Genomic DNA, 138,909 nt, shown 5'->3' on the forward strand with positions numbered 1-138,909 from the left:
AGGGGGTGGAGGCCCTGGGGCTCCAGAGTGAATGGACTCCCTGAGGGGGCCCACGGCGAGAAACAGGTGTGCTAAGGCTCAGAGAGGTGCGGCTGCAGGAGGTGGAGGGGCCTGAACCCGAGAGAGAGAGTGGACTCCCGGGAAAAGGGCTGTCTTACTGAAAGGGGCACCCCTGCCATGTACTGCATGGGACCAAGAGTGGGCACAATCTGTGAGTCCGTGACAGCCCCCACCTGGGATGTGAACTCACGGGAAAGTACCTCTGAACTCTGAGTCTCCACTGACCAAGGACAACACCGGAGTGTGGGAAAATGGGAGGGAAAATGGAGGGGAAGGTTAAATGAACATTTGTTTGTTGGACTATATAAAGTTTATAACTTATATAAATATAAGTTTTCAGTAGGCCAAGATTTTTAAAAGGCATTATTTTCCAAGGTTGTTTTCTCACATTGTTGCTATCTTTAGAGGTCATTATGTTGGGGAGTTTCTGTATTAAATATTTTTATTATTATAATTAATTTTTACATGGGAACAGCCACACTGGGTCATATCAAAGGTCCATCTAACCCAGTATCCTGTCTTCTGACAGTGTCTGTGCCAGGTGCCCCAGAGGGAATGAACAGAACAAGTAATCATCAAGTGATCCATCCCCTGGTGCCCATTCCCAGCTTCCGGCAAACAGACTAGGGACACTCAGAGCATGGTGTTGCATCCCTCCCCATCCTGCCTAATAGCCACTGATGGACCTAACCTCCATGAATTTATCTAGTTCTTTTTTAAATCCTGTTATAGTTTTGGCCTTCACAACATCCTCTGGCAAAGAGTTCCACGGGTTGACTTTGTGTTGTGTGAAGAAGTACTTCCTTTCGTTTTTTATAAAACCTTCTACCTATTCATTTCATTGGGTGACCACTAGTTCTTGTGTTCCGTGAAGGAGTAAATAACATTTCCTTATTCACTTTTTTCACACCAGTCAAGATTTTATAGACCTCCATCATATCCCCGCTTAGTCATCCCAATCATTTTAATCTCTCCTCCTGTTCTATACCCCTAATCATTTGAGTTGCCCACCTCTGTACCTTTTCCAATTCCAATCTATCTTTTTTGCGATGGGGTGACCAGATCTGCACACAGTATTCAAGATGTGGTGTACCATGGATTTATATAGTGGCTCTATGATATTTTATGTCTTGTTATCTATCCCTTTCCTAATGCTCCTTAACATTCTGTTCGCTTTTTGACTGCCACTGCACATTGAGTGGATGTTTTCAGAGAACCATCTACAATGACTCCAACATCTTTCTTGAGTGGTAACAGCTAATTTAGACCCCATCATTTTGTATGCATTATTGAGATTGTTTTCCAATGTGCATTACTTTGCATTTATCAACATTGAATTTCATCTGCCATTTTGTTGCCCAGTCACCCAGTTTGGTGAGATCCCTTTGTAACTCTTCGCAGCCTGCAAGGAATTTAACTATCTTGAATTGTTTTGTATCTCTGCAAATTTTGCCAACTCACCATTTACCCCTTTTTCCTGATCATTTATGAATATGTTGAACAGTAATGGTCCCAGTACCGACCCCTCAGGGATACCACTATTTATCTCTCTCCATTCTGAAAACTGATAATTTATTCCTACCCTTTGTTTCCCATCTTTTAACCAGTTACTGATCCATGAGAAGATTTTCCCTTTTATCCCATGATGGATTACTTTTCAAAAGTCAATTTAATTTAAAAAAAATTATATTTGTTTTAGAAATCTAGAACTGTTATCTATTTTGGTGTGTCACAGACTCACAGATCGTGCCCACTCTTGGCCCCGTGTGGTCCGGGGGGGAGTGCCCCTTTCAGTGCGACAGCCCTTCTCAGGGGTCCACTCTCTCTCGGGGTCAGGTCCCTCCACCTCCGGGAGCTGCACCTCTCTGAGCCATAGCACGTCTGTTTTTGCCGTGGGCCCCCTCAGGGAGTCCACTCGCTCTGGACCCCCGGGGCCTCCACCCCTGAAGGGGTTGATGCAACCCTGTTCTCTAGACCAGAGTGACTCTCAGCCAGCATAAAACAGGAGGATTTATTGAGAGTTGAACACAGCACAGGAAACTCTTAGGGCCTCAGGCCTGGCCTCTCTCAGCTCAGCACATCCCAGTCTCTCTGCATCCAGGTGGGCTCTGCCTGCTCCCCCTCTCCAGCCCAGAGCCCCCCTGCTCCCAGCTGGGCATCTGAGATCACTGGCCCCAGGCTCCGCCTCTGTCCATTGTCTTCTCTCCAGGTAAACAGGGTTGTAAACCAGGGCCTCCTCTCCTCGCTTCTGTTCTCTGGCTGGAACCAGCTGGTTAGGTCACTGGGTCCTCACTCTGCAGCCCATTGTCCTCCCACTGGCCAGAACCGGCTGTGTCTCCTCAGCGGGGCCTCTGGGTCACCAAGTCGCCAGGTCACCAGTCGCTGGGGTATCCATCCTCCCGACCATCGGCTGGATCCCCAAGTCCTCTCTCCGGTCCTCTGCAAAACACACTCCCTCTCCCCTCATCTCGTTAAACCAGTTACACCCGGGGAAACTGAGTCCCACCCCCTCCGCATGCAAACCATTGAAACTCCACAGAAAACAAGAAAAACCCCCACTTCGTCACATGGTGTAATTTGTATTATCCTTATGTTAAATTTGCATTATCCTAAAATAACATTTAATTTATTCATATCTCTTTTATATGTTGCAGATCAAAGTGAAAATGAAAAGACAAAAAGCAATGCAACAATTTTTCCATTCAAAGGCCTCAAAAACCAACCAAGGTGAAGAACGCACCAAGAACCAAGAATATATCAACGTGTCATCTGAAGGTTCAAGTGGTGTATCTACATCCAACCAGCCCAAAGCACAAATACAGCTACCGACTGAAGAAACAGTGTCTCCAAAACCTAAAGGCAGTTCCCAATGATTGTCGGTCAACGTGTTCCCATTTATTGAAGTTATAAAAGATGGCTATTGGTGCACCTCTTGCAAAAAAGCTTACGAAGACGGAAAGCTTCCCAATGCTATAACTGGTAAAAGTGGAGGAGGTTGGTTTGTCAAACCGATCAGCAAAGCCAGTGCTGACAAACTACATGAAAAGGCAGCAAAACACCAGGGCTCTAGACTGCATCAACATGCAGAAAGCTTTCAAAGCCAATTTTAGAAGTACTTAATGAGGCTGTCAAGAATGCTGGAGACACAACACAGTTCATGTGAACAAACATGGCTGTGGCATCATACTTTCTATTTAAGCAAGAGATACCACACACTACAAACTGGAGCCAATGTTAAGTGCACTGTCACTTGTTCATCCTGAAGTTGAACACTGGTGGACTGGCAAATGCTCACTATCTTTCTGCAAGAAACTCAGTGACTGGTTAGGGTGCAACATGTGGTGCAACAGTGAAAGTCTCAACAGTTGAAAAAGTGAAGAACTCTCTCACCACATTCAAAACATTTGTATACATGGCTGATGAATGCACCGATGCACATGGGGGGTCAAGTATTAAGTCATTGTGTATGTCATCTTGATGTCAGTGGTAGGCCAGTAGATGCATTTCTAGATGTTCACGTTATAGAAGACACATCGGCTGCATCTGTGACAACCCAGATCTTAGAGTTACATGCTTGTCAATTGGACCCCAAACAGATATCTGCTTGTGCATTTGAAACTTCTCTGGAAGACATGATGAAGTACAAGCTTTGCTCAGAGAAAAGTTTAATCCATAATGTTACCCAAAATTGGGCGAGCTAGTAAGCTTAGGGAGGACTAATGACCCACCAGAGTTTGGCAGAAAGCAGCACGCTTATTATACTGATAGCTAAGCTCAAAAGAAGGGGGGGGGACACGTCACACTCACAGTCGCATACTCACACTCCCAGGACAGGCACAGCACTGGAGATGTCAGGATCCTTCAAAGGAAGTGTCCCACAGCACAGTGATGGATGGTGCGATGAAGGTAAGTCTTCCCGAGGCAGAATGGAAGGCAACGTGGCAAACCACTGGCTAGGCAGTCCGGGCGAAGGGCCTTCACGGGAGGTACAAGCTTGTGAGTGCACTGCCAAGCACATGGCCCCTTCCCCTTTTACTGACCTGCTCCTCATGGCCTGTGACTAGAGATGAGTTGGCCGCATCTGGTTGGTCACACTCCACCTCGGACAGTGTCCATGCAGCGTCTATGCAGTGGGTGTGTGATCACTGCCTAATTAGAGTCCCAGACACCTTGTCTATCTGGGAGCTCTTCTGATCTTCCAGCTGTTCAAGAAGCCCATTCATCCCACCAGCATTCCAGGAGAGAGCCGGAGGGGGAAAGCCACTTCACAGGTATTAAGTGGAGTGAGACAACTACCAGCAAGGGGGCTGTCATGTGATCAGGAGAGAACAGAGAATTTGAACAGAGCGGAATATCATACGACGAATGAAGATATGACTTCAACTTCTTTTTTATCATCACTAGTGGCTTGACCCGATCTTTGTGCTGCGTTTCCTGGAATGAAAGAAGTAGGAATTCATCTCTTGCTACTCCCAGTTACAACAGCTACAGTTGAGCGTTCTTTTTCCTCATTGAATAGGATTTTGTGTTCTGAGAGAAGTCACCTTCTGTCTGATCATGTGAATGAACTAATGAGCATATCAATTGACGGAATGGAAGTACTGGACACAAGAAGCCACCGAAGATGATCACACTGCAGTGAAGAAGTTCATTAACAGAGTTGTGCAAAATTATAACAAGAAACCAAGAAGGATGTAGACGTAGTGCTCCATGGAAGGCTTGAGTAGCCAACTTTAATTTGTGTGATGATTTTAAAATGTGTTAAATCTAATAAAATGGTCATGAAACATTTTTCAGTTTTTACTATGGTGCCATACAGCCCCCCTTCAACCTCACAGCCTCATCCCTCAGCGGTCCTGACCCCCCTCCATAATTTCGAACAGCCCTCCTAATTTCAATTCCTGGGGAAAACACTGGAGGGACATGGGTCGGGAGGGGCAAAGGGATATGGGACCCCCCACCCCCGGTGCAAGGATAGATGAGTCTTCTGGGCCCCTGTCTTGGGGCTGGACTGGAGCCAGCACCACCCAGAAGGGAGAGACCCTTTATCCCATTGCCCACCCCCCTGAGCCAGCCATTTCCCAGCCCTGGAACAAGGAGATACCCCACTCCCCTCCCAGAGCCGGGGGTGTGTGACATTCTCCTGGTGTTATCTGGACCGGTGATCTGCTAGGTCACCCCAATCCTTGACTCTGGGAGCCAGCCTTACCCTGCTCCGCTGTGAGAACCCCCAATCCCGGGGTGTTTACGCACAGCCTCTGGCATGTGAGCTGCTCCCAGCTCCAGGAGTGAGCACTTTTGGCCAGCCGCTGCTTGGATTGTGCAACCAAATGACACTAGCCAATGTCTCCGGTCCCAGACACAACCCTAGGAACCTCCGCCTTGCAGTTTCCAGTTATGCCCGCTGGACACTGCGAGCTTATATGAATTTGTCAATTTAACAAAGAAATTGCTATGTACTAGGCTTGTTATTCCAAGGGGAGTCTCTGACATGCTTCAAACCAAATGTACTGTTTCAGGTAGCATAAACTAACACATTTATTAACTACAAAAGATAGATTTTAAGTGATTATAAATCAATGCATAACAAGTTGGATTTGGTCAAACGAAATAAAAGCAAAACACATTCTAGCTGATCTTAACACTTTCAGTGCCCATACAAACTTAAAATTGGGCTTCTCACCACAGGATGGCTGGTTGCCCTTCCCCAGGCTCTCCCCTTTGATCAGCACTTCAGTCGCTGGGTAGTGGTGTCTGTAGATGGAGGTGGAAGAGAGAGGAAGAGCATGGCAAACATCTCTCCCTTTTATCATGTCCTTTCTTCCCTCTTGGCTTCGCGCCCCACTTCAGAGTCAGGTGAGCTGTCAAGGCTGCTTCCCCACTCTGAACTTTAGGGTACAAATGTGGGGGCCTGCATAAACTTCTAAGCTTAACTACCAGCTTAGATCTGGTCCGCTGCTACCACGCCCAAAGTGCTAATTCCCTTCCCTGGGTAGCCTTGAGAGACTTTTCACCAATTCCCTGGTGAATACAGATCCAAACCCCTTGGATCTTAAAACAAGGAGAAATTAACCATCCCCCCTCCTTCCTCCCACCAACTCCTGGTGGATCAAAATCCAAACCCCTTGGATCTTAAAACAAGGAGAAATTAACCATCCCCACTCCTTTCTCCCACCAACTCCTGGTGGATCAAGATCCAACCCCCTTGGATCTAAAAACAAGGAAAAATCAATCAGGTTCTTAAAAAGAAGGCTTTTAATTAAAGAAAAAGGTAAAAATCATCTCTGTAAAATCAGGATGGAAAATAACTTTACAGGGTAATCAAACTTAAAGAGCTCAGAGGACTCCCCTCTAGCCTTAGGTTCAAAGTATAGCAAACAAAGATAAACACTCTAGCAAAAAGTACATTTACAAGTTGAGAAAACAAAGATAAAACTAACACGCCTTGCCTGGCTGTTTGCTTACAAGTTTTAAATATGAGAGACTTGTTCAGAAAGATTTGGAGAACCTGGACTGATGTCTGGTCCCTCTTAGTCCCAAGAGCGAACAACCACCAAAACAAAGAGCACAAACAAAAGCCTTCCCCCCACCAAGATTTGAAAGTATCTTGTCCCCTTATTGGTCCTTTGGGTCAGATGCCAGCCAGGTTACCTGAGCTTCTTAACCCTTTACAGGGAAAAGGATTTTGGAGTCTCTGGCCAGGAGGGATTTTATAGTATTGTACATAGGAGGGCTGTTACCCTTCCCTTTATAGTTATGACATGAGCATTACCTCATCGCAGTCCCAAACTGACCAAAGGAACAGGGGTGACTCACTCGAGAGGCCAACAGATCCTTTGTTGCTGCCTAGGCCAGTGTCCTTTGGTCCTGTGAGGTGAGGTTGGGGGGAGGAATAGCTCAGTGGTTTGAGCATTGGCCTCTTAAACCCAGGGTTGTGAGCTCAATCCTTGAGAGGGCCACTTAGGGGTCTGGGGCAAAAATCAGTACTTGGTCCTGCTAGTGAAGGCAGCAGGCTGAACTCAATGACTTTTCAGGGTCCTTTCCAGTTCTATGGGTTTGTCCCATACAAGAAAACCCCCCACTTCATCACACATGCCCTGATGAGGTGTGAATTGTCCCTCTGTTCTTGGAGAGTTTTGCCTGGGCTTGTTTTAAACCAGGAGGACACATTTGCAGCCTCATAACTATATACATGAAATTACAACCTATAACATCACTGTAACAACAATGCTCGGTGCATGATGAGCCTTCTGAAGACACCTGAGATGACACTTTGCATTGGATCCCACACAATCATATTATGAGGATGAACATGGGGGTGCAAGGTGTTTACCCCTGAGGTACAGAGTGTCACAGGCAGGGACTAGCAGGCTCAGGGGGGCTTTTTAAGCAGGAGTTAAGGGAAACTGAGGCAACAGGGAGACGGCCGGTGTCTGAGCGCCCAGGAACAGGCAGACATGGATCAGTCGCGTCTCTCCAGGCCAATCTGTGGGTCTGGAGGCTGCAAGGGCCAGGATCTTGGGGTGGGGAGCATCTCGTGCAGAGGCCAGGATGGGGGAGTTGAGGGGACTCTTACTCCACACACCACTGAACGGCAACAAAGCCTTGTTCAATGGAAAATAGTCCCCCACCCCCTGCAGGGGGGATTCAGAATTGCCCCACTCTGTGTCCTAGCCCCTGCACTGCTCCCAGCAAGTGATAATTCCTATGTTGCCCCAGGGACCCTTGCGGGGAAGTCCCAAGGAGGGGATTAGCTGTGGGGCTCTCCCTTCTGCAGCTTTGCCCAGAGTCAGGCCATGAACCCTGGCATCCTGCCCAAATGATGCCCTTCCCCAGAGGGGCCGCATTCCAGTGCTGGCTGATGGGTCACTGTATAACCAGTGCCCACCACAGATGTGGCCGCATCCCAGCGCTGGGCGATAGGTCCCTGTATAACCAGCCCCGCACCCCACCCCATCTCCCCCAGGAGTTACACACATTCCTGGCACGGGCACAGGGGGGCTGTGGGGTACCCAGGTTGGGCTGGTTTGTGGTTCTGTGTTTACTGCAAATCTAAAGATTAACAGGAAGCAAAATAACATAAACAGCCACTTCGGTGTGTCCCCTTCCCGGTGCTGAGCCTCCTATACCAGCCCCTACATGTGGGTCTAGGCAGGGCAGGGGAACAGCTGCTCGATGGGATGGGGATGCAGTGGGGGGAGGGCAGCATCCCCCCTAAATCTTCCCTGGAAGCAGAGTTCTCGGGGCTGGCGTTGCAGGGGGGTGAGTCTGTTGCCCCCTGGAGGCCGATGCCCCATGGCTACGGGGGGCTCTCACTGTGGGGCCCCCGGCTCACGTTGATCATGGCGTACACGCTGGGCTGGGCGGGCTCAGGGGCAGGGGCCAGGCCCCCCCGCTTGGCCTGCAGCGCCCGGCCGTCCAGCTCGGCGTAGGTGAGTCCGTTGGCGCCGGGGTAGGGCTCCTGGGGCTGGGAGGGGAGAGAGTCACTGGGGTGTGTGTGAATCCACCACACCCCAACACACACAGAGCACAGGGTACATACACACACACACATACAAACACACACACACCTGCAATCCCAGCTGGTGATCCCATAAGTCCCTCCCAGCAACCTGACCCCCACCACAAACTACTGAGTGTGCCAGATAAGGTGAGTGGGGCACATGTGGGTCAGGGTTGGGGGTCAGGCCCCATAGGGGAACAGGGGACACTTACCAAGGTCTGCGGCTCTTTCCCTTCATCGATGGAGGCGTCTGCAGAACAGAGACACCCGCTGAGCTGCACCCCCGGCCGGCCCAGAGCAGAACCCCACACCCAGCTCTGACCCCTCCATCCAGCTATGGGTCTCAGAGCCCAGCACAGCCACCCCGCCACTCCCCTTCCCTTCAGCATGGGCCAGGGTCATTAGCCCCATGTTACAGAGACAAAAACTGAAGCACAAGATGTCTGGGGAGTTACAGCGGGGGCGGTAGGCTGGGAATCCGAACGCCTGTGTCCTCACCCTGGCTCGGGAGGAGAGGGGGGTCTAGACTAGTGGTTAGAGCAGGGGGCTGGGAGCCAGGAGTGGGTGGGGAACTAGAGTGGGAAGGGAGGGTGGCCCCAGGGAGCTCCTGGGAGTCCAACACTCTCAGCTGATACTGGCTACCTCTGGGACCCTCTCCTTAGTCCCGCCCAGCAGCAGCTATAAATCAGACCCCGCCCCCTATGGGTGGAGCCCCCACAAGCCCCTCCCCTCCCCAGGGGTCCTGCCCACCCTGGTACCCCCCTGGGTGTGTTACTCACAGGTGGGGTCTTCCTGAGCCGGTGCCTTTAATGCCACCATAGGGCTGGTGCTAAAAGAGAAAATTCCCTTGTAAATGTCATATCCCCCCACCCGTGGGAAGATTCCTCAACACACCCAGAGAGCATCCCATCCTGCCTCACACTGAACCCAGTTCCCTAAACCCCCCTTTCCCCAACCACCAGACCCCACCCCGCTCTAACCACTAGACCCCACTCTCCTCCCCAAACTGGGGACAGAACCCAGGAGCACTGTGACCCCGGCAGGTTGATTCGGAGCGGGGAGGAGCTGGGTTCCTACCTGCTTGGTCTCGGTGCGGCTCCTTTTCCTGCAGAGGGACACAAACCAAAATCCCCCATGAGCCGATCGGTATCCGCTGGTACCAGAACCCGGCCACTCACCCCCCACAGGGCAGCAGGGATGGGGGTGCCTGGGGGGTCCCCTCTGCTGTTGGTGCTGAACCTGGATCCCTGCTGGGGTGCGATGGACCAGCAGGGGGCAGCGCAACACCAGAGCATGCTCCAGGGGCTAGGGGCAGATTAACTCAGGGGGCTTTTCCTGTCCCCAATCCTCCCTCGTTAGTGACTTGTTATAACGAACCTGGTCTACAGCTTGGCTCCCCTGGCACCTGAGAGGCACGGTACCGGTGGCTCTTTATACAGGGACCCCTCGCCCAGGGCTGAGATGCCACCACCTCTGGGGTGGGTGTGACAGCTGTGTGTACAGGGATTACTGCTGAGCCTTCACCCCCCGCCCCCCCGTCCTTGGCTTTCCTGGCACAGTCCCCCATCCAAGCCGTGACCCCATCCTGCCCTGCTTAGCGGCAGGTTTAACTCCTCAATCGCTGGGGGGGCACTTACTGGCTCGGATTTTTCTGAAGCAGACGAAGGCCACAAGGAGTAGGAGGAGGATAGCAGCTACCACACTCACCCCGACGATGATGGGGCTGGTCAGACCCGGAGGTGCCAGTGATTCCGATCCGCCTGGGAAACAGCAGAGCCGTGAGTGCCGGGAGCCGCTGGTCTGTTCCCCCCCAGCCCCTCCCACCCCAGGCGGTGCCCAAGGGGCTTGGGCGCCGCAGGGCGCAGGCAGCAGAAAATTCTATGGGGAGGATTTGGGGGCCCCAGGGTATCAAGTGGGGTCAGAGCCAGCAAGATTTGGGGGATTTATAGCGCTAGGGGGCACTGGACTGCAGGGGGCAGGGGGCTCAGCAGGGGGCATTTGCCCCATCGGTCAGGTGCTAGGGGGCGCTGTCTGATCCATCCTGGCCGTCATTTCAACCCCTTCCTCATGGCCACACTGGCTCAGGCCAACGGGCCCATCAAGCCCGGTATCCCGCCTCCCATGCTGGCTCTTCCTGGCTCCTTCACGGGGAGCTCCAACGCACCGCCCCCACACCCATGGCCACTGATGGGCCCCGCTGCCCCCAGAGGAAGCCTCCGGCTGCCCCGTTAGCGGTGGGTTCGTGTCTGAGCGGGAGGCTTCGGTCCCCTCACAAATCTGTTGGCGGCGGTGGGGGAGAGTCACTGCCCCTGTGAACAGCCTCCATCCCTCCCCCTGGGCAACCACTGGGGGAAGCTGCCCCATAATCTGTGACTCAATAGATTCCCCCCCAGCCCGGTACCTGACCCCGTGCTGCCCGGGCGGGAGGGAGCCGGCGCCGCTCCAGGCTGGGTTGGGTCGGTTCCCCCTGTGGGAATAGAACCAGCATCTGTCAGGGTGGGGGGAGGGGCTGAAACACTGACTCAGAGATCGCCCCCCACCCTCCACGACCACTGGTAGATCAGACACAGGTCCTATGGCCCTGGCCAAGTGGGGGGCCCCACAGCTCTGGCTACCGGGCGAGCAGGATGGGAGAAGCCCCAGCACCCCGACCCTGGTCCCCGCAGGAGCATGTCGGGGGGGGTAGGGAAAGCCTTAGCAACGGGACCTCCACTGCAGCCCCAGGATGGCCTCAGGGCTGGGGGACTCTCGCTCCCCGCTGTGCCCCAGGGCTGAGGCATGGGGACAGAGCTTCTCCGGTCTTGGGGACGCAGTGGGGGGGGCCATAAAGTAGCAAATGGGTTGCAAGGCTGCAGTGGGGGGACAGAATGGGGCAGGACCATGGGTGGAATAGGGGCGGGTTCCCGGGGAAGGGGCAAAGGGGTGGGGCCGTGGGTGGGGTTGCAGGCTGAGGAGGCGGGACAGGAGAGGGACGGCAGGTGGGAGGGGTGGGGAAGGGTCCCCCTTTCTCTGGCTCAGGGCCCCAGGAAACCTTGTTTCACCTCTGCCCGTGACTCAGCATCGATCGTTACTGTCAGTCCCGGGGAGGGGGGTTTGTGGCTGAGGACGGTGCCGGCTGGGCAGCCCCTGGGCCCTGACTCCTCTGTGAGTCCCCAGAGCGGGGGATCATCCCCTTGGAAAGACCCCTGCTCTGCAGCTCCCCCTAGGTGCAGGATCCCCCCTTCCTTGGCCCTGAACCTCCAGGAGCTGCTGCTCCCCCCTGGCTGGGGAACCCCCCAGTGACATGGTCCCCGCTCCCTGTCCAGGCGAGTCCTAGGGCTCTGGGCAGAGCCTGGATCTGAGCATCCCTTCTGGGTGCTGACCTTCTGAGGGTCCGGCTGGGAGCGGGGACGTGGAGCCGGGCCCCTCACCTGCTACCACCAGCTGCACGGGGTCGCTGGGCTGTGAGGAGACGAAGGGCTCTGATGGGTGCCGGTAGCTGCAGCTGTAGCTCCCTCCGTGCTGCCGGCCCACGGTGGGGATACGGAACTCGGCCCCGTCCCCAACAGGGTCCATGTGTCGCGGCGGGTTCAGGTCTCCAGCCTTGTGCAGGAAGAACCTCACGTCCCGGCGCTGCCCCTGACACCGGATGGTGACGTCTGACCCTGGGGTGATGACCCCAGTGGGGCTCAGAGAGATGGAGGGTCTGGATAAGCTGCGATCTGCGCACAGGAGACAGACTGTGAGAGCCAGACCCGAGCACCCACCCAGCCCCGTCCTCCAGCTGCAGAAGAGAAGAGTGAGGGGGGATTTGATAGCAGCCTTCAACAACTGGAAGGTGGGTTCCAAAGAGGATGGAGCTCGGCTGTTCTCAGTGGTGGCAGATGACAGAACAAGGAGCAATGGTCTCAAGTTGCAATGCGGGAGTTTCAGTTTGGATATTAGGAAACACTATGTCACTAGGAGGGTGGTGAAGCACTGGAATGGGCTCCCTAGGTAGGTGGTGCAATCTCCATCCCTAGAGGTTTATAAGGCCCTGTCACGGAGAATTGGGGGACTCAGGGCCCTGCACCCCCGGCTTCCTGCGATTCACCATGATTCTCAGCCAGCCAGTAAAGCAGAAGGTTTATTTGGATGACAGGAATGCAGTCCAAGACAGGTCTTGCAGGCACAGACAACAGGGCCCCCCTCAGTTAGGTCCAGCTTGGGGTCCCAGGGCATCCCAGCCCCCCTCAGTTTGGGGGGGTCAGAGCCATCTCTGCCTCCCAGCCATCTCTCCAGCCCGCTTCCCACACTCTGCCTTCAGCGACCCCTCCCACGGCCTTTGTTCAGTTTCCCGGGCCAAGGTGTCACCTGGCCTCCAACCCCTTCCTGGGTTCTCATGTTACATGCTCAGGTATGTTCCTTCGGGCAGACTCCCATCCCCCAATGCAGACTATCCTACCACACTCCCCTGTCAGCATTCACACACCACAGTAAGAACAGTCCCAGTTCGTCACATCTCTCCCCCCTTCGAGACCGAACTGAGCAGGGTCACTTTAGCCAGTGACCCGGGTAAGTTCGAACCTATCCCCGTTCCCATGGATGCCCCTGCATCCCTCCCATTCCTTGGTGAGAATTACACCAGGCCCCTCCAGTTTCACGCCCCCCCTTAGGTCGGGGGTGCTTGATGGCACTCGCAGTTCGCATGTGGGAAGGTTTATCCGGCCTGTGCCCTTTTCCCACCCCCATACCTCTGGGGTTCCAACTGGGCTGTGGTCTTCTCCCAGCGCTCCAGTCTGGAGGTCTGTGCTTTGGGCTCTCTTGGTTTAGAGCCGCCCTTTTAACCTTGGCCACCCTCCGGAAAGGATCCTTTATGCTGGGTGTGACTGAGCAGGGAGCAGGGCAGATTTGACCTGGGAATGTTGCAGGGGGATTGCAGTGAGGAGGGGGGACTTCCCTTGAAGGAAGCTACCTGAGCTGTAACTTGAGCCAGGAACGGGGGTGGGGAGAATTAACACCTTCTGCCCGGGAGACTGAACAAAGGAGAGGGCAGCGGGAGGAGTTGGGAGTGTAGTTTCGGTTTGGGCTGGGTGGTGCAACGCAGGGAACCCCAAGCTGGGGTCTAAGCTCCCTGAACCTCCCAGAGGGACCTAATTGAGGGGGTCTGGTCGTACCTACACGCTCTGCTTGAGACTGTGTTCCTGTCCTTAAATAAACCTTCTGCTTTACTGGCTGGTTGAGAGTCGCAGTGAATCTCGGGAAGAGGGGTGCAGGGCCCTAACTCCCCCACACTCCGCAACACTGGGCAAGGGTCCTAAAGCTGTTTTCCCCTTGTCCCAGGCCTTCCTCCCGCTCTGACAGGGGTCACAGGATCCGCAGTACTGTCGGACAGTAACAAAGACCCCAGGCCAGTAAAAGCTCCGTAGCAGCCTCTGCTGGGTACGCCAGGTTCCCTGGTGCCCTGAGAGGGGAATGTCATGGGCCCGGTACAGCAGCTGGCGGCGATACTTCTGGGGTACCACCAGCTGCCTCCTGATCCCCCCTGACTCCATTTTCCCTGGGGGAGCCCATTCTCGGTACAGGAACCCCTTCTCCCACAGGAACCTTTTCCGGCCACCTCGTCCCATGGTCTGTACCGCATTGAGGTCGGCCAGGTCCCTTATCTTCCGCAAGGAGGGATCTCTCTGCAACTCGGCCTGGAACTCAGCAGCTGGGACAGGGATGGCCACCTGCTCTTTCTCGCCCGCTGGGTCTGAAGCTGCAGCCTCCCTGAGCCGTGTCCCTGGGCGTTCCCTCCCCACCAGGTTAGGGTCCTGCTCCTCAGGCAAGGCACCCCCCCCAAGGCCAGGGCGCAGTGCCCCTCGCCGGCTCTGACTGCGGGTCACAACCAGTGCCCTTTGGGGGTTGCTTGGCCAGTTCTCCAGGTCCCCCCCCATCAATACCTCAGTGGGCAAATACGGGTGTACCCCCACATCCTTGGGGCCCTCCTTGGCCCCCCACTTCAGGTGTACCCTTGCCACGGGCACTTTGACTGGTGTTCCGCCCACCCCCGTCAGGGTCAGGTAGGTGTTGGGCACTACCTGATCTGGGGCCACCACCTCGGGCCGGGCCAGCGTCACCTCTGCGCCCATATCCCAGTATCCATTGACCTTCCTCCCATCCACCTCCAGGGGAACAAGGTACTCTCTCCGGAGGGACAGCCCCGCGCCTACCGTATAAACCAGAAACCCTGAGTCTGGAGCATCCAGCCCCCTAGAGGAGCTGGCCTGGAGCTCTCCTCCCTCCTTAGCAGGTGGTACTCTGCCAGCCCCCCTTCCCTGGGAATGCTGCCTCTCGCCGGGCTGGGTCTCTACCCAGTTAACCCTCTGTGGGTTCGGTCTGCTCAGTCTGTCCCTGAGCCTGGGGCACTGGGCCCGTATGTGGCCTTTTTGGCCACAGTGGTAGCAGCCCATGTCCCATGGGTCCCCTTGAGTGGGTCGGATGGTCCTGACGCCGGATGTTTCCCTCTGATGGGGTTTTTCTGTATTTTCCCACGGGGAGGTCCCATGGTGACTTTCTCTTTGCGTTGTGGTGGGACTGTTCCTTTGGGACTCCTCCCTTTTATCTCCTGACCGGCTCTTTACAAACTCATCGGCCAGCCGGCCTGCATGCCGCGGGTTCTCTGGTTTTCTGTCCACCAACCACAGCCTCAGGTCGGATGGGCACCGCTCATACCGTTGCTCCAGTACCAGCAGTTTGACCAGCTCTCTCAGTTTTAGCTCTTTCTCCCATTCCAGCCAATTCCGCTCCACGGATGCCGAACGTCGCCGGGAAGATCCTCTGCTGGCCGGGGGGGTCACGGCGCCCTCGGTATTTGCTGGGCTCCTCCCCACCCTTCCCCTAGGCATAGGAAGGAGGGGTCTCGGGAAGCCCTCAGCAGCCGTCTGACCACTCCCAGCTGGGACAGACACTGGTGCCTGCGCTGCATTTGCCAGGCTGCTTCCCTGAGACACAGGGATCAGTTCATTCGCGCGATCTTCCGCCTCCAGCCGGGCAATGAGCTGTTCCTTGGTGAGCCTCCCAATGCGCAGCCCCCTCTGCTTGCACAGCTCCACCAGGTCGCTCTTAAGCCGCTTGGCATACATCTTCCTGCTGGCCACTCACCGGCCTGTGTGCTCACAGCTCCCCACAGTTCGCAGGGGGACCCCTAGTGTGCCAGCCCTTCTCGAGGTCACCACCTCTCTGCCAGGGTCGAGCTGCAGACTCCTCCGCCCCTGGGACCACTCGCCGCGATCCCCCCGGGGGATCCTGTTACTGCAAAAGTCCTTCTCGCTGGTCACACACTCCCAGGGATAATAACCGTCTCTCTCTCACTCTTCAGCACGCCTGGTCCCCGTCAATCCCCCTTCGTTTTACTGCTCCCCAGTCACTTACTGCAGGAAGCACCGTCCACGGGGTGCAGTAGATCCCGCCGCTGCCACCAGTTGTCACGGAGTATTGGGGAACTCAGGGCCCTGCACCCCCGGCTTCCTGCAATTCACCATGACTCTCAGCCAGCCAGTAAAGCAGAAGGTTTATTTGGATGACAGGAATACAGTCCAAGACAGGTCTTGCAGGCACAGACAGCAGGGCCCCCCTCAGTTAGGTCCAGCTTGGGCTCCCAGGGCATCCCAGCCCCCTTCAGTTTGGGGGGGTCAGAGCCATCTCTGCCTCCCAGCCATCTCTCCAGCCCGCTTCCCACACTCTGCCTTCAGCGACCCCTCCCACGGCCTTTGTTCAGTTTCCCGGGCCAAGGTGTCACCTGGCCTCCAACCCCTTCCTGGGTTCTCATGTTGCATGCTCAGGTATGTTCCTTCGGGCAGACTCCCATCCCCCAATGCAGACTATCCTTGCCACACTCCCCTGTCAGCATTCACACACCACAGTAAGAACAGTCCCAGTTCGTCACAGGCCCGGCTTGACAAAGCCCTGGCTGGGATGGTTTAGTTGGGGTTGATCCTGGTTTGAGCAGGGGGTTGGACTAGAACCCCCTGAGGTCCCTTCCAACCCTGATATTCTATGATTCCCCGTACACGGGCAGATCCAGGGGCCTCCTGGCAGAGATTCTCTCCCAGATCCCAGAGTCCCCCTGACCCAGAATCCGGCCCTGCGAGCTGGGGTCCTCATATGCCATGTGTGGCCCCTGCCTCATTCACTGCATCCGGGCCCCCCGAGCACAGAGCGACTGATGGGCTGTTCTCTGGCACCCAGCACCACAGGGCATGAGCCTCACAAAGGAAGTGAGTCAGTCCCCCAGGAGTCAGTTTTGCCCCATTGTGCGGGGGGGGGGGGGGGGGAAACTGAGGCACCCACAGATACACTTTACTTAGTGCAATCCCAGGGGCAGGGACAGTTTCTTCTTCATTCTATGTTTAGGCAGCGCCTGGCACAAAGGGGACCCTACATGTTCCCACAACACAAGGGATCCAGCACTATTGAGGCCAGTGTTTGCAGAGGTCTCCACTAACTGTGGACATCTCAGTTTGTGGGCACTTGGCCTGAGATTCCTCAAGATTGAGGCCCCCACACAAAGAAGGACACTATTGGACATGGCAATGTGGTCCCATCACACAGATTCTGTGTCTGTGCCAGGAGCTGGGCCAGATCTCCTGGGTCCCAGCCCAGCGCTGTGTCCACCAAGCCACTGCTTCTCCTGCAGCCCCTGCCTCATTCAGCCCCAAGCAGGGCACTGCCTGGGGTGGGGCCTGGAGAACAGAGGGGATGGGATCACGGGATTAAATAGTGACTCACGGTTCCTACGCACAAGGGGCAGCGTTAAAGTAGCCTCCCTGCCCCGAACCTCCAGGGGCTGCTGCTTCCCCTGGGCTGGGGAACCCCCAGTGACTCCGTCCCTGCTCCCCGGCTGGGCGTCCCCTCTGCTGGGTCAGGGCTCAGGGCAGAGCCTGGCTCTGAGCGTCCCATTGGCACCGAGCCCCTGTGAGGGTCTGGCTGGGGGTGGGGCTGGAAATGGGGACGCCAAGCTGGGCCCCTCACCTCTCACCACCAGCTCCACGGGGTCGCTGGGGTACGACACGGCGAACGGCTCCGATCTGCTGTGATAGGAGCAGCTGTAGCTCCCGCCGTGCTCCCGGCTCACGTAGCTGATGGGAAACACAGCCTCAAACCCGTCCGAATCCACAGTTTGGAAATGGCGTCGCTCTTTATTCAGCACGAACCGCACGCCCCGGTGCTGCCCCCGACACCGGATGGTCACGGCTCCCCACAGGGAGACCCCCCCGCTGGGTCTCAGAGAAATGCTGGGTTTTGGGTAGCTGAGCTCTGCAGTGGGAAGCAGACAGGCCATGAGACGCAGGCCCCGTCACTCAGTCCTGGGGTCCATCCTCACCACGCGGCCTCAGTGGTGGGTCAGACCCAGTGGCCATGGAGACGGGCTCCTGGATGCCTTTCCACAGGGGCCAGAATTTCCTCTGAGCCCTGGGCTAACAGCATGAGACACGGAGCAACCCCAGCCCCTGGGGGCCCAGAGCTCTGCTCCCTAGCGGGTGACAGGCCAGTCCAGTCTCCAGGGTCCATTCACTCCTTGGCTTCTCTACTGGGAGGGCTGGGAGCCAGGACTCCTGGTTTCTCTCCCTGGGGCTCTAGGAGGGAAGTGGGGTCTAGTGGGGAGAGCAGGGAGGATGGGGGACGGGACTCCTGGGTTCTCTGTGCAGCACCACCACTGACTTGTAGGGGACTGAGCAAGTCTCTACTATATACTGAGGTTTATAACCTTTAGCTCCGCCCATCACCCCCTAACTGATGTGTTGCCTGGGAAAGGCCCCCCCTGCTCTGCAACTCCCCCTGGGGGCAGGGATCCCCCCTTCCTCTGCCCCAAATCTCCAGTGGCTGCTTCTCCCCCCTGGCTGGGGAACCCCCCAGTGACTCCGTCCCCACTGCCCGGCCAGGTGTCCCCTCTGCTGGACCCAGGGATCAGGGCAGAGCCTGGCTCTGAGTGTCCCATCGGTGCAGACACCCCCTGTGGGTCTGGCTGGGTGTGGGGCTGGGAGCCGGGACGCTGAGCCAGGCCCCTCACCTGCTACAATGATCTCGACGGGGTCGCTGCGATATGACCAGCGACTCTGATCCGTTATGGAGCGATAGTCGCAGGTGTAGCTGCCTCCATCTTCCCGGCTGACATTGCGGATGGGAAATTCAGCCATGGTCCAATCAGGCACCGTCCGCACCTGCTGGTTCGGGTGTCCAGCTTTATGCAGAAAGAACTTCGTGCCCGGGTAAAAACCCTCACAGCGGATGGTGACGTTTCCCCCGAGCGCCACCACCCTGCTGGGGCTCACCCAGATGGTGGGTTTGGGGTATCCTCGCCCTGCTTTCAACAAGAGACAGGAGTTAAACAGGGGAGACACAGCCCCCCGCCTTCCCCCACCCCAATTCAGTCCATCCATCATTCGGCCTCTCTAGGAGTCTGTCCCCTACCAGGGTTGGCACTGGCTGTGCATGGGGCTTGGGGGCAGGGGGTTCACCCAGACATAGCTCAGGACCCAGCTCCATGAGAGATCACCTGCCCCCTCCCAGCCCCACCAGAGGCCAGCCAGGGAGCCTGACCAGTGGGCCCTCTGCAGCTCTGCCCCCCACCCTGTGGTTGGAAACAGTCTGTGACTGGCGGGAGTCACACAAGACCCACCTTTCCCCAGGCCTTGGGAACGGGGGGGCTGTGAGTGCAGGGGAGGGAGCTGTTGGGGGTGGTTCTGGGGTAGGGGCGGATCTGGGGGGTTCTCTACATGGCTGCACTGACCGGGAATGTTTCAGTTACCCTGGAGCCCTGACCACCGGGCGAGCAGGACAGGAGAAGGCCCAGAACCCCGACCCTGGTCCTCACAGAAGCACCATAGTGGGGACAGGGGAAACCTTAGTACAGGACCTCCGCGGCAGCCCCAGGACGGGAGCACTTTCGCTACCTGCTGTGGCTACAGGACTGGGGGACTCTCACTCCCCACTGCACCCCGGGGCCAGGGCTGGGGGACAGAGCTTCTAGGTCTCAGGGACACAGTGGGGGCTGCGAGGCAGAAAGTAGAAAATGGGTTGCGGGGCTGCAATGGGGGGATGGAATGGGGCAGATATGTGGGTGGAACAGGGGAGGGGCCCCAGAGAAGGGGCAGAAAGGGGTGGGGCCATGGGAGGGGACACAGGCTGAGGAGGCAGAACAGGAGAGTGACGGGATGGGCAGCCCCTGGGCCCTGACTCCTTTGAGTGCCCCCAGAGCAGGGGCAGCCGGGGGAGCGTCCCCTGGAAAAGCCCCCCTGCTCTGCAGCTCCCCCTTGAGGCAGGGATCCCCCCTCCCTCAGCCCTTAACCTCCAGGAGTTGCTGCTTCCTCCTGGCTGGGAAGCCCCCTAGTGACACTGTCCCCGCTCCCTGTCCAGGCCAGTCCTAGGGCTCTGGGCAGAACCTGACTCCGAGCATCCCATTAGGGTGCCGAAGTTTTGAGGGTCCAGCTGGGAGCGGGTACTTGGAGCCGGGCACCTCACCTGCTACCACCAGCTCCACGGGGTCGCTGGGCTGTGAGGAGATGAAGGGCTCTGATTGGGGCCGGTAGCTGCAGCTGTAGCTCCCTCCGTGCTGCCGGCCCACGGTGGAGATGCGGAACTCGGCCCTGTCCCCGTCCCCAGCAGGGTCCATGTGTTGCTGCGGGTTCAGGTCTCCAGTCTTGTGCAGGAAAAAACTCATGTCCCGGCGCTGCCCCTGACACTGGATGGTGATGTCTGCCCCTAGCGGGGTGACCCCAGTGGGGCTCAGAGAGATGGAGGGTCTGGGTAAGTTGGGATCTGCGCACAGGAGACAGGCTGTGAGAACCAGACCTGGGCACTCACCCAGCCCCGTCCTCCAGCTGCAGAAGAGAAGAGTGAGGGGGGATTTGATAGCAGCCTTCAACTCCCTGAAGGGGGGTTCCGAAGAGGATGGAGCTCGGCTGTTCTCAGGGGTGGCAGATGACAGAATAGGGAGCAGTGGTCTCAAGTTGCAATGACGGAGGTCTAGGTTGCATATTAGGAAGCACTGTTTCACTAGGAGGGTGGTGAAGCACTGGAATGGGTTCCCTAGGGAGGTGGTGGAATCTCCATCCTTAGAGGTTTTTAAGGCCCGGCTTGTCAAAGCCCCGGCTGGGATGATTTACTTGGGGTTGGTCCCGCTTTGAGCAGGGGGTTTGAGTAGATACCTCCTGAGTTCTCTTCCAACCATAATCTTCTGTGATTCCCCAGCTGGCCCGAGGCACGGGCAGATCCAGGGGCCCCCTGGCAGAAATTCTCTTCCAGATCCAAGAGTTTTCCTGAGCCAGAATCCCGGCCCTGCGAGCTTGGCTCCCAAACCCACAGACACGGAGGCGCAACTGCCTAGTTCTTGGGTTCTTTATATGCCGTGTGTGGCTCCTGCCTCATTCACTGTGTCCGGACTGCCCTGAACACAGAGCGACTCACGGGCTGGACTTTGGCGCCTGGCACGGCAGGGCCTGAGCCCCACATAGGAAGGGAGTCAGCCCCCCGGGAGGCAGGGAGGGGTCTTTATCCCCATTCTACAGGCCACAGACAGATTCACTTTCCTTAGTGAGCTCCCAGGGGCAGGGACTGTCTCTTCACTCTGTGTTTATGCAGCGCCTGGCACAGCAGGACCCTGATCATGGCGGGGGCCCTTCATGCTCCCCCAACACAAGGGATCCAGCGCTATTGAGGCCAGCGTTTGCAGAGGTCTCCACTAACTGTGGGTGTCTCGGTTTGTGGGCGCTCGGCCTGAGATCCCCCAAGATTGAGGCCCCCCCACAAGGAAGGAAACTTTTGAAAACTGCGACGTGCTCCCATCACACAGAGTCTGTGTCTGCGCCAGGAGCTGGGCCAGATCTCCTGGGTCCCAGCCCAGTGCCGTGTCCACCAAGCCACCGCTTCTCCTGCAGCCCCTGCCTCATTCAGCCCCGGCCAGGGCACTGCCTGGGGCGGGGCCTGGAGAACAGAGGGGAGGGGATCATGGGATTAAATAGCGACTCACGGTTCCTACGCACAAGGGGCAGCGTTAAAGTCGCCTCCCTGCCCCGAGTCTCCAGGGGCTGCTGCTCCCCCCTGGCTGGGGAACCCCCCAATGACTCCATCTCCGCTCCCTGGCCGGGTGTCCCCTCTGAGGGGTCAGGGCTCAGGGCAGAGCCTGGCTCTGAGCTTCCCATTGGCACCGAGCCCCAGTGAGGATCTTGCTGGGGGTGGGGATGGGAATGGGGACGCTGAGCCGGGCCCCTCACCTCTCACCACCAGCTCCACGGGGTCGCTGGGGTACGACACGGCAAACGGCTCCGATCTGCTGTGATAGGAGCAGCTGTAGCTCCCGCCGTCCTCCCGGCGCACGTTGCTGCTGGAAAACACAGCCTCGTTGTCGTCCGAATCCACAGGTGGGAAATGGCGTCGCTCTTTATTCAGCACGAACCGCATGCCCCGGCGCTGTCCTCGACACTGGATGGCCACGGCTCCCCCCAGGGAGACCCCCCCGCTGGGGCTCAGGGAGATGCTGGGTTTGGGGTAGCTGGGCTCTGCAGTGGGAAGCAGACAGGCCGTGAGACGCAGGCCCCGTCACTCAGTCCTGGGGTCCGTCCTCACCACGTGGCCACAGTGGTGGGTCAAACCCGGCGGCCCTGGGGACGGGCTCCTGGATGCCTTTCCAAAGGGGCCAGAGTTTCCTCTGAGCCCTGGGCTAACTGTATGAGCCACGGAGCAACCCCAGCCCCTTGGGGCCCAGAGCTCTGCTCCCTAGCAGGAGACAGGCCAGTTCAGTCTCCAGGGTCCATTCACTGCCTGACTTCTCTGCTGGGAGGGCTGGGAGCCAGGACTCCTGGGTTCTTTCCCCGGCTCAAGGAGTGGAGTGGGGTCTAGTGGGGAGACCAGGGAGGATGGGGCCAGGACTCTTGGGTTGTCTGTGCACAGCACCACCACTGACTTGTAGGGGACTGTGCAAGTCTCTACTATACACTGAGGTTTATAACCTTCAGCTCCGCCCATCACCCCATAACCGATGTGTTGTCTGGGAAAGGTCCCCTCTGCTCTGCAGCTCCCCCTGGGGGCAGGGATCCCCCTCCCTCTGCCCCAAATCTCCAGTGGCTGCTTCTCCCCCCTGGCTGGGAACACGAGGTGACTCCGTCCCTCTCCCTGGCAGGACGTCCCCTCTGCTCGGCCCAGGGCTAATGGCAGAGCCTATCTCTGAGTGTCCCATCAATGCAGAGACCCCCTGAGGGTCTGGCTGGGTGTGGGCCTGGGAGCCGGGCCACTGAGCCAGGCCCCTCACCTGCTACAATGATCTCGACGGGGTCGCTGAGATATGACAAGCGACTCTGATCCGTTATGGAGCGATAGTCGCAGGTGTAATTTCCTCCATCTTCCCAGCTGACAGTGGAGATGGGAAATTCAGCCACGGTCCCATCAGGCACCGTCCGCACCTGCAGATTCGGGTGTCCAGCTTTACGCAGAAAGAACTCCATGCCCGGGGACAAACTCTCACAGCGGATGGTGACGTTTCCCCCGAGCGCCATCACCCTGCTGGGGCTCACCGAGATTGTGGGGTTGACAAATTCACGCCCTGCTTTCAACAAGAGAAAGGAGTTAAACAGGGGAGACACAGCCCCCCGCCTCCTCCCGCCACAATTCAGTCCATCCGTCATTCGGCCTCTCTAGAAGTCTGTCCCCTACCAGGGTAATCACTGGCTGCCCACGGGGTTTGGGGGCCAGGGATTTACCCAGACATATCTGAGGACCCGGGCTGCATTAAAGATCACCTGCCCCCTCCGGCCCCACCTGAGGCCAGCCAGAGACCCTGACCAGTGGGCCCCCTGCAGCTCTGCCCCCCGCCCCGGGGTTGGAAATAGTCTGTGACTGGTGGGAGTCGCACAAGACCCAACTTTTCCCCAGGCCTTGGGAACAGGGGGCTGTGAGTGCAGGGGAGGGAGCTGTTGGGGGTGGATCTGGGAGTGGGGGAGGATCTGGGGGGTTCTCCCCACGGCTGCACTGACCGGAAATGAGGGGATCTAAAGCCCATGGACGAACCCTGTTAGAGTTTATATGAGCTGAAATAAATCCATGTGATAACCCCCCACCCTCAATCCTCACAGCCTGGGGGGGCGGAGAGCAGGGCTTTGAACCAAGGGATGGTTCCTGCTTCGTCAGACCCCGGGAACCAGATCCGGCTCCTAGTTACTCACTGGCGGTGGGTGGGGGAGGGACAGAAGAACGGGGATGGGTCTGAATTCACAGGGGGAGTTTGGGTTGAGTTTTGGGGAAGATTCATGGCTCAGTTCCTCTTTTCCCCACCCCATGCATCCCCTCCCCTGTCCTTGATGTTACCATCTTCCCCACAGACTGATACTCACCTCCCCACACCCTGCTGTAACCGGCCAGCCAGCAACCTGGAGAGGAGACGGCTCGTTAGTGACCAGAGCCCAAAGCAACTGGATCCTACAACCTCATCTCAGATCCCCCCATGGTGCACGCTCGAGCCTCAGATCCTGCCCCCGTTGGATACACACCCGGGTCTTGGATCCCATCCCCCCCAAGGGACACATGCCCTGGCTTTATCCGATACTCACTGAGGAGGACGATGGTGAGAGCAGATGCCATGATGGGGACAGTGAGGGGCCCCTCAGGGCTGCCACCAACACCCCGGAGCCCAGCTCCACCGAGCCCCAAATAAGGAACTCAGCTGGTGGCTCCAGCTACAGGAAGTCGACGATGTCTCATCTCTTCCTGCGTCCATCACACGTTGTCTCTAATCTGCAGGCGAAATCTAGAGCAGCCAAAGCAAGCAGTGTCCCTGCAAAACCCAGGAAACCCTGGGCCCATCAGCCTGGCCAAGCATCATGCAGCTCCCAGCTTGTCTATGTCTCTGTGGGGAGGGGGGAGAGGTCACCCTCAGTGCACCCTGCAGCATTGGGGAAGGTGCATCGGGCTGGAGCCAGGAGACCACAGGGTCTTGTCTTCAATCTTCCACTGACCACTACAGTAGAACCTCAGAGTTACGAACTGACCAATCAACCACACCCCTCATTGGAACTGGAAGTGAGCAATCACATGGCAGCTGAGATAACTTAAAATCACAAGAAAAATACAGAACAGTTCTGTGTTAAACATAAACTGCTAAATACATCAAGGGAAAGTTTTAAAAGAAAGATTTGACAAGAGAAGGAAACTGTTTCTGTGCTTGTTTCATTTAAATTAAGCCGGTTAAAAGCAGCATTTTTCTTCGGCATAGTTAAGTTTCAAAGCTGTATTAAGTCCATGTTCAGTTGTAAACTTTTGAAAGACCAGTGTGACGAAGTGGGGGATTTTCTTGGTTTTCAATGGTTGGCATGCAGAGGGGGTGGGACTCAGTTTTCCTGGGCGTTACTGGTTTAACGCGGTGATGGGAGAAGGAGTTTGTTGTTACAGAGGACCAGCGATGGAACTTGGGACCCCAGCCAATGACCTGGAGAATGGAGACCCCAGCGACTGGGGACCTGGTGCCCAGGCCAAGAGTCACAACAAGTTCTGGCCAGGGGGAGGACAATGGGCTGTGAAGAGAGGACCCCAGTGACCTGACCAGCCGGTTCCAGTCAGAGGGGCCAGAGGACGGAAGAGAGGAGAAGAGGCCTAGGTGACCCAGTTTACCTGGATAGAGGACAATGGACAGAGGCAGGGCTTGGGGCTGGTGATATCAGATGCATCAACCCCTTTGGGGGATGGAAGCTCCGGGGGTCCAGAGCGACTGGACTCCCTGAGTGGGCCACGGCAAGAGAAAGGTGTGCTAAGGCTCAGAGAGGTGCAGCTCCATGAGGTGGAGGGGCCTGACCCCGGGAGAGAATGGATCCCCGAGAAAGGCTGTCACACTGAAGGGAGATCCCCCCAGGGACCATAACCAAAAGGGGCACCCCCCACAGATCGAACGGGGCCACGAGTGGGCACCACCTGTGAGTCTGTGACAGCCAGGGCCCCCGCTCCTTATTCAGCCTCTAGTGCCAGCCTGTCCTTTCCTGTCCAGTTCAGGCACAGTGCGCCCCCGGCCCATGCTCCCTCCTCCCCCCAATAGCAACCCATCCAGCCCCCTGCTATCCCCACCCCATGCACTGCTTGTGCCCAGATTGCTGGGTCACACCCACCCACGCTGCCCCTCCCTGATCCCAGCCAGGATTGGCAAGTGCCCGGGTCCAAAGGTGGGCTGGGAGGCTGGGAACTAGCTGCTGAGAGGGAAAGGGGGGGGGGTGCCCAGCCTTCAAAATAGAACCCAGGAGTCCTGGCTCCCAGCCTCCCACTTGCTGTAACCACTAGACCCTAGTCCCCTCCCAGAGCCAGGGAGAGAACCCAGGAGTCCTGGCGTCCAGCCCACCAGTTCTAACCCATTAGGCCCCAATAGCTCACTGGTGCACTAGGGAGTGCTATGCTGCATGCAACAGGAGGAGGGGCTCAGTAGAGGGGTGCTCTCCCCTGGCAGTCAGACCTGGCTCTGATACCCCAGTGCACTGCTAGGGGGCGCTGTGCTGCAGGGAGTGGGGCAGAGGTCACTAGGGGGCGCTCTCCCCTGGCCATCAGTGCTGGCCCCAGTGTTAAGTAAAGTTCCAATTACTTCTGCGGAGAGAAATCCTACAAAAACCTGTGCGACAATTACAGCCGTGGCCATCTTCACATCCCCACCGGTGTTCTCGGCTCTGATGGACCTCTCAATAGACAAGCATCGCTAGCAGGATGATTCCTGCTGGGCTTTCCCTTGGGTCTGCCCTCTTTGATACTGTAGTTCTGACCACACCTAACACATAAGAACGGCCAGCCTGGGTCAGACCAAAGGTCCATCTAGCCCAGTATCGTGTCTGCCGACAGTGGCCAATTCCAGGTGCCCCTGAGCGAATCATCAAGTGATCCATCCCGTCGTCCTCCCAGTTAACAGCGGCTGCACCACACCCCTCACCCTTTGGCAGCGGTCTTTCCAGGGCTCTGTCTGTGTCCCATTCCCATGGCCCCGCCCCAAAGGGCCCACGTGGGTCCCACTGCCAGCCCCGCACAATGGGGCCTTCTGTGAATCTGGGTCACTGCTGGAGGGGGAGTTTGGGGGGATTCCCTCCCCTTCCCATCCCCCAGGATAGCCCCAGCAGGAGCCGGCCCCCGCGCTGGGCAATGATGTGGGATAGGGGGATCCCGCAGGGGACCTGCCCCCCTAGGGAGTCCAGTGAGAACAGTTGGTGCCTCCCCCAGGAGCACGCGCGCATGTGTCCATCCAGCCCTGCCCCCTGCTGGTGTCTGTGTGTGTCCTGCCCCCTGGTGATGTGTGTGTGTGTCCAGCCCTGCCCCCTGCTGGTGGGTGTGTGTGTGTTCTTGTGTCCAGCCCCCTGCTGGGGTGTATGTGTGTGTGTGTCCTGCTCCCTGCTGGCTGCTCCCAGCCCAGGGCAGTATGAGACACTCTCCCGCGCTCAGGTGATGGGAAGAAGGTGTTGCGGAGTGTGGGGGAGTCAGGGCCCTGCACCCCTCTTCCCGAGATTCACTGCGACTCTCAACCAGCCAGTAAAGCAGAAGGTTTATTTAAGGACAGGAACACAGTCTCAAGCAGAGCGTGTAGGTACGACCAGACCCCCTCAATTAGGTCCCTCTGGGAGGTTCAGGGAGCTTAGACCCCAGCTTGGGGTTCCCTGCGTTGCACCACCCAGCCCAAACCGAAATTAAACTCCAAACTCCTCCCGCTGCTCCTCTCCTTTGTTCAGTCTCCCGGGCAGAAGGTGTTAATTCTCCCCACCCCCGTTCCTGGCTCAGGTTACAGCTCAGGTAGCTTCCTTCAAGGGAAGTCCCCCCTCCTCACTGCAATCCCCCTGCAACATTCCCAGGTCAAATCTGCCCTGCTCCCTGCTCCGTCACATCTCTCCCCCCTTCAAGACTGAACTGAGCGGGGTCACTCTGACCAGTGACCTGGGGAAGTTCAGGGCTCCCTCTCCGGGACAATGCGTCCGCTATCAGGTTGTCACGTCCCTTCACATGGACCATGTCCATGTCATAATCCTGCAGGAGCAGGCTCCATCTCAGGAGCTTGGCGTTGGCTCCTTTCATCTGGTGCAGCCAGGTCAGGGGAGAGTGGTCGGTGTGCACGGTGAAGTGACGCCCAAAGAGATATGGCTCTAGTTTCTTGAGTGCCCACACCATGGCCAGGCATTCCTTCTCGATGGCCGCGTAGTTCTGCTCCCGGGGTAGCAACTTCTTGCTCAGGTACACGATGGGGTGTCTCTCCCCCTTTTCATCCTCCTGCATTAACACCGCCCCCAGTCCTGTGTCTGAGGCGTCGGTGAACACCATAAAGGGCTTGTCAAAGTCTGGGTTTGCCAGAACTGGGCCACTGACCAGAGCCTCCTTCAGCGCCCGGAGAGCCTCCTGGCACTCCTCGGTCCAGACCACTTTGTCTGGCTTCCCCTTCTTGCACAGCTCAGTGATGGGGGCGGCTATGGCGCTAAAGTGGGGCACGAACCTCCGATAGTATCCTGCCATCCCAATAAAGGCTTGGACCTGCTTTTTGGTTTGAGGAGCGGGCCAGTCTCTGATCACCTCCACTTTGGCTTTAGGCAGCCGCTTCCCACCCGGTGGCCTAGGTAGGATACCTCAGCCATCCCCACCTTGCACTTCTCCGGTTTTACGGTCAGCCCAGCCTTCTGGAGTCGGTCCAGCACTTGTCTAACCTGGGATATGTGGTCCTCCCAGGTCTGGCTAAAGACACAGATGTCATCGATATACGCCACGGCAAAACTCTCCATCCCCCTCAGTAGCTGATCCACCAGGCGTTGAAAGGTGGCCGGCGCTCCCTTGAGGCCGAAGGGCAGGGTCAGGAACTCATAGAGCCCCAGAGGGGTGACAAAGGCCGATTTCAGCCTGGCATCTGCATCCAGCGGCACTTGCCAATAGCCCTTTGTAAGATCCATGGTGGTAAGGTACCGAGCACCTCCCAGCTTGTCTAGGAGCTCGTCCGGCCTGGGCATGGGGTAGGCATCGGCTACAGTGATGGCATTGAGCTTCCGATAGTCCACACAGAACCGGATCGACCCGTCCGTCTCTCATTCTCCTCCCGTTCATGCTGATGCTGTCTCTCTTTCTCCTCCCATTCATGCTGACGCTGTCTCTCTTCATGCTGTCTCTGTTGTTCACGATCCTCCAGCTCTCTCAGTTTTAGCTCTTTCTCCCATTCCAGCCAATTCCGCTCCACGGATGCCGAACGTCGCCGGGAGGATCCTCTGCTGGCCGGCGAGCTTCGCCGGGGGGATCCCCTGCTGGCCGGGGGGGTCACGGCGCCTTCGGTATTTGCTGGGCTCCTCCCCACCCTTCCCCTAGGCATAGGAAGGAGGGGTCTCGGGAAGCCCTCAGCAGCCGGCTGACCACTCCCAGCTGGGACAGACACTGGGGCCTGCGCTGCATTTGCCAGGCTGCTTCCCTGAGACACAGGGATCAGTTCATTCGCGCGATCTTCCTCCTCCAGCCGGGTAATGAGCTGTGCTTTGGTGAGCCTCCCAATGCACAGCCCCCTCTGCTTGCACAGCTCCACCAGGTCGCTCTTAAGCCGCTTGGCATACATCTTCCTGCTGGCCACTCACCGGCCTGTGTGCTCACAGCTCCCCACAGTTCCCAGGGGGACCCCTAGTGTGCCAGCCCTTCTCGAGGTCACCGCCTCTCTGCCAGGGTCGAGCTGCAGACTCCTCCGCCCCTGGGACCACTCGCTGCGATCCCCCCGGGGGACCCTGTTACTGCAAAAGTCCTTCTCGCTGGTCACACACTCCCAGGGGTAATAACCGTCTCTCTCTCACTCTTCAGCACGCCTGGTCCCCGTCAATCCCCCTTCGTTTTACTGCTCCCCAGTCACTTACTGCAGGAAGCGCCGTCCACGGGGTGCAGTAGATCCCACCGCTGCCACCAGTTGTTGCGGAGTGTGGGGGAGTCAGGGCCCTGCACCCCTCTTCCCGAGATTCACTGCGACTCTCAACCAGACCCCCTCAATTAGGTCCCTCTGGGAGGTTCAGGGAGCTTAGACCCCAGCTTGGGGTTCCCTGCGTTGCACTACCCAGCCCAAACCGAAACTAAACTCCAAACTCCTCCCGCTGCTCCTCTCCTTTGTTCAGTCTCCCGGGCAGAAGGTGTTAATTCTCCCCACCCCCGTTCCTGGCTCAGGTTACAGCTCAGGTAGCTTCCTTCAAGGGAAGTCCCCCCTCCTCACTGCAATCCCCCTGCAACATTCCCAGGTCAAATCTGCCCTGCTCCCTGCTCCGTCACAGAAGGGCAGAGCCCTGGTACTTCACAGCTGGTCCCGTCCCGGGTGAGCTCCCTGCGCGCTCCCAGCACTGACCCGACTGGAAATTGAAGGGTGTCCCCCGAGCCGGGGCTGTTTTGTCACACTGGCCAGCCGGGCATTTCCAGCCCCTCGGCAGCGCTTGGCTTCTTGCTTAATCACCCCCCCCGGGTCACAGCAGTGTTTATTTTCAGGCATTTCCCCTGTTGCGCTGTTGGAGAGGTGCTGAGAGGGGCCAGGGCCGGGGTTCCAGGCACCCTGCAAGAGATTTGTGTTGAGTGAAAGGGCCAGAGTGGCACAAAATGATGTGGTTTAAGGATTTTCCTCGATTTTTATCCATTGAAATATTGAGAGATGTGCAAAATTATGGGGGGTGGTGTCAGGCCATGGCGAGGTCGGATGATAATTACGACATGACAGCAGATGGGGAGATGCAGGAGGTTAAGAACATAAGAACGGCCAGACTGAGTCAGACCAAAGGTCCATCCAGTCCAGTATCCCATCTCCCGACAGTGGTCAACGCCAGGTGCCCAGAGGAAATGAACAGAACAGGGAATCATCATGTGATCCATCCCCTGTCGCCCATTCCCAGCTTCTGGCAAACAGAGGCTACGGACACCATCCCTGCCCATCCTGGCTAATAGCCATTGTTGGACCTATCCTCTGTGAACTTATCTAGTTCTTTTTTAGAACTCTGTTATAATCTTGGCTTTCACAACATCCTCTGGCAAGGAGTTCCACAGGTTAACTGTGCGTCGGGTGAAGAAATACTTCCTGTTGTTTGTTTGAAACCTGCTGCCTATTCATTTCATTGGGTGATCCCTAGTTCTTGTGTTATGAGAAGGAGTAAACAACACTTCCTGATTTAGTTTCTCCACACCAGTCATGATTTTATACACCTCTATCGTATCCCCCCTTAGTCATCTCTTTTCCAAGCTGTTTGAAAGTCAATAGAGGTGCTGCACTTTGGGAAGAAAAACCAAATGCACAAGCACAGGATGGGGGCTCACTGGCTTGGCAGCAGCACTCCTGAGACAGAGCGGGGAGCTGTGGTGGATCATCACACCCTCAACGTGAGTCAGCAACGCGATGCCGTTGCAAAACAAAAGGAAATGCAATGTTCGGCTGCATTAACAGAGGTGCAGCGTGCAAGTCACGTGCAGTGAGAGTACCGCTCTGCTCAGCGCTGGGCAGGCCGCGAGTGCTGTGTCCAGTTCTGGACACCGCTGTGTAGAAAGGATGTGGAGAAACTGGAAAAGGATCCAGACGTGAGCGACAAAGGGGTCACCTCACCTAGGGCGCCCCCCTCGGGTGGCTGAAATAGGCCTCAGCCAGGATCAGCCCCAGGACAAGCAGGACCACGGCGCCCAGCCCCAGATGGGCGATGTTGGCGTGGGTAAAATCTGGGTGCCCCGGGGGGGGGGGCTGCTGTGGGGGGAAGGGGAGAGTCACTTGCCGGCTCGGATGGGGAGATGAGCAGCTGGCGCTGCCCCGGGAGCGGAGCCCCCACCGCCCCCCATCCGGCAGGTCTGGCTCTGGGGCCTCAGCTTCCCCAACAAAGTGGTTGCCCAGGTGGATGAACAGCCCCTGCCCTGAGGCCCCACCCCCCACTCACTCCATCCCCCTCCCCCTGTCGCTCGCTCTCCCCCCACCCTCACTCGCTCGCTCATTTTCACCAGGCTGGGGCAGGGGATTGGGGTGCACCAGGGTCCCTTTGCAACCGGGTGTTTGGGTCAAAAACCAGACACCTGGCACCCGAGCCCCAGGTGCCCCCCGGGCACCCAGCTGGTCCCATCCCCAGAGCCACCCCTAGATCCTGTCCCTCTCCTGGGATCCCCCAGTAGCTTCCAGGAAGTAACCTACAGGGCAGGAGGTGCGGAAGGAGCTGGGGGTCTGGTGGTAAGGGAGGGGGAGGGGCAGCCTCCCCCTGGGCTCATACACGAAGAGTCACTGCCCCCGTCCTACCCAACCAGCCCCAAATACAGAACAGTTCTGTGTTAAACATAAACTGCTAAAAACATAAAGGGAAAGTTTAAAAAGAAAGATTTGACAAGGGAAGGAAACTGTTTCTGTGCTTGTTTCATTTGAATTAAACTGGTTAAAAACAGCATTTTTCTTCAGCATAGTTAAGTTTCAAAGCTGTACTGAGTCCATGTTCAGATGTATGAAGTCAGCTGTAAACTTTTGAAAGACCAGTGTGATGAAGTGGGGGATTCTCTTGTTTTTTCTTTGGCTTTCCAATGGTTTGCATGCAGAAGGTGTGGGACTCAGTTTCCCTGTTACTGGTTTAATGAGGTGATGGGAAGGGAGGTTGTGGTGAGAGAGGACCAGCGCGGGAACTTGGGAGCCCAGCCAATGGCCTGGAGAATGGAAACCCCTGTGACTGGTGACCTGGTGACTGGGAGGCCCAGTTTGGGAGTCACAGCCCGTTCTGGCCAGTGGGAGGACAGTGGGCTGCGAAAAGAGGACCCCGGTGACCTGACCAGCCGGTTCCAGCCAGAGGGGGCCAGAGGACAGAAGAGGGGAGAGGAGGCCCAGGTGACCCTGTTTCCCTGCACAGAAGACAGAGGCGGGGCTTGGGGCCAGTGATCTCAGATGCCCAGCTGGGAGCAGGGGGGGTTGGGGCTGGAGAGGGGGAGCAGGCAGAGCCCACCTGGAGGCAGGGGAGGCTGGGATGTGCTGGGCTGAGGGAGGCCAGGCCTGAGGCCCTGACAGTTTCCTGTGCTGTGTTTAGATGCTCAATAAACCCTCCTGTTTTACGCTGACTGAGAGTCACTCTAGTCTAGAGAACAGGGGTGCATCATCCTCTTCAAGGGGTGGAGGCCCCGGGGGTGCAGAGCAAGTGGACTCCCTGAGGGGGCCCACAGCGAGAAGCAGGCATGCTAAGGCTCAGAGAGGTGCGGCTCCAGGAGGTGGAGGGGACTAATCCCGAGAGAGAGAGTGGACCCCCGAGAAGAGCTGTCCCACTGAAAGGGGCACCCCGCACAGACCGCACGGGGCCAAGAGTGGGCACGATCTGTGAGGCCGTGACACCCCCCACCGGGGAGGTGAACTCACAGGAAAGTACCTCTGAACTCTGAGTCTCCACTGACCAAGGACAACACCGGTGTGGGGGGAGGGAAAACGGAGGGGCAGGTTATATGAACATTTGTTTGTTGAACTATATAAACTTTATAACTTATATAAATATAAGTTTCCGGTAGGCCAAGATTTTTAAAAGGCATTATATTCCAAGATTGTTTTCTCACATTGTTGCTATCTTGAGAGGTTATTATGTTGGGGAGTTTCTGTATTAAATATTTTTATTATTATAATTAATTTTTACATAAGAACAGCCATAGTGGGTCATATCAAAGGTCCATCTAGCCCAGTATCCTGTCTTCTGACAGTGTCTGTGCCAGGTGGCCCAGAGGGAATGAACAGAACAGGGAATCATCAAGTGATCCATCCCCTGGTGCCCATTCCCAGCTACTGGCAAACAGGCTAGGGACACTCTGAGCATGGTGTTGCATCCCTCCCCATCCTGGCTAATAGCCACTGATGGACCTAACCTCCAGGAATTTATCTAGTTCTTTTTTAAATCCTGTTATAGTTTTGGCCTTCACAACATCCTCTGGCAAAGAGTTCCAGGGATTGACTTTATGTTGTGTGAAGAAATACTTCCTTTTGTTTTTTTATAAAACCTGCTACCTATTCATTTCATTGGGTGACCACTAGTTCTTGTGTTCTGTGAAGGAGTAAATAACATTTCCTTATTCACTTTTTTCACACCAGTCAAGATTTTATAGAGCTCCATCATATCCCCGCTTAGTCGTCCCAATCATTTTAATCTCTCCTCCTGTTCTATACCCCTAATCATTTGAGTTGTCCATCTCTGTACCTTTTCCAATTCCAATCTATCTTTTTTGCGATGGGGTGACCAGATCTGCATGCAGTATTCAAGATGTGGTGTACCATGGATTTATATAGCGGCTCTATGATATTTTCTGTCTTGTTATCTATCCCTTTCCTAATGCTCCTTAACAATCTGTTCGCTTTTTGACTGCCACTGCACATTGAGTGGATGTTTTCAGAGAACCATCTACAATGACTCCAACATCTCGTTCTTGAGTGGTAACAGCTAATTTAGACCCCATCATTTTGTATGCATAATTGAGATTGTTTTCCAATGTGCATTACTTTGCATTTATCAACACTGAATTTCATCTGCCATTTTGTTGCCCAGTCACCCAGTTTGGTGAGATCCCTTTGTAGCTCTTCGCAGTCTGTCAGGAATGTAACTATCTTGAATTGTTTTGTATCATCTGCAAATTTTGCCAACTCACCGTTTACCCCTTTTTCCTGATCATTGATGAATATGTTGAACAGTAATGGTCCCAGTACCGACCTCTCAGGGATACCACTATTTATCTCTCTCCATGCTGAAAACTGATAATTTATTCCTACCCTTTGTTTCCCATCTTTTAAGCAGTTACTGATCCATGAGAAGATCTTCCCTTTTATCCCATGTTGGATTACTTTTCAAAAGTCAATTTAAATAATTTTAAAAAGATATATATATTTGTTTTAAAAATCTACAACTGTTATATGTTTTGGTGTAATTTGCATTATCCTTATGTTAAATTTGCATTATCCTAACAAAACATTTAATTTATTCATATCTCTTTTATATGTTGCAGATCAAAGTGAAAATGAAGACAAAAAACAATGCAACAATTTTTCCACTCAAAGGCCTCAAAAACCAACCCAGGTGAAGAACACACCAAGAACCAAGAATATATCAACATGTCATGTGAAGGTTCAAGTGGTATATCGACATCCGACCAGCCCCAAAGCACAAATACAGCTACCGACTGAAGAAACAGTGTCTCCAAAACCTAAAGGCAGTTCCCGATGTTTGTCAGTCAAAGTGTTCCCATTGATTGAAGTTACAAAAGGTGGCTACTGGTGCACCTCTTGCAAAAAAGCTTACGAAGAAGGAAAGCTTCCCAGTGCTATAATTGGTAAAAGTGGAGGAGCTTGGTTTGCCAGACCGATCAGCAAAGCCAATGCTACGTGAAAAGGCTGCAAAACACCAGGGCTCTAGACTGCATCAACATGCAGAAAGCCTTATAAGCCCACTTTCAAAGCCAATTTTAGAAGTACTTAATGAGGCTGTTAAGAATGCTGGAGACACAACACAGTTCATGCGAACAAACATGGCTGTGGCATCATACTTTCTATTTAAGCAAGAGATACCACACACTACAAACTGGAGGCCAATGTTAAGTGCACTGTCACTTGTTCATCCTGAAGTTGAACACTGGTGGACCGGCAAATGCTCACTATCTTTCTGCAAGAAACTCAGCCATTGGTTAGAAGCATGTGGTGCAACAGTGAAAGACTCAACAGTTGAAAAAGTGAAGAACTCTCTCACCACATTCAAAAAATTTGCATACATGGCTGATGAATGCACCGATGCAAATGGGCGTCAAGTATTAAGTCATTGTATATGTTATCTTGATGTCAGTGGTAGGCCAGTGGATGCATTTCTAGATGTTCATGTTATAGAAGACACATCGGTTGCATCTGTGACAACCCACTTCTTAGAAGGGTTAAATGCTTGTCAATTGGACCCCAAACAGATATCTGCTTGTGCATTTGAAACTTCTCTGGAAGACATGGTGGAGTCCAAGCTTTACTCAGAGAAAAGTGTAACCCATAATATTACCCAAAATTAGGCCAGCTAGTAAGCTTAGGGAGGACTAATGACCCACCAGAGTTTGGCAGAAAGCAGCACGTTTATTATACTGAGAGCTAAGCTCAAAAGAAGAGGGGGGCACACTCACACTTGCATACTCATGCTCCCAGGACAGGCACGGCACTGGAGATGTCAGGATCCTTCAAGGGAAGTGTCCCACAGCGCAGTGATGGACGGTGCAATGAAGGTAAGTCTTCCCGAGGCAGAATGGAAGGCAACGTGGCAAACCACTGGCCAGGCGGTCCGGGCGAAGGGCCTTCACGGGAGGTACAAGCTTGTGAGTGCACTCTGAGCACATGGCCCCTTCCCCTTTTAAGGACCTGCTCCTCATGGCCTGCGACTAGAGATGACCTGTTTGTGTCTGGTTGGTCAGACTCCACCTCGGGCAGTGTCCATGCAGCGTCCATGCAGTGGGTGTGTGATTGCTGCCTAATCAGAGTCCCAGACACCTTGTCTACCTGGGAGATCTTCTGATCTTCCATCTGTTCAACCAGCCCATTCATCCCACAAGCATTCCAGGGGGGAGGGGGAGGGATAAAGCCACTTCACAGGTATTCAAAGAAGGAGAGAAGACAAAATGGGGTGGGGGGTGGAAGATGTAACAGACCTTTTGAACATACAGGTTATACAAAGCATACAGATCACTGCTGCTCCTACAACACTAACCTCCCCTATACACACTGCAGAGGCCTTCTACTCCAACTAGCGCTAGTATGAGCTGCAGAATCTTCAAACAACATTAAAAGAGCCATAAATTTAATTATCAGGGGGTAGCCGTGTTAGTCTGTATCCACAAAAACAACAATGAGTCTGGTGGCACCTTAAAGACTAACAGATTTATTTGGGCATAGGCTTTCGTGGGTAAAAAGAAGTGAGTTTTACCCACGAAAGATTATGCCCAAATAAATCTGTTAGTCTTTAAGGTGCCACCAAACTCCTTGTTGTTTTTATAAATTTAATGTCTTCATTATATTCTTTTTTTCAGCAAGAGTGCAAAAAGACTGAATATCTTGGAAAATATAGAAGATACACTGGGTCTGATGTTCATATTAGTCCAACCTGGGAAAACCCACCGGCTTTGTCATGAGCGATCCTTTGCAGTGTCTTAAAATTACTGCTACCATTATTACTGGCTTTGGTAAGTATCTATCAAGATGGGATGGATCTAAGTAGTGGGATGGATCTAAGATGGATCTAAGTAGTGAGGCTACAACAGCAACTTCTAGATTCTTCTTAACCTCTAACTAGCTTTTACAGAACCCTGTCCTATAAAACACCAATAGTTAAGTGGAGTGCGGCACTACCAGCAATGGGGCTGCCATGTGATCAGGACAGAATAGAGAATTCGAACACAGAATGGAATATCATGTGACAAATGAATGAAGATTTGACTTCAACTTCTTTTTTATCATCACTAGTGGCTCGACCCGATCTTTGTGCTATGTTTCCTGGAATGAATGAAGTAGGAATTCATCTTTTTCTACTCCCAGTCACAACAGCTACAGTTGAGCGTTCTTTTTCCTCATTGAATAGGATTTTGTGTTCTGAGAGAAGTCATGGGAATGAACTATTGAGCATATCAATTGAAGGAATGGAAGTACCGGACACACAAGAAGGCACCGAAGATGAACACACTGCGTTCAAGAAGTTCATTAAAGTGTGAAAGTGAAATGACTTATATTAAAGAAATAGAATGAATTAAAGAATGCTGTATGTGCCTTTAAGTAGAAATGAGAAATGCTTCAATCCAGGTGTCAGGAAAGTAGACATTAAGGTAGAACAATTGCTTCACTTAAGGGTGATTGGTGAAGCATTAGCCTAGATCGATAAGAGTTAGTAAAGAAGCAGGATATGCATATTGTGTCCCAGGTAAATTTTACAATTTTGCTCTCTTTGTCCCTTTGTTTAGTTCGCGCCCTCCGCTTGGCCTGCAGTGAATGGACCCTGGAGACTGGACTGGCTTTTCAACCGCTAGGGAGCAGAGCTCTGGGCCCCCAGGGGCTGGGGTTGCTCCATGTCTCATGCTGTTAGTCCAGGGCTCAGAGGAAACTCTGGGCCCCTGTAGAAAGGCATCCAGGAGCCCGTCCCCAGAGCCAGCAGGTCTGACCCACCACTGAGGCCGTGTGGTGAGGACAGGCCCCAGGACTGAGTGACGGGGCCTGCGTCTCATGGTCTGTCTGCTTCCCACTTCAAAGCCCAGCTACCCCAAACCCCACATCTCCGTGAGGCCCAGTGGGGGGGGTCTTTCTGGGGGGAGTCGTGGCCGTCTGGTGTCGGAGGCAGTACCGAGGCATGTGGTTCATGCTGAATAAAGGGGGACATCATTTTTCACATGTGGATTCAGTCAGGTTTGGGGCTGTGTTTCCAATCAGCAATGTGCGCTGGGAGGACGGCGGGAGCTACAGCTGCTCCTATCACAGCAGATCGGAGCTGTTCACCATGTCGTACCCCAGTGACCCTGTGGATCAGGTGGTGAGAGGCCCGGCTCAGCGTCCCCATTCCCAGCCCCACCCCCAGCCAGACCCTCCCGGGGGCTCGGTGCCAATGGGACGCTCAGAGCCAGGCTCTGCCCTGAGCCCTGACCCAGCAGAGGGGACACCTGGCTGGGGAACGGGGACAGAGTCACTATGGGGTTCCCCAGCCAGGGGAGCAGTAGCCCTTGGAGACTCGGGCAGGGAGGCTACTTTAACGCTGCCCCTTGTGCGTAGGAACCGTGAGTCGCTATTTATTCCTGTGATCTCATCACCTCTGTTCTCCAGTCCCCGGCCAGAGCTGAATGAGGCTGGGGCAGCAGAAAAAATTGTGGCTTGGTGGACATGGCGCTGGGCTGGAACCCAGGAGATCTGGTTCAGCTCCTGCCGCAGCCACAGACTAAGTGTGATGGGAGCACGTCACAGTTTTGAATGTGTCCTTCATTGTAGGGGACCCTCAATCTTGGGGGATCTTAGGCCAAGAGCCAACTGTCACGGAGTATTGGGGGACTCAGGGCCCTGCACCCCCGGCTTCCTGCGATTCACCATGACTCTCAGCCAGCCAGTAAAGCAGAAGGTTTATTTGGATGACAGGAATACAGTCCAAGACAGGTCTTGCAGGCACAGACAACAGGATACCTCTCAGTTAGGTCCAGCTTGGGGTCCCAGGGCATCCCAGCCCACCCCCCTTTGGGGGGTCAGAGCCATCTCTGCCTCCCAGCCATCTCTCCAGCTTGCTTCCAGCACTCTGCCTTCAGCGACCCCTCCCACAGCCTTTGTTCAGTTTCCCGGGCCAAGGTGTCACCTGGCCTCCAACCCCTTCCTGGGTTCTCATGTTACATGCTCAGGTATGTTCCCTCGGGCAGACTCCCATCCCCCAACGCAGACCATCCCAGCCACACTCCCCTGTCAGCATTCACACACCACCGTAAGAACAGTCCCAGTTCGCCACATCTCCCCCCTTCGAGACCGAACTGAGCGGGGTCACTTTAACCAGTGACCTGGGGAAGTTCGAACCTACCCCCATTCCCATGGATGCCCCCGCATCCCTCCCATTCTTTGGTGAGAATTACACCAGGCCCCTCCAGTTTCATGCCCCCCCCTTAGGTCGGGGCGCTTGATGGCACTCGCAGTTCGCATGTGGGCAGGTTTATGCGGCCTGTGCCCTTTTCCCATCCCCATACCTCTGGGGTTCCAACTGGGCTGTGGTCTTCTCCCAGCGCTCCAGTCTGGAGGTCTGTGCTTTGGGCTCTCTTGGTTTAGAGCCGTCCTTTTAACCTTGGCCACCCTCCGGAAAGGATCCTTTATGCTGGGCAAGGGTCCTAAAGCTGTTTTCCCCTTGTCCCAGGCCTTCCTCCCCCTCTGACAGGGGTCACAGGATCCGCAGTACTGTCGGACAGTAACAAAGACCCCAGGCCAGTAAAAGCTCCGTAGCAGCCTCTGCTGGGTACGCCAGGTTCCCTGGTGCCCTGAGAGAGGAATGTCATGGGCCCGGCACAGCAGCTGGCGGCGATACTTCTGGGGTACCACCAGCTGCCTCCTGATCTCCCCTGACTCCATTTTCCCTGGGGGAGCCCATTCTTGGTACAGGAACCCCTTCTCCCACAGGAACCTTTTCCGGCCACCTCGTCCCATGGTCTGTACCGCATTGAGGTCGGCCAGGTCCCTTATCTTCTGCAAGGAGGGATCTCTCTGTAACTCGGCCTGGAACTCAGCAGCTGGGACAGGGATGGCCACCTGCTCTTTCTCGCCCGCTGGGTCTGAAGCTGCAGCCTCCCTGAGCCGTGTCCCTGGGCGTTCCCTCCCCACCAGGTTAGATTCCTGCGCCTCAGGCAAGGCACCCCCCCAAGGCCAGGGCGCAGTGCCCCTCGCCGGCTCTGACTGCGGGTCACAACCAGTGCCCTTTGGGGGTTGCTTGGCCAGTTCTCCAGGTCCCCCCCCATCAATACCTCAGTGGGCAAATACGGGTGTACCCCCACATCCTTGGGGCCCTCCTTGGCCCCCCACTTCAGGTGTACCCTTGCCACGGGCACTTTGACTGGTGTTCCGCCCACCCCCGTCAGGGTCAGGTAGGTGTTGGGCACCACCTGATCTGGGGCCACCACTTCAGGCTGGGCCAGCGTCACCTCTGCGCCCGTATCCCAGTATCCATTGACCTTCCTCCCATCCACCTCCAGGGGAACAAGGTACTTTCTCCGGAGGGAAAGCCCCGCGCCTACCGTATAAACCAAAAACCCTGAGTCTGGAGCATCCAGCCCCCTAGAGGAGCTGGCCTGGGGCCCTTCTCTCTCTTGAGCAGTTGATAAGCTGCCAGCCCCTCTTGTGTGAGAAGCCTGCCCCTCGTCCGTCTGGGCCTCTACCAAGTTAACCCAGTGCGGGTTCGGTCTGTTCAGTCCGTCCTTGAGCTTGGGGCACTGGGCCCGAACGTGGCCTCTTCGGCCGCAGTAATAGCAGCTCATGTCCCGTGGGTCCCCTCGAGCCGGTCGGTTGTCCCTGACGCTGGGCATTCCCCGTGGGAGGGGGTTCCCTATATTCCCCCTTTGGGAGGTCCCAGGGTGACTCTCTCTCTGCATCGCGGCGGGCCTGTTCCTTTGGGGCTCCTCCCTGCCACCCCCTGACCGGTTCTTTACAAACTCATCGGCCAGCCGCCCTGCGTGTCGCGGGTTCTCTGGCTTTCTGTCCACCAACCACAGCCTCAGGTCGGATGGGCACCACTCATACAGTTGCTCCAGTACCAGCAGTTTAATCAGGTCCTCCTTCGTCTGGGCCCCATCAGCCCACTTGCTGGCGTATCTTTCCATGCGGACGGCTAGTTGCAGATATGAGATCTCAGGGGTTTTATCCTGACTCCGGAACCTTTCCCGGTACATCTCAGGAGTCAGCCCAAACTCTCGTAGCAGGACCTTTTTGAATAGTTCGTAGTCCCCTTTCTCTGCCTCTTCCAGTTGGCGGTACAATGCCCGGCTTTGGGGTCCAGTAAGGGGGTAAGGACCCGGAGTCTGTCCGCGGGATCAACCCGGTGCAGCTCGCAGGCCGTCTCAAAGGCCTCCAGGAAGTCATCCATGTCCTCCCCCTCCTTGCGTGGGGCCAGGATGCACTTATCAAAGCTCCGTGCAGTTCTGGGTCCCCCCTCGCTCACCGCAGCCGGGGGTTCGCTGCCCTTCAATCTCGCCAGTTCCAGTTCATGCTGATGCTGTCTCTCTTCATGCTGTCTCTGTCTCTCTTTCTCCTCCCGTTCATGCTGACGCTGTCTCTCTTCATGCTGTCTCTGTTGTTCACGATCCTCCAGCTCTCTCAGTTTTAGCTCTTTCTCCCATTCCAGCCAATTTCGCTCCCCGGATGCCGAAAGTCGCCGGGAGGATCCTCTGCTGGCCGGCGAGCTTCGCCGGGAGGATCCCCTGCTGGCCGGGGGGGTCACGGTGCCCTCGGTATTTGCTGGGCTCCTCCCCACTCTTCCCCTAGGCATAGGAAGGAGGGGTCTCGGGAAGCCCTCAGCAGCCGGCTGACCACTCCCAGCTGGGACAGACACTGGTGCCTGCGCTGCATTTGCCAGGCTGCTTCCCCGAGACACAGGGATCAGTTCATTCGCGCGATCTTCCGCCTCCAGCCGGGCAATGAGCTGTTCTTTGGTGAGCCTCCCAGTGCGCAGCCCCCTCTGCTTGCACAGCTCCACCAGGTCGCTCTTAAGCCGCTTGGCATATATCTTCCTGCTGGCCACTCACCGGCATGTGTGCTCACAGCTCCCCACAGTTCCCAGGGAGACCCCTAGTGTGCCAGCCCTTCTCGAGGTCAGCACCTCTCTGCCAGGGTCGAGCTGCAGACTCCTCCGCCCCTGGGACCACTCGCTGCGATCCCCCTGGGGGACCCTGTTACTGCAAAAGTCCTTCTCGCTGGTCACACACTCCCAGGGGTAATAACCGTCTCTCTCTCACTCTTCAGCACGCCTGGTCCCCGTCAATCCCCCTTCATTTTACTGCTCCCCAGTCACTTACTGCAGGAAGCGCCGTCCACGGGGTGCAGTAGATCCCACCGCTGCCACCAGTTGTCACGGAGTATTGGGGGATTCAGGGCCCTGCACCCCCGGCCTCCTGCGATTTACCATGACTCTCAGCCAGCCAGTAAAGCAGAAGGTTTATTTGGATGACAGGAATACAGTCCAAGACAGGTCTTGCAGGCACAGACAACAGGATACCTCTCAGTTAGGTCCAGCTTGGGGTCCCAGGGCATCCCAGCCCACCCCCCTTTGGGGGGTCAGAGCCATCTCTGCCTCCCAGCCATCTCTCCAGCTCGCTTCCCACACTCTGCCTTCAGCGACCCCTCCCACAGCCTTTGTTCAGTTTCCCCGGGCCAAGGTCTCACCTGGCCTCCAACCCCTTCCTGGGTTACATGCTCAGGTATGTTCCCTCGGGCAGACTCCCATCCCCCAACGCAGACCATCCCAGCCACACTCCCCTGTCAGCATTCACACACCACAGTAAGAACAGTCCCAGTTCGCCACACCAACAAACCAAGATGCCCACAGTTAGTGGAGACCTCTGGAAATGCTGGCTTCAATGGTGCTGGATCCTTTGTGCTGTGGGAGCACGTAGGGCCCCCGCCATGATCAGGGCCCCGTTGTGCCAGACGCTGCATAAACAGAGTGAAGAGACAATCCCTTCCCCTGGGAGCTCACTGAGGAAAGTGAATCTGTCTGTGCCTCAGTTTCCCCCTTGTAGAATGGGGCAAAAGAACCCTCCCTGTCTCCCGGGGGGACTGACTCCCTTCCTATGTGGGACTCAGGCACTGCCGAGCCAGGTGCCAAAGTCCAGCCCGTGAGTCACCCTGTGCTCGCGGTGGCCAGACGCAGTGAATGAGGCAGGAGCCAAACATGGCATATGAAGACCCCAAGAACTAGGCAGCCGCGGCTCGGGGTCTGTGGGGCTGGGAGCCCAGCTCACAGGGCTGGGATTCTGGTCAGGGGAACTCTGGGATCTGGAAGAGAACTTCTGCCAGGGGGCCCCTGGATCTGCCCATGCCAGAAAATTAGGGTTGGAAGACGAGGCCCGGTGGGTGCCCAGGTCTGGCTCTCACAGCCTGTCTCCTGTGCGCAGATCCCAGCTTTCCCAGACCCTCCATCTCTCTGAGCCCCATTGGAGTCAACGCCCCAGGGGCAGACGTCACCATCCGGTGTCAGGGGCAGCGCCGGGACGTGAGGTTCTTCCTGCACAAGGCTGGAGACCTGAACCCGCAGCGACACATGCACCCTGCTGGGGACAGGGCCGAGTTCCGCATCCCCACCGTGGGCCGGCAGCACGGAGGGAGCTACAGCTGCAGCTATCGGCCCCGATCAGAGCCCTTCGTCTCCTCAGAGCCCAGCGACCCCGTGGAGCTGGTGGTAGCAGGTGAGGGGCCCGGCTCCATGTCCCCGCTCCCAGCCGGATCCTCAGAAGGTCTGCACCCTGATGGGGGATGCTCAGAGTCAGGTTCTGCCCAGACTCCTACTACTCACCTGGACAGGGAGCGGGGACAGTGTCACTGGGGGGTTCCCCAGCCAGGGGGGAGCAGCAACTCCTGGAGGTTCAGGGCTGAGGGAGGGGGGATCCCTGTCCCCAGGGGGAGCTGCAGAGCGGGGGGCGGGGTTTCCCAGCGGATGCTCCAGCTGCCCCTGCACTGGGGATGCACAGAGGAGTCAGGGTCCAGGGGCTGCCGAGCCGGCACCGTCCCCAGCCACAACTCCCCCTCCCGGGGCTGATAGTAATGGTTGATGCTGAGTTAGGGGCAGAGGTGGATTAAGGTTTCCTGGGGTTCTGGGCCAGAGAAAGCGGGGATCCCTCCCCACCCCTTCCATCTGCCTTCCCTTTACTGTTCCACCTCGGCCTGCGACCCTGTCCATGGCCCCCCCACCTTTGCCCCTTCCCCGGAACCCCGCACCATTCCACCCACGGTCCTGCCCCATTCTGTCCCCCCCACTGCAGCCCTGCAACCCGTTTGCTACTTTCTGTGCTCCCCCACTTCAGCCCCCAGACTGGAGAAGCTCTGTCCCCATGCCTCGGCCCTGGGGTGCAGTGGGGAGTGAGAGTCCCCCAGCCCTGAGGCCATGGCAAGTTCCATTGCTAAGGCTACCCCTACCCCCCCCGTGCTCCTGCAGGGGACCAGGGTTGGGGTGCTGGGGCCTCTCCCGTCCTGCTTGCCCAGTGGCCAGAGCTGTGGGGCCCCCCACTTGGCCAGGGCTGTAGTGCCTGTGTCTGATCTACCAGTGGTCGTGGAGGGTGGGGGGCGATCACTGAGTCAGTGTTTCAGCCCCTCCCGCACCCTGACAGACACTAGTTTTATTCCCAGAGGGGGGAACAGATCCGACCCAGCCTGTAGCGGCACCGCCTCCCACCCACCTGGGCAGCACGAGGTCAGGTACTGGGCTGGGGGGCAATCTATTGAGTCACAGACTACAGGGCAGGGGCAGTTTTCCTCCAGTGGTTGCCTAGGGGGAGGGACGGAGGCTGTTCTCAGGGGCAGTGACTCCTCCTTGCCGACGGATTTGGGAGCAGAGAGAAGCCTCCTGCTCAAACACGAACCCGCCACTAATGGGGCAGCCGGAGGCTTCCTCGGGTGCCGCTGGGCCCATCAGTGGCCATGGGTGGGGGGTGGTGCCCTGGAGCTCCCTGCAAAGCAGCCAGGAGCAGCCAGCATGGGAGGCGGGATACCGGGCTAGATGGGCCCGTTGCTCTGAGTCGGTGTGGCCATGAGGAAGGGGGTGAAATGCCTTAGAAATGACAGCCAGGCTGGATCAGACAGCACCCCCTAGTGCAGTGCTGGGGCAATGGGGCCAGTCCTGACTGATTGAGTGAATGCCCCCTGCTGAGCCGCCCACCCGCTGCAGGCCAGCATCCCCTAGTGCTACAAATCCCCCAAATCTTGCTTGCTCTGACCCCACTTGATGCCCTGGGGCCCCCAACACCCTCCCCATAGAATTTTCTGCTGCCTGCGCCCTGCGGTGTCCCAGCCCCTTGGGCACCGCCTGAGGTGGGAGGGGCTCGGGTTGGACAGAGCAGCTGCTCCCGGCACTCACGGCTGCGGCTGTTTCCCAGGCGGATCGGAATCGCCGGCACCTCTGGGTCTGACCAGCTCCATCATCGCCGGGGTGAGCGCGGCAGCCGCCGGCTTCGTCCTCCTCCTCGTGGCCTTCGTCTGCTTCAGAAAAAGCTGAGCCAATGAGTGCCCTGCCCAGCGAGGGAAGGGTTAAACCTGCCGCTAAGCAGGGTGGCATGGGATTACAGCTGGGATGGGGGACAGTGCTGGGAAAGCCAAGATGTGGGGTGGGGTCTCAGCAGGGGGCACAGCGTGAGAACACACAGCGGTCCTGCCCCAGAGGGGATGCATCTTAGTGCCGGCTGAGGGGTCCCTATATAACCATTCCACGGACCCCACCTCAGTAGTAGCACCGAGCAGTCCCTGTATAATGAGCCACCGGGCCTCTCAGGTACCAGGGATGCCAGGGGAGCCAACCTATGGATCAGGTTTGTTATAACAAGTCACTAACGAGGGAGGACTGGGGACAGGAAAAGCCCCCGAGTTAATCTGCCCCTCACCCCGGTGCAGGCGCTGGTGTTGTGCTGCCCCCTGCTGGTCTGTCCCACCCCAGCAGGGATCCAGGCTTAGCACCAGCAGCAGATGGGGACCCCCCCCAGATCCCCCATCCCTGCTGCACTGTGGGGGTGAGTGGCCAGCACTGGGACCGGGGGATCCCGATCGGCTCATGGGAGATTCTAGTTTGTTTCCCTCTGCAGGAAAAGGACCCACACCGAGACCAAGCAGGTAGGAACTCGACTCCTCCCCCCTCCCGATCGACCTGCCTGGGTCACAGGGCTCCTGGGTTCAGTCCCAGCTCGGGGAGGGGAGTGGGGTCTAGTGGTTAGAACAGGGAGGTGTGTGGAGGTGTGTGGAGGGGTGACCAGAATTCCTGGGTTCTATATCTGCCTCTGGGAGCAGAGTGGGGTCTAGTGGTTACAGCGGGGTGGAGTGGGGTCTGGTGGTTGGGACAAGGAGGGTTTAGGGAACTTGGTTCAGTGTGAGGCAGGATGGGATGCTCTCTGGGTGTGTTGGGGAATCTCCCCGCAGGTGGGGGGATATCACATTTACAAGGGAATTTTCTCTTTTAGCACCAGCCCTATGGTGGCATTAAAGGCACCGGCTCAGGAAGACCCCACCTGTGAGTAACACACCCAGGGGGGTACCAGGGTGGGTCAGAACCCCGGGGAGGGGAGGGGCTTGTGGGGGCTCCACCCATATGGGGCGGGGTCTGATTTATAGCTGCTGCTGGGCAGGAATAAGGAGCGGGTCCCAGAGGTAGCCAATGTCAGCTGAGAGTGTTGGACTCCCAGGAGCTCCCTGGGGCCACCCTCCCTTCCCGCTCTAGTTCCCCATCCACTCCTGGCTCCCAGCCCCCTGCTCTAACCACTAGTCTAGACCCCCCTCTCCTCCCGAGCCAGGGTGAGAACACAGGCATTCTGACTCCCAGCCCCCTGCCCCCCCTGTAACTCCCTAGACACCTCTGTGCCTCAGTTTTCTTCTCTGTAACACGGGGCTAATGACCAGTGGTGAGCTGGAGCCAGTTCACACCGGTTCACAGAAACTGGTTGTTAAATTTAGAAGCCATTTTAGAACCGGTTGTCTCACGTGGGACAACTGGTTCTAAAAGGGGTTCTAAATTTAAGAACCGGTAAAGCTCTGGCAGCTCCCCGCTCTGCCCCAGCTCACCGCTCCACCTCCCTCTCCTCCCCTGAACGCTCCGCCCCACTTCTCCACCCCCTGCTTCCCACAAATCAGCTGTTCGCGCGGGAAGCCTGGGAGGGCTGAGAAGCAAGCGGCAGTTTCATGCTCAGGCCCAGGGAGACGGAGCGGAAGCGAGCTGGGGCGGGGGGCTCGAAGAGGGCCACCCGCCATGGCAGGTAGCCCCCTACTCCCCACCCTAGCTACGCTACCCCGCCCCTGGGAGCCAGAGGGACCTGCCATATGCTTCCTGGGAGCTGCCCCAGGTAAGCAGTACCGGGACTCCCCACCACGCCCCCTGGCAGGTCTCTCTGGCCCTTAGGGGCGGGGCGGGGTGGGCACCTACTACGGTGGCCCACGAGACCCTCCTGCCCAGCCCCTGAGCTCCCGGCTGGGGAGGCTAGTCCCTGGCTGTTCCCCCTCCCCCACAGCTTCAGCTCGCCCCGCTGCCAGCGCATGTTCTGGGCGGCGGGCTTCAAGCTCGGCCTGACCCGGTGCTCCAGGCGCTGCGAGGCAGCGACCCAGCCCAGCTCCAGCCACACGGCGCAGCCTGGCCCGGATCCAGCCATCCAGCCCGGCCCGGTTCCAGCCGCGCGGCGTAGCCCAGCCTGGCCCGGCTCCAGCGGCACAGTACGTCCCAGCTCGGCTCCAGCCGTGCAACACAGCTGTAGTGCCACCAGCCACCTCCAGGTAGCGTGGTAAGATAGCAGGGAGGGGGTTTTGGATAGAGGGCAGGGGAGTTCGGGGTGGTGGGGGGTGGTTAGGGGTCAGGGCGGTCATTGGGCGGGGAAGAGGGTGATTGAATGGGGCAAGGGTCCCGGGGGAGTAGTCAGGAAGGAGCAGGGCTTGGATGAGGTGGTGGGAGGCAATCAGGGGCAGGTGTTCCAGGGGCAGGGTGGTAGGGGACGGGTGGCAGGCGAGCTCCCTCCCACCCGTGCTTCAGGCCATCCGGTGGAGCGCGGGTCCGCTGCTCTATCTCGGCGTTTACCTTTCTGCCACGCATCCGTCTCCGCCGGAGAACTGGCTAGGTTTAGAGGGCAGAGTGTCGGAGCGGCTCCGGAAATGGACAGGACTACTCCGGTGTCTCTCCCTTCGAGGGAGAGCACTGGTGCTCAATCAACTAGTCCTGTCCATGCTCTGGTACCGGCTCAACACCCTGGTCCCGGCCCCGGGCTTCCTGACCACCCTCCGGACGTTGATTCTGGAGTTCTTTTGGTCAGGACTGCACTGGGTCTCTGCGGGGGTTCTCCATCTACCCCTGGAGGAGGGAGGGCAGGGCCTGAAGTGTCTGCACGCTCAGGTCCACGTCTTCCGCCTCCAGGCCCTGCAGAGGCTCCTTTATGGTGCAGGTAGTCCGGCATGGAGCGTATTGGCGCACGCCTTACTGCGCCGCACCCGAGGGCTCCGATATGATCGGCAGCTCCTTTGTCTCCATCCGAGAGGTCTTCCGCGAGGCCTCTCCGAGCTGCCGGTCTTCTACCAGGACCTCCTCCGGACCTGGAAACTGTTTTCAGTGACCAGGTCCGTGGCGGCCACCGTGGGGGCAGATCTCCTCGCAGAGCCCCTGCTATACAACCCCCAGGTTCGTGTGCAGGTGGCGGAGTCCCCCATGGTGCGCCAGAGGTTGGTCCTAGCAGAAGTCACCAAAGTCGGAGACCTCCTGGACTACGACCGGGGAGACTGGCTGGATCCCCTGACGCTCGCTCAGTGCATGGGGCTCTCCAGACCTCGTACTCCCCGGCGCGTACTTCAGGAGGTGAGGGCCGCTTTGCCACCCGCTGCTCAGGACTATCTCGACTGGGTCCTGCGAGAGGGCATGCCCCGCCCACCCTCCACTCCGAGCCCTCCAGACTTTTTCATCGGGCCCCTGCCCCGTGGACCCAACCAGCCCCCTCCCCGTCCATTCGCCATGAGCCGGCTGCACCATCTACAGCCAGTTCCGTTCCGGACCGCGCCAAGGAAACATCGATACACGCTCGTGCTCCATGTTCTTCATGTCCTCACCCTCGCGTCCCGCCCCGATACGAAGTGGCGGGACCTTCTGTCACCTCTGGAGGGTGAGGAGCCCCGGTGGGCCAGCCTTTATTCTGCTCTGATCCCGAAGCCCACCGGGGACATCAGTTGGCGGCTCCTTCACGGAGCCGTGAGCACGGGCGTGTACTTGGCACGGTTTACCCCTATCCCAGACACCGGCCCCTTTTGCGGTGTGAGGGAGACCCTGGAGCATGTTTACCTGGAGTGCGCCAGGCTGCAGCCCCTATTCCGGCTCCTCACGGATGTTTTCTTAAGATTTTGGTTGCACTTTTTCTCCTCACCTTTTTATTTATGCACTCCCTATCCGTCGCCCCACAAAGTCGCGGGACCTCCTAGTCAACCTCCTTCTGGCCCTAGCGAAACTGGCCATCTATAAAACCAGACTAAGAAGGTTGGCCGATGGAGTTTCCTGTGACTGTGGGGCGTATTTCAGGTCCTCCGTTCTTTCACGTATCCGGGCAGAGTTCCTCTGGGCGGCGTCCACTGGCTCCCTTGACGCCTTCGAGGAGCAGTGGGCGCTGTCCGGGGTTCTCTGCTCGGTGTCCCCGTCTGGTTCACTTCGTTTGACCCTTTGACCTCACTCCTGTCCCTGTTTTTTTATTAGTTGTCTCCCGTAATTTTTTGGTCTCCAGGTCCTGTGGACTCCCCCTTAGGCTGGGGGGGGATCCTTTAGCAGTGGGCGGGCAAAGCCCGCCCACTTCCTGGATCTCAATAGGTCTGGTCACTCAGGGAACAGAAAACTACTCACCCAGTGACCAGTATATTTGCCCTCTACCAGACTCCTGTACCCCACTGGTCTGGGTCTGTCACACCACTCACTGCAAAGTGCCTGCACTTGCAGCCAACCATCCTCTGCTACCACGTTGTCACAGACTCACAGATTGTGCCCACTCTTGGCCCCATGCGGTCCCTGGGGGGAACCCTGTTCGGTGCAATGGCCCTTCTTGGGGGTCCACTCTCTCAGAGGGTGGAGGGTCCTGGCCAACCTCCTTCTCAGGTAGCATCGCTGTAGATGCTGTTCTTAGCACAATGGTGTGAGACAGAGACGAGACAGAGGGTGGAGGGGTTGTGGTTTCCAGCCCCAGAATGGGACGGGGGAGGGATAAATTTAGATCCTAAGTTGCTAAAGCAGCAACCGAAATATCTGTGAAAAGGGGAAGTGTGTCCAGAGCCAGCGCTCGCTTGCTGGTTCTGCTACTCCCAGTGAAACTCAACATAAACCTGATTCCCCGGCAGCTCCCCATCTCCCCCAGGTGTGACACACTCTCCTGGCGCTGGGACAGGGGTTGGGGGCTGCCCGGGGGGGCTGGTTTAATGATCTGTGTTTATTACAAATCTGAAGGTTAACAGGATGCTAATAACATCAAAGCTGCCTTGAAGCGTCTCCTACCCATCCCAGGGCTGAGCCCCCTTTCCCCCCACATGTAGGTCTAGGCGGGGCAGGGGGACAGAAGCTTGATGGGACGGGGCTGCAGCGGGGGGAGGGCAGCGTCCCCCTAAATCTTCCCTAGATGCAGAGTTCTCTGGGGCTGGCGCTGTTGGGGCGTGAGGCTGTTACCCCCTGAGGTCTGGCGCCCCATGGCTGCGGGGGGCTCTCACTGCGGGGCTCCCCGGCTCACGTTGATCACATCGTACACACTGGGCTGCAGCGTCTGGCGGTCCAGCTCGGTGTAGATGCCGGGCTCCTTGGGGTGGGAGAGGAGAGAGTCACGTGTGTGTGCGCGTGCATGCACCAACCCCCAACCACACACACAGAGCAGGGTCCATCCCCTCAAACAGGGGGTGACAGAAAAACACACACACACACACGCTGCAATCCCAGCTGGCGATCCCATAATCCCCCCCTTATAGCCCAATCCTCACCCCAAACCATTGAGTGTGCCAGGATAGGCTGGTGGGGGGGATGTGAGAGGCCTGCTGGAGCCCATGTGGGTCAGGGTTGGGGGTCAGGGCCCATGGGGGAACAGGGGACACTTACCAGGGTCTGTGGCTCTTTCCCTTCGTCCATGGAGGCGTCTGCAGAGTAGAGACACCCGATGAGCTGCACCCCCAGCCGGCCCAGAGCAGAACCCCACACCCAGCTCTGACCCCTCTGTCTAGCCAGTGGGGTCAGAGCCCAGCACAACCACCCCTCCTCCACCCCAGAGCATGGGCCAGGGTCATTAGCCCCATGTTACAGAGAGGGAAACTGAAGCATAAAGATGTCTAGGGGGTTACAGTGGGGCGGGGGGCTGGGAGTCAGAACGTCGGTGTTCTCTCCCTGGCTCGAGAGCAAAGTGGGGTCTACACTAGTGGTTAGAGCAGGGGTCTGGGAGCCGGGAGTGGGTGGGGAACTAGAGCGGGAAGGGAGGGAGGCCCCAGGAGCTCTTGGGAGTCCAACACTCTCTGCTGACACCGGCTACCTCTGGGACCCTCTCCTTAGTCCTAACCAGCAGCAGCTGTAAATCAGACCCTACCCCGTATGGGTGGAGCCCCCACAAGCCCCTCCCCTCCCCAGGGTTCCTGCCCCATCCTGGTACCCCCCTGGGTGTGTTACTCACAGATGAGGTGTTGCTGAGCCGGTGCCTTTAAGGCCACCATAGGGCTGGTGCTAAAAGAGAAAATTACTTTGTAAATGTCATATCCCCCCACCCGTGAGGAGATTCTTCAACACACCCAGAGAGCCCCCATCCTGCCTCACACTGAACCCAGTTCCCTAAGCCCCCCTTGCCCCAACCACCAGACCCCACCCCCACCCCACCCCGCTCTAACCACTAGACCCCAGTCCTCTCCCCAAACTGAGGACAGAACCGAGGGGCACTGTGACCCCGGCAGGTTGATTCAGAGCGGGGAGGAGCTGGGTTCCTACCTGCTTGGTCTCGGTGCGGCTCCTTTTCCTGCAGAGGGACACAAACCAAAATCCCCCATGAGCCGATCGGGATCCGCTGGTACCAGTGCCGGCCACTCACCCCCACAGGGCAGCAGGGATGGGGGAGTCTGGGGGGTCCCTTCTGCTGCTGGTGCTGAACCTGGATCCCTGCTGGGGTGCAATGGACCAGCAGGGGGCAGCGCAACACCAGAGCATGCTCCAGGCGCTAGGGGCAGATTAACTCAGGGGGCTTTTCCTGTCCCCAATCCTCCCTCGCTAGTGACTTGTTATAACGAACCTGGTCCACAGCTTGGCTCCCCTGCAAACTGAGAGGCACGGTATCGGTGGCTCTTTATACAGGGACCCCTCGCCCAGAGCTGAGATGCAAACACCTCTGGGGTGGGTGTGCCAGCTGTGTGTACAGGGATTACTCATGCAGCAGAACCCCCTGCTGAGCCTTCACCCCCCGTCCTTGGCTTTCCTGGCACAGTCCCGCATCCAAGCCGTGACCCCATCCCGCCCTGCTTAGTGGCAGGTTTAACCCTTCCCTCGCTGGGGGGCACTTACTGGCTCGGGTTTTTCTGAAGCAGACGAAGGCCACAAGGAGGAGGAGGACAGCAGCTACCACACTCACCCCAGCAATGATGGGGCTGGTCAGACCCAGAGGTGCCAGTGATTCCGATCCATCTGGGAAACAGCAGAGCCGTGAGTGCCAAGAGCGGCTGGTCTGTTCCCCCCCAGCCCCTACCACCCCAGGCGGTGCCCAAGGGGCTTGGGCTACGTAGGGAACAGGCAGCAGAAAATTCTATGGGGAGGATTTGGGGGCCCCAGGGTATCAAGTGGGGTCAGAGCCAGCAAGATTTGGGGGATTTGTAATGCTAGGGGGCATTGGACTGCAGGGGGCTCAGCAGGCGGCATTCGCCCCATCGGTCGGGGCTGAGCCGATTGCCCCAGCACGGTGCTAGGGGGCGCTGTCTGATCCATCCTGGCCATCATTTCTAAGGCATTTCAACCCCTGCCTCATGGCCACACTGGCTCAGGCCAACAGGCCGATCTAGCCCGGTATCCCGCCTCCCATACTGGCTATTCCTGGCTGCTTCACGGGGAGCTCCAACGCACCGCCCTCCCCCGCCTATGACCACTGATGGGCCCAGCTGCCCTGTTAGCAGTGGGTTTGTGTCTGAGCAGGAGGCTTCCGTCCCCTCCCAAATCCGTCAGCGGAGGGGGGCAGTGGGGGAGTCAATGCCCCTGAGAACAGCCTCCATCCATCCCCCTAGGCAACTACTGGAGGGAAGCTGCCCCCGCCCTGTAGACTGTCTGTGACTCAATAGATTCCCCACGGCCCTGTGCTGCCCAGGCGGGTGGGAGCCGGTGCCACTCCAGGCTGGGTCGGGTCGGTTCCCCCTGTGGGAATAGAACCAGCATCTGTCAGGGTGTGGGGAGTGGCTGAAACACTGACTCAGAGATCATCCCCCACCCTCCGCGACCACTGGTAGAGCAGACACAGACCCTACGGCCCTGGCCAAGTGGGGGGCCCCACAGCTCTGGCTACCGGGCGAGCAGGACGGGAGAAGCCCCAGCATGGGGGGGTAGGGGAAGCCTTAGCAACGGGACCTCCACTGTGGCCCCAAGATGGCCTCAGGGCTGGGGGACACTCACTCCCCGCTGCGCCTCAGGGCCGAGGCGTGGGGACAGAGCTTCTCCAGTCTTGGGGATGCAGTGCCGGGGGAGGGGCATAAAGTAGCAAATGGGTTGCAGGGCTGCAGTGGGGGGACAGAATGGGGCAGGAGAGTGGGTGGAATAGGGGCGGGGTCCTGGGGAAGGGGCAAAAGGGGTTGGGCCGTGGGTGGGGTTGCAGGCTGAGGAGGCGGGACAGCAGAGGGACGCAGGTGGAAGGGGTGGGGAGGGATCCCCCTTTCTCTGGCCCAGGGCCCCAGGAAACCTTATTTCACCTCTGCCTGTGACTCAGCATCGATCGTTACTGTCAGTCCTGGGGAGGGGAGTTTGTGGCTGGGGACGGTGCCGGCTCGGCATCCCCTGGGCCCTGACTCCTTTGTGAGTCCCCAGCGCGGGGGCAGCCGGGGGATCATCCCCTTGGAAAGGCCCCTGCTCCGCAGCTCCCCCTGGGGGCAGGGTCACCCCTTCCTCGGCCCTGAATCTCCAGGAGCTGCTGCTCCCCCCTGGCTGGGGAACTCCCCAGTGACACTGTCCCTGCCCCCTGTCTAGGCGAGTCCTAGGGCTCTGGGTAGAGCCTGGATCTGAGCATCCCTTCTGGGTGCCGACCTTCTGGTCATCTGGCTGGGAGCGGGTACGTGGAGCCGGGCCCCTCGCCTGCTACCACCAGCTGCACGGGGTCGCTGGGCTGCGAGGAGACGAAGGGTTGTGATCGGAGCCGGTAGCTGCAGCTGTAGTTCCCGCCATGCTGCCGGCCCACGGTGGGGATGAGGAACTCGGCCCCATTCCCAGCAGGGTCCATGTGTCGCTGTGGGTTGAGGTCTCCAGCCTTGTGCAGGAAAAACCTCACATCCTGGCGCTGCCCCTGACACCGGACGGTGACGTTTGCCCCTAGGGGGGTGACCCCAGTGGGGCTTAGAGAGATGGAGGGTCTGGGTAAGCTGTTATCTGCGCACAGGAGACAGGCTGTGAGAACCAGACCTGGGCACCCACCCAGCCCCGTCCTCCAGCTACAGAAGAGAAGAGTGAGGGGGGATTTGATAGCAGCCTTCAAATACCTGAAAGGGGATTCAAAGAGGACGGAGCTCGGCTGTTCTCAGGGGTGGCAGATGACAGAACAAGGAGCAATGGTCTCAAGTTGCACTAGGGGAGGTCTAGGTTGCATATTAGGAAGCACTATTTCACTAGGAGGGTGGTGAAGCACTGGAATGGGTTCCCTAGGGAGGTGGTGGAATCTCCATCCTTAGAGGTTTTTAAGGCCCGGCTTGACAAAGCCCTGGCTGGGATGATTTACTTGGGGTTGGTCCTGCTTTGAGCAGGGGGGTTGAGTAGATACCTCCTGAGCTCTCTTCCAACCCTAATCTTCTGTGATTCCCCAGCTGGCCCGAGGCACGGGCAGATCCAGGGGCCCCCTGGCAGAAATTCTCTTCCAGATCCAAGAGTTTTCCTGAGCCAGAATCCCGGCCCTGCGAGCTGGGCTCCCAAACCCACAGACACGGAGCCGCGACGGCCTAGTTCTTGGGTTCTTCATATGCCGTGTGTGGCTCCTGCCTCATTCACTGTGTCCGGCCTGCCCTGAACACCGAGCGACTCACGGGCTGGACTTTGGCGCCTGGCACGGCAGGGCCTGAGCCCCACACAGGAAGGGAGTCAGTCCCCCTGGGAGGCAGGGAGGGGTCTTTATCCCCATTCTACAGGCCACAGACAGATTCACTTTCCTTAGTGAGCTTCCAGGGGTAGGGAACGTCTCTTCACTCTGTGTTTATGCAGCGCCTGGCACAGCGGGGCCCTGATCATGGTGGGGGCCCTTCATGCTCCCCCAACACAAGGGATCCAGCGCTATTGAGGCCAGTGTTTGCAGAGATCTCTGCTAACTGTGGGCGTCTCGGCTTGTGGGCGCTCGGCCTGAGATCCCCCAAATTGAGGCCCCCCCACAAGGAAGGACACTTTTGAAAACCGCGACATGTTCCCAACACACAGAGACTGTGGCTGTGCCAGGTGCTGGGCCAGATCTCCTGGGTCCCAGCCCAGCGCCGTGTCCACCAAGCCACCGCTTCTCCTGCAGCCCCTGCCTCGTTCAGCCCCAGCCCGGGCACTGCCTGGGGCAGGGCTTGGAGAACAGAGGCGATGGGATCCTGGGATTAAATAGCGACTCACGGTTCCTACGCACAAGGGGTAGAATTAAAATTGCCCCCCTGCCCCGATTCTCCAGGGGCTGCTGCTCCCCCCTGGCTGGGGAACCCCCCAGTGACTCTGTTCCCGCTCCCAGGCCGGGCGTCTCAACTGCAGGGCCAGGGCTCAGTGCAGAGCCTGGCTCTGAGCATCCCATTGGCACCGAGCCCCCGTGAGGGTCTGTGTCACGGAGTATTGGGGGACTCAGGGCCCTGCACCCCCGGCTTCCTGCGATTCACCATAACTCTCAGCCAGCCAGTAAAGCAGAAGGTTTATTTGGATGACAGGAATACAGTCCAAGACAGGTCTTGCAGGCACAGACAACAGGACCCCCTCAGTTAAGTCCAGCTTGGGGTCCCAGGGCATCCCAGCCCGCCCCCCTTCGGGGGGGGGGGGTCAGAGCCATCTCTGTCTCCCAGCCATCTCTCCAGCCGGCTTCCAGCACACTGCCTTCAGCGACCCCTCCCACAGCCTTTTTCAGTTTCCCGGGCTAAGGAGTCACCTGGCCTTCAACCCCTTCCTGGGTTCTCATGTTACACTCCCAGGAATGCGCCCCCGGGCCGATCCCATCCTCCAATGCAGACTATCCCAGCACACTCCCCTGTCAGCATCCACAGACCACAGTGAGAACAGGCCCAGTTCCTCACATCTCTCCCCCCTTCGAGACCGAACTGAGCAGGGTCACTGTAGCCAGTGACCCGGGGAAGTTCGAACCTACCCCCGTTCCCATGGATGCCCCCGCATCCCTCTCATTCCTTGGTGAGAATTACACCAAGCCCCTCCAGTTTCACGCCCCCCCTTAGGTTGGGGTGCTTGATGGCACTCGCAGTTCGCATGTGGGAAGGTTTATGCGGCCTGTGCCCTTTTCCCACCCCCATACCTCTGGGGCTCCAACTGGGCTGTGGTCTTCTCCCAGCGCTCCAGTCTGGAGGTCTGTGCTTTGGGCTCTCTTGGTTCAGAGCCGCCCTTTTTACCTTGGCCACCCTCCGGAAAGGCTCCTCTATGCTGGGCAAGGGTCCTAAAGCTGTTTTCCCCTTGTCCCAGGCCTTCCTCCCCCTCTGACAGGGGTCACAGGATCCGCAGTACTGTCGGACAGTAACAAAGACCCCAGGCCAGTAAAAGCTCCGTAGCAGCCTCTGCTGGGTACGCCAGGTTCCCTGGTGCCCTGAGAGGGGAATGTCATGGGCCTGGTACAGCAGCTGGCGGCGATACTTCTGGGGTACCACCAGCTGCCTCCTGATCCCCCCTGACTCCATTTTCCCTGGGGGAGCCCATTCTCGGTACAGGAACCCCTTCTCCCACAGGAACCTTTTCCGGCCACCTCGTCCCATGGTCTGTACCGCATTGAGGTCGGCCAGGTCCCTTATCTTCCGCAAGGAGGGATCTCTCTGTAACTCGGCCTGGAACTCAGCAGCTGGGACAGGGATGGCCACCTGCTCTTTCTCGCCCGCTGGGTCCGAAGCTGCAGCCTCCCTGAGCCGTGTCCCTGGGCGTTCCCTCCCCACCAGGTTAGGGTCCTGCGCCTCAGGCAAGGCACCCCCCTCAAGGCCAGGGCGCAGTGCCCCTCGCCGGCTCTGACTGCGGGTCACAACTAAGGCGGTCTGGGGGCTGCTTGGCCAGTCCTCTAGGTCCCCCCCCATCAACACCTCAGTGGGCAAATGGTGGTGCACTCCCACGTCCTTGGGGCCCTCCTTGGCCCCCCATTTCAGGTGTACCCTCGCTACGGGAACCTTGAATGGGGTCCCGCCCACCCCGGTCAGGGTCAGGAAGGTGTTGGGCACCACCCGATCTGGGGCCACCACCTCGGGCCGGGCCAGTGTCACCTCTGCGCCCGTGTCCCAGTATCCATAAACTTTCTTCCCATCCACCTCCAGGGGAACAAGGCACTCGCTCCGCAGGGACAGCCCCGCGCCAACCCTGTAAACGGAGAACTTTGAATCCGGAGCATCTGGCCCCCCAGAGAAGCTGGCCTGGGGCCCTTCTCTTTCTTGAGCAGTTGATAAGCTGCCAGCCCCTCTTGCGTGAGAAGCCTGCCCCTCGTCCGTCTGGGCCTCTACCAAGTTAACCCGGTGCGGGTTCGGTCTGCTCAGTCTGTCCTTGAGCTTGGGGCACTGGGCCCGAACGTGGCCTCTTCGGCCGCAGTAATAGCAGCTCAGGTCCCGTGGGTCCCCTCGAGCCGGTCGGTTGTCCCTGATGCTGGGCATTTCCCGGGGGAGGGGATTCCCAATATTCCCCCTTTGGGAGGTCCCAGGGTGACTCTCTCTCTGCATCGCGGCGGGCCTGTTCCTTTGGGGCTCCTCCCTGCCACCCCCTAACCGGCTCTTTACAAACTCATCAGCCAGCTGCCCGGCGTGTCGCGGGTTCTCTGGCTTTCTGTCCACCAACCACAGCCTCAGGTCGGATGGGCACCGCTCATACAGTTGCTCCAGTACCAGCAGTTTAATCAGGTCCTCCTTCGTCTGGGCCCCACCAGCCCACTTGCTGGCGTATCTTTCCATGCGGGCGGCTAGTTGCAGATATGAGATCTCAGGGGTTTTATCCTGACTCCGGAACCTTTCCCGGTACATCTCAGGAGTCAGCCCAAACTCTCGTAGCAGGGCCTTTTTGAATAGTTCGTAGTCCCCTTTCTCTGCCTCTCCCAGTTGGCGGTACAATGCCACGGATTTGGGGTCCAGTAAGGGGGTAAGGACCCGGAGTCTGTCCGCGGGATCAACCCGGTGCAGCTCGCAGGCCGTCTCAAAGGCCTCCAGGAAGTCATCCATGTCCTCCCCCTCCTTGTATGGGGCCATGATGCACTTATCAAAGCTCCGTGCAGTCCTGGGTCCCCCCTCACTCACCGCAGCCGGGGGTTCGCTGCCCTTCAATCTCGCCAGTTCCAGGTCATGCTGACGCTGTCTCTCATTCTCCTCCCGTTCATGCTGTCTCTGTCTCTCTTCACGCTGATGCTGTCTCTCTTTCTCCTCCCGTTCATGCTGACGCTGTCTCTCTTCATGCTGTCTCTGTTGTTCACGATCCTCCAGCTCCCTCAGTTTTAGCTCTTTCTCCCATTCCAGCCAATTCCGCTCCCCGGATGCCGAACGTCGCCGGGAGGATCCTCTGCTGGCCGGCGGGCTTCGCCGGGGGGACCCCCTGCTGGCCGGGGGGGTCACGGCGCCTTCGGTATTTGCTGGGCTCCTCCCCACCCTTCCCCTAGGCATAGGAAGGAGGGGTCTCGGGAAGCCCTCAGCAGCGGGCTGACCACTCCCAGCTGGGACAGACACTGGTGCCTGCGCTGCATTTGCCAGGCTGCTTCCCTGAGACACAGGGATCAGTTCATTCGCGCGATCTTCCGCCTCCAGCTGGGCAATGAGCTGTTCTTTGGTGAGCCTCCCAATGCGCAGCCGCCTCTGCTTGCACAGCTCCACCAGGTCGCTCTTAAGCCGCTTGGCATACATCTTCCTGCTGGCCACTCACCGGCCTGTGCGCTCACAGCTCCCCACAGTTCCCAGGGGGACCCCTAGTGTGCCAGCCCTTCTCGAGGTCACCACCTCTCTGCCAGGGTCGAGCTGCAGACTCCTCCGCCCCTGGGACCACTCGCTGCGATCCCCCCGGGGGACCCTGTTACTGCAAAAGTCCTTCTCGCTGGTCACACACTCCCAGGGGTAATAACCGTCTCTCTCCCACTCTTCAGCGTGCCTGGTCCCCGTCAATCCCCCTTCGTTTTACTGCTCCCCAGTCACTTACTGCAGGAAGCACCGTCCACGGGGTGCAGTAGATCCCACCGCTGCCACCAGTTGTCACGGAGTATTGGGGGACTCAGGGCCCTGCACCCCCGGCTTCCTGCGATTCACCATAACTCTCAGCCAGCCAGTAAAGCAGAAGGTTTATTTGGATGACAGGAATACAGTCCAAGACAGGTCTTGCAGGCACAGACAACAGGACCCCCTCAGTTAAGTCCAGCTTGGGGTCCCAGGGCATCCCAGCCCGCCCCCCTTCGGGGGGGGGGGGTCAGAGCCATCTCTGTCTCCCAGCCATCTCTCCAGCCGGCTTCCAGCACACTGCCTTCAGCGACCCCTCCCACAGCCTTTTTCAGTTTCCCGGGCTAAGGAGTCACCTGGCCTTCAACCCCTTCCTGGGTTCTCATGTTACACTCCCAGGAATGCGCCCCCGGGCCGATCCCATCCTCCAATGCAGACTATCCCAGCACACTCCCCTGTCAGCATCCACAGACCACAGTGAGAACAGGCCCAGTTCCTCACATCCTGGCAGGGGGTGGGGCTGGGAATGGGGACACTGAGCCGGGCCCCTCACCTCTCACCACCAGCTCCACGGGGTCGCTGGGGTACGACACGGCGAACGGCTCTGATCTGCTGTGATAGGAGCAGCTGTAGTTCCCGCCGTCCTCCCGGCGCACGGTGCTGATGGGAAACACAGCCTCAAACCCGTCCGAATCCACAGTTTGGAAATGGCGTCCATCTTTATTCAGCACGAACCGCATGCCCCTCTGCTGCCCCCGACACCAGACGCTCACAGCTCCCCCCAGGGAGACCCCCCTGCTGCGGCTCAGGGCGATGTTGGGTTTGGGGTAGATGGGCTCTGCAGTGGGAAGCAGACAGGCCGTGAGACACAGGCCCCGTCACTCAGTCCTGGTGCCCGTCCTCACCACGCGGCCTCAGTGGTGGGTCAGACCGGCGGCCCTGGGGACGGGCTCCTGTTCGCCTTTCCACAGGGCCCAGAGTTTCCTCTGAGCCCTGGGCTAACAGCATGAGACACGGAGCAAGCCCAGCCCCTGGGGGCCCAGAGCTCTGCTCCCTAGCGGGTGACAGGCCAGTCCAGTCTCCAGGGTCCATTCACTGCCTGGCTTCTCTACTGGGAGGGCTGGGAGCCAGGACTCCTGGGTTCTTTCCCTGGCTCAAGGAGTGGAGTGGGGTCTAGGGGGGAGAGTAGGGAGGATGGGGGCCAGGACTCCTGGGTTCTGTGCACAGCACCACCACTGACTTGTAGGGGACTATGCAAGTCTCTGCTATACACTAAGATTTATAACCTTCAGCTCTGCCCATCACCCCTTAACTATTGTGTTGTCTGGGAAAGGTCCCCTCTGCTCTGCAGCTCCCCCTGGGGGCAGGGATCCCCCCTTCCTCTGCCACAAATCTCCAGTGGCTGCTTCTCCCCCCTGGCTGTTAACCCGCCAGTGACTCCGTCCTTGCTCCCTGGCAGGACGTCCCCTCTGCTGGGCCCAGGGCTAATGGGAGAGCCTATCTCTGAGTGTCCCATCAATGCAGAGACCCCCTGTGGGTCTGGCTGGGTGTGGGGCTGGGAGCCGGGCCACTGAGCCAGGCCCCTCACCTGCTACAATGATCTCGACGGGGTCGCTGAGATACGACGAGCGACTCTGATCCGTTCTGGAGTGATAGTCGCAGGTATATTTTCCTCCATCTTCCCGTCCGACACTGGGGATGGGAAATTCAGCCACGGTCCCATCAGGCACCATCCACACCTGCAGGTTCGGGTGTCCAGCTTTATGCAGGAAAAACTTCATGTCCAGGTACAAACCCTCACAGCGGATGGTGACCTTTCCCCCGAGCGCCACCACCCTGCTGGGACTCACCAAGATTGTGGGTTTGCGAAATTCATACCCTGCTTTCAACAAGAGACAGGAGTTAAACTAGGGTTACCATATTTTAAGTGTCCAAAAAGAGGAGACTCCACGGGGCCCCGGCCCCGACCCAACTCCGCCCCCCCCCGAACGCTTTGCCCCCTGCCTCTCCCCCTCCCCTGCTTCCCGCGAACATTTGATTCACAGAAGCAGGCAGGCAGCAGGTAAGCTGGGGCTGGAGCTGGAGCTGGGTCGGGGGGGTGCGAGGAGGCGCGGCCCAGTCCGGCCCCCCCGGCCACGCGGCTCCTCCTGGCGGTCGGCCGGGCCAGGCCAAGAGGCTCTGGCCCCAGCGTCTCCCACCCAGCTCGGCTCGGGCCCTGGGGCCCTGGCCCCCAGCCGCGCACTGCCGGCCCCGGCCCCGGCCCCTGGCCCAGCACCACAGGCCACAGCCCTGGCCCCCGGCCCAGCACCGCCGGCCCCGGCCCCAGCCCCCGCCCCCGGACCCCAGCCCAGCACCGCCAGCCCTGGTCCCGGCCCCCGGCCGAGCACCACCGGCCCCTCCCTCCCTCCCTCCCTATTTTCCTGGACATGTCTGGCTTTTTGGGATTTCCTCCCGGATGAGGATTTGAGGCCCAAAAATCCGGACGTGTCCGGGAAAATCCGGACGTATGGTAACCCTAGTTAAACAGGGGAGACACAGCCTCCCGCCTCCTCCCACCACAATTCAGTCCATCCATCATTCGGCCTCTCTAGGAGTCTGTCCCCTACCACAGTTATCACTGGCTGCCCATGGGACTTGGGGGCCAGGGGTTCACCCAGACGTAGCTGAGGACCCGGGCTGCATGAAAGATCACCTGCCCCCTCCGTCCGCACCCGAGCCCAGCCAGAGACCCTGACCAGTGGGCCCCCTGCAGCTCTGCCCCCCACCCCGGGGTTGGAAATATTCTGTGACTGGTGGGAGTTGCACAAGACCCAACTTTTCCCCAGGCCTTGGGAACAGGGGGCTGTGAGTGCAGAGGAGGGGGCTGTTGGGGGTGGATCTGGGAGCGGGGGAGGATCTGGGGGGTTCTCCCCATGGCTACACTGACCGGGAACGTTTCGGTTCCCTGCGGGGATCTAGAGCCCACGGAGGGGCCCTATTAATGTTTGTATGAGCTGAAATAAATCCATGTGATGACCCCCCACCCCCAATCCTCACAGCCTGGGGGTTGGAGGGGAGGGCCGGGCTTTGAACCAAGGGACGGTTCCTGCTTTGTCATATGCCAGGAACAAGATTCGGCTCCTAGTTACTCACTGGCGGAGGGTGGGGCAGTGACAGAAGAACGGGGACGTGTCTGAACTCACAGGGTGAGTTTGGGTTGAGTTTTGGAGAAGGTTCATAGCTCAGTTCCTCTTTTCCCCACCCCATGCATCCCCTCCCCCATCCTTGATGTTACCATCTTCCCCAGAGACTGATACTCACCTCCCCACACCCCGCTGTGCCCGGCCAGCCAGCAACCTGGAAAGGAGATGGCTCATTAGTGACCAGAGCCCAAAGCAACTGCATCCTACAACCTTGTCTCAGATCCCCCCATGGGTGCACGCTTGAGCCTCAGATCCTGCCCCCCATGGATACACACCCGGGTCTCATGTCCCACCCCCCCCAAGGGACACATGCCCTGCCTTTATCTGATACTCACCGAGGAGGAGGATGGTGAGAGCAGATGCCATGCTGGGGACAGTGAGGGCCCTCTCAGGGCTGCCACCAACACCCCGGTGCCCAGCTCCACCAAGTCCCAAATAAGGAACTCAGCTGGTGGCTCCAGCTACAGGAAGTCGACGATGTCTCATCTCTTCCTGCATCCATCACACCCTGTCTCTATTCTGCAGGCGAAATCTAGAGCAGCCAAAGCAAGCAGAGGTCCCTGCAAAACCCAGGAAACGCCTGGCCAAGCATCATTCAGCTCCCAGTTTGTCTATGTCTCTGTGGGGAGGGGGGAGAGGTCACCCTCAGTGCACCCTGCAGCATTGGGGAATGTGCATTGGGCTGGAGCCAGGAAACCACAGGGTCTTGTCTTCAATCTTCCACTGACCACTAGAGTAGAACCTCAGAGTTACCAACTGACCAATCAGCCACACCCCTCATTGGAACTGGAAGTGAGCAATCACATGGCAGCAGAGATAACTTAAAATCACAAGCAGTTCTGTGTTAAACATAAACTGCTAAATACATCAAGGGAAATTTTAAAAAGAAAGATATGACAAGGGAAGGAAACTGTTTCTGTGCTTGTTTCATTTAAATTAAGCTGGTTAAAAACAGCATTTTTCTTCGGCATAGTTAAGTTTCAAAGCTGTACTAAGTCCATGTTCAGTTGTAAACTTTTGAAAGACTGGTGTGATGAAGTGGGGGATTTTCTTGTTTTTCAATAGTTTGCATGCATAGGGGGTGGGACTCAGTTTTCCTGGCTGTTACTGGTTTAACGAGGTAAGGGGAGAGGGAGTTTGTTGTTACAGAGGACTTGGGACCCCAGCCAATGACCTGGAGAATGGAGACCCCAGTGACTGGGGACCTGGTGCCCAGGCCAGGAGTCACAAGTTCTGGCCAAGGGGAGGACAATGGGCTGTGAAGAGAGGACCCAGTGACCTGACTAGCCGGTTCCAGGCAGAGGGGCCAGAGGACAGAAGAGAGGAGAGGAGGCCTAGGTGACCCGGTTTACCTGGATAGAGGACAATGGACAGAGGCGGGACTTGGGGCCGGTGATATCAGATGCATCAACCCCTTTGGGGGTGGAAGCTCTGGGGGTCCAGAGCGACTGGACGCCCTGAGTGGGCCACGGCAAGAGACAGGAGTGCTAAGGCTGGGTCTACACTACCCGCCTGAATCGGCGGGTAGAAATCGACCTCTCGGGGATCGATTTATCGCGTCCCGTCGGGACGCGACAATCGATCCCCGAATCGACGCTCTTACTCCACCAGGGGAGGTGGGAGTAAGCGCCGTCGATGGGAAGCCGCAGAGGTCGATTTTGCCGCCGTCCTCACAGCGGGGTAAGTCGGCTGCGATACGTCGAATTCAGCTACGCTATTCACGTAGCTGAATTTGCGTATCTTAAATCGACTCCCCCCTGTAGTGTAGATGTAGCCTAAGGCTCAGAGAGGTGCAGCTCCACAAGGTGGAGGGGCCTGACCCCGGGAGAGAGTGGACCCCCAAGAAAGGCTGTCACACTGAAGGGAGATCCCACCAGGGACTGTAACTAAAAGGGGCACCCCCACAGATCGAACGGGGCCACGAGTGGGCACCACCTGTGAGTCTGTGACAGCCAGGGCCCCCGCTCCTTATTCAGCCTCTAGTGCCAGCCTGTCCTTTCCTGTCCAGTTCAGGCACGGTGCGCCCCCAGCCCATGCTCCCTCCTCCCCCCAATAGCAACCCATCCAGCCCCCTGCCATCCCCACCCCATGCACTGCTTGTGCCCAGATTGCTGGGTCACACCCACCCACGCTGCCCCTCCCTGATCCCAGCCAGAGTCCAAAGGTGGGCTGGGAGGCTGGGAACTAGCTGCTGAGAGCAAAAAGGGGGGTGGGGTACCCAGCCTTCAAAACAGAACCCAGGAGTCGTGGCTTCCAGCCTCCCACTCGCTGTAACCACTAGACCCTAGTCCCCTCCCAGAGCCAGGGAGAAAACCCAGGAGTCCTGGCATCCAGCCCACCAGTTCTAACCCATCAGGCCCCAATAGCCCACTGCTGCACTAGGGGGTGCTATGCTGCATGCAGCAGGAGGAGGGGCTCAGTAGAGGGGTGCTCTCCTCAGGCAGTCAGTGCTGGCCCTGATACCCCAGTGCACTGCTAGGGGGCGCTGTGCTGCAGTGAGTGGGGGCAGAGGTCACTAGGGGGCGCTCTCCCCTGGCCGTCAGTGCTGGCCCCAGTGTTAAGCAAAGTTCCAATTACTCCTGCAGAGAGAAATCCTACAAAAACCTGTGCAAGAATTACAGCCGTGGTCATCTTCACATCCCCACCGGTGTTCTCGGCTCCAATGGACCTCTCAATAGACAATCATTGCTAGCGGGATGGTTCCTGCTGGGGTTTCCCTTGGGTCTGCCCTCTTTCATATTGTATTTCTGACCACACCTAACACATACGAATGGCCAGCCTGGGTCAGACCAAAGGTCCATCTAGCCCAGTATCCTGTCTGCCGACAGTGGCCAATGCCAGGTGCACCAGAGGGAATGAACAGAACAGGGAATCAGCGAGTGATCCATCCCCTGTCGTCCTCCCAGCAAACAGAGGCTGGGGACACCATCCCTGCCCATCCTGGCTAATAGCCATTGGTGGACCTATCCTCCATTAATTTATCTCGTTATTTTTTGAACCCTGGTATAATCTTGGCTTTCACAACATGCTCTGGCAAGGAGTTCCACAGGCTGATTGTGCGTTGGGTGAAGAAATACTTCCTGTTGTTTGTTTTAAACCTGCTGACTATTAATTTAATTGGTTCTTGTGTTATGAGAAAGAGTAAACAACACTGTCTTCTTTACTTTCTCCACACCAGTCATGATTTTATAGACCTCTATCATATCCCCCTTTAGTTGTCTCATTTCCAAACTGAAAATCCCAATCTTATTAATCTCTTCTCATATGGCAGCTGTTCCATACCCCTAATAATTTTTTTTGCCCTTTTCTGAACCTTTTCCAATTCCAATATATCTTTTTTGAGATGGGGTGACCACATATGAATGCAGTATTCAAGATGTTTGTGTACCATGGATTTATACAGAGGCAATACGATATTTTGTCTTGTTATCCAATCCTTGCTTAATGATTCCCAACCTTCTGTTCACTTTTTAGGCTGCCGCTGCACATTGAGTGGATGTTTTCAGAGAACTCTCCACAATGACTCCAAGATCTCTTCCTTTCGTAGTAACAGCCAATTGAGACCCCATCATTTTACAGGTCTGGTTGGGATGCTGTTTTCCAATGTGCATTGTTTTGCATTGATCAACACTGAATTTCATCTGCCTTTGTGTTGCCCAGTCCCCCAGTTTGTTGAGATCCGTTTGTAGCTCTTCGCAGTCTGCCTGGAACTGAACTATCTCGAGTAGTTTTGTATTATCTGCAAATTTTGCCACCTCACTGTTTATGCATGAAGGTCTGTCACGGACTCACAGCCTCCCCCATGCTCTCTCGGGTCCGTAGGGTCCCCAGGAGGAACTCCCTTCAGTCTGACAGCCCTTCTCAGGGTCCTGTCTCTCTTGGAGCTAAGCCCGGGGTCCCACCATCTCCTGGAACTGCACCTCTGAGTCTCCAGCCCACCTGGCTCCCTCTGGGAGCCCCCTCAGGGGGTTCCCTTGCTCTGGCCCCATGGGGCCGCCACCCCCAGAGGGAGCGATGCCCCCAATCTCCAGCCTGCAGGGACTCTCAGCCTGCATAAAACAGGAGGTTTATTGTACAGCCAAACCCAGCCCAGGAAGTGCTCAGAGGCTCGGGTCTGGTCAGTCTCAGCACCGTCCAGCTGGATCTGCCCCAGTCCAGGTGGGGTCAGACTCTTCTTTGTCCCCAGTCCAGAAGCGACTTCCTTCCAGCTGACCCCCCATATCACCTTCCCCACAGCCCCTCATCCGCCCTTTGTTTTTCTTCCGGGCAACCAGATCATCGGGGCCTTCTCTCTTCCATCCTTTGTCCTCCCACTGGTCAGAACTGGCCGGCTCCCAAGATGGGCTGGGCCTCTGGTCACTGGTTGCTAAGTTCTACCATATCCAGGCCATTGTCCGGCATCCAGGCTGCTAGGCGAGGTCACACCTGGTCCTCTCTCCAGTCCCGAGATCCCCTGCTTCACATCTGGGCAACTGATATCACCTCCCCCAAGTCCTGCCTCTGTCCCTTGTCTTCTCTTTAGGTAAACAGGGTGTCACGGAGTGTGGGGGGCTCAGGGCCCTGCACCCCCGGCTTCCTGCGATTCCCCATGACTCTCAGCCAGCCAGTAAAGCAGAAGGTTTATTTAGACAACAGGGACACAGTCCAAGACAGGTCTTGCAGGCACAGACAACAGGACCCCCTCAGTTAGGTCCATCTTGGGGTCCCAGGGCACCACAGCCCCCTTGATAGGTCAGAGCCATGTCTGCCTCCCAGCTATTCCACCAGCCAGCTCCTGAAACTCTCCCTTCAGTGACCCCTCCCACAGCCTTTGTTCAGTTTCCCGGGCAAAGGTGTCACCTGGCCTCTAACCCCTTCCTGGGTTCTCATGTTACATGCTCAGGTATTCTCCCTCAAGGCCAGTCTCCCATCCCCCAATGCAGACCGTCCTAGCCACACTCCCTTGCCTTCCCAGCCAACACTCCCCACTCAGCATTCAAAGACCACATTAAGAACAGTCCCAGTTCGTCACAGGGATATATAAACTGTCGGTTACTAAAAACCTGGGGTGTTTCTGCCTGCTCTTTTCTTTTATTACAACACATACAAAAGGGATGTGTCTTAGGTTTGTCTTTTCAAGTCATTATAAAGCAGAGCTTTATTCCTTTGCAAAACTTAATGTAACTTTTACTTGTGTTTGTTAAAAAGCAGGTCAAGAAGCAAACTCCTTCTCTGTGATCCACTGACTCACAGAGGCTGCTTTGCTAACAGAAGCTTTGCTAACAAAAGCTTTGCTGCAGCTTCACATTGTTTTTACTAAATAAATAACCCCTGTTAGTCTAAAACCTAGGGGAAAAGTTTTAAAATTGTTTGTTACTAGAATCTTATGGTTTTACCTTTTATAAAAACCCCTATGTAAAAGGGCTACATGGCGAAAAAAATGCTGGGGGTCTGTTTCTATAGATAAGAATAAAACAGTTAAAAGGGAGGGGGAGAGAGGAGGGGAGGGGGGAGAAAAAGGAGTTGGCTCTTGTTTAAAATCTTGGGACTCTAGGATTGGCTCAGGAAAATAAATTCTATGACGCTGCTGTAGAACAAACTCTGATTGGTCCAATCCAAAGGTGGTGATAACAAGTCTGAGAGGGTCTGAACCAGGGAAGTTGCCTCATTCTACAGAAAGACTTAAAAGGTAAGAATTCTCTCTCTCTCTCTCTCTCTCTCGTTTTCTCTCTCTCTCTCTTTCTGATTCAACCATGTGCTGTCTATCTTTGCCCTTTCCAAAAGGGCTCTCCTTTTCCTTTTCTTGCTCTGTTCTTTCTTTTAACCTCTCTTTTTTTCTTAACCTACACTGGTATTGAATAGTTTAAATGCTTTTCTATTCACTTTTTTTACCAGGTGCTTACCAAACAGGCTTTGCCTGCTTCTCTCTTTCTTATTCTCTCTCTTATTCTGATTCCACCATGTGCTGTCTATCTTTGCCCTTTGCAAAGGGGGCTTTCTTTTCCCTTTTCTTGCCCTGTTCTTTCTTTTAACCTCTTTTTTTTCTTAACCTACACTGGTATTGAATAGTTTCATGTTTTTTTATTTACTTTTTTACCCTGTGCTTACCAAACAGGCTCTGCCTTAGTAAATTCCATTTTTAAACCTAGTTTTTAAAACGTTTTTTCTTAGCCACTCTTTATAGTTTTTACCAGGGGCTTACTAAACAGGCTTTACCTTAGTAAATTCGCTTTTTAGTTTTTAATATTATTTAACTCTTTCCTTAAACTAACCCTTTAAAAACAAATATTTCCTTTAAGTTCTATTTTTCTATTCCTGAATAACCTGCCTTTACCAGCCTCTCTTCTTACTCAATCACATCCAATAAGCTTTCTTTCCTTTTTTTCTCTAAACCTTACTCAAACTTTCTTTTTCATCTTTAAACTCTCTCACTCTCTTCTTTCAACCTTTCTCCATGTACCCAAGCACAAACAAACACAACACATCCCCTAGCTAGACACACACACACACATTTTTTTTTCAAAATTGGCCAATGGCGTCAAATTTTGGCGCCAACGGAAACGGGGTGGGAAGGCGGGATAAGCCCTAAAAGGGGCGTGGAAAGCTGTCAAAAATGCATGGTGATGAATGCTATCGAGCCGTATACTACTAACAGATGTGTGCTTGCTCCCCGCCACAGCCGATACATACCTATTTTCCATACCCTCCCCAAACTCCTTCCACACGTTCCTTTGAACTTTCCAGGACATCTCGGTATCCTGTTCACTCCATCCCTTCAGACAGCTTCTAAAATGATAGCTGGCCTTACACACAGCTATGACAGCCTCCACTGCCCTGCACTACTACGTCGCTTCCCACCAAGCCTTTTGTGTGTGTTAATTGGTGTATAATAAAAGCAAACTCTCTGAAAGAGAACCAATCTTTATTTGTGTCCTACACATATTGATTACTGCTGGTACATGTAGTTTAATCATTTGCTTACTGTAAATCCAGCTAAGGATGCATCACAAGTATTAGGTAAAATAAAAAAAATCAAACTAATGAATCATGGCAGATTGCTGAATAGAAATACACATTACTAGTGCTCATTATCAAAATGTTGACTTAAAACCTCCCTGATTTGAATTGCCCCACTGTTATCAGGCTGCTCAAAATCAGCAGCCTGGTGATCTGACTTAGCGCTCCACTCCTGGGCAAACTTTTCACCCTTAGCCTCACAAATATTATGGAGCACGCAGCAGGCAGCTATGACCATGGGAATGTTTTCCTCACTTAGGTCTAACCTGCCATAAAGGCATCGCCAGCGTGCTTTTAATCTGCCAAAGGCACATTCCACAGTCATTCTGCACCTGCTCAGCCTATTCTTGAAGTGCTCCTTGCTGCTGCCTGGGTTTCCCATGTAAGGCTTCATGTGCCGATGGGAGTAAGAGGTATGCTGGGTCTCCCAGGATCACTATGGGCATTTCAACACCCTCCACTGGAATCTTCCAGCCTGGAAAGAAAGTCCCTCCTTGCAGCTTTCTGTACAGGCCAGTGTTCCTGAAGATGTGTGGTCATGTACCTTCCTGGACCACCCTGCATTGATGTCAGTGAAACACCCAGAGTGATCAACAAACGCCTGTAATACTATGGAGAAGTACCCCTTTCTATTGATGTGCTCTGTCACAAGATGGTCCGGGGCCAAAATTGGAACATGTGTTCCATCTATCACCCTGTTGCAGTTAGAGAATCCCATTGCCCATCCACTTTTTCATGCACATTGCCAAGAGTCACAGTCCTTCGTAGCAAGATGCGTTTAATGGCTCTGCACACTTGTGTTAACAGGGCACCCACGGTCAACTTCCCCACTGCCAGCTGATTCCAACTGACTGGTAGCAGTCTGGAGTCACCAGCATCCCCACAGCAATCGCCAGTCTCTTCTCCATGAGAGTCTGCTCTCATTTGGGTGTCCTTGAGCTGCAGGTCTGGGGCGAGCTCTGCACACAGTTCCAGGAAGGTGGCTTCCTTCATTCAAAAGTTCTGTATCCAGAGCTCATTGTCCCAGGCCAGGCGACCTGCAACTGCAGATAGTGGGGATGGGAGGGTGCAATGACAGGATCCCCACCACCACCACCACAGCCATGGTCAGCTTCCTGGTGACTGCCAAGGGCCCCTCCAGCAACACCCTCATGACCACTGCACCTGGGTGGTTGCCCACCTCGCCCACACTTAAGGCCGGCCCTGCCAGGTGTTGCGGAGTGTGGGGGAGTCAGGGCCCTGCACCCCTCTTCCCGAGATTCACTGCGACTCTCAACCAGCCAGTAAAGCAGAAAGTTTATTTAAGGACAGGAACACAGTCTCAAGCAGAGCATGTAGGTACGACCAGACCCCCTCAATTAGGTCCCTCTGGGAGGTTCAGGGAGCTTAGACCCCAGCTTGGGGTTCCCTGCGTTGCACCACCCAGCCCAAACCGAAACTAAACTCCCAACTCCTCCTGCTGCTCCTCTCCTTTGTTCAGTCTCCCGGGCAGAAGGTGTTAATTCTCCCCACCCCCATTCCTGGCTCAGGTTACAGCTCAGGTAGCTTCCTTCAAGGGAAGTCCCCCCTCCTCACTGCAATCCCCCTGCAACATTCCCAGGTCAAATCTGCCCTGCTCCCTGCTCCGTCACACCAGGGTCATCCTGAAGGAAAATTGCACCCTAGATGAATTTGTATTTTTGCGCCTTGGCCCCTGCTGCCTCCCCCACCCCACATATCACCTCTAGCCCCTGCTGCCTTCCCCCCTTGCCCTGACTCCCTGAGCTTCCTTCTGCGCATCCAAGCAGGCTAATCCAGACCCGCACTCAAGCAGGTACATACATTTCCTTGCTGGATTAATACTTATTTCACCAGACCTGTTTCTTCCGTGAAGAGGAGTTATTCTCATGGGGGCCATGCAGCTGCTGGTGAGGAAGCAATGGGACTCAGACTCCATGCCCCTTCTGGCAGAAAGCTGCACTGCCAGCCCCGTCTCACTTCCCGGCTCTGGGCAACACCGCGTGGGGATCAGTGGGAGCACTCGCTGTTGTAGTCTTTCCCATGCACATTCCTTCCACCAGGATCAGTTCGACTCACTCCCTGGCAGAACTTGGGGGTAGGGGGCATGTGATCCAGCATGTCCCCCCACACACAAGTTGTCTATTCCAGACCTGCATAACAATGTGATTCCACCAATCAGTGCTCATTTCCCGAGCCCAAAAGCGATGGTCTGCCGTGTGCAGCCGCTCCGTGAATGCCAGAAGGAAGCTGGTGTTGATTCTTTCCATGGCACACAGCAGCTTGGGGAACTCTGATTCCTGTTCAGACTGGGAGCTCATGACATACTGCCTGACCAGCCATGCTGCGTTCCAGCAGTGGAGGGATCCATCCTTTCACACAGGGATGGCGGGCGCACCAGAAATGGGGCTGTTGTAAAATGCCACAAAATGCAGTCGGAATAGCGTGGAATGCTGGGACAGAAAATAAGGCACCATGGTTGTCGTAACTATAAAAGGAAGGGTAACAATCCTCCTGTGTAAAATACTATAAAATCACTCCTGGCCAGAGACACCAAAATCCTTTTACCTATAAAGGGTTAAGAAGCTCAGGTAACCTGGCTGACACCTGACCCAAAGGACCAATAAGGGGACAAGATACTTTCAAATCTGGAGGGGGGGATTTTGTTTGTGCTCTTTGTTTTGGGGGTTGTTCGCTCTTGGGACTAAGAGGGACCGGACATCAATCCATGCTCTCCAAATCTTTCTGAACAAGTCTCTCATATTTCAGATTTGTAAGTAACAGCCAGAGGTTTATCCCTGTTTGCTGTAAGTTTGAACCTAAGGCTAGAGGGGATTCCTCTGGGCTCTTTGAATCTGATTACCCTGTAAAGTTATTTTCCATCCTGATTTTACAGAGATAATTTTTTCCTTTTCTTTAATTAAAATTCTTCTTTTAAGAACCTGATTGATTTTTCACTGTTTTAAGATCCAAGGGTTTTGGATCTGTGTTCACCAGGACTAATTGGTGAGGGTATGCTCTCAAGCCTACCCAGGAAAAGGGGTGTAAGGACTTGGGGTGTGGGAATTAGTCTCAAATCTGCCCAGGAAAGGAGGGGGTTGAGCCTTGGGAAATATTTGGGGAAAGGCAGAGTTCCAAGTGGCTCTCCCCTAAGATTTGGAACATGCTTGGTGTTGGCAGCTTACTGTTAACCTAAGCTGGTAAATAAGCATAAGGGGCTTTCATGCGGGTCCCCACATCTGAACCCTAGAGGTCAGAGTGGGGAAGGAACCTTGACAATGGGACACTGAGCCTGCCACCATGATGCGCTGCGATCCCCCGCCTTCCCACAAGCCCTAGCTGTAGAAGGTAACGAGTAGCATGATGAGATAGCTACCCACAATGCACTGGTCTTGTTGTTCATGCTGGAGCACCAAACGTGGACATGCTCTGCTGGCAGAGGAAGCGCAGTGTGAACATGCAATAGCGATTTTATTATGGCGCTTTTTGTCGACAACACTCTGTAGTGTAGACAAGGCCCAACCGTCAGAGGAGTGAAGTTCTGGAGCTGCCTCTCAAGGGACCTAACTGGCTTCAAGACTGAGCTTGAGACATTTCTGGAGGGGATGGGATGAGGAGACATCCCACAATGGCATGGATCCAATCCGCGACTGCTAGAAGCAAATCTCTCTAATGGCCGGAGACGGGACACTCGCTGGGGAGGGCTCTGAGTTACTACAGAGAATCCGTTCCCAGGTGTCCGGCTGGTGGGTCTTGCCCACATGCTCAGGGTCTAACTGGTCGCCATATCTGGGGTCAGGAAGGAATTTTCCCCAGGTCAGAATGGCAGAGACACTGGGAGTGGGGGGGCGGGTTCGCCTTTGTCTGCAGCCTGGGGTGCGGGGCACTGGCAGGTTTCAACTAGTGTCAGTGGTAAATTCTCTGTAACTTGAAGTCTTTAATCCATGATTTGAGGCCATCAGTGACTCAGCCGGAGGCTAGGGGCCTGCTGCAGGAGTGGGTGGGTGAGGTTCTGTGGACTGCGATGTGCAGCAGCCCAGACCAGATGATCATGATGGACCCTTAAAGCTTATGAGTCAATGAGTCTGTCACCCACTGGGGGCCGGCACCCCAAGGCTGCGGGGGGCTCTCACTTCAGGGCCCCCGGCTCATGTTGATTGTGGCGTATACGCTGGGCTGGGCGGGCTCAGGGCCAGGGGCCAGGTCCCGCCGTCTTGCGTGCCACGCCTGGTGGTCCAGCTCAGCGTAGGTGAGTCCATCGGTGCCTGGGTTGGGCTCCTGGGGACAGGAGGAGACAGAGTCACTGGAGGGGGGATGTGTATGTGTGTGCACCAAGTGCCCACACACACATTCACACAGAGCAGGGCTTGTCCCCTCCAGCAGGTGGTGACAGGGACACACACACACACAAACACACTCACATAAACCCTGCAATCCCAGATGCGATCCCATGAGCCCCTCCCAGCAACCCCACCCCCACCCCAAAATACTGAGTGTGCCAGATAAGGTGAGTGGGGCCCATGTTGGTCAGAGTTGGGGGTCAGGGCCCACGGGCGGACAGGGGACACTTACCAGGGTCTGTGTCTCTTTCCCGTCATCAACGGAGGAGTCTGCAGAACAGAGACACCTGCTGAGCTGCACCCCCAGCCGGCCCAGAGCAGAACCCCACACCCAGCTCCGACCCCTCCGTCCAGCCAGGGGGCTCAGAGACTGTCAGAGCCACCCCTCCCCTGCCCCACAGCATGAGCCATGGTCATTAGCCCCGTGTTACAGAGAGGAAAACTGAGGCACAGAGACGGCAACAGAGTCTAGGGGGTTATGGCAGGGCAGGGGGGCTGGGAGGCAGGATGCCTGGGTTGTCACCCTGGCTCTAGGAGGGGAGCGGGGTCTAATGGTTAGAGCAGGGGGCTGGGAACCAGGACTGGATGGGGATTCTCCCCAGGTCATTGGCTGGGAAGGTCTGATGGAGAAATGAAGGGGACACAAACAAAGCCCCAGGGCTGGGGTGGGAGAATGGGGGGCCTCACAGAGGGAGACCCTGAACTAGAGGGGGAGGGGAGGGTAACGCACAGGGAGCTGGTCGGGAGGAGGCAGGAAGCTCAGCGGACACTGGCTACCTCTGGCCCCCTGTCCTTAATCCCGCCTAGCAGCAGCTGTAAACCAGGTCCTGCCCCGTATGGGTGGAGCCCCCACAAGCCCCGCCCCTCTCCAGGTGTCCTGCCCCCTCCATGGTACCCTCTTTGGTGTGTTACTCACAGACGAGGTCTTGCTGAGCCGGGGCCTTCAACACCCCCAAGGGGATGGTGCTAAAAGAGAAAAAATCCACCTGTAAATGTCATATCCCCCCACCCGCAGGGAGATTCCCCAATACACCAGAGAGCCTCCAATCCTGCCTTACACTGAACACTGTTCCCTAACCCCCAACCACACAGGGGCAAAGCAGGGGAGCGGACATAAAAAAAGGAGCCACCCGCTACGGTGCTTGTACTCACCGGGCGGCGCTCTGGGTCTTTGGCTGTGTGTCCTTCACTGGCTGTGGGTCTTTCCTGGCACTGAAGGACCCCCCACCCGCCGAAGTGCCGCCAAAGATCTGGAGCGCCACCGGGTGAGTAAAAATTAAAAAGGCGCCTCTAGCCAGGAAAGGGATTCTCGACCAGGGCTTGCAGGGCCCCTGCGGAGACCAGGGCCTGGGGAAAATTGCCCCACTTTCCCCCCTTGGGTGACCCTGCAACCACAACCACTAGACCCACTCCCCTGCCAGAGCTGGGGACAGAACCCAGGCAGAGGCGACACATGTGTGTGTGTGGGGGGGGAAGCAGGGTCACATGACATCCCCCCCAGACAGCTCAGTCACATGGTGCAGCCCGGCCCCCTCCCTGCGCAGCAGCTGAGCTGGGAGCTGAGCTGGACAGGGAGAGGGAGAGGCAGGAGCAGAGGAACAGCTGGAAGCTGCACGGGGGGGGGTCACTGCTTTCTGCGGGGGGCGTGGTGTGACTCCAGCTGTTCTGGGGTTGTGCCCCTCCACTGTCAGCAGGCGCAGGTCATCTCTGAGGGGTCCTGGCTCCCAACCCCACTTCCCCCCCAGAGCCGGGGACAGAGCCCAGAAGCCCTGTGACCCAGGCAGTTCAATCGGGAGGGGGGAGGAGCCGGGTTCCTACCTGCTCAGTCTTGGTGCGGCTCCTTTTCCTGCAGAGGGACACAAACCAGAATCCCCCATGAGCCAATCGGGATCCCCCGGTCCCAGCGCTCGGCCACTCACCCCCACAGGGCAGCAGGGCTTGGGGGGCTTGGGGGGGGTCCCCTCTGCTGCTGGTGCTGAGCCTGGATCCCTGCTGTGGTGGGACTGACCAGAAGGGGGCAGCACAACACCATAGCATGCGCCGGGGGGAGGGGCAGATTAACTCAGGGGCTTTTCCTGTCCCCAACCCTCCCTCGTTAGTGACTCATTTTAATGAACCCGAACCATAGGTCAGCTCCCCTGGCACCACAGGTATCTGAGAGGCACGCTGCCCATGGCTTGTTATACAGGGACACCTCGCCCAGTGCTGAGATGCGGCCACAGATGGTGCGGGTGGGGCATGGTGACTAGTTATATGGGGACCTCTCAGCTGGCCCTGAGATGCGGCCCCTCTGGGGTGGGACAGGTGCATGTGTACAGGGATTACACTTGCAACAACACCCTCTGCTGAGCCCCCACCCCACTACTTAGCTTTCCTGGCACAGTCCCCCCCCCAGCCATGACCCCATCCCACCCTGCTTAGCGGCAGGTTTAACCCTTCCCTTGCTGGGTGAGGCACTTACTGGCTCGGATTTTTCTGAAGCAGACGAAGGCCACGAGGAGGAGGAGGACGGCGGCTGTCGCGCTCACCCCGGCGATGGTGGGGCTGGTCAGACCTGGAGGTGCCGGCAATTCCGATACACCTGGGAAACAGCAGCAGCTGTGAGTGCCAGGAGCAGCTGTTATGTTCCCCCCCAGCCCCTCCCACGCCACGTGGCGCCCAAGGGGCTGGGACACCACAGGGTGCAGGCAGCAGAAAATTCTATGGGGAGGATGTTGGGGGGCCCCAGGGCGTCAAGTGGGGTCAGAGCCAGCAACGTTTGGGAGATTTGTAGTGCTAGGGGGCGCTGGGCTGCAGGGGGAGGGGCTCAGTAGGGGGAGTACTCCCCATCAGTCAGGGCTGGCCCCATCGCCAAAGCACGGCGCTAGGGGGCGCTGTCTGATCCAGCTTGGACGTCATTTCACCCCCTTCCTCATGGGTGTACGAGCCCATCTAGCCCGGTATCCCACCTCCCATGCTGGCTGCTCCTGGCTACTTCACAAGGAGCTCCAGGGAACTCGACCCCCCATGACCACTGATGGGCCCAGCTGCCCCCAGAGGAAGCCTCTGGCTGCTCCGTTAGTGGCGGGTTCATGTCAGAGCAGGAGGCTTCGCTCCCCTCCTAAATCCATTGGTGGGGGGGAATCAATGCCCCGTGAACAACCTCCATCCCTCCTCCTGGCCAACCACTGAAGAGAAGCTGCCACATAATCTGTGACTCAATAGATTCCCCCTGGTATCTGGCCCCGCGCTGCCTTGGGGGGGGGTGGGATTTAGTGCCACTCAAGGCTAAGTTGGGTGGGTTCCCCCTGCAGGAGTAGAACCAGAGTCTGTCGGGGCAGGGGGAGGAGCTGAAACACCGACTCAGTTCCTGCAGTTCCCGCACAAGCAGTGGGGGGAGTAGGGGGGCAGGTGAAGCTTTACCCCCCGGGATCTCTGCTGCGGCCCCGGGATGGGAGGAGCTCTCGCTACCTGCTGCGCCCTGGGGCCAAAGCATGGGGACAGAACTTCTCCGGTCTGGGATTAACGGGGGGCAGAAAGTAGGAAATGGGTTGTGGAGCTCCAGTGGGGGGACAGAATGGGGCGGGGTCGTTGGTGGAATTTGGACGGGGCCCCAGGGAAGGGGCAGAAAAGGGTGGGGCCGTGGGTGGGGCCGCAGGCCGAGGAGGCAGAACAGGAGAGGGGCTGCAGGTGGAAGGGGTGGGGAGGGATCCCCCTTGCTCTGGCCCAGGGTCCCAGGAAACCTTAATCCACCTCAGTCCGTGACTCAGCATCGATCGTTACTGTCAGTCCCGGGGAGGGGGCTTTGTGGCTCGGGACCGGCCGGCTCAGCAGTCCCTGGGCCCTGACTCCTCTGTGAGTCCCCAGTGCAGGGGCAGCCGGGGAGCGTCCCCTGGGAAAGGCCCCTGCTCTGCAGCTACCCCTGAGGGCAGGGATCCCCCCTCCCTCGGCCCTGAACCTCCAGGAGCTGTTGCTCCCTCCTGGCTGGGGAACCCCCCAGTGACACTGTCCCTGCTCCCTGGCCAGGCCAGTCCTAGCGCTCTGGGCAGAGCCTGGCTCTGAGCATCCCGTCAGGTGCTGACCTTTTGAGGGTCTGGCTGGGAGCGGGGATGTGGAGCCGGGCCCCTCACCTGCTACCATCAGCTCCACGGTGTCGCTGGGCTGTGACGAGACGAAGGGCTCTGATGGGTGCCGGTAGCTGCAGCTGTAGTTCCCTCTGTGCTGCCGGCCCACGGTGGGGATGCGGAACTCGGCCCCGTCCCCAGCAGGGTCCATGTGTCGCGGCGGGTTCAGGTCTCCAGCCTTGTGCAGGAAGAACCTCACGTCCCAGAACTGCCCCTGACACCGGATGGTGATGTCTGCCCCTGGGGCGGTGACCCCAGTGAGGTTTAGAGAGATGGAGGGTCTGGGTAAGCTGGGATCTGCGCACAGGAGAGAGGATGTGAGAGCCAGACCCAGGCACCCACCCAGCCCCGTCCTCCAGCTGCAGAAGAGAAGAGTGTGTGTGTGTGTGTGGGGGGGGGTTGATAGCAGCTTTCAACTACCTGAAGGGGGGTTCCAAAGAGGATGGAACTCGACTGTTCTCAATGGGGGCAAAGGACAGAACAAGGAGCAATGGTCTCAAGTTGCAGTGGGGGAGCTTTAGGTTGGATATTAGGGAAAAATATTTCACTAGGAGGGTGGTGAAGCACTGGAATGGGCTCCCTAGGGAGGTGGTGGAATCTCCATCCTCATCTTCTATTATTCCCCAGCCGTTCCCAGGCACGGGGAGATCCAGGGGGCCCCGTCAGAGATTCTCTCCCAGATCCCAGAATCCTGGCCCTGCGAGTTGGGCTTCCAGCCCCACAGACACGGGGCTGCGGCTGCCTTGTTCTTGGGGTGCTCATATGCCATGTGTGGCCCCTGCCTCATTCACTGCATCCAGTCCCTCCAGCACAGAGTGACTCATGGGCTGGTCTCTGGCACCCAGCATGGCAGGGTCTGAGCCCCACAGAGGAAAGGAGTCATCCCCATGGGAGGCAGTGAGACAACTTTATCCCTATTCTACAGGGGGGGAACTGGGGCACAGACAGATTCACTTTCCTTAGTGAGCTACCAGGGGCAGGGACTGTCTATTCACCCTGTGTTTATGCAGCGCTATTGAGACCAGTGTTGGCAGAGGTCTCCACTATCTGTGGGCATCTTGGTTTGTCGGTTCTCGGCCTGAGATCCCCCAAGATTGAGCCCCCCCACAAGGAAGGACACTTTTGAAAACCACAACGTGCTCCCATCACACAGGGTCTGTGGCCGCACCAGGGGCTGGGCCAGATCTCCAGGGTCCCAGCCCAGCGCCATGTCCACCAAGCCACTGCTTCTCCTGCAGCCCTGCCTCATTCAGCCCCAGCCAGGGCACTGCCTGGAAAAGGGCCTGGAGAACAGGGAGATGGGATCACAGGATTAAATAGCGACTCACGGTTCCTACACACAAGAGGCAGTATTAAAGTAGCCTCCCCGCCCCGAGTGTCCAGGGGCTGCTTCTCCCTTCTGGCTGGGGAACTCCCCAGTGACTCTGTCCCCGCTCACTGGCTGGGCTTCCCTCTTCTGGGTCAGGGCTCAGGGCAGAGCCTGGCTCTGAGCATCCCATTGGCTCCAAGCCCCTGTGAGGGTCTGGCTTGTGTGGGGGGCCTGGGAACGGGGATGCCGAGGCGGGCCCCTGACCTCTCACCACCAGCTCCACTGGTTCGCTGGGGTACGACACGGCAAACGGCTCCGATCGGCTGTGATAGGAGCAGCTGTAGTTCCCGCCGTCCTCCCGGCTCACGTTGCTGATGGGAAACACAGCCTCAAACCCGTCCGAATCCGCAGGTGGGAAATGGCGTTGCTCTTTATTCAGCACGAACTGCACACCCTGGTGCTGCCCCCGACACCGGACGGTCACGGCTCCCCCCAGGGAGACCCCCACGCTGGGGCTCAGAGAGATGCTGGGTTTGGGGTAGCTGAGCTCTGCAGTGGGAAGCAGACAGGCCGTGAGACGCAGGCCCCGTCACTCAGTCCTGGGATCTGTCCTTACCACGCAGCATCAGTGGTGGGTCAGACCCGGTGGCCCTGGGGACGGGCTCCTGGATGCCTTTCCACAGGGTCCAGAGTTTCCTCTGAGCCCTGGGCTAACAGCATGAGACTCGGAGCAACCCCAGCCCCTGGGGGCCCAGAGCTCTGTTCCCTAGTGTGTGACAGGCCAGTCCAGTCTCCAGGGTCCATTCACTTCCTGACTTCTCTGCTGCAAGGGCTGGTAGCCAGGACTCCTGGGTTCTGTCCCCGGCTCTGGGAGTGGGGTCTGGAGAGTGGGGTCTAGGGGGAGGGATAGCTCAGTGGTTTGAGAATTGGCCTGCTTAAACCCAGGGTTGTGAGTTCAATCCTTGAGTGGGCCATTTAGGTATCTGGGACTAAATCAGTACTTGGTCCTGCTAGTGAAGGCAGTGGGCTGGACTTGATGACCTTTCAAGGTCCCTTCCAGTTCTAGGATATCTCCATTAATTTATTTTATTTATGGGTGAGAGCAGGGGGGGATGGGGACCAGGACTCCTGGGTTCTGTGCACAGCACCACCACTGACTTGTAGGGGACTGTGCAAGTGTCTACTATACACTGAGGTTTATGACCTTCAGCTCCACCTATCACCCCCTAACTGAGGTGTTGTTTGGGAAAGGCCCCCCCGCTCTGCAGCTCCCCCTGGGGGCAGGGATCCCCCCTTCCTCTGCCCCAAATCTCCAGAGCGGGACTCTGAGCTGGGCCCCTCCTTCACCTCCGACAATCATGTCGACGGGGTCGCTGGGATACGACCAGCGATTCTGATCCGCTAGAGAGCGATAGTGGCAGGTGTAGCTCCCTCCATCTTCCTGGCCAACACTGGCGATGGGAAATTCAGCCACGGTCCCATCAGGCACCGTCCGCACCTGCGGGTTCTGGTGTCCAGCTTTACCCAGAAAGAACTCCATGGACCGTGGCCGACCCTCACAGTGGATGGTGACGCTTCCCCCGAGCGCCACCACCCTGCTGGGGCTCACCCAGATGGTGGGTTTGAGAAATTCACACCCTGCTTTCAACAAGAGATAGGAGTTAAACAGGGGAGACACAACCCCCACCGCCCCTCCACTCCCATTCAGTCCATCCATCATTCGGCCTCTCTAGGGGCACATCTTCACTACCTGCCAGATCGGCGGATAGCAATCGATCTATTGGGGATCGACTTATCGCGTCTAGTGAAGACGCGATAAAATCGATCCCCGATGGCTCTGCCGTCGACTCCGGAAATCCACCGTGGCAAGAGGCGGAAGCGGAGTCGACGGCGGCACGGCAGTGGTCGACTCGCCGCCGTCCTCACAGCCAGGTAAGTCGACCTAAAGTACGCAACTTCAGCTATGCTATTTACGTAGCTGAAGTTGCGTATCTTAGGTCAACCCCCCCCCCCCCCGTAGTGTAGACCTAGCGTAGGAGTCTGTCCCCTACTTGGGCAGGCAGTGCCGCCCATGGGGCTTGAGGGCAGGGGGTTCACCCATGTCACAGAGTGGGGGGGGGACACAAGGCCCTGCACCCCCGGCTTCCTTGAGATTCACCATGACTCTCAGCCAGCCAGTGAAGCAGAAGGTTTATTTAGAGGACAGGAACACAGTCCAAGGCTACGTCTTCACTACCCACCTGAATCGGCGGGTAGAAATCAATGTCTCGGGGATCGAATTATCGCGTCTTGTCGGGACGCGACAATCGATCCCCGAATCGACGCTTGTATTCCACCAGCGCAGGTAGGAGTAAGCGCCTTCGATGAGGGAGCCGCGGAGGTCGATTTGCCGCCGTCCTCACAGCAGGGTAAGTCGCCTCAGATACGTCGAATTCAGCCACGCTATTCGCGTAGCTGACTTTGCGTATTTTAAATCGACCGCCCCCCCTCGTAGTGAAAATGTAGCCTAAGACAGGTTTGCAGGCACAGAAAACAGGACCCCCTCAGTTAGGTCCATCTTGGGGTCCCAGGGACACCACAGCCCCACTGGGTGGAGGCAGAGCCCCGTCTGGGCTCCCTCCATTACCAGCCAGCTCCTGAAACTCTCCCTCTCCCCAGCATCTCTTCCTCCAGCCTTTGTTCAGTTTCCCAGGCAAAGGTGTCACCTGGCCTCTAACCCCTTCCTGGGTTCTCATGTTACATGCTCAAGTATCCTCCCTCAAGGCCAGTCTCCCCTCCCCCAAAGCAGACCATCCTAGCCACACTCCCCTGCCTTCCCAGGCCAACACTCCCCATTCCGCATTCAAAGACCACATTAAGAACAGTCCCAGTTTGTCACAACTCACATGTAGCTCAGGACCCAGCTGCATGAGATATCACCTGCCCCACTCCGACTCCACCTGAGGCCAGCCAGGGAGCCTGACCAGTGGGCCCCCTGCAGCTCTGCCCACCGACTCGGATTTGGAAATAGAATCTGTGACCGGCGGGAGTTGCACAAGACCCACCTTTCCCCAGGCCTTGGGAACTGGGGGATGTGAGTGCAGGGGAGGGAGCTGTTGGGGGCGGATCTGGGGGGTTCTCCCCATGGCTGCACTGACCGTGAATGTTTTGGTTCCCCGAGGGGATCCAGAGCTAACGGACGGCCCCTGTTAGCATTTATATGAGCTGAAATAAATCCACGTGCCGCCCCCACCCCTGATCCTCACAGCCTGTAGGGGGCAGGACATTGAACCAGGGGACAGTTCCCATCTGCTTCCTCAGACCCCGGGAGCCAGATTCAGCTCCCAGTTACTCCAGGGAGGGGTGGCAGGACTGAGAAGAATGAGGCTGGGTCTGAGCTCACAGGGGGAGTTTCGGTTGAGTTTTGGGGAAGGTTCAGGGCTCAGTTCCTCTTTTCCCCACCCCATGTATCCCCTCCCCCATCCTTGATGTTACCGTCTTCCCCACAGACTGATACTCACCTCCCCACACCCCGCTGTGCCCGGCCAGCCAGCAGCCTGGAAAGGAGATGGCTCGTTAGTGACCAGATTCCAGAGCAACTGGATCCTACACCCTGGTCTCAGATTTCCCCCCCCCCCCGGGCACATGCCCTGGTCTCAAATCCCCACTATTGGCACACGCCTGGTCTCAGATCCTCCACCCTATGGGCACATGCCCTGGCTGTCTCCGATACTCACCGAGGAGGAGGACTGTGAAAGAAGACGCCATGACGGGGCAGTGGGGGCCCCTCAACGCTGTCACCAATGCCCCGGTGTTGAGCTCCACTGAGTTAGAGGCCCGAGTGTGAGCGGAATGAGGAACTGTGCCGGGGGCTGCAGCCCCAGGAAGCCTGTGATGCACTCGGCCCCTTTCTTCCCATCAGATGGTTTCTCTGCTCTCTCCGAGGCAAATCTACCATGCTCAGAGGAAAGCCAGCTCCCTGCAACACCCAGCAAACCCCATCCCCTCCTGCAGCTGCCTGGTGTGTCTCCCCACCCCATCACCTCCCAGCCCCACATGGGAGCTGCCCAGTCTGGGGGATCAGCTGGGAAACGGGGAACCTCAGGAGATGTCAAGAGATGCCCAGGCTGCCCCGAACTTTTCCAACAGACCCGTCCAACCTCCCTGGAGCAGCAGCTCAGAGCAGAGGAGGGATCCCCACCCCCCACAGTGCCCCCCACGGAGTGACCCTCTCCCATGGAGCGGGGCAGAGATTCCTTCCTGACCCAGCTGGTCCCAGTGCCCGCCCTGGAGCATGAGGGTGGAGGAGTCTGGCCAACCTCCTTCCCAGGTAGTGTCACTGAATTGCCGTTCTTAGCTCAGTGATGTGGCACAGAGGCAAGACAGAGGGGTGGGGGTTGTGGTTTCTGGCCCCCGTGAGTGGGGGAGGGAGGAATAAATGTAGATCCTGAGTTGTTAAAGGAGCAGCCAATAAAACCTGCCCTCAACTGGTGTTTGCTCTACTGCCAGTGAAACTCTGTGTAAACCTGATGCCCGGCACCTTCCCTGTTATATGCCCCGGCTCTGGGAGGGGAATGGGGTCTAGTGATTGGGGTGGGGGTTGCTGGGAGGCAGGACTCCTGGGTTCTCTCCTTGGCTCTGGTTGGGGGGTGGGGTCTGGTGCTTAGAGTAAAGGACACAGATTAGCACCAGCCCCCTAGAGGTGAAAGGCCCCATGTCCCTTCCCCAGCCCATCCCCGGGGCAGTGGGTCCACACAGCTCAGGGTCCTGCTGCAAAAAAGATGGGGGGCAGCCGACCAGCCCCGCAGAATGGGGAGGGGCAAGAATATGGGGACATAGCTCAAGAGAATCTCCCCCCACCCCAGCAGATGATCCAGCTCTGGCTCCCCAGCTCGTTTGCCCTTCACCTCCCACCCCCGACATTCATGCATTGGGCCCCTCCTCTCCCTGTCCTGCTTCCCCTCCCCCATTCATATCCCCTCAAACCCACCCCTGTCCCCTGATGTCCCTTTCTCCCCCCTGTTCTGCCCTCTGGCCTATGTCTGCTCCCACATACATGTCCCCCCACCCCGTCCCATGTCCCCTCATCTCCCTGTCCCCCCTTTCTGCCCCCTGCCCTGTAGTTCCCTCACATCCCCCCCTCAGGTCCCCATCCACCCAGTTCTGCCCCCGTCCTATGTCCCTTCACCCACCAGTTGTGTCCCCTCATGCCCCCTGTTCTACCCAACCCATCCCCTATCCCCTCCCTCAGGGAATGTGAGGCAGAAGGGGGTGCGGGGCATTGTGGGGGCAGGAGATTGAGGGGAAAGAAAGTGGGGGACCCAGGACTGAGGGGTCAGGAGCAGGAGGGGGTACTGAGAGGGGAACCTGCCGAGGGGTGGAAATGGCAACTCTCTCCTGGGGGGCACCATCTACCCTCTCCCCCGTCATACCCCCAAAAATCCTGTCCCCTGGTTCTGACATTTGGCTGTCTACCCTCAAACTCCTGTCCCCCATCCCGACCCCCTCTACCCTAAACCCCCCTCCTCACACCCCCAACCTACTTCCCCCCAACTCCCGCCTCACCGCATCTGGCTCCGCCAAATCATAGAATATCAGGGTTGGAAGGGACCTCAGGAGGTCATCTAGTCCAAACCCCTGCTCAAAGCAAGACCAATTCCCAACTAAATCATCCCAGCCAGGGCTTTGTCAAGCCGGGCCTTGAAAACCTCTAAGGATGGAGATTCCACCACCTCCCTAGGTAACACATTCCAGTGCTTCACCACCCTCCTAGTGAAATAGTGTTTCATAATATCCAACCTAGACCTCCCCCACTGAAACTTGAGACCATTGCTCCTTGTTCTGTAATCTGCCACCACTGAGAACACCCGAGCTCCATCCTCTTTGGAACCCCCCTTCAGGGAGTTGAAAGCAGCTATCAAATCTCCCCTCATTCTTCTCTTCTGGAGACTAAACAATCCCAGTTCCCTCAGCCTCTCCTCACATGTGCTCCAGACCCCTAATCATTTTTGTTGCCCTCCACTGGACTCTCTCCAATTTTTCCATATCCTTCTTGTAGTGTGGGGCCCAAAACTGGACACAGTACTCCAGGTGAGGCCTTACCAATGTCGAATAAAGGGGAACGATCACGTTCCTCGATCTGCTGGCAATGCCCCTACTTATACAGCCCAAAATGCCGTTAGCCTTCTTGGCAACAAGAGCACACTGTTGACTCATATCCAGCCTCTCATCCACTGTGACCCCTAGGTCCTTTTCTGCAGAACTGCTACCTAGCCATTCGGTCCCTAGTCTGTAGCAGTGCATAGGATTCTTCCATCCTAAATTGAACCTCATCAGTTTTTTTTTTGGCGCAATCCTCTAATTTGTCCAGGTCCTTCTGTATCCGATCCCTACCCTCCAGTGTATCTACCATGCCTCCCAGTTTAGTGTCATCTGCAAACTTGCTGAGAGTGCAGTCCACACCATCCTCCAGATCATTAATAAAGATATTAAACAAAACCGGCCCCAGGACCGACCCTTGGGGCACTCCGCTTGAAACCGGCTGCCAACTAGACATGGAGCCATTGATCACTACCCTTTGAGCCCAACGATCTAGCCAGCTTTCTATCCACCTTGAAGTCCATTCATCCAGCCCATATTTCTTTAACTTGGCGTCAAGAATACTGTGGGAGACCGTATCAAAAGCTTTGCTAAAGTCAAGGAATAACACATCCACTGCTTTCCCCCCATCCACAGAGCCAGTTATCTCATCATTAGGCAATTAGGTTAGTCAGGCACGACTTCCCCTTGGTGAATCCATGCTGACTGTTCCTGATCACTTTCTTCTCCTCTAAGTGTTTCAGAATTGATTCCTTGAGGACCTGCTCCATGATTTTTCCAGGGACTGAGGTGAGGCTGACTGGCCTGTAGTTCCCCGGATCCTCCTTCTTCCCTTTTTTAAAGATGGGCACTACATTAGCCTTTTTCCAGTCATCCGGGACCTCCCCCGATCGCCATGAGTTTTCAAAGATGATGACCAATGTCTCCGCAATCATATCCGCCAACTCCTTTAGCACCCTCGGATGCAGCACATCCGGCCCCATGGATTTGTGCTCATCCAGTTTTTCTAAATAGTCCCGAACCACTTCTTACTCCACGGAGGGCTGGTCACCTCCTCCCCATAATGTGCTGCCCAGTTCAGCAGTCTGGGAGCTGACCTTGTTTGTGAAGACAGAGGCAAAAAAAGCACTGACTACATTAGCTTTTTCCACATCCTTTGTCACTAGGTTGCCTCCTTCATTCAGTAAGGGGCCCACACTTTCCTTGACTTTCTTCTTGTTGCCAATATACCTGAAGAAACCCTTCTTGTTACTCTTAACATCTCTTGCTAGCTGCAACTCCAAGTGCGATTTGACCTTCCTGATTTCACTGTTGCATGCCTGAGCGATATTTTTATACTCCTCCCTGGTCATTTGTCCAATCTCCCACTTCTTGTAAGCTTCTTTTTTGCATTTAAGGTCAGCAAGGATTTCACTGTTAAGCCAAGCTGGTTGCCTCCCATATTTACTATTCTTTCCACAAATCACTGCCATGGAGAAGGCCTAGAAGTGCTGGTGGCTAAATCACTCTGGGCCCTGGAGATGCAATAAAGGGCCCAAGGTGCGAACACGCCCCAGCCCCTGCCCCACACTGAACAGGGTTAAACATGGGTCACGTGGGGTCCAGTGCCTGCAGCCTGCTCAGCCCCACAGCAAACCCCCCACTGACCCCTGGGACCGGCTGGTACAGACACAGCAGAGCAGGAACCAGGGGAGCCGTGGCAGGCGCTGTGTGAAACGAGGGGTTTGTTCCAGCCCTGGCCCCGTTCGCTGGAGCGAGTCTCTAGCCAGAAAATCCCCCGGGTTTGGCCATCTCCCCGCTGGCCCCGGAGCCCCTAGCGACTGTCCTGGGGGGGCATAGGAGATAGCAGAGCTGGGCTGAAGTCGGCATCGCCACAGCTGCTGTTAAAGTCTGATCCGTTTCCTCCCAGGTTGGGGGTTCAGCTGGGGGAGGGGCGATGGTGTCGGGGTCCCTCTCTCCAGCCGCTCTGCTCAGGACGCCTCCATGGAGCAGGGTCCGGATGGCCCGGGAGGCCCAGGAGACAGGGGCTGGCAGCCATGACAGTGAAGCGAGCCTCTTTCTTTCAGGCCCCAAGGGGTGGTGGGTGGCACAGCCCGTCCGCGCAATCTTTCATCCACCAATGAGGCCTCGTTTCCAACACCTCAATTTTCGGTCACAGATTTCTGGTCCCACACTTCTCCCGTGTCCCAGGCAGGCCCCAGCCCAGCCCGTGGGGTCTGTCTGGCAGCCGCTTGGGTTGGACTAATCCCGTCTTTCTATCACGCCAACTTTCCCCCCAACGTTCATTCGTCCAGGTTCTCATGATGCTGCCTGAACTTCTCACTCACCTTCGTCGCCTGAACCCACCACGAGGGGACATTTGGAAGCTCCGGTATCACAGCCACCCCTGGGGTGGGGAGATTTGGGGGGCAGGGGAGAAGAAATCTCTGGGGGTTTGTACAATAGAAATACAGGGTGGGGGAGGTCTAGGGGAAAAGTGGGGAGAGAAAAGGGGCTGGGGGACCCCACTGCAGAGACAGGAGGGGGACGGACACCGGGGGGCAGCATCCCCGCTCTGCACTGACAGTCCTGGGCAGATACCGACTCAGCAGGGCCAGCGAGTGGGACCTGGCGCTGTCCAGAAGCTGCTCCGCGGGGAGCCCAATGAGGCCAGCACAGGGGAAGTTCCTCTAACTGGCGCTGCAGGGGCTGGTGCTCGCAGGGTTTGGGGTTCAATCCTGGGGTGCTGCTGTCAGGTTGGGAGCTGTTCGTGGGGAGCGGATTCTCTGAGGCAGGGGAGTTTGGGAGCAGGAGGTTTGTGCTGGTGTCTCAGCCCTCCAAGGGGAAGCGGCTCGTCCCTGGGGAGATTCTCTTCTTCACACGGCCGGATCCAGGCTCCTGGGGATGCAGAGAGACAACGGGTTAGAGGGGCTTGTGTTACCGTGGGCCTAGCCCCAGAGAGGAGCAAGGGGAACAGAAGGGGGTCACCTCACCTAGGGCACCTCCCTCTAGCAGTTCTACTAGGCCTCAGCCAGGATCAGCCCCAGGACGAGCAGAACCGTGGCGCCCAGTGCCAGGTGAGCAATGTTGGCATTGGTGAAATCCAGGAGCCCCAGGGGGGCTTCTGCGGGGGAAATGGAAGAGTCACTCGGTGGCTCAGATGGGGAGACCAACAGCTGGCGCTGTCCCAGGAGTGGAGCCCCCCAACCCTGCTGTCTGGCATGTCTGGCCCAATAGCAGCTCTAGGGCGTCCCCTATGTGACGAAGTGGGACTGGGTGGGTACCTTAGTTTCCCCTATGCATTTCTTAAGTCTCTAGGGGGTGAGATTGTTTGAAAGCAAAGGGCCAGTGTGCATAAATGGCTGACACTCTGTCTCCTGGCAACTAATGGCCGGGGCCTTTCCCCCCTGCAAGGGGATAGCTAAAGGGGTTGGAGAACAAAGAGATCAGGTGACCTCCTGGCCCAGGAAAGGAACAAAGCCTGAGGGGGTTTTCAGTTTCGGGCTGGCTGGGGAATCATAGAGAACCCCGAGGTTGGGGGCCAAGTTCCCTACTACCCAGGAGGACCTGATGAAGGGGGTCCTGTTTATGCTGATGAGCTCTGGTGTGGATTGTGTTCCTGTCATCTAATAAACCTTCTGTTCTACTGCCTGGCTGAGAGTCACGGGGAATTGCAGGAAGCCGGGGGTGCAGGGCCTTGTCTTCCCCAAACTCCATGACACCCTATTGCCAGGGGGACATCATGGGGCCTAGGGAAGGCAGCAACCCTAGGCCCCATGCTGCCCAGGCGGGTGGGAGCCGGCGCCGCTCCAGGCTGGGTCAGGTCAGTTCCCCCTGTGGGAATAGAACCAGTGTCCATCGGGATGGTGGGAGAGGCTGTAATAGTGACTTAACGATCACTCCACCCCCATCCTGCAACTTAGCATCAATCCTCACTCATTCCCAGGGGTGGGGGGGATTTAGTGACTTGGGAGTGGGTACCCCCTTCCCTCACTGGGCGGGGGCTCACTTCCTCCTGTTTCCCTGTAGCGGAGCCAGGCCAAATGGGGCTGTATTAAACCAGGGGTCATGAATTCCGACAGCCCAGACTTGCTCTGAGCTCACCAGTGGAGCTTGGGAACCACACGGGATTCGTCATTTCGGGTCCAGTTTTCATGTAGACAAGGCCCACTTTGTGGATGGGAAATTCAACCACGTCCCCAGCAGAATCTGTCACATGCTGTGTGTCTGGGTCTCCAGCTTTATTCGGAAGGAACCTTGCTCCCCAACACCGACACTCACACCGGACAGTCACGGCTCCCCCAGGGCGACCCGCCCGCTGGGACGCAGGGAGATGTTGGGTTTGGGGTAGCTGGGCTCTGCAGGCAGGAGAAGACAGACCGTGAGACACAGACCCTGGCATGGTCACTGCATCCCATCCCCACAGCCTGGACCCAGTGACGAGGTCGATACAGGAGAGAGTCTCCTGGATGCTTTTCCCCTGAATCCAAGACCGAGAGAGCTGGGCTAGCGACACAAGAGACACGGGCCGCGGTGCGGATCCATCTGAAGGAGCCCATGGAGGGGTGGCTGGGGCAGGGGAAGAAGAGGCCAAGGCTACCTAGAGGCCAATTGTGTTTTATCTCAGTCAGCTGGGGAAGGAGAAATCAGTTCAGTGGGGAATGATCACAAGTGAATCAGAGTTCGCTGGTTTAGGAGGAAATGCTGCATTAGGTCACACTGGGAACTACTGCTGACCTTGACTGAACAGTAACTACCATTGCCTGAATTAAACCAACTTTATGGGCAAAAATTTACATTCATGGAACACCAGAATCTGGAGTTAGAACGTCCAAGGCACTAGGCCAGAACCCCACCGCTCTACGGTCCCTTCGCGGCTTCTCTGTTTTCAGCCTCGGCACGCCCCGAGTTCGGAGGACAATGTTTTAGGATGTTCCATTATATCTGGATTGAACCATCTTCCTGTGATGTCATTGTTTGCTGTTCTGAGTTCCAGCTCAGATAACTACAGCTATTCCTCCATGCCACAGGTTGGCTTCTTAACTGAACACCCATCGTTCCGCTGCTTTCTGGCATCGCACACTCCCTTCCCGCTCTGGCAATTTCTCTCTTCCTGTCACTGCACCTGAAGGTGCTGGTGTTTTACTTTCGCTACAGCCACTTCCTCTTTATTTCTTCAGCCCCTTTCTCTTTGCTCACAGCTGATTTCCCTCACGTTTCATTCGTGCTTTACTTCTCTCGCAGTTTTGTAACAATTTCTTAGGTAACTTGGAGACTCTTTCATTGTTTTTCCTCTTGTTTCACTGCACGGTTCTTCCTGTAACTTTCCCCCTCATGCCTCTGTCTTTCCTCTGTCTGCCTCCTCCTGTTCCTGCCATCTCTGTCCCTTCTCAACCAAACTTTCTCCCTGCCAGCTCCGTGCCGGGCGCCTTTCGAAGACACAGCTCAGCAACCAGGTTCCCTTTCCACTGGCTCCCCGCTCGCTGGGTCCCTTCATTTCTGATGCCGGTTATTACCTCATGTCATGGACTCACAGGTCGTGCCCACTCTTGGCCCCATGGGGAGTGGTTCCTCTCACTCTCGGGGGTTTAGCCCCTTAACCTCCTGGAACTGCACCTCTCTGAGCCTTAGCATGCCTGTCTCTCACCATGGGACCCTCAGGGAGTCCACTCAGTCTGGACCCCCGGGACCTCCACTCCCAGAGGGAATAATGCAACCCTGTTCTCTAGCCCAGAGTGACTCTCAGCCAGCGTAAAACAGGAGGGGTTATTGAGCCTTGGAACCCAGCATAGGAAACTCTCAGGGCCTGAGGCCTGGCCTCCCTCAGCACAGCACATCCCAGTCTCCCCTACATCCAGGTGGGGTCTGCCTGCTCTCTCCCCCAAGTCCAGAGACCCTGATATCACCAGCCCCAACAGCTCCTCCCCTGGCCTTTATCTTCATCCCAGGTAAACAGGTTGCTGGGGCCCCTCCCTTCCGTCCTTTGTTCCCCTCTGGCTGGAATTGGCTGTTCAGGTCACTAGGGTCCACTCTCCACAGCCCTTTGTCCTCCCACTGGCCAGAACCAGCTGACTGCCAAGCTGGGCTGGGCCTGTTAATTTCCAGGTCACCAGTTGTTAGGGTTCCCCATCTCCAGGCTGTTTTCTGGGGGTCCTGGTTGCTAGGCGAGGTCACACCTGGTCCTTTGCACCAACAACCCTCTCCCACCACCTTGTTAAACATGCAGCACACAGGGAAACGGAGGCGCATACACACTATTCATGTAAAACACTACAAAAATCCCCCACTTCGTCACACCTCACTGGCTGCTGGTGTCTCTCTCCCAGCACTTGGCAGCCTCCCTCCAAACTCTACCTACCAGCGGTTTCTGCAGGAAGCTCTCTGGGGTGTGGAGGGAGCTGCTCCCCGCTATCCCCTGCTGTTTTCTTTCTCCTCCACCCAAACACCCCCCCATACTACCCCGGGCTCGAGCTCCCCGCACTTCCACTGCCTGGGAATCCTTGGGGTTCTCCCCACAGCAGCTGCTTCCAGACTCCTGCTGAGCAGCCAAGAAGCACAGCTCCCACGGCTCTTTAACCCAACAGCCCCCAGCCCAGGTGGGCATCACACAGCCAGCCCTGGAATGAAGTCACAGGCTGGGGGCGGGGCCAGCTGGGCAGCCCCTGGGCCCCGACTCCTCTGTACATCAGCAGACCTGGGGCAGCTGGGGAGCATCCCCCGTGGAAAGGCCCCAGCTTTTCAGCTCCCCCTGGGAGCAGGGATCCCCCCTCCCTCGGCCCCAAATCTCCAGCAGCTGCTGCTCCCCCAGGCTGAGAACTCCATCCCCAGTCACAGGCTGGGCGTCCCCTCTGCTGAGTCCCAGGGCTCAGGGCACTGCCTGGTGCTGAGCGTATCATCAGTGCAGAGACTGGCTGGGGGTGGGGCGGGGCGTGGGGACACCGAGCCGGGCCCCTCACCTGCTACCACCAGCTCCACGGAGTCGCTGGGATGCGACCGGACGGACGGGTCCAATTGGGTGCTGTATTGGCAGCGGTAGCTTCCTCAGTTTCTCTGGCTCACATTGCAGATGGGAAACTCAGCAACATCCCCAGCGGGGTCCGTGTCCTACAGCACATTCGGGTTTCCATCTTTGTACAGAAGGAACCTCATGTTCTGTTGCCGACCCCGACACCGGATGGTCACAGCTCCCCCTAGGGTCACCCACCTGCTGGGACGCAGGGAGATGGAGGCTTTGGGGTAGCTGAGCTCTGCAGTGAGAAGGAGACAGGCCGTGAGACAGACCCCAGCACAGTCACTGCATCCCGTCTTCACCGCACGGTCCCAGAGACAGGGTCCCTGGGAGAAAACCCAGCCAGAGGAACCTCTCCGTGATCCCAGAGATTCCTGGGAGCTACGACCGAAACTGCCCAAGGACCTAAATCCAGAGCACCCCTCTGTACCCGTCTATCTACTTAATGGGTCCCCCAGCCCAGTGTCCCCCCTCACCATCCCTGCCCCATGGGATCAGACCCATGGTCCCATCCAGCCAGTATCATCCTCCCACCCCCCGGATCAGACCCACAGGCCCTCACAGCCGCTGCCTCGTACCCAGCAGCCGCTAGTTGCTGCTGTATCTCTGGCAGGTGCTGGAAACCCACCGCTCTCAGGCTGGGGGCAACAGACAGGGCCAGATTGTGTCTGGTACAAAAATGCCCAGCTCCTCCCCAGCGCTTCGCACCCGCAGATCTCACAGCGCTTCACAGAGGGGGGCAGGGCATCAGCCCCATTTTACTGGGGGCAAACTGAGGCAAAGAGGGGGCAGGGACTCAGCCAAGGTCCCCCAGGAAATGACAGCCGTACCAGGAATGGCAGCCAGCTCTCCTGAGTCCAAGCCCCAGCACTCTCCCCACTAGGCCACACGGCCACACGGACAGTGTCAGCCTGCCTCAGGGTCTTAGAGTTTTGGCCGGCTAGTGGCTACAGCAAAGGACTGAGATCTGGGGTAATATCTCCAGCTCCGGGAGGAGAGTGGGGTCCTGTGGGTTAGAATGAAGGGGGCTGGGAGCCAGGACTAGGGGAGTGGGGTCTAGTAGGTTACAGCAGGGAATGCTGGACACCAGAACTCCTGGGTTCTCTCCCTGGCTCCGGGAGGAGAGTGGGGCCTAGTGATTAGAGCAGGGGGTGGTGGTTGGGATCAGAGTTGCTGGGTGCTGCACAAACATGCAGTGAGAAACAGCCCCCGCCCGAAAGCAGAGCCCTGAGTATACATAGACCCTGCAGGCACCTCACTGCATCTACAGGAAACCTGTGGGCTAGGTTCTGATCTCAGCCCCCTGGGGTCAATCCGGAGTCAGCCCTGACTGCAGTGGGGGCAGGGCTGGGTTCTGATCTCAGCCCTCCGGGGTCAATGCAAGGAGGTTGAACTGAGTTTTGGGATGAAGGTTCAGGGCTCAGCTCCTCTTTTCCTCTCCCTCGTCTCCTCTCCAACCCCTGTCCTTTACTCACATCCCAACACCCCGCTCCACCCGGCCAGCCAGAAGTTTGGAAAGGAGGTGGGTTGTTATGGACCAGATCCCAGAATGACTGGGTCCTACACCCTGGTATCAGATCAGCCAGACCCCCCGCTCCCCCCCACATGGGCACACAATCTGGTCTCAGATCCCCCGTTACGGGCACACGCCCTGGCTGTCTCCGATACTCACCAAGGAGGAGGACGGTGAGAGCAGATGCCATGACGGGGCAGTGGGGGCCCCTCACCGCTGCCACCAACGCCCTAGAACCCAGCTCCACCTGCCTGAGGCCCGAGTGCGAGGGGAATGAGGAACGGCAGGACTCAGCAGGCTGGGTCAAACAGCACTTCCAAGCTGCCACCCCCAGATGTCCCAGGTTCAGCACGTCCCTATCCCCACTTTCCCGTTACAGTTGTTCTGGTAGTAACCCACGTGATGAGCAAACCCCACAGGAGTTTTGGGCGCTGCCGGGATCTTTAGCTTAGGTACGAGGAGTGTCGCTGCAGAGCTAATGGGGAAGCCAAAAAACACCCTCGACGGGGAGAGAGAGAGAAGCAACCAGCTTAACCATGAAAGTTATTTATTGCCAGATAATAACCTGTCATGAACTCACAGATCGTGCCCACTCCTGGCCCCGTGCGGTCCGTGGGGGGTGCCCCTTTCAGTGAGACAGCTCTTCTCAGGGGTCCACTCTCTCTCTGGGGTTAGGCCCCTCCACCTCCTGGAGCCGCACCTCTCTGAGCCTTAGCACGTCTGTCTCTGCCGTGGGCCCCCTCAGGGAGTTCACTTGCTCTGGATCTCCGGGGCCTCCACTCCCAGAGGGAATAATGCAACCCTGTTCTCTAGCCCGGAGAGACTCTCAGCCAGTATAAAACAGGAGGGTTTATTGAGCGTTGAACACAGCACAGGAAACTTTCAGGGCCTCAGGCCTGGCCTCCCTCAGCCCAGCACAGCCCAGTATCCCCTGCATCCAGGTGGGCTCTGCCTGCTCCCCCTCTCCAGCCCAGAGCCCCCCTGCTTCCCAGCTGGGCATCTGATATCCCTGGCCCCAAGCCCCACCTCTGTCCATGTCTTCTCTCCAATTAAACAGGGTCATAAACAGAGTCATCTGGGCCTCCTCTCCTCTCCGCCCTCCTCTGGCTGGTTAGGTCACTGGGGTCCTCTCGTTGCAGCCCATTGTCCTCCCACTGGCCAGAACTGGCCAGTCAGGGGAGCATCTGTTGCGGAGTTTGGGGGAGTCAGGGCCCTGCACCCCTCTTCCCGAGATTCACTGCGACTCTCAACCAGCCAGTAAAGCAGAAGGTTTATTTAAGGACAGGAACACAGTCTCAAGCAGAGCGTGTAGGTACGACCAGACCCCCTCAATTAGGTCCCTCTGGGAGGTTCAGGGAGCTTAGACCCCAGCTTGGGGTTCCCTGCGTTGCACCACCCAGCCCAAACCGAAACTAAACTCCAAACTCCTCCCGCTGCTCCTCTCCTTTGTTCAGTCTCCCGGGCAGAAGGTGTTAATTCTCCCCACCCCCGTTCCTGGCTCAGGTTACAGCTCAGGTAGCTTCCTTCAAGGGAAGTCCCCCCTCCTCACTGCAATCCCCCTGCAACATTCCCAGGTCAAATCTGCCCTGCTCCCTGCTCCGTCACATCTCTCCCCCCTTCGAGACTGAACTGAGCGGGGTCACTCTGACCAGTGACCTGGGGAAGTTCAGGGCTCCCTCTCCGGGACAATGCGTCCACTATCAGGTTGTCACGTCCCTTCACATGGACCACGTCCATGTCATAATCCTGCAGGAGCAGGCTCCATCTCAGGAGCTTGGCGTTGGCTCCTTTCATCTGGTGCAGCCAGGTCAGGGGAGAGTGGTCGGTGTGCACGGTGAAGTGACGCCCAAAGAGATATGGCTCTAGTTTCTTGAGGGCCCACACCATGGCCAGGCATTCCTTCTCGATGGCCGCGTAGTTCTGCTCCCGGGGTAGCAACTTCTTGCTCAGGTACACGATGGGGTGTCTCTCCCCCTTTTCATCCTCCTGCATTAACACCTCCCCCAGTCCTGTGTCTGAGGCGTCGGTGAACACCATAAAGGGCTTGTCAAAGTCTGGGTTTGCCAGAACTGGGCCACTGACCAGAGCCTCCTTCAGCGCCCGGAGAGCCTCCTGGCACTCCTCGGTCCAGACCACTTTGTCTGGCTTCCCCTTCTTGCACAGCTCAGTGATGGGGGCGGCGATGGCGCTAAAGTGGGGCATGAACCTCCGATAGTACCCTGCCATCCCAATAAGGGCTTGGACCTGCTTTTTGGTTTGAGGAGCAGGCCAGTCTCTGATCACCTCCACTTTGGCTGGTTCCGGCTTTAGGCAGCCGCTTCCCACCCGGTGGCCTAGGTAGGATACCTCAGCCATCCCCACCTTGCACTTCTCCGGTTTTACGGTCAGCCCAGCCTTCTGGAGTCGGTTCAGCACTTGTCTAACCTGGGATATGTGGTCCTCCCAGGTCTGGCTAAAGACACAGATGTCATCGATATACGCCACGGCAAAACTCTCCATCCCCCTCAGTAGCTGATCCACCAGGCGTTGGAAGGTGGCCGGCGCTCCCTTGAGGCCGAAGGGCAGGGTCAGGAACTCATAGAGCCCCAGAGGGGTGACAAAGGCTGATTTCAGCCTGGCATCTGCATCCAGCGGCACTTGCCAATAGCCCTTTGTAAGATCCATGGTGGTAAGGTACCGAGCACCTCCCAGCTTGTCTAGGAGCTCGTCCGGCCTGGGCATGGGGTAGGCATCGGCTACAGTGATGGCATTGAGCTTCCGATAGTCCACACAGAACCGGATCGACCCGTCCTTTTTGGGGACCAGCACCACCGGCGAGGCCCAAGGGCTGGAAGACAGCTGGATCACCCCCAAAGCCAGCATGTCATTGACCTCTCTTTCCAGGTCCTGAGCAGTTTTCCCTGTGGCTCGGAAGGGGGAGCATTTTATAGGCGGGTGCGATCCTGTCTGCACCCGGTGGACAGTCAGATTAGTGCGTCCAGGCTGGTTGGAAAACAGCTGTTGGTACAGATGCAGCACCCCTCCGATCTCAGCTCGCTGGGCAGGGGTTAGCCGATCAGAGAGGGGAATTGCTTCCAGGGGGAAGCCAACTTTTGTCCCAGGGAATAGATCTACTAAAGGGTCATCTCCCTGCCCCTCCCAATGTCCGCACACGGCCAACACCATATTCCCCCTGTCATAATATGGCTTCATCATATTCACATGGTACACCCGGTGGTGGTGTGCCCGGTTCGACAGCTCCACCACATAGTTTACCTCGTTTAGTTGCTTGACAACCTTGAAGGGCCCTTCTCAGGCGGCCTGGAGTTTGTTTTTCCTCACGGGGATGAGGACCATCACCTGATCCCCAGTGGCGAGGGGCGGGCCCGTGCTGTGCGGTCATACCAGACCTTCTGCTTCCTCTGGGCTCTGGCCAGATTCTCCCTGGCCAGGCCCATGAGCTCGGCAAGTCGTTCCCGGAAGGTCAGGACATACTCCACCACCGACTCTCCCTCGGGAGTGGCCTTCCCCTCCCATTCGTCTCTCATCAGGTCCAGGGGCCCCCTTACCCGCCTTCCATATAGCAGTTCGAAAGGCGAAAACCCGGTAGACTCCTGGGGTACCTCCCTGTACGCAAACAGCAGGTGAGGTAAGTACTTGTCCCAGTCCTGCGGGTGCTGATTCATAAATGTTTTCAGCATCATTTTTAGCGTCCCATTGAACCTCTCCACCAGCCCGTTGGATTGGGGGTGATATGCTGAGGCCCAGTTGTGCCGGACCCCACATCTCTCCCACAAGCACCGGAGTAGGGCCGACATGAAGTTGGACCCTTGGTCCGTCAAGACTTCCTTGGGGAACCCCACTCGGCTGAAAATGGTCAGCAGCGCATCCGCCACAGTGTCTGCTTCGATGGACAATAAGGGCACTGCCTCGGGGTAGCGGGTGGCGAAATCTACCACCACCAGGATGTATTTCTTCCCAGACCGGGTCATCTTGCTGAGAGGTCCCACTATGTCCATGGCCACCTTCTGGAAAGGCTCCTCTATGATGGGCAAAGGTCTCAATGCTGCTTTCCCCTTGTCCCGGGCCTTCCCCACCCTCTGGCAGGGGTCACAGGATCGGCAGTACTGCCGGACGTTGGTGAAGACCCCGGGCCAGTAAAAGTTCTGTAGCAGCCTCTGCCTGGTGCGCGGGATCCCCTGGTGCCCTGCGAGAGGGATGTCATGGGCCAGGTACAGTAGCTTGTGGCGAAACTTCTGGGGAACCACCAGCTGCCTCCTGATCCCCCACGACTCCACTTCCCCTGGGGGAGCCCACTCTCGGTACAGGAACCCCTTCTCCCACAGGAACCTCTCCTTGCATCCTCTCCTCATGGTCTGTACCACACTGAGGTCAGCCAGGCCCCTTAGCTTCCGCAGGGAGGGGTCCTTCTGCAACTCGGCCTGGAACTCGGCGGCTGGGGAAGGGATGGGGACCTGCTCCCTCTCGTCGGCTGGGTCGGAAGCCCCAGCCACCCCGAGGCCTGTCCTTGGGTGTTTCCTCCCCACCCGGGAAGGGTTCGGTGCCTCCGGTGGGACATCCTTCCCAAGGTCAGGGCGTAGTGCCCCTCGCCGGCTCTGGCTACGGGTCACGACTAAGGCGGTCTGGGGGCTGCTTGGCCAGTCCTCTAGGTCCCCCCCCATCAACACCTCAGTGGGCAAATGGTGGTGCACTCCCACGTCCTTGGGGCCCTCCTTGGCCCCCCATTTCAGGTGTACCCTCGCTACGGGAACTTTGAATGGGGTCCCGCCCACCCCGGTCAGGGTCAGGAAGGTGTTGGGCACCACCCGATCTGGGGCCACCACCTCGGGCCGGGCCAGTGTCACCTCTGCGCCCGTGTCCCAGTATCCATAAACTTTCTTCCCATCCAGCTCCAGGGGAACAAGGCACTCGCTCCACAGGGACAGCCCCGCGCCAACCCTGTAAACGGAGAACTTTGAATCCGGAGCATCTGGCCCCCCAGAGAAGCTGGCCTGGGGCCCTTCTCTTTCTTGAGCAGTTGATAAGCTGCCAGCCCCTCTTGCGTGAGAAGCCTGCCCCTCGTCCGTCTGGGCCTCTACCAAGTTAACCCGGTGCGGGTTCGGTCTGCTCAGTCTGTCCTTGAGCTTGGGGCACTGGGCCCGAACGTGGCCTCTTCGGCCGCAGTAATAGCAGCTCATGTCCCGTGGGTCCCCTCGAGCCGGTCGGTTGTCCCTGATGCTGGGCATTCCCCGTGGGAGGGGATTCCCCATATTCCCCCTTTGGGAGGTCCCAGGGTGACTCTCTCTCTGCATCGCGGCGGGCCTGTTCTTTTGGGGCTCCTCACTGCCACCCCCGACCGGCTCTTTACAAACTCATCAGGCAGCTGCCCTGCGTGTCGCGGGTTCTCTGGCTTTCTGTCCACCAACCACAGCCTCAGGTCAGATGGGCATCGCTCATACAGTTGCTCCAGTACCATCAGTTTAATCAGGTCCTCCTTCGTCTGGGCCCCACCAGCCCACTTGCTGGCGTATCTTTCCATGCGGACGGCTAGTTGCAGATATGAGATCTCAGGGGTTTTATCCTGACTCCGGAACCTTTCCCGGTACATCTCAGGAGTCAGCCCAAACTCTCGTAGCAGGGCCTTTTTGAATCGTTCGTAGTCCCCTTTCTCTGCCTCTCCCAGTTGGCGGTAAAATGCCACGGATTTGGGGTCCAGTAAGGGGGTAAGGACCCGGAGTCTGTCCGCGGGATCAACCCGGTGCAGCTCGCAGGCCGTCTCAAAGGCCTCCAGGAAGTCATCCATGTCCTCCCCCTCCTTGTATGGGGCCATGATGCACTTATCAAAGCTCCGTGCAGTCCTGGGTCCCCCATCACTCACCGCAGCCGGGGGTTCACTGCCCTTCAATCTCGCCAGTTCCAGTTCACGCTGATGCTGTCTCTCATTCTCCTCCCGTTCATGCTGATGCTGTCTCTCTTTCTCCTCCCGTTCATGCTGACGCTGTCTCTCTTCATGCTGTCTCTGTTGTTCACGATCCTCCAGCTCTCTCAGTTTTAGCTCTTTCTCCCATTCCAGCCAATTCCGCTCCACGGATGCCGAACGTCGCCGGGAGGATCCTCTGCTGGCCGGCGAGCTTCGCCGGGGGGATCCCCTGCTGGCCGGGAGGGTCACGGCGCCTTCGGTATTTGCTGGGCTCCTCCCCACCCTTCCCCTAGGCATAGGAAGGAGGGGTCTCGGGAAGCCCTCAGCAGCCAGCTGACCACTCCCAGCTGGGACAGACACTGGGGCCTGCGCTGCATTTGCCAGGCTGCTTCCCTGAGACACAGGGATCAGTTCATTCGCGCGATCTTCCGCCTCCAGCCGGGCAATGAGCTGTGCTTTGGTGAGCCTCCCAATGCACAGCCCCCTCTGCTTGCACAGCTCCACCAGGTCGCTCTTAAGCCGCTTGGCATACATCTTCCTGCTGGCCACTCACCGGCCTGTGTGCTCACAGCTCCCCACAGTTCCCAGGGGGCCCCCTAGTGTGCCAGCCCTTCTCGAGGTCACCGCCTCTCTGCCAGGGTCGAGCTGCAGACTCCTCCGCCCCTGGGACCACTCGCTGCGATCCCCCCGGGGGACCCTGTTACTGCAAAAGTCCTTCTCGCTGGTCACACACTCCCAGGGGTAATAACCGTCTCTCTCTCTCACTCTTCAGCACGCCTGGTCCCCGTCAATCCCCCTTCGTTTTACTGCTCCCCAGTCACTTACTGCAGGAAGCGCCATCCACGGGGTGCAGTAGATCCCGCCGCTGCTACCAGTTGTTGCGGAGTGTGGGGGAGTCAGGGCCCTGCACCCCTCTTCCCGAGATTCACTGCGACTCTCAACCAGCCAGTAAAGCAGAAGGTTTATTTACGGACAGGAACACAGTCTCAAGCAGAGCGTGTAGGTACGACCAGACCCCCTCAATTAGGTCCCTCTGGGAGGTTCAGGGAGCTTAGACCCCAGCTTGGGGTTCCCTGCGTTGCACCACCCAGCCCAAACCGAAACTAAACTCCCAACTCCTCCTGCTGCTCCTCTCCTTTGTTCAGTCTCCCGGGCAGAAGGTGTTAATTCTCCCCACCCCCGTTCCTGGCTCAGGTTACAGCTCAGGTAGCTTCCTTCAAGGGAAGTCCCCCCTCCTCACTGCAATCCCCCTGCAACATTCCCAGGTCAAATCTGCCCTGCTCCCTGCTCCGTCACATCATCCCCCTGGGAGAGCCCCTTGCTCTGCAGCTGCCCCTGGGGGCTGGGATCCCCCTTCCCTCTGCCCCAAATATCCAGCAGCTGGGAACCCCCCAGTGACCTCGTCCCTGTTCCCCGGCCAGGTGTCCTCTGTGCTGGGGCCAGAGCTCAGGATAGAGCCTGGCTCTGAGCATCCCATCGGGTCTGGCTGGGAGAGGGGACATCATGCGATGCTCAGTGCTGGGGATGGTGAATTCATCCCCATCCCCATCAGCATCCAGCTCCCGGATTTGGATTCCACGTTTATACAGCAATAACCTCCTGGCCTCGCACCAACTGTGGATGGTGATGGCTCGCCCGGGGCTATCACCCCGCTGGGGCTGAGGGTGATGGAGGGTCTGGGATCAGGTAGCTCTGCGTTCACACACAAACAGGAGTGAGATGGGAGACAGAAACCCCTCCCCATGTGTCTGTAACCTGCCCTTAGCGCCTAGCCCCAGGGACAATGCCAGGGTAACAGACACCTCACTGCATCTACAGGGAACCTGTGGGCTGGATTCTGATCTCAGCCCCCTGGGGTCAACATTAAGAGGTTAAAATGAGTTCTGGGGGAAGTTTCAGGTTACAGCTCCTCTTTTCCCCTCCCCCTTCATCCTTAATACTAAAGTTTACCCAGCTCCACAGACACTCACGTGTAAACACTCCGCTGTGCCCGGCCTGCCCCTTGCTCCCCCTCCAGCTGGCCAGAGGTGCCCAGCTCAGCTGGAGTTTTGGCAGGAAATCGAATCCCACACACACCCCGTCCACCAACCCCGACTTTGTGAGAGGGGAGACCCACACCCCAGCACCCATCCTGTGTCTCCTCACCCCATGCCCCTCTGTTCCCTGCCCCTCCCATTTCCCCTCCAACCCCCACCCCTCCCATCTCCCTTCCAGCTTCCACCCCTCCAGCCGCCACACTGTCCTATCTCCTCTCAAACCTCTTCCCCCCACCCTCATCCCATGTACCCTCCGACCCAGTCTCAGACTCCCAGGCCCCGGGCTCTCTTGGCTCCATATAGCCCCTGGAAGACCCCCCCTTCAGAGTAACAGCTCCCCCTGAGGGTCACACTCACTCTCCAGGGTTAGGCCTTCTGGCCCAACCACCTCCTGGGGCCGCACCCCTGAGCCTCCAGCCCACCTTGCTCCCTCCGGAAGCCCCCTAAGGGGTCCCCTCACAATGGCCCCCTGGGGCCACCACCCCCAGAGGGAGTGACGCCCCCGATCTCCAGCCTGCAGGGTCTCTCAGCCAGCGTAAAACAGGAGGGTTTATTGTACGGCTGAGTGGTGTGGGACAGAGACAGGATGGGGGCTGGGAGGGGTTGTGGTTTCCGGCCTCTCTGAGGTGGGGACATAGAGGTTGTGACGAAGTGGGGGTAAATTTAGATCCTGAGTGGTTAAAGGAGCAGCCGATAATACCGCAAAAGGGGAAGTCTGCCCAGAGCTAGTGCTCGCTTCCTGCTTCTGCTACTTCCAGTGAAACTCTGTGTGAACCTGATGCCCCAGCACCTACCTTGTTATATACCCCTGCTCTGAGAGGGGAGTGGGACAGAGGGGTGCCGGGGGGGCAGTTTGTGGTTCTGTGTTTATTACAAATCTGGAGATTAACAGGATGCAAAATAACAAACAGCCACCATGGCCCTTCCCCTCCCCCTCCCAGTGCTGAGCCCCCCACCCCCAATCTCCCACATGTGGTTCTGGGTGAGCAGAGGGACAGCAGCTCGATGAGATGGGGCTGCAGTGGGGGAAGGGCATCCTGGGCATCTCCCCTAAATCTTCCCTGGAAGCAGAGTTCTCAGGGCTGGCACTGCAGGGGGGTGAATCTGTCGCCCCCTGGGGGTCAGCACCCCATGGCTGTGGGGGGCTCTCACTGCAGGGCCCCCCGCCTCACATTGATCACGGCGTACATGCTGGACTCTGCAGGCTCAGGGGCAGGGGCCGGGCCCCCCTGCTTGCCCTGCAGCGCCTGGCCGTCCAGCTCAGCGTAGATGAGTCCATCAGCACCAGGGTCGGGCTCCTGGGGCTGGGAGGGGAGAGAGTCGTGTGTGTGTGTGTGTGTGTGTGTGTGTGTGTGTGTGTGTGTGTACACATGCATGCACATGAAATATCAGAGCCATGAGGGCAGCTGCCCGCCCTGCCCACCCGCCCCCACTGCCAGCTCCCCCCACCTGTCTGGTTGTCCGGCAGGAACAGGGCCAGACCCTGCCCATGCCTGTGAGTCCCATGGCACCGCCTCTGCCTGTGGGGCTGGGACTGGCTGGGCACTGCCCGTTACTGACCTGCCCTGGCAATTTTCAGCATATTTATACACTTCTTTCATATTCTGTTATTGAATGTGTGTCTATCTTTGGGATCTCAACAATGCAAACGTTATTAAACTAGTAATGAAATAGATCATTACATTATCACGAATTACAGCGTATTAAAATCATTACACTCAGCTACAAGCGGTCTTCACTAACAGCCCAGTGTAAAGACATTACGTTCGCTCTGGTCTTCACACCTGCTTAGGGCCTGCTTGGGAGCTGAGGGCCACTGGTGGCTGTGGGAAGAAGGTGAATGGGAGGGACAAGCAGTGGGGAGTCTTTCCCCCTCTCCCTTCCTCTTTCTCCTCTCCCTTCGTTCCGCTCTCCCTGCCCCTTTCCCTCTTTCTTGTTTCTTCTCTAAGTCCTTGCTCCCCTTCCTGATGTTTCCCCCTTCTTGCTTCCCACCCATGTCTCTTTTCCCAGCTCTCTCTGCTCCCCACCTCCTAGTGGCTCTGTCTAGTGTCTGATCCTACCCACCCACTCAAAGTGGCAGAGGAGGTTCCCCCTCCTTGGGTGGGAAGGTTGCCTAGTGGTTAAGGCACAGGCCTCGGGCTCAGGTGTTCTGGTTTGATTCTCTGCTCTGCCACAGACTCCCTGCTTAGCCTTGGGAAAGTCACTTCACCTCTGGGTGCCCTAGATCCCACCTGACAAATGGGGCTAATGCTGACCCTGCCTCCTAGGCTAAATCCACTCATGGCTGGGTGATGATGGGGGAAATGGAGATACCAATGTGGGTAGATTGGGCTGAATTTCGCCACAGCCTGAGAGTTAGAGCCAGCTCCGCAGGGGGGATGGGTGAGAGAGGGGCTCAGGCCAGCTCCGCACACCGTGGGGTCAGGGCTTCAGCCCTGCAGTTTCTGCCACTAGGGTGGCTGGGGTCCCGAGATGGGAACTTCAGCCCCACATCTGCCAGGGTCCCCTCCACCGCCCAGAGTGGCTCCTGCCAGGGTCCAGGGCTTTTCCTCCCCGTAATCCACCAGTGCACCCAGCCCTAGCCTAGCTGGGCTCCCTTGGGTCACCTGATGCCTGCTGTGGCCAGAGTCGAGCCTGGTTGGCAGGCAGCCACCATACAGATGGACGCCATGGCCATCAGCCCAAGAGGTGTGGGATGGTCCTAGGTGAGCAGGGGCTGGCTGTGCTGCTGCTGATAGCCCAGCACTCCCGCCCACGCCAACCCTGAGGCTTTTTTTGTGTGTGAGACTCACTCAGCCCCTGCTGGAGCAGGGAGGCACAAAACAGCTGATCTGAGCCTGCCCGCCACACAGCTGATCACAGCTGCATGCAGGCTGCCCTTAGGAAACAGCTTATCTGCCGAGGGACCCGCAAAACAGTCGGGCTGGCTGGGGCCCCTTCTGACTCTGGGCCCGGCGCCTGGTACTGCCTCCGAGAGAGTGGACCCCCGAGAAGGGCTGTCTCACTGAAGGGGGTTCACTCCACGGACCACAAGGGGCCAAGAGTGGACACGACCTGTGAGTCTGTGACATCGGCGGGGTGGGGACCAGCAGCCGGAATCTACAGGTTGCTGCTCAGTACAAGGTGACCCCCAAGCAATGGGCGGGAGGAAGAGGTGGGTCAAGCCAGTATCCAGCCCCCCAGCACCCAGAATACTTTGCAGTAACCCTTCCAAGGAAGGGCCTTAGAAACTGTTGCAAAGGATTCTGGGAGGAGTCCTCTGGTAGAGAATGGTGCCCCCCGTCCCCCCACCATGACCCCTGACCTTATAGTGCAGACATACAGACCCAACTGTGACCCTGGGCCTATAGTGCAGATGGGCAGGCCACACCATGACCCTTGACCTCCAACATTTAACCTCCACTATGACCCCTGACACCCATAGTGAGCCCCACTATGATCCCTGACTATGGTGACCAGACGTCCCGATTTTATCGGGACTGTCCCAATTTTTGCTTCTTTGTCCCGTGTCCCAACAAACAAGAAATTTTGCCCTCCCGGAGGGACTCTCGCCCCCTCCCGCCCCAGCTCTGCCCCCATTGGCTCCCTCCCCAAATCCCTGCCCTGGCCTTGCCTCTTCCCCAACCACGTGGCATTCCTCCTCCCTCCCAGGCTTGCAGCTACATGGCGGCGCAAGCCTGGAGGGAGAGGGTGGGGGCGGTGGAGCCTGGAGCTGGTGAGTCAGCTCTGGCACCCAGGCATCAGGCGGGCGGGAAAAGGGGTGCTGGCAAGGGAGGGAGGGCGATGAGGGGGCTCAGCTCTGAGCCCCCCACCATGCCAGGGGGCTCCGGCCTGGCCGCTGCACAAGGAAGGCCGTGGGGCAGCATGGTGGGTCTGGGTGGGGGCAGTGCAGAACGGGCATGGGCCAGGTGGGCGGTGCGAGGGCATGGGCCGAATCCCCGCTGCTGCCGGGGAGCCCAGTGCCTCCCCCTCCCCTTCTCGGCTGTGCTCCAGCGGCTCCTTCCCGACGGGGTACCCGCTGGGAAGGAGCCGCTGGAGTGCAGCTGACTGGGAGAGGCGCGGGGCTCCACACTGGCATTGGGAAGCATGCCACATGTGCCCAGGGGCGGGAGGTGCATCCCTCCGGGAAGGAGCTGCAGCCGCTGGAGCGCAGCCGAGAGCGGGAGGGAGAAGTGCGGGGCTCCCTGGCAGCAGCGGGGATTCGGCCAACACCCCTGCGCCGCCCACCCGGCCCCTGCCTGCTCCACGCTGCCCCCGCCCAGACCCACTGTGCTGCCTTGCAGGCTGCAGGGTCCGAGGTGGGCTCGGGGGTGGGAGGCTCCTCGGGGAGGGCAGTGCGTGTGGCCCCTGCGAAACTGTTTTTGTTTTTGCTCACCCCCCGACCCCCAATATTTTGTCAGTCTGATCTGGTAACCCTATCCCTGACCCCTGGGCCTATAGTAGTGGTGGACAGGCCCCCTTGTGACCATTGACTTCCATTGTAACCTCTGATCCCTGTAGTGAACCCCCCCAGGCCTATTTTGCAGATGTACAGGCCCCAGCATGAACCCTGCCAGGCAGACAGCAAGCTAAGCCCAGGGTTCATTGATGCAACGGTTGAAACAGGAGAAGCTGCCCATGCCCCCATCTTTATTGGGGATCCCCCTAGGATCTGCCCCAGGATTCCCCCCAGCCTCTTAATGCCCACAACCCCGAGTGCTCACCGCTCCAAGAGCTCAACGTGCTAGCCAAGGGAGGGGATGGGTCACCATCCCAATTGCACAGATGGGGAAATTGAGGCACCGAGCAAGGAGGGGACCTGGTCAAAGTCCAGAACCTGGAATTGAACCCAGGAGTCCTGAGGCCCAGCCCGGTGCTTGGTCCACTAGGGCACAGGACCAATGTGATTGACACGCAGAGTAGGGCCCAGCCTCTCCAGCAGGGGGCGGCAGGGACACACACACACACACACACACACAGTTACTCCTGGGGGAATTCTGTGCATGTACGGACACACAGAATTCATCTGTCTGCATAATTTTGGTTTTCCCCCCAGAGAAAATACATTCTGCCCCAGAAGTGCTGCAGTTCCACCTCTTTCCCACCAGAGGCCGCTGTGGCACTAGAGCAGCCAGCAGCTATTCTGGTGCCACAGCGGCCCCTGGTGGGGAAAAGGTGGAACTGCAGCACTTCTGGGGCAGAATGTATTTTCTCTGGGGAAATAAATTCTCTGCCTGCCCCGTGGTGCAGAATTCCCCCAGGAGCAGAAGTTCATCACAGCACCTGCCACAGAGCCAGGTTAGGGCAGAGTGGGGAACCCAGGGCTGCTGGGGGGTCACAGACTGGGGCTCAGGAGCTAGTGGGGTGACAGCCTTGAGTCTGGGGACACGGACTGCAGGAACACATAGGGATGAGGGAGGAGGGCGTACTGGCTTACTTTCACCTCTGCCTCTGCTGGGCCCAGGGATCAGGGCAGAGCCTGGGTCTGAGTGTCTCATCGGTGCAGAGACCCCCTGAGGATCTGGCTGGGAGCCAGGACACTGAGCCGGGCCCCTCACCTGCTACAATGATCTCGATGGGGTCGCTGGGATATGACCAGCAACTCTGATCCGTTATGGAGTGATAGTCGCAGGTGTAGCTCCCTCCATCTTCCCGGCTGACACTGCGGATGGGAAATTCAGCCACAGTCCCATCAGGCACCAGGGTCACCTGTGGGGGCAAGTGGGGCAATTTGCCCCGGGCCCCGCAGGGGCCCCCACAAGAATGTCTGAGGCTCCCCCAAGTCCCGCCCCTGCCTTCGCCTTCCCCCATCACCCGGCGCCTCAGCGTGTTGCATCCAGGAGCGGCCCTGGACAGCGCTGCAGCGTCGTGGCTCCGGCGGGACCTGAGCTCCTCCTGCTTGGAGCCGTGTGGTAAGAGGGGAGGGCTGCGAGCTCCGGAGGGCTGAGTGGCAGGAGCTCAGGTCCCACTGGAGCTACACCACTGCAGCGCTGTCCAGGGCCGCTCCTGGACACGGCTCGCTGAGGCTCCAGGAGAGGGGGGAGGCGGGGGTAAGTGTCATGGTAAGGAGTCGGGGCGGTTGGATAAGGGGCAGGGAGTCCCGGGGACATTCAGGGGACAGGGAGGGGGGGTTGGATGGGGCAGAGGTTCTGGGGGGGCGGTCAGGGGATGGGGAATGGGGGGTTGGATCGTGGGCATTCCGGGGGTCTGTCAGGACTCAGCAGGGGGGTGGATAGGGGTCGGAGCAGTCAGGGGACAGGGAGCAGGAGAGGTTGGTGGGGGATGGAGTCCCGGGGTGGTGGTTGGAGCGGTCTCAGGGGGCAGAGAACAAGTAGTAGGATGGGTCAGGGATTCTGAGCGGGACAGTTGGGGGGCAGGAAGTGGGTGGGGGTCCGATAGGGGGCAGCACCAGCCTGTTTGGGAAGGCACAGACTTCCCTACCTGGCCCTTCAAACAATTTTGGAACCTCGATGTGGCCCTCAGGCCAAAAAGTTTGCCAACACCTGCCCTAATGTCTCAAAAAAAAGTGGCTTTGCGTTTTAATTTAATCGCATGATACGCTCTATATAGAAAGCTCGCGTTTGCTCGCAGCATGCGTCCCCACTACTGCGGCGCCGCATTACCATTGGTCCTCCCCTCCCCTCCGACTACTATTCTCAAAAATTCTTTGACCTATATAAGTGGCCGCGTCAGGCGTGCCCAATGCAGTGTCTACAGTGTTTGTAATCTTTGTTGCATGTACTCTACTGAAATAGTATAACAAGCCCATGACTTGATGTTTTAATTCAATCGTATGATACCCCCTTTTAATTTTGAAATATGGATTGGTTCGTTGTTAAGATAAGAAAAGGAGCAGACAAACTGTTCATGTGAAAGAGCCTTTTCGAAACCAGCACATGTAAAAAAACAAAGAAGTACAATGTCCCAACAGCGCCTCGACTCACTCATGATTTTATACATTGAACAAGAATTGGCTTCGTCCGTTAATTACAATGATGTGATTGAGGAATTTAAGTCCATAACACCTGGTGAGCGACTTCTCATTCTCTAGGACAGGAAGATGAAGAAACCTTAATCTGTTTTGGTCAATTTAGGTTAGCTCATTATCTGGTTAAAGATAAAGATCATGAAAATTGACTGAATCTTTGTATACGCCTGGTTATCACTACATCAAAAATTTGGTATTTTGTGTCTCATTTTTTAAGTAAAATTTAGTTGTTAATTTTAAAAAAATTAAGTTTAGTTAAGTTTTAGTTTCTTTAGTTTGATGAATAAAAATAATGTCCTTTATGATTGAGATTCGATAAAAGTTCAACTTTAAAAAAAAATCCCTGGGTGCACACTTTAATGAAATGTGCTGCGCCCGCCTATGTGGTCAACGCTTCTTGATGTTGCCAATGCATAACCAAGTGATATAAAGTAAAACTTAGAGCATACATTTTGCAAGATATTCTCCCTCCTGTGCAGGATGGTTGTGACAGGTACTTGGACGTCTATTTTAATTTCTGTCGCAGATAAAATTGTTCCGCAACACATGGGGTACATAAGGAATTTCTCAATTAACTACCTGTGACGGGTTGGATCACAGAAACCCTCTGGAAGCTGCCACCGGATGTGCCCAGACTCCTTCTACCCCTACTTTCCCTGCCAGCTCAGGACTCCAGCACCCTGTCTTGCTGATCCATACACTTCCGTCTGCTCCAACAAAGACCCAGGGTTTGAATTACTTGCCCCAAAGCTGCAGGTTTACCTGAAAGCAGCTAACAGAAGTGTTCCTGTCTTTAACACTCAGATGCCCAACTCCCAATGAGGTCTAAACCCAAATAAATCCATTTTACCCTGTATAAAGCTTATACGGGGTAAACTCATAAATTGTTCGCCCTCTGTAACACTGATAGAGAGATATGCACAGTTGTTTGCTCCCCCAGTTATTAATACATACTCTGAGTTAATTAATAAGTAAAAAGTGATTTTATTAAATACAGAAAGTAGATTTAAATGTTTCCAAGTAGTAACAGACAGAACAAAGTAAGTCACCAAGCCAAATAAAATAAAATGCGCAAATCTATGTCTAATCAAACTGAATACAGATAAGATCCTCACCAGTTCCAGAATGCTCCCTTTTACAGACTAATCTCCTTTTAGCCTGGGTCCAGCAATCACTCACACCCCTTGCACACTGTCCTTCGTTCCAGTTTCTTTCAAGTATCCTGGGGGGTAGGGAGGCTCTATCTTTAGCCAGCTGAAGACCACAATGGAGGGGACTCCCAGGGGTTTAAATAGACTTTTTCTTGTGGGTGGAGACCCCCTCCTCACTCCTATGCACAGTCCAGCTCCAAGATGGAGTTTAGGAGTCACCTGGGTAAGTCACAGGTCCATGCATGACTCCCAGTTTTTACAGGTAGCATCCATTGTTTACATGCTACTTTGAATGACCTCAAGTAGACTTCTTATGTGGATTGGAGCATTCCAAGATTCATTGTCCTTTAAGTGTCTCTTGATTAGGTACTCAACTTCAACATACCTTTCTCCAGGAACTGACCAAATGCTCTACTAAGGTTATTTAGAAATCAAGCCAGTACACAGCCAATATTTATAACTTCAAATACAAAAATGATACATGCATGCAGATAGGATTAATAGATTCAGTAGATCATAACATTTATATATATATATGTTACATATAATATGTAGCATGGATAGATTCAGTAGATCATATTCCAGTTACGTCATATTCCCATAAAGCATTATGGGGTCCAGCATCACACTACCTAACAAAATGAAAGATACCAAGAGAATTAATTTGTTTGCAGGTATCATCACATAGTCAATGATCGTAGAGGTTAGAAAAATGAAGCGTACATATCTTTCAGGATTTGAGAGGAGAAAGCAGAAGAAAGCTAGACAGATGCAAGAAGAAAAGGGAAAAATACTCTTCACAAATTTCTTCAGGCACAATCCAAGTCAAGTCAGTTGACTGAGTTGAGCGATGCTGACACTGAAGGCTCTTCAGAGGTGGGAAGTGAAAGTGGTGTTGTAAGAGAAAAAGAAAAGGTAGTGTGTGAGGAATCCAAAATATTATCACATTCAGAAAACAATGTTATGGTTGTTGCGGAGGAAGAGAAGGAAATCCAGCCTCTTTGGATAGACAATGGAGAACACAGCGGTAACACTGCAATAACTGAGAAACTGGAACAGTCAACTAGTCCTGCTGCTGTAGATGGGAATGGCGAAGAAGAGTTGTGCAGTAATGATCCAGCCTCTTGGAAGTACCTAGATACTCATAGGGGTGCCTCACGAGGGTTTTGGGTTGGGTTCCGGCGTATCCATCAACGGTTGGGTCAAAGGGTTCTCCTCGGAACTGTCGCTGATGTAGCATTCTCACCACACGAGTCCAAAGGTGCTCGGGGCTAAAACAAAGTCTGAAGTTCTCACAGGGGTGGTGAAGGAGTCCATGTTTCCTCTCAGCAGCCTTTCCACGATTTCTAAAACACATGTCCTTGATAAGAGATGGCCTACTCTGTCCAGCGCTGGGACTTATGGAGTAATGGTGCTGCACTCTGATTGGCAGAGGGCCTTGGGAGGAGTTGTTAGTGGGGTCACATGACCCACTTCCGGAAGGGTCACCCCAACCCAGAAGTCACCCTGATTGGTCAAAATCTCCTTCGGGGTGGTCTTTTCGGGACAAAACCCCTCCTGATTTGTAGAGGGTGTGGGGGGGGTTCTTAGAGGGGTCACACGACCCACTTCCGGACCAGTCATCCCACCGTGGAAGTCACCCTGATTGGTCAAAATCTCCTCTCAGGGCGGTCCTTTCAGGACGAAACCCCTCCTGATTGGTAGAGGGTGGTGGGAGGCTGTGACGAACTGGGACTGTTCTTACTGTGGTCTGTGAATGCTGACAGGGGAGTGTGGCTAGGATAGTCTGCATTGCGGGATGGGAGTCTGCCCGAAGGCGCATACCTGAGTGTGTAACATGAGAACCCAGGAAGGGGTTGAAGGCCAGGTGATAACTTGGCCCGGGAAACTGAACAAAGGCTGTGGGAGGGGTCGCTGAAGGCAGAGTCTTGGAAGCTGGGTGGTGAGATGGTGGGGAGGCAGAGATTGCTCTGACCTCCCAAGGGGGGCTGGGATGCCCTGGGACCCCAAGATGGACCTAACTGAGGGGGTCCCTGTTGTCTGTGCCTGCAAGACCTGTCTTGGACTGTATTCCTGTCATCCAAATAAACCTTCTGCTTTACTGGCTGGCTGAGAGTCATGGTGAATCGCAGGAAGCCGGGGGTGCAGGGCCCTGAGTCCCCCAATACTCTGTGACAGAGGCGCTCTTAGAAGGGGGTAACATGACACACCTTGCTTCTGGTCAGGTGGCACCTTGACTCCGGAAGTAATACACCCGTAGGGCGGGACTTCCGGTGACAAGCAGGAGGGACTAAGGAGTCAAGGGGCGGGACTTAAGGGGTCAAGGGGCGGGGTTAGGGTTTGATTGACAGTGGGGCCCTTATACTACTAACACGATTTGTTCTTTACAAATCCATGCTGGCTATTCCCTATCACCTTACCACGTTCAGGTCTCGCCATCACCTGTCCTTTGCTCTGATACTGTGCTGGGTAACAGCACAGAGCAGAAGGGCGACAAGCAGCAGATTTGCTGCATAGGAGAGTCATTCCCCATCCCCGGCCTGTCACCCATAACTAACACCCTGCACCCCTGCCTGCCCCCCCATCTCCCATCCTGTCCCCTGGTCTATCCCCACTCAAGTCCCCCTGAGACTGCCCCCCTCACACCCTGCCCACATCAAGGCCCAGCCCTCCACCCCAGCCTCCAAGTCCACAGCTCCCCTGCCCCCTTACCCCCTCACCGCACAGGACCTGGGCAGCGCAGGGCGGATCTGCCATTTCCTGGGTAAGGATTTAGCCACTGCATGGCGGAGATGCCTCCTTCCAGGCCACGAGGCAGAACCCACCAGCCAACTACAGCCTGGTGCCCAAATACTTCATGGCCCACACAAGGGCCATTTCCTGAGTAAAGAGGGTCACCCCCCTGTGCCTGCACCCGCCCCCCCACAGGGTCCCCCACCCTTGCCCCCACTGGGCTGGTTCTAGCTGGGCCGCACAACCCCAGATGCAGCAGTGGGACCCGCCTGCTGCTGTGCCCCCCACATCAGCCCCTCCCACCAATGGGCGCCCGCTGTAGGGGGCAGGCAGGAGAAACAAAGCCCCTTTCTCAGCACCCGGGCAGGAAACCTTTCTGCCCGGCTGGCCACCTCCCTGTGCTTCGACTCTGGGCTGGGTCTCTCTACACTGCAGTGTAAGCCCAGGGTTAGTAGAAGTGGAGTGACCCGCCCCCGTCTTATCATAGAATCATAGATTATAGGACTGGAAGGGACCTCGAGAGGTCATCGAGTCCAGTCCCCTGCCCGCATGGCAGGACCAAATACTGTCTAGACCATCCCTGATAGACATTTATCTAACCTACTCTTAAATATCTCCAGAGACGGAGATTCCACAACCTCCCTAGGCAATTTGTTCCAGTGTTTAACCACCCTGACAGTTAGGAACTTTTTCCTAATGTCCAACCTAGACCTCCCTTGCTGCAGTTTAAACCCATTGTTTCTGGTTCTATCCTTAGAGGCTAAGGTGAACAAGTTCTCTCCCTCCTCCTCATGACACCCTTTTAGATACCTGAAAACTGCTATCATGTCCCCTCTCAGTCTTCTCTTCTCCAAACTAAACAAACCCAGTTCTTTCAGCCTTCCTTCATAGGTCATGTTCTCAAGACCTTTAATCATTCTTGTTGCTCTTCTTTGGACCCTTTCCAATTTCTCCACATCTTTTTTAAAATGCGGCGCCCAGAACTGGACACAATACTCCAGCTGAGGCCTAACCAGAGCAGAGTAGAGCGGAAGAATGACTTCTCGTGTCTTGCTCACAACACACCTGCTAATGCATCCCAGAATCATGTTTGCTTTTTTTGCAACAGCATCACACTGTTGACTCATATTTAGCTTGTGGTCCACTATAACCCCTAGATCCCTTTCTGCCGTACTCCTTCCTAGACAGTCTTTTCCCATTCTGTATGTGTGAAATTGATTTTTCCTTCCTAAGTGGAGCACTTTGCATTTGTCTTTGTTAAACTTCATCCTGTTTAACTCAGACCATTTCTCCAATTTGTCCAGATCATTTTGAATTATGACCCTGTCCTCCAAAGTAGTTGCAATCCCTCCCAGTTTGGTATCATCCGCAAACTTAATAAGCGTACTTTCTATGCCAATATCTAAGTCGTTGATGAAGATATTGAACAGAGACGGTCCCAAAACAGACCCCTGCGGAACCCCACTCGTTACGCCTTTCCAGCAGGATTGGGAACCATTAATAACAACTCTCTGAGTACGGTTATCCAGCCAGTTATGCACCCACCTTATAGTAGCCCCATCTAATTTGTATGTGCCTAGTTTATCGATAAGAATATCATGCGAGACCATATCAAATGCCTTACTAAAGTCTAGGTATACCACATCCACCGCTTCACCCTTATCCACAAGGCTCGTTATTCTATCAAAGAAAGCTATCAGATTGGTTTGACATGATTTGTTCTTCACAAATCCATGCTGGCTGTTCCCTATCACCTTACCACCTTCAAGTATTTGCAGATGATTTCCTTAACTACTTGCTCCATTATCTTCCCTGGCACAGAAGTTAAACTAACTGGTCTGTAGTTACCTGGGTTGTTTTTATTTCCCTTTTTATAGATGAGCATCTAAACTCCTTCCTAACCCTGGGTTGAACCCAGGCATCCTAGCACCCTCCTGTAACACGAGCCTGCATCAAGCCGGGACCCTGGGTTCAAGCCTGATTGCTCGGCTGTGTCGACGCAGCCCCCAAGCCCGGGGGATTGTGGGTGATATTTGGAGGACTCCTGGAGCATGAGGGCTGGGTGTACACTGCAGAGCAATAGGGCTTGAACCATGGGGGCTGGCTTGATTCAGACTGGGACCCTGCACTCCAGTGGGGTGCTGGGGCGCTGGGTCCGAGCCTCTGGGGAGCGTGATGGCTGTTTAGATGGAAGTGGGGGGGGGGTAGACCTGAGCCTGGGTTCGGGCCCTCGGTTTGCATTGCCGTGAAGACACAGTAACTGAGTTCACCAGTGCTTCCTGCCATTGCATGTGGATAGTTCTGGGTCGGGCCCTCTGGTGTCCCTCTGGATCTGGGTCGGAATCAATCAGTTACATAAGGGCCCAGACAGCCTGGTGCCACCGCACCTCCAGGCCCGTGCTGCCCCCAAGAGCAGCTGTAACCCTAGTCCTCCCCAACCCCAGTAGCCATGCGAAGGACAGAGGGAAACTGAGGCATGCTGAGGCTTCATAATAATATTACAGGGCATTGCCCCTTGGTCACACACGGGGAGACATCCCCGTTCTGCTGTGTGAGGCGGCTCTGCAGCATGTAGAAAAGGGACAGTACCCCTTTAAACTGGAGGTGAGCCCTCAATGGGCACTCACCGGGTTCTGGGTTATACAAGGGGCCCCAAAGCAGATAGAGCTGCTTGGTGCATGAAGCCAGGCCGGGCCTGTGGGGGTGTAGCTGGTGAACGGGGGTAAGTGGTGCCTCTCTGGGGGTGCTGCGGAAGGGGCAGAAGAGAGGGGCACCCAGAGCTGCCCAAAGGGAGGGGTGTCTGATGAGTTTCAAGGCAAGTGAGGCACTTCCTCTGGCTCCCAGCAGCATCCACAGCTCCCTCCACGCTGCCCCACAGCCTCTGCCCAGTGCTGGCACCGGCCGGCTCGTGGCACAATTGGGAAGGGAAAGGGATGTCTGTTCTGGTACTGGCTCCCCCGCATGGGGCCACCCCAGGCAGAGGCCTATTGCTAGAAGGGCTTGCCCTGGCCAGTCCCAGCTTTGCCATGCACTGGGTTCTTAGCCCAAAAGCTGGGGGGAGGTGGGATGCAGGCCCCCCCCCTAACTACAATAGGGTCAGGGCTAGATTCTGATCCCAGCTTCCTAGAAGGCAATCTGGAGTCACCCACTCCCCTCCCAGAGCCTGGGATAGAACCCAGGAGTCCTGGCTCCCAGTCCCCAACTCTAACCACTAGATCCCACTCCCCTCCTGGAGCCAGAGATAGACCCCAAGAGTCCTGACCACCCAAACCAGTGCCCAATACCCTAATCCCACATTTGGGCACATGGCACGGCTATTATGGAAATACTCTCCCAGTGGGAGGTTCTGTGGGGAGAGGGGTGGGAACACTGGCTGTGGGGTGGGGGGGCTTCCCACTTCCCCAGCCTCACCTCTCCCACCAGGGGGTGCCCCTGCCACACAGAATTGCTGTCCCACCCAATGTCTCTGCTTCGCAGGGGTCGCCGGAGACTGGAAGAACCATTTCACCGCAGCGCCAAGAGAGCGTTTTGCCCAGCTTTACCAAGAGTGGCTGCAGGAACTGGCTAGGATCGTCCCCTGGGACAAGGAGTGATCCCCTCTCCATCTCAGGCAGGGTGCACAGGGCTGTACGTAGCCAGGGGACACTGTGGCTGCTGGATGCCCCTCCATGGAGCCAGAGCTCCCCCTAGTGGTGTCCTGTGGTAGCTCCCCCCTCCAGAGCAGCTGGTGCTACTGCCAGGGGGCGCCCTCACCTGACGTCCGCTGCCCCAGGCTTGCCCCTGACCCTGTCCACTCTTTCCTCCCTGTTTCCCTCTCTGCCAAATAAAAGCCGCCTGTATCTAGGGGTCAATTTATACCCCACGCTTATCCTGAACCACCTAGTCCGGATGGCAGGACACGCCGTCAGCAGCTGCCTCGTCTATTGCATCCACCTGCGAGCCAGGACTCCTGGGTTCTCTCCCTGGCTCTGGGAGGGCAGTGGGGTCTAGTGGTTAGAACAGGGGGTGGGGCTGAGAGCCAGGACTCCTGGGTTCTCTCCCTGGCTCTGGGAGGGCAGTGGGGTCTAGTGGTTAGAACAGGGGGTGGGGCTGAGAGCCAGGACTCCTGGGTTCTCTCCCTGTCTCGGGGAGGTCAGTGGGGTCTAGTGAGTCCAGCCCAACAACCTCTAGGCTGGGGGTCAGGGGTTTGATTCTGGGATGTGACTGTCGTGTTAGGAGTAGTCGGGGGGGGGGATTCTCCGAGGCAGGGGTGTTTGGGGGCAGGAGGTCTTGAGCTGGTGTCTCAGCCCCTGAAGGGGCAGCAGCTCGTCCCCTGGGGAGATTCTCTTCTCTGCAAGGCCGGATCCAGGTTCCTGGGGGCACAGAGACAAGGCGAGTTAGAGGGGCCTATGTCACCATGCCCAGACCCTGAGGGGAGCAAGGGGCACAGAAGGCGGGGTCACCTCACCTACGGCACCCCCCTTGGGCGGTTGTAATACGCCTCAGCCAAGATCAGCCCCAGGACAAACAGGACTACGGCACACAGCGCCAGGCGGTCGATGTTGGCGTGGGTGAAATCCAGGCACCCTGGGGGACTTGCTGCAGGGGGAAGGGGAGAGTCATTCAGTCACTCAGACGGGGAGATCAGCAGCTGGCGCTGCCCTGGGAGTGCAGACCCCACCCCCCCTTGTCCCTCAGGTCTGGTTCTAGGGCCTCAGCTTCCCCAACAAAGCGGTTGTCCTGGTGGACAAACTGCCCCTGCCCCAAGGCCCCACCCCCAGTTCACTCCATCTCCATCCCCCTCTGTCCGTCTCTCGCTCTCCCCCAACCTCACTCACTCGCTCATTTTCACCACGCTGGGCCAGGGGGTTGGGGAGTTGCAGAGCCGGCGCTTGGGGCAGGGCCAGTGCGCAGAGCCCCTATGGCCACTCTGCGCCTAGGAGCTGGAGGGAGATACCAGCAGCTTTCTAGGAGCCACCCTGACTTTTAACTGCCACACCAGGGTCCCCTTGAAACCGGGTGATCTGGTCAAAAACCGGACACCTGGCAACCCGAGCCGCAGGCCCCGCCCAGGCACCCAGCTGGTCCCAACCCCATATCCAGGCCCCCCGGAACCTGTCCATCTCCTGTGATACCCCAGTAGCTTCCAGGGAGCATCCTACAGGGCAGGAGGTGCCAGAGGAGCTGGGGGTCCAGTGGGGAGGGACTGGGCTCATGCACCAGGAGTCACTTCCTCCATCCCACCCAACCAGCCCCAACCCCCAGGGGCGGCTCCTTGGGCAGCATGAGCCTTCCAGGGCTGGTCAATGGTGATTCCCTGCCTGGCCCCAGTACCTGGCTGGGTGGGAACCGGCGCCGCTCCAGGCTGGGTTGGGTCAGTTCCCCCTGTGGGAATAGAACCAGTGTCTTTCAGGATTGGGGGAGGGGCTGAAACAGCAACTCAGTGACCCCCCCCCAACTCAGTTTCAATCATCACTGTCATTCATGAGGGAGCAGGCCGTCCTGGCTCAGCAGCCCCTGGGCCCTGACTCTTCTGTGTGTCCCCAGAGTGGGGACAGATGTCTGGGGTCCAGGATCCCCCTCAGCCCCAAATCTCCAGCAGCTGCTGGTCCCCCTTCGCTGGGGAACCCTCCAGTGACACCCCAGCCGGGTGTCCCCTCTGCTGGGCCCAGGGCACAGGGCAGAGCCTAGCTCTGAGCATCCTATTAGTGCCGAGCTCCCAAGGACCCGACTGGTTGTGGGGCTGGGAGCGGGGATAGCCCCTCACCTGCTACCACCAGCTGCACGGGTTCACTGGGCTGTGAGGAGAGGAAAGGCTCTGATTGGGGCCGGTAGCTGCAGCTGTAGATCCCTCCGTGCTGCCGGCCCACGATGGGGATGCGGAACTCGGCCCTGCCCCCAGCAGGGTCCATTTGTTGCTGTGGGTTCCAGTCTCCAGCCTTGTACAGGAAGAACCTCACGTCCCGGCGCTGCCCCTGACACCGGATGGTGGCATCTGCCCCTGAGACGGTGACCGAAGTGAGGCTTAGAGAGATGGAGGGTCTGGGTAAGCTGGGATCTGTGCACAGGAGACAGCCTGTGAGAGCCAGACCCAGGCACCCACCCAGCCCTGGACTCCCTGGCCAGACCCAGCCACGGGCAGATGCAGGGGCCGATGGGCAGAGATTGTCTCCCAGATCCCAGAGCTCTCCCCACCCAGAATCCCAGCCATGCAAGCTGGGCTCCCAGCCCCACAGACACCGAGCCACGGCTCTCTAGTTCTTGGGATCCTCATATGCCGTGTGTGGCCCCTGCCTTGTTCACTGCATCCGGCCTCCCCCGGACAGAGCGACTCACAGGCTGGTCTCTGGTTGAAAAGGGAACCTGGCAGTGCCGCTGACTGGACACCCTCTGATTACCTGCAGTACCTGGCCTGTGCCACCAGGGGGTGGGAAGAGCAGCTGCTGCTGGAGTCTGGAAGAGCAGTGGAGCTACTCAGCAGGGGCCCTGCCCCACTCACCCCCACCCCCACAGCACAGCTTTCCCTCCCTGCCCCACTTACTCCAACCCCCACCCCCACCACACCTCCTACGCACTACGGGCAGCGTTAAAGTAGCCTCCCTGCCCCAAGTCTCCAGAGTCTGTTGCTCCCCCCAGCTGGGGAACACCCCAGTGACTCCATCCCTGCTCCCCAGCTGGGTGTCCCCTCTGCTGGGTCAGGACTCGCTGAGATCTCCTGGGATCTGGCTGGGTTTGGGGCTGGGAGCCGAGGTGCCGGGTAGGGCCCCTCACCTGCTACAATGATCTGCACAGGGTCGCTGGGCTCCGAGTAGGCAGCTGGTCCTGTTCTGTTGCTATAGCGACAGGTGTAGCTGCCACCGTGTTCCCGTCTGGCGCTGGTGATGGGAAATTCAGCCTCAGAGCCAGCAGGGTCTGTGTATGTCAGATAGTTCCCATCTCCAGCCTTGTAGAGGAGGAACCTCATGCCCAGGTGCTGATGCTGACACCGGATGGTGACGTTTCCCCCCATGGGGATCACCCCACTGGGGCTGATGGAGATGGAGGGTTTGGGGAGGGACCCCTCTGGATTCACAAACAAACAGGCAGTAAGTGGAGGTGACACAAACCATGTCCATCTGACTCAATCCTCTCCTCATCTGTCGCTCCAGCTTTTTACCCGCGCCCATCCCTAGGGTGCAGGCTCGGCCCTGAAGGTCACAGCCAGGGAGACACACAGCAGGGGGGGAAAAGGACATTTCCAGTCTCTGATTCCTTTCGTTCTCCAGGGTCAATTCAGCCCTGCCCCCACTGCAGTCATGGGTGACTGCGATTGAACCTGGTGGGCTGAGATCAGAATATGGCCCTTCCTCCACTGCACTCAGGGGTGAATTGGGATCTACCTGTGGGGTTCCTGGTCCAAATTCAGGTCCTTTGAGCAAGTGGCTCCCAGGACAGCCTCCCTTCCACCCTCCTCAAAAAAGCACATTTGCAACCCCCCCCCCCCATTGTTTGAACAGTTTCCTGCCCACCCCTGGGGCTCAAACTCTGGCTCTGCTCCGACACCCCAAACCACTCTCAGCCGCTGGGGCTTTAGCTCCGCTCTGCACAGTGCCAGCAGCCCCTTTGTGGGCGGGATATTCCCAAAGCTGTTCAGGGGACGTTCCGAATGCCGGGCCGGGCTGAGCCGGACCCACGAGCAAAGCAGTGACATGCGTGTGCAGTAAGCCGAGGGTGAGACACAATGGTGCCTTGCTCCAGTCCCTCTACATGTCCACTTCTTACAGCCCTGCTCTGACTGACTCGCTCCCCGGGTACAGTGCGGGGGCGCTGTGGGGTGGCTGGTGCCTTCACTCTGTATTTTCTGGGGGGCAGAGCTTTGAGTGCAGGTGAATTCACCGTGTGGTGCCCATCCCTGTAATGAGTGGGGCGAGGGCTCAGTCCCCGCCTCTGGATATGGGAGGGAGCAGAGGTCTGACAGGATCATCAGTTTGGGGGATCTGCACGCCACCCCACCCCCCACCCACATCACTCGTCCTTAATGGGGAAATTCCCCTAGCTGCCCCATTCCCCACAGATACTCACCTCCCAACACCCGGCTCCGCTCAGCCAGCCAGCAGCCTGGAAAGGAGGCATGTCGTTAGGGACCAGATCCCAGAGCAACTGGATCCTACACCCTCGTCTCAGATCCTCCCCCCTCCCCCCATTGCACAAGCCCTGGTTGTCTCTGATACTCACCGAGGAAGAGGCTGGTGAGAGCAGATGCCATGATGCGGCAGTGGGGGACCCCTCAGAGCTGCACCAACACCCCAGTGAGCTTAACCAAGCTTGAGGCCCGAGTGCGAGCAGAATGAGGAACTGTGCTGGGGGCTGCAGCCCCAGGAAGACCGTGATGCATTCCGCCCCTTTCTTCCCCATCAGACGGTTTCTCTGCAATCTCCAGGCCAAATCTACTGTGGTCAGAACAAAGACAGCTCCCTGCAATGGCCAGCAAACCACATCCCCTCCTGAAGCTGTCTGGTCCCCTCCTGCCCCCCCATCACCTCCCAGCCCCACATGGGAGCTGCCCAGTCTGCCCCATTCCCAGCTGGTCCCCAATCTCAGGAGGCATCAAGAGGTGCCCAGGGTGCCCTGATCTTTTCCAACAGGCCCATCTAGCCTCCCTGGAGCAGCAGCTCAGAGCAGAGGAGAACTCCCACCCCCCACAGACAGTGCCCCCCACAAAGCAACCGTTTCCAATGGAGTGGGGCAGAGATTCCTTCCTGAGCCAGCTGGGCCCAGCGCCCGCCCTGGAGCATGAGGGTGGAGGGGCCTGGCCAACCTTCTTCTAAGGGACAGTCGCTGCAGATGCTGTTCTTAGCCCGGTGGCGTGGGAAAGAGACAGGACAGCACAGTTGGAGGGGTTGTGGTTTCCGGCCCCTGTGACGGGGTGGGAGGGATACATTTACATCCTGAGTTGTTAAAGGAACAGCCGATAAAGCCACGAAAGGGGAAGTCTGCACAGAGCCGGCTCTCGCTTGCTGTCTCTGCTAGAGCCAGTGAAACTCTGCGTAAACTTAATGCCCCAGCACCAGTGCCGTATTTAGGGGCGGGCAACTGCCTGGGGTGCCGGGCTAGGGGGGTGCCAGACTCAGGGTGCTGGTTTTGTTGTTAGCGACAAAAGGGAAAATCGAATGTTTGAAGTAAAATGTTTCAGAAGAAAAAATTCCAGAGGGAGTTTTTTTATGGCTCGTTGTCCCTGCTGAAGCATCTATCAAAAGAAAGGTTTGGACCAATGAAGTACCATGAAAAGACCTGGGGTGTTTGTACAACTTTAGTAAGCTGCCGGCAGACAGGAAAACATGGCTGAGTCATTGTACAGACTTTCACCGGGCACTGACACATGGGGATTGTACGGACATCAATGACAAAGACCTCTCTGTTGAATCAGACAACATCTGTCATGTTTTGCCACACTGGACGTGCTCCCCACTCCAAGTTCTCCAACACACACGTGATGTAGAGCTGCAGGGCCCTTCTGGCCACTGTCATGTGTGGTGAGCGGAGCTTTTCGAAGCTCAGACTCATTAAAACGTATCTGTGATCTACGATGGACAATGGGAGACGGACGTCGCTGGCTATTTTATTGCTTGAAAATGCCACTGGCCGGTCTTTGGTTCCCTCTCGGATGCGGCACTTCAGTTCACGCAGGCAAAGGTGAGAAAAGCGACTTTTCGAACAAAGGACCAGGGGTAACATTCTCAGGCTGTCACCTGCTGTAACACGATTTAATACTGGATGGGCCACAGGTCAAGTCCTTGACGTTAGTACATTTCAGTTATTCTTACAATTAAAATGTTTCTATAAGCTAAGAAGAAATATTTTTTTTGTATTTTTCTTATCTATGGCATGAATAAATACACATTTACAGATCCTAGTGTGCAAATTTATTGTCTTATACAACAAGAATAAATCATGAATTCAAATCGTGCATCAAAGTCATGAAATGGGCTACAAATGCAATAAAAAATAAAGTATTCAGAAGTTTAACAAACGTGGAGTGGCTCCTGGGGCGCCATTACGTCCTGCCCAAAACCTACTCAGTAATGTATCCCAGTTCTCGAAGAGGAGTGGGGTTCAGGGGTTAGAGCGGGGGAAGGGCTGGGTGCCAGGACTCTTGGGTTCTATCCTGGCTCTGGCAGGGGAGTGGGGTCTAGTGGTTAAAGCAGCCCCCTCATGTCTCTTCCAGAGTGGCCATCTCACCCAGGTGTTACACACGAGGACAGGGGGGCTGTGAGGTACCTGGGGAGGGGGGCTGGTTTGTGGTTCTGTGTTTATTACAAATCTGGAGGGTAACAGGATGCAAAATATAGTAGAACCTCAGAGTCACCAACACCTCGGGAATGGAGGTTGTTCGTAACTCTGTAATGTTCCTAACTCTGAGTAAAACGTTCTAGTTCTTTCAAAAGTTTACAGCTGACCACTGATTTCACATGGCTTTGAAACTTGACTATGCAGAAGAAAAATGCTGCTGTTAACCATCTTCATTTAAATGAAACAAACACAGAAACAGTTTTCTTCTCTTGTTAAAGCTATTTTTAAACTTTCCCTTTGTTTTTTTAGTACTTTGTTTAACATAGAATGGTTCTGTATTGGCTTTTTTGGGGGTCTCTTTTGGGGTTGAGGAGTTCAGAGTGTGGGAGGGGGCTCAGTGGTGGGGCAGAGGGTTGCGGTACAGGGGGGTGAGGGCTCCAGCTGGGGGTGCAGGCTCTGGGGTGGGGCCGGGGATGGGGTGTTTGGGGTACAGGAGGGTGCTCCTGGCAGCAGCACCTGGGCTGGAGAGAGAGGCGGCCCTCCCCCAGCCGTGGCAGGTCCAGGCCAGGGCTGGGTTCAGGCTGGGTTTGGGGCACCCATCCCCCAGCTGCAGCAGGTCTGTGGCTGAGTTGGGGCTGGGGGAGGGGCACTCTGGCAACGGCAAGTCTGGCCAGGGCTACATTCAGGTGGCCCTTTGCCCAGCTGCAGCAGATCACGGCCGCAAGGGTTCTTTGAACACGTGTGAGGTGCTAAATAGGCTGCTGTCCAGCTCCGCAGATTACAGGGAACTTAGCTTGGGACCAAGCTTATTTCACATTTTTATTCCTGACCTTGGCACAAAAAGTGGGCGTGTGCTAATAAAATCTGCGGCTGACACAAAGTTGGGAGGTGTTGCCAATACGGAGGAGGACGGGAACATCATACACGAAATCTGGACAACCTTGAAAACTGGAGTAATAGAAATGGGATAAAATTTAATAGTTCAAAGTGCAAGATCATCCATTTAGGGACTAACAACAAGAAATGGTGCTATAAATTGGGGACATATCAATTGGAAGCGACAGAGGAGGTGAAAGACCTGGGTGTATTGGTTGATCACAGGATGACTATGAGACCCCAGTGTGATGCGGCCGTGAAAAAGGCTAATGCAGTCCTAGGATGCATCAGGCAAGGTAGTTTCCATAAAGAAAGGGAAGTGTTCGTGCCATATACACGGGTCTTCAGGGCACTTCGGCGGCGGGTCCCGGGGCAGAAGGACCCCCCGCCGCGGGTCTTCAGGGCACTTCGGCGGTGGGTCCTGGGGCGGAAGGACCCCCAGCCACTGAATTGCCCATGAAGACCCTGAGCGGGCGAAGCTCCGGGGGGCTGGGCCCTGCAAGAGTTTTCCGGGGCCCTGGGAGCGAGTGAAGGACCCTGCTCCAGGGGCCTCGAAAAACTCTTGTGCGGACCCCTGCGGGTCCCAGGGCCTGGGGCAAATTGCCCCACTTGCCCCCCCCCCCCCGGGTGGCCTTGGATGAGAGGAGTAGGGTTTTTTGCCGTAAAGTTTTAGCAACAGTGTCAGTGACCACACCGTGCTTGGTTGTGTCACTGTAAGTGTCCTCCAGGAGGTGTCCCATAATGCCCATCCTGACCACTCTGGTCAGCAGTTCGAACTCTGCTGCCCGGCAGCCAGGTAAACAACCATCCGCCCCTCCACCCTTTAAAGGCCCAGGAATTTTTGAATTTCCACTTCCTGTTTGCTCAGCGGAGAGCTCACATCGCATCTTCCCAGCTGACCATGGCAGCTCCACGTGGCAAAAGTCCCTGCTTGGAGCAATGTGGAGCTGTTAGATCTGCTGAGTGCATGGGGAGATAAGGCCATCCAGTCCCAGCTCTGCTCCAGCTGAAGGAACTTAGACACCTAGAGCCTGATTTCTCCTGGACTGTGTGATAAGGGCCACACTCGGGACATGGTGCACGCAGAGCCAAGATAAAGGATCTGAGGCAGGAATATCAGAAGACAAGGGAGGCAAACCATTGCTCCGGTGCCGCGCTGAAGACCTGCCGCTTTTATAAGGAGCTGGATGCCATCCTCGGCTGTGACCCCACTCCACTGCAAAGAGCCCTGTGGACACTTCAGCCGGGCTGGAGGCAGCGGACAGTGGACCCAACCCCAAGGACAAAGTCATGAACTAGAAGGTGAAGTTGGAGGATGATGCGGGGCCTACAGCAGGGTCGTCTGGTGATGCGGTCAGTCAGGATCTCTTCTCCACTTCAGATGGTTCTAGCCAACCCCAGCAGCACATCTCTGGCGAGCAAAATGCAGGAGAGGAGACCCCTGGTAAGTGATCTTTTTGAGTTGATGCTGCTCTGTTATATGACGTACAGGTGTCCTTTGCTCCATATACTGTAGAAGTGGGTGAAGGGATAGAAATGTACAAGACTGTGCAGCCAAGCAGTACGGCGGAACAGGGTGTTGATGTCCCAAGATTACACGGGAATCTCCAGAGAAATCTCTAGGAAACTTTCCTGGAGGTACTCGCCAATCCTCTGCCGAAGGTTCCTGGGCAGAGCTGTTTTGCTCCTTCCCCCATTGTAGGAAACTTTCCTGCACTGCTCATCAATCACTTGTGCAGGGACCAAAGGAGCACACAGGTGAGCAGCATAGGGACGGGGTCTAAAGTCACATGCATGCAGGAGATGCATCCTTGCATCCTTCCTTACCCTCAGGAGTGAGATATTGGCTTCAGTGACTCCTGCCTGTGGAAAATGGTGGCAGAATTTACCATCTTGTCTCTACTCATCTGCACTGTTCCCCTTGAAACATCACCTACACTCTTTGCCCCAGTTTGAATGCCCACCACCCAACCAGGCTGAACTCACCATGTTTAGGGTGTTCCCTGAGGTCTGTGCTTTGCTCAGGGTCTGTGGGAAAGAAGTTGGTATGTTACCAGAGGTGTATTTTACTGTAATGATTCAGTGCTGTGCGTGAACTGACAATCATGCTTCTGTGTGTTGTTTTTGTGCTTCTGCAGATGTGGCCTTCAGGGAAACCCCCTACACACCAGTGGAGGGCCTCCACCAGATAAAGAAGCAACTAAGGTCGAGCAAGGAAGACATGTTCTGCGAGGTGCTTCAATCCTCAGAGGCAGAGAAAAGAGAACACAGGGAGTGGAGAGAAATGGAAAGGCAGGACAGAAAGGAGGGTGAGGAGAGCATTCAAAAGGGCCATGGTGGATGATAAAAGTCATGGAGGAGCAAACAGAAATGCTGAAGTCTCTCATCACAGTTCACTCAGAACAGAAGTAGTATATGGCTCGATAGCATTCATCACCATGCATTTTTCACAGGTTTCCACACTCCTTTTAGGGCTTATGTCCCGCTTTCCCACCCCGTTTCTGTTGGTGCCAAAGTTTGGCGCCATCGGCCATTTTGAAAATGTGGATGTGTGTTTGACTAGGGGATGTGTTGTGTGTGTTTGTGCTTGGGTACATGGAGAGAAAAAGGTTGAAAGAAGAGAGTGAGAGAGTTTAAAGATGAAAAAAGAAAGTTTGAGTAAGAGAAAAAAAGGAAAGAAAGGTTATTGGATGTGATTGAGTAAGGAGAGCGGCTGGTAAAGGCAGATTATTCAAGAATAGAAAGATAGAACAAAGAAAAAAAGAAATATTTGTTTTTAAAGGGTTAGTTTAAGAAAAGAGTTAAATAATATTAAAAACTAGGTTTAAAAGGGGGAATTTACTAAGGCAAATCCTGTTTAGTAAGCCCCTAGTAAAAACTATAAAGACTGGCTAAGAAAAAAGCTTTTAAAAACATTAAAAACTAGGTTTAAAAAGGGAATTTACTAAGGCAAAGCCTGTTTGGGAAGCACAGGGTTAAAAAGTGAATAAAAATACAATTAAACTATTTAATTCCAGGATAGGTTAAGAAAAAAGCCATTAAAAACTAGGTTTACTAAGGCAGACCCTGTTTGGTAAGCACCTGGTAAAAAAGTGAATAGAAAAGCATTTAAACTATTCAGTATCAGAGTAGATTAAGAAAAAAAGAGAGGTTAAAAGAAAGAACAGAGCACGAAAAGGAAAAGGAGAGCCCCTTTGGAAAGGGCAAAGATAGACAGCACATGGTTGAATCAGAAAGAGAGAGAGAGAGAAAAAAAATAAGAGAGAGAGAATTCTTACCTTTTAAGTCTTTCTGTAGAATGAGACAACTTCCCTGGTTCAGACCCCCTCAGATTTGGTATCACCGCCTTTGGATTGGGCCAATCAGAGTTTGTTCTACAGCCGCATCATAGAATTTATTTTCCTGAGCCAATCCTAGAGTCCCAAGATTTTAAACAAGAGCCAACTCCCTTCTCTCCACCCTCCTCTCCTCTCTCCCCCTCCCTTTTAACTGTTTTATTCTTATCTATAGAAACAGACCCCCAGCATTTTTTTCGCCATGTAGCCCTTTTACAGAGGGGTTTTTATAAAAGTTAAAACCATAAGCTTTTAGTAACAAACTATTTTAAAAGTTTTTCCCTAGGTTTTAGACTAACAGGGGTCATCTATTTAGTAAAACCAATGTGAAGCTGTGGCAAACCTCCTGTTAGCAAAGCAGCCTCTGTGCATCAGTGGATCACAGAGAAGGAGTTTGCTTTTTTACCTGCTTTTTAACAACGAGAGGTGAAAGTTTTGTAAAGGACAAAACACTTGAAAGGACAAGTCTATCTAAAGACATATTTCTTTATTTAGCCCCCTTGGCATAAGTGTTTTAATAAAAAAGAGCAGGCAGAAGCACCCCAAGTTTAAAACCCCAGGTTTTTAGTGACAGACAGTTTCTATACCCCTTATTTTGTAAACCACTGGATTAGAGAGAAGAAGTTAGTTTCTTTTCCCACTTTTTAACAAAGAGAGGTGAAAGTCTTGGAAAGGAATAAACACTTGAAAAGACAAGCTTACTGAAGACACAGTCCTTTGGTATAGGTGTTTCAATAACATGTGAGTCTGCAGAAACAAACCAAACTTAAAACACAGAAAGCCTGTTTATAAAAGTAATGTATAGGGACAAAAAAGTTTTAAACTAACGGGTGTTATTTTTTAGTATTTAAAAAAGCTAAAGTATGTAGCCAGAGACCCTCCTGCCTTTTTCCCCAGAAAAAACAAGTACGGGCCCCCCTGCTCTGATGTTATCTAAACAACCAAGACTTTCTTTGTTTTAATCCACCCTGTAACAAAAGCTGGCCAACACATAAAATAAAACACTTAAAACTGTGTTTTTTAAAGTAATGCCTAAACCCCCCCTTTTTTCTAATTTATTAAATAAACACTTGAAAAGACAAGCCTATATGAAGACAGAGCCCTTTATTTAACATTTTTACATACGTGTTTCAATTAAAAAAAATGAGCATGCAGAAAACACGCCAGAGTGAAAACCACAGAACCTTAGTAACAGCTAGTTTATATTCCCCTTATTTTGTAACCCAGTGGATCAGAGAGAAGTTTATTTTCCTCCCCACTTTTTAACAAATCCATGTGAAAGTTATAGTAAGCTTTTATTCTCCTAGGGTTTTTAGATTTAAGTATGAATTTTTTTGTTGCATTATTAGAATGCCGTTGTTTGTAAATGTTTGCACCCCGTGTGCTGAGACACCGGTACAAGCTCCTGTGTTTATTTTGGGGCCATAGATTTTATTAAAATAATACAACACAGGCTGGAGCTGGGGCTTTCTTTACATTTTAAAAACAGATAAGACTAATTAGGCTAGCCAGTGCTTCATGCATTATAGTCTGCCTTAGCAAGGCTCTAGGGGTCACTCCTTCAGTTTGCTTGTTTTTTTACACAGACTTCTTTCCTAACTTTTTAAACGCTGTTAAAGTTTTAAAAAATGCTGAGATTGCATTGAAAGATATTTTATGAAAGTTATAACAAGTATTTTATTCCGTTTACTGATTGTAAAAGACAAAAACCACCGCTTTGTGACTTCATGAAGCTTAGACTATCTGAAGAATACCCTCACCCCTTGACTTTCCCCCCATACTTTTAACACTTGCTAAACATGCAGTGTTTCATAATATAAAGGTTTTGAACATTTAACACGAAAATACAGAATTGACTGAGATGTAACATAACATGACTTTTTTAAAGGATATTCTGTATGCAGTGAGGCCTATTTGAAGCATTACATTTTTTAAAGTTTATTATGAAAAAGCAGTATTGACTGAGCTGTAACAAAACAAGGCCCCTCTGAGGGATATTTTGTAGAAGTTTAGTGAACTAAAAAGGCTTAAGATACTAGCCTGTCCTTTTAAAAATAGTGTTTTTAAAGTACCGACACAGCAACAACTGGGTAAGAATATGAAAACTGGCAATTGAGGGGAGTTTACATATGTGTTTTAATTAAAAAAACAAGATTGCTTTTTAAAGATTGGATTTATACAAAAAACACAAGAAAAAATAGCTTATGTAAAAAAAGTTAGCTGTTTTTTTTTTACCAGAGATATGGAGCCTTCCTCACCTCCCCTTCTCTCCACACACACACACACTCCCCCCTTCCCCGCCCCCCGTCTTCTTTTTTAATGCTGGGGGTCTGTTTCTGTAGATAAGAATAAAACAGTTAAAAGGGAGGGGGAGAGGGAGAGAAAGGAGATGGCTCTTGTTTTAAATCTTGTGACTCTAGGATTGGTTCAGGAAAATGAATTCACTGAGCTGCTGTAAAACAAACTCTGATTGGGCCAATCCAGAGGCGGTAATAACAAGTCTGAGAGGGTCTGAACCAGGGAAGTTGCCTCATTCTACAGAAAGACTTAAACTGTAAGAATTCTCTCTCTCTCTTTTTGATTTAACCCTGTGCTGTCTATCTTTTCCCTTTTCTTTCCCTGTTCTTTCTTTTAACCTCTTTTTTTAACCTACACTGGTATTGAATAGTTTAAATACATTTTATTCACTTTTTTACCGTGTGCTTACTAAACAGGCTCTCCCTTTTTAAACCTAGTTTTTAATATTATTTAAAGTTTTTAAAGGCTCTTTTCTTAACCTACCCTGGTACTGAATAGTTTAATTGTGTTTTTCTTAGCCCCTCTTTATAGTTTTTTACCATGTGCTTACAAAACAGGCTCTGCCTTAGTAAACTCCCTTTTTAAACCTAGTTTTCAATATTATTTAACTTTTTTCTTAACCCACCCTGGTATTTAATACATCTTTCACAATTATCTCTAAATTTTCTATTCTTTAATAGCCTACCAAACTAGTTCTTTACCATCATTTCTCCTTACTCAAACTCACTAAAAATCTCTCGTCTTTCAAACTAACTAACCCTTTAAAAACAAAAATCTTTCTATTCTTTCATAACCTACCCTTTAAAAACCTCTTTCCTTACTCAATCACATCCAATAACGTTTCTTTCCTTTTTTTCTCTTAACCTTACCAAAACTTTCTTTTTCATCTTTAAAGACTCTTCTTTCAATATTTTTCTCTCAATGTACCCAAGCACAAACACACACAACACTTCCCCTAGTCAAACACACACACAATTTTTTTTCAAAATGGCCGATAGCGCTAAACTTCAGCGCCAACGGAAACAGAGTGGGAAGGCAGGACATAAGCCCCAAATGGGGCGTGGAAACCTGTCAGAAAAGCATGGTGATGAATGCAATCGAGCAGTATACTACTCCCCTGCCTGTGGAAAATGGTGGCAGAATTTGCAATCTTGTCCCTACTCATCTGCACTGTTTCCTTTGAAACATCACCTACACTCTTTGCCCAGTTTGAACACCCACCACCACCTGGGCTGAACTCACCTTTTTAGGGTGTTCCCCGAGATGTGTGTTTTGCTCAGGGTCTGTGAGAAAGCGATTGGTATGTTACAAGAGATGCATTTTACTGTACTGATTCAATGCTGTGTGTATACTAATAATCATGCTTCTGTGTATTGCTTCTTGTGCTTCTGCAGATGTGGCCTACAGGGGAAACCCCTACACATCAGCCAGATAAGGAAGCAACCAAGGTGGAGCAAGGAGGACACACAGGGAGTGGAGAGAAATGGAAAGGCGTGACAGAAAGGAGGGTGAGGAGAGCATTCAAAAGGCCCATGAGTGGATGATAAAAGTCATGGAGGAACATAAAAACATAAGAACGGCTGTACTGGGTCAGACCAAAGGTCCATCTAGCCCAGTATCCTGTCTACCAACAGTGGCCAATGCCAGGTGCCCCAGAGGGAGTGGACCAACAGGCAATGATCAAGTGATCTCTCTCCTGCCATCCATCTCCACCCTCTGACAAACAGAGGCTAGGGACACCATTCCTTACCCATCCTGGCTAATAGCCATTAATGGACTTAACCACCAGGAATGTATCCAGTTCTCTTTTAAATGCTGTTATAGTCCTAGCCTTCACAACCTGCTCAGGTAAGGAGTTCCACAAGTTGACTGTGCGCTGCGTGAAGAAGAGCTTCCTTGTATTTGTTTTAAACCTGCTGCCTATTAATTTCATTTGATGACCCCTAGTCCTTGTATTATGGGAACAAGTAAATAACTTTTCCTTATCCACTTTCTCCACATCACTCATGATTTTATATACCTCTATCACATCCCCCCTTAGTCTCCTCTTTTCCAAGCTGAAAAGTCCTAGTCTCTTTAATCTCTCCTCATATGGGACGCATTCCAAACCCCTAATCATTTTAGTTGCCCTTTTCTGAACCTTTTCTAGTGCCAGTATATCTTTTTTGAGATGAGGAGACCACATCTGTACGCAGTATTCGAGATGTGGGCGTACCATGGATTTATATAAGGGCAATAAAATATTCTCTGTCTTATTCTCTATCTTTTTTTTAATGATTTCTAACATCCTGTTTGCTTTTTTGACCGCCTCTGCACACTGCATGGATGACTTCAGAGAACTATCCACGATGACTCCAAGATCTTTTTCCTGACTTGTTGTAGCTAAATTAGCCCCCATCATATTGTATGTATAGTTGGGGTTATTTTTTCACATGCATTACTTTACATTTATCCACATTAAATTTCATTTGCAATTTTCTTGCCCAATCACTTAGTTTTGTGAGAGTTTGGTGAGGGACCTTGTCAAAGGCTTTCTGGAAATCAAAGTATACTATGTCCACTGGATCCCCCTTGTCCGCATATTTGTTGACCCCTTCAAAGAACTCTAATAGATTAGTAAGACATGATTTCCCTTTACAGAAACCATGTCGACTTTTGCCCAACAAGTTATATTCTTCTATGTGTCTGACAATTTTATTCTTTACTATAGTTTCAACTAATTTGCCCGGTACTGACGTTTGACTTACTGGTCTGTAATTGCCGGGATCACCTCTAGAGCCCTTTTTAGATATTGGCGTTACATTAGCTAACTTACAGTCATTGGGTACAGAAGACGATTTAAAGGACAGGTTACAAACCTTAGTTAATAGTTCCGCAACTTCACATTTGAGTTCTTTCAGAACTCTTGGGTGAATGCCATCTGGTCCCGGTGACTTGTTAATGTTAAGTTTATCAATTAATTCCAAAACCTCCTCTCGTGACACTTCAATCTGTGACAGTTCCTCAGATTTGTCACCTACAAAAGCAGGCTCAGGTTTGGGAATCTCCCTAACATCCTCAGCCGTGAAGACTGAATCAAAGAATCCATTTAGTTTCTCCGCAATGACTTTATCGTCTTTAAGCGCTCCTTTTGTATCTCGATCATCAAGGGGCCCCACTGGTTGTTTAGCAGGCTTCCTGGCTTCTGATATACTGAAAAAACATTTTGTTATTACCTTTGGAGTTTTTGGCTAGCCGTTCTTCAACCTCCTCTTTGGCTTTTCTTATTACATTCTTGCACTTAATTTGGCAGCGTTTATGCTCCGTTCTAAGAAACGGAAATGCTGAAGTCTCTCATCACACTTCAGTCAGAACAGATGTGTGCTTGCCCCCCTCTGCAGCCGATATAGAACTATTTTACATGCCCTCCCCAAACTCCTTCCACACGTTCCTTCGGACTTTCTGGGACATCTCGGTATCCCATTCACTCCATCCCTTTGGACAGCTTTTAAAATGATAGCTGGACTTACACGCAGCTATGACAGCCTCCACTGCCCTGCACTACTACCTCTCTTCCCACCAAGTTTTTTGTGTGTGTTAATTGGTGTATAATAAAAACAAACTCTCTGAAAGAGAACCAATCTTTATTTGTGTCCTACACATAGTGATTACTGCTGGTACATGAAGTTTAATCATTTGCTTACTGTAAATCCCACTCAGGATGCATCACAAGTGTTAGGCAAAATAAAAAAAAAATCAAATTAATGAATCATGGCAGATTGCTGAATAGAAATACACATTACTGGTGCTCATTATCAAAATGTTGACTCAAAACCTCCCTGACTTGAATTGCCCCCTATTGTGCCCCCCTAATATCCCTAGTATCAGGCTGCTCAAAATCAGCAGCCAGGTGATCTGGCTTGGTGCTCCACCCTGGGCAAACTTCTCATCCTTAGCCTCACAAAGATTATGAAGGGGGCAGCAGACAGCTATGACCATGGGAATGTTTTCCTCACTTAGGCCTAACCTGCCATAAAGGCATCACCAGTGAACTTTTAATCTGACAAAGGCACATTCCACGGTCATTCTGCACCTGCTCAGCCTATTCTGGAAGTGCTCCTTGCTGCTGTCCGGGTTTCCCGGCTTCATGAGCCAATGGGAGTAAGGTGTACGCTGGGTCTCCCAGGATCACTGTGGGCATTTCAACACCCTCCACTGGAATCTTACAGCCTGGAAAGAAAGTCCCTGCTTGCAGCTTTCTGTACAGGCCAGTATTCCTGAAGACGTGCGCATCATGCACCCTCCCGGACCCCCCTGCATTGATGTCAGTGAAACACCCACGGTGATCAACAAGCGCCTGCAATACTATGGAGAAGTACCCCTATCTATTGATGTTCTCCATCGCAAGATGGTCTGCGGACAAAATTAGAACATGTGTTCCATCTATCACCCCGTCGCAGTTAGAGAATCCCATTGACACAAAGCCCATCCGCTATTTCATGCACACTGCCAAGAGTCACAGACCTTCGTAGCGTATCCCAGTCCCCCTGCATCCAGGTGGGCTCTGCCTGCTCTCTCCCCCAGTCCAGATACCCTGATATCACCAGCCCCAACAGCACCTCCCCTGGCCTCTATCTTTGTCCCAGGTAAACAGGTTGCTGGGGCCCTCTCTCTTCTGTCCTTTGTTCCCCTCAGGCTGGAACTGGTAGGTTAGGTCACCGGGGTCCTCTCTCCTTAGTCCCTTGTCCTCCCACTGGCCAGAACCAGCTGACTGCCAAGCTGAGGTGGGCAGGGTGGGGAGCTGCCGGTGGGTGCCGGAGCACCCATGGAATCGGCGCCTAAGGTCACAGGCTCGGGGCAGTGCCAGCTGGGCAGCCCCTGGGCCCCAACTCCTCTGTGCATCCCCAGAGCCGGAGCAGTCAGGGAAGCCTCCCCCTGGGAAAGCCCCTGGCTCTGCAGCTCCCCTGGGGGCAGGGATCCCCCCTCCCTCAGCCCCAAATCTCCAGCAGCTGGGAACCCCCAGTGACTTCACCTCTGCTCCCCGGCTGGGTGTCCCCTCTGCTGGGCCCAGAGCTCAGGGCAAAACATGTCTCTGAGCATCTCATCAACCCAGAAACCCCTGCGAGTCTGGCTGGGTGTGGGACTAGGAGTGGGGACATAGTGCGATGCTCCGTGCTGGGGATGGTGAATTCATCCTCATCCCCATCAGCATTCAGCTTCTGGATTTCGATTTCACCTTTATACAGAAATAACCTCCTGGCCTTGCACCGACACTGACAGTGGATGGTGACAGCTCCCCCCACAGCAATCACCCCGCTGGGGCTGACAGAGATGGAGGTTCCGGGCGCAGGGAGCTCTGCTTTCACACACAAACAGGAGTGAGATGGGGAGACACAAACCCCTCCCCGGGTGTCTGTAACCTGCCCTTAGCGCCCAGCCCCAGGGACAGTGCCAGGGTAACAGACACCTCACTGCATCTACAGGGAACCTGTGAGCCGGGTTCTGATCTCAGCCCCCCGGGGTCAATCCAGAGTCACCCCTGACTGCACTGGGGACAGGGCAGGGTTCTGATCTCAGCCCCCCAGAGTCAATATTAAGAGGTTAAAATGAGTTCTGGGTGAAGGTTCAGGGTTCAGCTCCTCTTTTCCCCTCCCCCTCCATCCTTAATATTAAAGTTTACCCAGCTCCACAGACACTCATGTGCAAATACCCCACTGTGCCCGGCCTGCCCCTCGCTCCCCCTCCAGTCGGCCAGAGTTGCCCAGCTCAGCCGGAGTTTTGACTGGAAATCAAATCCCCTCTGCCCCATCCACCAACTCTGACTCTGTGAGAGGGGAGCCCCTCACCCCCACACCTGTCCTGTCTCTCCTTGTCCCCCGCCTCTCCCATCTCCCCTCACCCCATGCCCCTCCTGTCTCCCCTCCAGTCCCCACCTGTCCCATCGCCCCTCCATCACGATCCCCCACACTGTCCTGTCTCCTCTCAAACCTCTGACCCCACCCCCATCCCATGTATCCTCTGACCCTCTGTCTCGGACTCCCAGGCCCTGGGCTCTCTTGGCTCCGTACAGCCCCTGGGTGACCCCCCTTCGGTGTGACCCCCCCGAGGGTCACACTTGCTCTCCGGGGTTAGGCCCTCTGGCCTGACCACCTCCTGGGGCCGCAACCCTGAACCTCTGGGAGCCCCCCTTGCTCTGGTCCCCTGGGGCTGCCACCCCCAGAGGGAGCGACCCCCGACCTCCAGCCTGCAGGGACTCTCAGCCAGTGTAAAACTGGAGGGTTTATTGTACGACTGAGTGGCATGGGACAGAGAAGCAATGGGGGCTGGGAGGAGTTGTGGTTTTCAGCCCCTCTGAGGTGGGGACAAAGAGGTAAATTTAGATCCTGAGTGGTTAAAGGAGCAGCTGATAATACCGTGAAAGGGGAAGTCTGCCCAGAGCCAGCGCTCGCATCCTGTTTCTGCCACTGCCAGTGAAACTCTGAGTAAACCTGATGCCCGGCACCTACCCTGTTATATACCCCGGCTCTGAGAGGGGAGTGGGACAGGGGGCTGTAGGGTGCTGGGGGGGGCAGTTTGTGGTTCTGTGTTTATTACAAATCTGGAGATTAACAAATCTGCAGTGGGGGGAGGGCAGCCTGGGGCATCTCCCCTAAATCTTCTCTGGAAACAGAGTTCTCAGGGCTCGTGATGTAGGGGGGTGAATCTGTCACCCCCCTGGGGGTCGGTGCCCCATGGCTGTGGGGGACTTTCACTGCAGGGCCCCCCTGCTCACGTTGATCGCGGTGTACATGCTGAGCTGGGTGGGGGCTGGGGCCAGGGCCACCCACTTGGCCTGCAGCCCCTGGCCGTCCAGCTCAGTGTAGGTGAGTCCATCGGCACCGGGGTCGGACTCCCGGGGCTGGGAGGGGAGAGAGTCACTGGTGTGTGTGTGCATGTGTGTGTACGTGCACGCGCATGAAATATTAGAGCCATGAGGGCAGCCGCCCACCCTGCCCACCCGCCCTGAATGCCAGCTTCTCCCACTTGTCTGGTCGTCCGGCAGGAACAGGGCCAGGCCCTGCCCATGCCTGTGAGTCCCATGGCACCACCTCTGCCTGTGGGGCTGGGCCCGGCTGGGCACTGCCCGTTACTGACATGCCCAGACCCTGTCCTGGCAATTTTCAGCATATTTATACACTTCTTTAATATTCTGTTATTGAATGTGTGTCTATAATTTGGATCTCAACAATGCAATCATTATTAAAATAGTAATGAAATAGATCATTACATTATCATTAATTACAGTGTATTAAAATCATTACACTCTGTCACTATTACGGCACCCTGGGAGTTGCTCGGCCAGTACTCCAGGTCCCACCCCATTAACACCTCAGTGGGCAAATGGTGGTGCACCCCCACTTCCTTGGGGCCCTCTTTGGCCCCCCACTTCAGGTGTACCCTCGTCACAGGCACCTTGAATGGAGTCCCGCCCATCCCCGTCATGGTTAGATAGGTGTTGGGCATCACCTGATCTGGAGCTACCACCTCGGGCCGGGCCGGGCCAGCGTCACCTCAGCGCCCGTGTCTCAGTATCCATTGACGTTCCTCACATCCACTTCCAGGGGAACAAGGGCACTCGCTCCGCAGGGACCGCCCCGCATCCACCCTGTAAATGGAGAACCTGGTGTCTGGAGCATCCAGCCCCCCAGAGAAGCTGGCCTGGGGCCCTCCTCCCTCCTGAGCAGTTGGGAAACTGTCAGCCCCCCTTGCCTGCGCCGTCTTCCCTTCACCCTCTGTGGGTTCGGTCTGCTCAGCCTGTCCCTGAGCTTCGGGCATTGGGTCCGTATATGGCCTCTCTGGCCACAGTGATAGCAGCCCATGTCCCATCAGTCCCCTCGAGCGGGTCGGATGGACCTGACGCTGGATGTTCCCCTTTGGTGGGGGTTCTCCATATTTCCCCACTGGGAGGTCACCTGGTGACTCTCTCTCTGCATTGTGGCGGGCCTGTCCCTTTGGGACTCCTCCCTGTTATCCCCTGCCCGACTGTTCACAAACTCGTCGGCCAGCTGGCCTGCGTGCTGCAGGTTCTCTGGTTTTTGGTCCATCAACCATCGCCTCAGGTCGGATGGACACTGCTCATACACGTGCTCCAGTACGAATAGGTCAAGCAGGTCTTCTTTAGTTTGGGCCCCAGCTGTCCACTTGCGGGCATACCCCTGCGTCCGGTTGGCCAATTGTAGGTATGTGACCTCATGGGTTTTACGCTGACTCCGGAACCTTTTCCCGTACATCTCAGGAGTCAGCCTAAACTCGCGGAGCAGGGCCTTTTTGAACAGTTCGTAGTCCCCTGTCTCCGAAGCTTTCATTTGCGGGGTCAACCTGGAGCAGCTCGCAGGTATTCTCAAAGGCCATCAGGAAGGTATCCATGTCCTCCCCCTCCTTACGCTGGGCCAGGAAGCACTTATCAAAGCTCTTTGCAGTCTTGGGTCGCCCCTCACTAACCGCATCTGGGGCCCCACTGCTCCTCAGTCTGGCCAGTTCCAGCTCATTCTGACGCTGTTTCTCCTCATGCTGACGCTGTTTCTCCTTCCGCAGCATAAATGGAGCCGGCTGTCCTGGTGCCACTGCGGTCCCTGGTGGGAAAAAGGCAGAACTGCAGCACTTCTGGGGCAGAATGTATTTTCTTTGGGGAAAAAAATTCTCTGCCTGTCCCGTGCTGCAGAATTCCGCCAGGAGCAGAAGTTCATCACAGCACCTGCCGCAGAGCCACGTGAGGGCAGAGTGGGGCACCCAGGGCTGCTGGGGGGTCACAGACTGGGGCTGAGAATGGCTAGTGGGGGTACAGACTGAGGCATGGGGTCAGGAGCTAATGGAGTGACAGCGTTGAGTCTGGGAATGGGGGAGGAGGCTGCAGGAACACATGGGGGTTACGGGGACAGGGGCTGTGTGACAATGCGGTTCTGGCGGAACCCAACTGAGAGTGCCAACTCAGGACAAATTGCTTAAACAGGGCAGTTGCAGCCCAAGGCTGGGGTATTTTCCACCACTAAGGCAAACCAAACCAGCCAGACTAAGGGAACTTCGGTCTCACCCCACTGGCTAACCGCAAGTCTCTCAAGCAATCTCCTTAGACACTCCAGTTTCCCAGTATAACCACCAGTGCCACTCGTACGGGGACAAATGGTTATGAAAACCAATACCCAAGTAACAGAAAAAGGTTCTCCTGATCCCAAAGGACCAAGCCCCAGACCCAGGTCAATATACAAATCAGATCTTTCCCACAAATCACGCTGTTGCCAATCCTTTAGAATCTAAAATCTAAAGGTTTATTTATAAAAGGAAAAAGATAGAGATGAGAGTTAGAATTGGTTAAATGGAATCAATTACATACAGTAATGGCACAGTTCTTGGTTCAGGCTTGCAGCAGCAATGGAATAAACTGCAGGTTCAAATCAAGTCTCTGGAATACATCCCCCACTGGGATGGGTCCTCAGTCCTCTGTTCAAAGCTTCAGCGTGTGGCAAAGTTCCTCCAGAGGTGTGAAGCAGGATTGAAGACAAGATGGAGATGAGGCATCAGCCTTATATAGTCTTTTCCAGGTGTAAGAACACCTCTTTGTTCTTACTGTGGAAAATTACAGCAAAATGGAGTCTGGAGTCACATGGGCCATTCCCTGCATACTTTGC

At 56.0% G+C, this 138,909-nt stretch overlaps 6 protein-coding genes and 3 long non-coding RNA genes across 9 annotated transcripts in view; all 9 read right to left on the minus strand.

Annotated features, from left to right (window-relative positions):
* Window positions 1-10,177: 10,177 nt before the first annotated feature.
* Window positions 10,178-20,452, minus strand: LOC135976430 (leukocyte immunoglobulin-like receptor subfamily B member 3). The gene is made up of 5 exons (XM_065571894.1): window positions 20,027-20,452; window positions 18,576-18,860; window positions 17,537-17,821; window positions 11,974-12,264; window positions 10,178-10,323 (listed from the first exon to the last, which is right to left on the minus strand). The coding sequence occupies exons 1-5, from the start codon at window positions 20,223-20,225 to the stop codon at window positions 10,178-10,180; spliced, it is 1,206 nt and encodes a 401-aa protein (XP_065427966.1). The 5' UTR covers window positions 20,226-20,452.
* A 2,177-nt stretch (window positions 20,453-22,629) lies between these two features.
* On the minus strand, window positions 22,630-55,272 carry LOC135976431 (immunoglobulin superfamily member 1-like). The gene is made up of 4 exons (XM_065571896.1): window positions 55,183-55,272; window positions 53,972-54,397; window positions 36,215-36,225; window positions 22,630-23,068 (listed from the first exon to the last, which is right to left on the minus strand). Exons 1-4 carry the CDS (start codon window positions 55,270-55,272, stop codon window positions 22,708-22,710), a joined length of 888 nt encoding a protein of 295 aa, XP_065427968.1. The 3' UTR covers window positions 22,630-22,707.
* LOC135976199 (uncharacterized) lies at window positions 49,748-51,377 on the minus strand. The gene is made up of 3 exons (XR_010593400.1): window positions 51,326-51,377; window positions 50,764-50,801; window positions 49,748-50,470 (listed from the first exon to the last, which is right to left on the minus strand). It is a non-coding gene; the product is annotated as an uncharacterized LOC135976199 (long non-coding RNA).
* Window positions 55,273-55,961: 689 nt separating the features above from the next.
* LOC135976193 (uncharacterized) lies at window positions 55,962-59,538 on the minus strand. The gene has a single exon (XM_065570909.1). It carries the CDS (start codon window positions 58,911-58,913, stop codon window positions 56,229-56,231), a length of 2,685 nt encoding a protein of 894 aa, XP_065426981.1. The 5' UTR covers window positions 58,914-59,538; the 3' UTR covers window positions 55,962-56,228.
* Window positions 59,539-59,773: 235 nt separating this feature from the next.
* On the minus strand, window positions 59,774-63,061 carry LOC122173368 (leukocyte immunoglobulin-like receptor subfamily B member 3; the record flags this gene model as incomplete). Its single annotated transcript, XM_065571897.1, has 4 exons — window positions 62,734-63,061; window positions 62,517-62,552; window positions 60,805-61,095; window positions 59,774-60,054 (listed from the first exon to the last, which is right to left on the minus strand). Coding segments are annotated over exons 1-4 (639 nt in total), but the record flags the coding sequence as incomplete, so codon positions are not given.
* Window positions 63,062-73,537: 10,476 nt separating this feature from the next.
* LOC135976347 (uncharacterized) lies at window positions 73,538-74,699 on the minus strand. The gene is made up of 3 exons (XR_010593497.1): window positions 74,648-74,699; window positions 73,964-74,001; window positions 73,538-73,669 (listed from the first exon to the last, which is right to left on the minus strand). It is a non-coding gene; the product is annotated as an uncharacterized LOC135976347 (long non-coding RNA).
* A 14,791-nt stretch (window positions 74,700-89,490) lies between these two features.
* LOC135976432 (E3 ubiquitin-protein ligase BRE1A-like) lies at window positions 89,491-111,092 on the minus strand. The gene is made up of 5 exons (XM_065571899.1): window positions 111,072-111,092; window positions 107,195-107,345; window positions 102,452-102,470; window positions 99,171-99,844; window positions 89,491-89,558 (listed from the first exon to the last, which is right to left on the minus strand). The coding sequence occupies exons 1-5, from the start codon at window positions 111,090-111,092 to the stop codon at window positions 89,491-89,493; spliced, it is 933 nt and encodes a 310-aa protein (XP_065427971.1).
* On the minus strand, window positions 109,643-121,319 carry LOC103307140 (T-cell-interacting, activating receptor on myeloid cells protein 1-like). Its single transcript, XM_065571900.1, has 7 exons — window positions 120,702-121,319; window positions 120,549-120,584; window positions 119,133-119,549; window positions 118,255-118,605; window positions 117,822-117,872; window positions 116,956-117,086; window positions 109,643-116,860 (listed from the first exon to the last, which is right to left on the minus strand). The coding sequence occupies exons 1-6, from the start codon at window positions 120,730-120,732 to the stop codon at window positions 116,956-116,958; spliced, it is 1,017 nt and encodes a 338-aa protein (XP_065427972.1). The 5' UTR covers window positions 120,733-121,319; the 3' UTR covers window positions 109,643-116,860.
* Window positions 121,320-138,293: 16,974 nt separating this feature from the next.
* The window catches only part of LOC135976360 (uncharacterized), a 4,665-nt gene continuing 4,049 nt past the window's right edge, over window positions 138,294-138,909 (minus strand). Inside the window, exon 3 of the long non-coding RNA XR_010593501.1 lies at window positions 138,294-138,909. This exon is cut by the window's right edge and continues 1,950 nt beyond it. This is a non-coding gene — a long non-coding RNA (uncharacterized LOC135976360).

This window comes from Chrysemys picta, chromosome 17, assembly GCF_011386835.1.
Source record: "Chrysemys picta bellii isolate R12L10 chromosome 17, ASM1138683v2, whole genome shotgun sequence".
NCBI lineage: Eukaryota > Metazoa > Chordata > Testudines > Emydidae > Chrysemys > Chrysemys picta.

Bases quoted from the DNA above. Each gene is read 5' to 3' on its own strand.
- LOC135976431 (XM_065571896.1), bottom strand. From the start codon at position 55,272: ATGTCGCGGTTTTCAAAAGTGTCCTTCCTTGTGGGGGGGCCTCAATTT. The intron at 54,398-55,182 runs GTTAGCAGAGAT...CCCTGAGAACAG, and splicing joins CACAAGCCGAGACGCCCACA to CCGAGCTCCGTCCTCTTTGA.
- LOC103307140 (XM_065571900.1), bottom strand. From the start codon at position 120,732: ATGGCATCTGCTCTCACCAGCCTCTTCCTCG. The intron at 118,606-119,132 runs GTTCCCCAGCTG...GGGTCTGGCCAG, and splicing joins AGGGATGGAGTCACTGGGGT to GGAGTCCAGGGCTGGGTGGG. The intron at 117,873-118,254 runs GTGAGGGGCTAT...CTATTCCCACAG, and splicing joins CGTGCAGCTGGTGGTAGCAG to GGGGAACTGACCCAACCCAG.
- LOC135976430 (XM_065571894.1), bottom strand. From the start codon at position 20,225: ATGAGTTTTTTCCTGCACAAGACTGGAGACCTGAACCCGCAGCAACAC. The intron at 18,861-20,026 runs GTGAGGTGCCCG...AAGCAGGGCGAG, and splicing joins CGTGGAGCTGGTGGTAGCAG to GATACCCCAAACCCACCATC. The intron at 12,265-17,536 runs GTGAGGGGCCCA...TCCTGTGCGCAG, and splicing joins CGTGGAGCTGGTGGTGAGAG to ATCGCAGCTTATCCAGACCC.
- LOC135976432 (XM_065571899.1), bottom strand. From the start codon at position 111,092: ATGGACTCCTTCACCACCCCT. The intron at 107,346-111,071 runs GTGAGAACTTCA...TTGCCCCCACAG, and splicing joins TGGACTCCTTCACCACCCCT to GTGACCCTGGTGCCTGATGG. The intron at 89,559-99,170 runs TGGAGCAACTGT...TCCTGCCTGCAG, and splicing joins CCTGATTAAACTGATGGTAC to AGCCCAGCTACCCCAAACCC.
- LOC135976193 (XM_065570909.1), bottom strand. From the start codon at position 58,913: ATGTATGCCAAGCGGCTTAAGAGCGACCTGGTGGAGCTGTGCAAGCAG.